This window comes from Gracilinanus agilis, chromosome 4, assembly GCF_016433145.1.
Source record: "Gracilinanus agilis isolate LMUSP501 chromosome 4, AgileGrace, whole genome shotgun sequence".
NCBI lineage: Eukaryota > Metazoa > Chordata > Mammalia > Didelphimorphia > Didelphidae > Gracilinanus > Gracilinanus agilis.
In genome coordinates, this window is record NC_058133.1 from 91,544,417 (window position 1) to 91,688,595 (window position 144,179).

The 144,179-nt window shown below is 35.5% G+C and overlaps 3 protein-coding genes across 6 annotated transcripts; 1 reads left to right on the plus strand and 2 right to left on the minus strand.

The window, feature by feature from the left end:
• Window positions 1–26,903: 26,903 nt before the first annotated feature.
• Window positions 26,904–65,991, minus strand: UCHL5 (ubiquitin C-terminal hydrolase L5). 2 transcript variants are annotated; one of them, XM_044674422.1, is made up of 11 exons: window positions 65,555–65,991; window positions 61,186–61,249; window positions 55,348–55,453; window positions 43,482–43,607; window positions 43,337–43,398; window positions 43,124–43,254; window positions 40,992–41,055; window positions 39,462–39,564; window positions 38,656–38,766; window positions 35,462–35,560; window positions 26,904–28,135 (listed from the first exon to the last, which is right to left on the minus strand). In XM_044674422.1, the coding sequence occupies exons 1-11, from the start codon at window positions 65,628–65,630 to the stop codon at window positions 28,091–28,093; spliced, it is 987 nt and encodes a 328-aa protein (XP_044530357.1). In that variant the 5' UTR covers window positions 65,631–65,991; the 3' UTR covers window positions 26,904–28,090. The 2 variants fall into 2 exon arrangements, with proteins under 2 accessions (XP_044530357.1, XP_044530356.1); XM_044674421.1 differs by having other exon boundaries at window positions 38,656–38,769.
• On the plus strand, window positions 65,984–98,807 carry RO60 (Ro60, Y RNA binding protein). Of its 2 annotated transcripts, none has more exons than XM_044674420.1 (9): window positions 65,984–66,174; window positions 73,329–74,724; window positions 80,457–80,677; window positions 80,846–80,992; window positions 83,823–83,960; window positions 90,702–90,818; window positions 91,405–91,518; window positions 96,969–97,115; window positions 97,917–98,807. In XM_044674420.1, the coding sequence occupies exons 2-9, from the start codon at window positions 74,145–74,147 to the stop codon at window positions 98,067–98,069; spliced, it is 1,617 nt and encodes a 538-aa protein (XP_044530355.1). In that variant the 5' UTR covers window positions 65,984–66,174; window positions 73,329–74,144; the 3' UTR covers window positions 98,070–98,807. The 2 variants fall into 2 exon arrangements, with proteins under 2 accessions (XP_044530355.1, XP_044530354.1); XM_044674419.1 differs by having other exon boundaries at window positions 74,078–74,724.
• Window positions 98,808–109,375: 10,568 nt separating this feature from the next.
• GLRX2 (glutaredoxin 2) lies at window positions 109,376–123,596 on the minus strand. 2 transcript variants are annotated; one of them, XM_044671588.1, is made up of 4 exons: window positions 122,970–123,596; window positions 117,489–117,552; window positions 112,073–112,249; window positions 109,376–109,990 (listed from the first exon to the last, which is right to left on the minus strand). In XM_044671588.1, exons 1-4 carry the CDS (start codon window positions 123,053–123,055, stop codon window positions 109,859–109,861), a joined length of 459 nt encoding a protein of 152 aa, XP_044527523.1. In that variant the 5' UTR covers window positions 123,056–123,596; the 3' UTR covers window positions 109,376–109,858. The 2 variants fall into 2 exon arrangements, with proteins under 2 accessions (XP_044527523.1, XP_044527524.1); XM_044671589.1 differs by having other exon boundaries at window positions 122,957–123,061.
• Between the last annotated feature and the right edge of the window lie 20,583 nt (window positions 123,597–144,179).

The following is a 144,179-nucleotide window of genomic DNA, read 5'->3' on the forward strand; positions in this document are numbered from 1 at the left end:
TCTCAATGAATGGCCACATTGAGATGGGACTAGAGATAAGAGACAGATATTAAAATAATCTGAAATTAAGTATATGACAAAAAGAAATATTTTAATTTCTCCATTGGATTTCTAAATTATGCCTGTTTTAAAATAACAAGTATATATGGCAGTGGTTCCCAAACTTATTTGGCCTACCACCCCTTTTCTGGAAAAAATATCACCTAGCCCCGTGGAAATTAATTTTTAAAAAATTTTAATAGCAATTAATAGGAAAGATAAATGCACCTGTGGCCATCACCACTTCCCTGGATTGCTGTAGCACCCACCAGGGGGCAGTAGCACACACTTTGGGAATCACTGGTATATGTTAAAGTTTTGAAATAGACCCCATTTGAATAAACTGTTTCCCAATTTCCTTTGTCTTTACATGTCAGTAGGGGAGTGTACTCTCTGGAACTGCTCCTCATTAAAGACCACCTTCTAAGCATTTAGACTGTATTGCCCCATTCTTTGGACTGAGCCGAAGTGTGCTGAAAGAGGAAGTTGTAAAGGATAATTTAATTATGCAACTTTAATTTATAGTCATTGTTTAATATCTCCTCAGAGCCTTATATCTTCTTCATGTAATCACATTAGAGGATCAGTGCTATTTCAGTGCAAGTTGTAAGGAATAATGCCAATTATTAATTGACTGAATAATTGTATATGAGAACCAATAATCATATTGTTAGTAAAAATAACAAAGAAAATCCCTTGCAGGGCCTTGCAAAAACATCTTTGCCAAAGGGAGTTGTGTGCATGCCTCCAGCATCCTGGAATATGTCTAAACATTCCTGAGGCCTATAGATTTATGACATTTCAGTTGGCTACAGAGTGGCTTTAGCTGTTGCCATATATAGAACAGAGGTTATATAGTAAGCCACGATTAAAAAAAAAACAAAACACTTTACTTTCTTGAAGAAGAAAACCTTCAAGAAGATGAAATTCTGGTTCTCCTCTACCTGAGAAGAAACATTCAGCTGACTCCTCATCCCTTTTCTGAAGTAGAAGGTTGTAATCTGATGTGTAATCTGACTTTTTTGAGTAGGTTATAAATACTTAGGCAGGTTGGATTTTTCAAGGTCTTGAACCATACTACATATGTCTTTGACTACGACATTATGATTTAGTAGTGATCTAACAATAAACATTAGTTTGGATTCAGAAAATTTCTTCCAGAATGTTTTTTCAGTTTTTACACTGAAATCTTCTTGCCATTTTAAGAAACCTTCCATTCTCCCCAATAAGATGAACAGAGGAATGGCATTCTTTGGTTTCCTTTGTTTTTTCTCCAAAGTGGGCAGACTAGCCTGAGTTGTGATTATAGAGAATAGCTGATGCTGGTAAATGTTTAACAACTAGCTCTCCGACAAGCATGACACACATAACATAAAATGGTACATAATGTGATCAGTGTTGAATAACTGCACTAATGAAATCTATTCTCCTTCAAAGTGTAAAAAAAGAATCACTTTGGCTAACCCTAAACTTATCTGATCATCTGCCACCTTATCAATAAAAGAGTCATAATTTAATTAGTGTAGCTATCCTGCCCAGCTATGCCTATTCTAAAATTATTATTGTGGAAAAAGTAGTTATATAGTGGTTGTTTAAATCGAATTATTCTTATGATTACTGCAACTATTTAGGTTTTGAGTTCAACTAAATGGACATTTAGAATTTTTCAAAATTTCCAAATAAAAAGATAATATTTGAATTTTGAATTTGAATAAAATTTGAATTTGAACTAATTTTTACTCAGTCATGAAGAAACTTTGAAAATTTTATTTTAATAACCCACTGGGGTTGACAATGAATGTCATAATAAACTGAGTTCTAATGAAAAAACATTGGCATTTCTTGAATGAAGATTAAAACCTCTTTTAGTGCATCAAGTAGAAATCCTATCCAAGGGTTAAGACTCTATGTACTTTTCATATGTTAACATACTATGTACACTTAACATTCTATATAGATGTGCACATAGCAATGTTTGATATATACACATATATACATAGGTTATATAAATACACATACAGTGTTAAGTTTTGATCCATGTGGGAGATTTATATTAGGGAGCCTGGGAAGGAAATACAATATATATTATAGTTGCTCCTTAGAGAAGGTTCCTCTTCTATATATACACAAAAGAGGTTTTAAAATCATTCAAGAAAGTGTGTGTATTTATACACACACATACTTTATAGGTATATTAAATATGTACATTTATATATACATGTATATATACATATGTATATTTACTTATTTATTTATTTAAAACTACAATTCTAAGAAAGAGGTTATTACAGTTTCCTCAAGTTTGAGGTTTCATGATCTACAAAGAGGAAGTGAAATAAATGAAGAATTGGTACTTGTTCTTCACATCCTTCATTTCAAAATTCCTGGAATAAAGTAGGCATTTCAATGTTGACTGCCTCCCAATGCCTTCCTTTATAGTGGACAGGAACTGGACTCTCCAATAACTTCACTTTACATCTGCTTCCATGTCTGGCTTCAACTCCAGGGAACCAGATGTCTCTAAGCTGAGTACTTGGTATTCTGTTACCTTTCCTTTCCTACCTCCCCTTTTGTGTTGTCTCTTTCTTTAGATTGTAATCTTATTGAGTGCCAGAACTTTCTTTTTTTTTAATTTTATTCACCCCCAGCCTATTTACTTACCAAGATCATCAATAGCCATATATGACCCAGAGCAAGTCACATAAACTCTCTGAGTTTGTTTCTTCATCTTAATTGTTATAAGGAGTAAATCAGAAAATAAAGTGCTATATAAATAAAGTGCTATTATGAAAAAATACCTTTTCAACTGTCAGGTACTACATAAATTTAAGGTGCAAGGTGGAAAGGAAGAAGCAAGGAAAGTTGGCCTGGACCTATAATCTCATTGGTGTAGAGTTCCAAGGAAAGATCTCTCTACAAAAGTAGACTGGCACAGGGCAGCAAGGTAACACAGTGGACAGGGCACTGTGCCTTTAATCAGGAGGACTTGGATTCAAATCTGATTTCAAACACTTCCTACCTATATGACCCTGGGCAAATCACTTAGCCCTGATTTCCTAGCCTTTGCAGCTCTTTTTCTCTTAGAATTGATATTAGGACAGAAGATAAGAATTTTAGAGAAAAGCAGACTTGGCAGTGGCTCTACAATTTAGAGTTTTATATAGTTACCTGAAACACCAAAAGGTTAAATGATTTGCCCCAAGTAACACAGTCAATAGATGTCAGAAGCAGAACTTGAACCCAAATCTTACTAACTTCTGATTTTTACAACAATTTGTAGCCTCTCTGATTGTGTATCATAGTCTAAAATGAAACAAAAAGTTTAGAAATAGTATAAGGGCCTCTTGGAATGTTGTTTACTTTTTTAAAAAAAATCAACATTAAGATTTACACAGTCTCTTTCAATACTATATTTGGTCAAACTGTTCAATCTTGTTCTCTCTTGTCTGGTGGAATTCTTCTGCTCCTCTTAACACCTTACTAATATAAAAGGAATTGCAGGAAAATGTCACCAATTCACCAAAGTTCCAAACTTGCCTCATTTGCTTCTGATTCACTTTACTGGCGTGTTTTTCTCCACAACTATGAAAGGATAAATACGCATTGCTTCCTCTTGATATTTTTCTGCTAACAAATTAAAGTGTTTCATCTCAGCTACGTTATGACTTGTTACCAACAATAGGATATCCACCGGATAGCTCGGTGGCCTTTATCAAAGGTTAATGAGCACCAGTGAAGGCCCCAGAGATCTGTGGCATCAGCAGTGTGGTCTCTACCACAACTCCTGGCACTCCTCCATTGCCCACTTCCTACAGAACCTGGTGCTGACTGTAAAGGACCAAAGAAGGAAATTTTGTTCACCTTGAACTTTAAGCAATGCATGCGAGCTATTATTATTATTATTTACTGCCTTGCTGGTCATTATGGTTCAGGTAGAATGTTTTAAAATGTTTATTTAAAGAGAAAGGTGTTCTCTAATGTATTAATCAGTTGTACTGAGACTTTTTTCCCTCTCTAAAAAAATCATTGTTTATCATATAAGACTGCTCTTTAGAAGGAAAAAGAGGAAGAATACCTGGGACAACTATGGCAATTCAGAAAAAAAGAAAATATTAACTTAAAAAACATTTTTAAAAATTTGAATAAAGAGATAGGTGACGAGGGAATTCACTTAACTGTTTAATACATGCCTGTTTTCTTTTTTCCTTGATGAATTGAATACAACTGGGCCAAACTCATCTATAGGCACTGAAATAACTAGAAATCATAATTGTGTTCAGCTTTTGTTATCTATAATTGTTTGCATCTTTTATGTATGCCTTTTAACTAAGTTACTATGGAAACAGAAATGCAGAAGAAAAACACATAATCGATCACGTAGTTTGATAGGGATATGATTAGGGTTTTGATGGTAAAAGATCACTCAACCGCAAATGTGAATGATGTGGAAATAGGTTTTGAACAATGATACATGCATAATCCAGTGGAACCACTTGTCAGCTTTGGGAGGGGGGAGGAAAGAGTGGGGAGGAGGAGGGGATCATGTAACCATGGAAAAATATTCTAAATTAAAAAAAAATTTTTAAACTAAGTGACTTGATAAGTTCCCTGTGAATGCATCAGTCTCATTAGATAACTTTCCTTCTTCCTTCTCCTTTAAAAGATCAGGGACAAAAGAAAAGATATACACTGTTAGAAAAGGGAATTTTTTTTTAATTTTCAAAAGAGGGAAGCAGATGGAGTCTACAAATTAAAGGCCTTTGAATTTGACTTCAATTCTTAGAAAAATTCTAAAATATATATGAAGGGGATGATTATGAGCATCTAGTAAAAGATATCATAACAGTAAAGGAACCCAAATGATTTCATCAAGAACAGGTCACACCAATCTAGCTTCATCTCCTTTTTGGAAAGGATTACTCTGCTGGTAGATCAGAAGAATGCAGTAACTACAGTTTGTCTAGAACTTAGCTAAACATTTTTGATACAGTTTCATATTATTCTTGTCAAAAATATGGGAAGAGGGGACAGCTGGGTAGCTCAGTGGATTGAGAGCCAGGCCTAGAGATAGAAGGTTTGGGTTCAAATTTGGCCTCAGACACTGCCTAGCTGTATGACCCTGGGCAAGTCACTTAACCCCCATTTCCTAGCCTTTATCACTCTTCTGCCTTGGAACCAATAAACAGTATTGATTCTAAGGCAGAAGGTAAAGATATATATATAAAGATATGGGATAGATGATATATATGGAAAGATGTGGGATACATGATAGTAGGGTCACCAACATTCAAAACTTGTGAAATAGAAGATGGCAGAGTAGAGATAGCAACCCAGCCAAATTCTCCAAACATTCCCCTCCAAACAACTTTAAAATAATGTCAAGTCAAGTTCCAGAGCAACATAAACAAAAGGTTTTAGCCCAGCACAATTGAGGAGATCAGAAGGAAACATCTGTGACACTGGGATAGGGGCTAGCCCAGAGAGGCAGCGGTACCAGCTGTGGGCCTAGAAGGCAAATGCCCTAGTAGCAAAATCTTTGGCAGCGGTGGCAGCAGCAGCAGCAGCAGCAGAAGCTTCAAAAGTGAAAACAGCTGTGAGGAAAGCCTCAATTTAAAATGCAAATTGGATACAAATCCAGTAAGAATTCCTAGAATTGTTCAAGAAAGAGTTAAGTGGTAGAGGAAAAATTGGGGAGGAAAATAAGAATGATATAAGGAAAATGGTTTGAGAATTAATAGCTTGGTCAAAGATCCAAGACAATTCTGAAGGATTCATGATGAAAAATGCTACCTCCAGAGAGGAAAGTGATGAACTCTTGAGTGCAAATTGAAGTATAACTTTTCACTTTATTTTTCTTGCTTTTATTTTTGTGATGTGGCTAATATAGAAATATGTTTTTCATTATTTTACAGGTATAATTGATATCATAGTGCTTGCCTTCTGAATAGGTGGGAAAGGGGATGGAAGGGAGGAGAGAATACAGAATTCAAAAAAAATTTTAAAGAATGTTTTAAATAAATAATAATTTTGAAAACCTTGTTGAATAGTTAGTTTCAATTATTCTAATTAATAATTGTTCACTGTCAACTTGCAGGGAAGCTCTATGGATGCCCAGGGATCTGTGCTTTCCAGTACATTTTAACATTTTTGTCAAACACTTGGATTAAGGCATTAAAGATAAGGTTATCAAATTTGAAGATGACATGAAATTAGGAATGATAGCTAACTCTTGGAGAAAGAGAAGGGGTTTTAAAAAATCTTAAACTAGAACATTAAATTAAACCTAATAAAATGAAATTTAATAGTAATAACAAAGTATAAATTCATACATTTGGCTTCAAAAAATTAATTATCCCAAAATAAGATGGTAGTGTTCCTACTAGTAAACAATTAGAAAAGTCTGGGGATTTAAAGTGTACTGCAAATACCAAATAAAAATGTGTAATATGGAATTTATAAGTGATAAACATACCACCATACTTATATAAAAGTTATATAAAGCATAAAATGTATAAGATATACATATGCTTATATATTTATACATATGTATCTATGTATAAGTATATTGTTTACATATGTATTATGCATCATATACATATATACTTATATTTGTATATATCAAAGTGTGTCAAAAGTGTGATATGACAGACAAGAATACTAATGCAATCTTAAGCTATATTAGAAAAGACAGAGTATCCAGTTAACTATTTCCCTTGTTTGGAATACTCTCCTTTCTCTCCTTAAAACTTCTAGCCTCTTAGAATTTCTTGCTTCCTTTTAAGATTTATCTCATGTATTAGCCACTTTTACTGGCACTGGCACTCGCTGCTACTTCTTCCCTTGCCACATCTATACCCCTTCCCTCCCTTTCCTTTCCTACAATAAAGCCTACAATAAAGCTATACCACTACCTCTCTCTCACTTCATTGTTCAGTAGAATCCGTCAGTTGGACAGTTACATTGATAAGTTAAACCCTCGGATTTATTCTACATCTGTTATCTTGCAAAATAAAACATTAGAAGGGGGTGTCCCTAGAACAGACTAACGCTTCCAGAACTTTAGTACATGAGAATTCTGATGAAGAATAAATGTTTCTATTTCCCTTCTCCCCTTATCTCTGTTTAGCATGGCAGATAATTAAAATAAAGATTTTCTATTTTTTACTTTTTATCTTTTAACAATATTTTTCCCCAATTGCATGTAAAAATAATTTTAACATTAAAAATTTTTGAGTTCCAAATTCTCTCCTTCTCTTCCTTCCTTCATGCTTCCCTGAGACGGTAAGCAATTTGATACAGGTTATACATGTGCAATCATGTAAAACATATTTCCACATTATATTATTAGTTTTGACAGAAATACAGGAAATTCCTCCATAAAAAATGAAAAATAGTACACTTCAATCTGCATTCAGATTCTTTCAGTTCTTCTCTAGAGGTGGATAGCATTTTTCATCATCAGTCCTTTGGAATTGTCTTGGCTCATTGTATTGCTGAGAATAGTTAAGCCATTTACTATCACTCATTGTACAGTATTGTTTCTATGTACAATGTTCTCCTGGTTCTGCTCGCTTCACTTTGCATCAGGTCACATAAGTCTTTCCATGTTTTTCTGAAATCATTCTGCTTGTTCTTTTTTTTATAACACAATAGTATTCTATGACATTCATATACTACACTTTGTTCAGCCCAATTGATGGATATCCTCTCAGTTTCCAATTCTTTGCCAACACAAAAAGAATTGCTATAAATATTTTTGTACAAATAAGTGTTTTACCCCCCCTCTTTTTAAATCTCTTCAGTATACAGACCTAGTAATAGTATTGTTAAGTCAAAGAGTATGCACAATTTTATAGTCCTTTGAGCAGATCCAAATTGCTCTCCAGAATGAAAGAATCAATTTATTACTCCACCAATAATGCTTTAGTACCCCAATTTTCTTACATCCCCTCCAATATTTGTCTTTTTTCCTTTTCTAGCAGATTAGCCAATCTGAGAGGTATGAGGCAGAACTTCAGAGTTGTTTTCATTTGCATTTCTCTAATCAATAATGATTTAGAGAGTTTTTCATATGACTACAGATAGTTTTTATTTCTTCAACTGAAAACTTCCTCTTCATACTCTTTGCCTTTGTATCAATTGGAGAATGATTTGTGTTCTTATAAATTTGATTCAGTTCTCTATTGTATGAGGGTGAATATTGATGGGGGAGGTATATCTAGACTCCCCCCTTGTTAGCTTTCAATGGGCCAGATCAGCTAATCACTCACCCCCACCCCACCCAAGGGAAGACCTATGAGGGAATAAACTCAAAAAGGTTCCCAAATGGCAAAGCTATAATAGGGACGTTGAAGGAAGGTGCTGGGGTTCAGTTGTGATCCTAATGGGTTGGATCCCACCCTCAGAGCCAGCCCTGTTGAGACAAGCCTTCCCCAACTCCCAAGTTCAAGTTAGCTTTTGACTATCAAGATGGAGTCAGGTAATGGTCTTCCCCTCAGCCACAAGATCAGTCACATCTCCCCCTCAGTGTAATTGCTCCAGACTCTAAGTATCAAACTATCAGGGATTTATTAAATGGTAAATTAAAGTCAGGGGGAAAAGGGATAGGGGAATCAAGGAAGGAGGGAAAGGATGAACTTCACTATCAGCTAAGTCTTCTCCCCAAGAGAGCAGCTCTGGACTTCTTCTGTGGCTTGGTCACAGTGGCTAACTCTCTCTTCCCCCTACAGTCTCCTACCAAATATTTCTAAACTAATGTAAGAGGGAAGTAATAGGATCAATGGATTCAAGCAGGAACGGGGGAAGGACACCCCCCTCATTCAAGGCCACTCCCCCCAGGAGTTCAAACTCTCCAACCAAATTAGAGAATTGCTGTTCAGATATCTTCTTTGTTGGAATTTGTGATCTCCCAATAGTCACTAATAAAAGTACAGAGGAACCCAATTCACTCAGGATCCCCCCCCCCCAAATCCAAACCTCCCAACCAAAGAACCAACCCCCCCAGCATCCCAGTCTGGTAAGGATTGAAGTGACAGTTGAGAAAACTCCTCCTCCTCTGTGGCATCTGTTTTTTTGACAGTTAGGACCTTCAGAATTCTCCTCCAAACTCCTCTTGCTGTTGGCCCCTCCTAAACGGAATTCTGAACAGGCAACATTCTGCTGGACTATTTCAGGGTCCCTTCCAACTCCAATTGCCTACTTCCCTTTGCAAATTTCAGTCCACAGTTACACTATATATTTGAGAAATGAAACTTTTGTCAGAGAAACTTGATATAAAATTTTTCCCCAGCTTTCTGCTTTTCTTCTAACCTTGGCTACATTGTTTGTGTAAAATCTTTTAAATTTAATATAATTAAAGTCATGTATTTTTACATCTTGAAATATTCTCTACCTCTTGTGTAGTCATTGATCTGACATATCCATTCTTTTCTAATTTGCTTATGATATCACAGACCATAGTACAACTGTGTATCACATACAAATAATACAATCATGTACTGTTTTGACCTTATCTTGAAGGTATATGCTATGAGATGTTGATCTATACCTAGTTTCTACCAAACTTTTTTCCAGTTTTCCCAGAAGTTTTTGTCAAATAGTGAGTACTTGTCCCCAGAAGCTTAAATATTTGTCTTTATCAAACATTAGATAAATATGGTCACTTACTATTCTGTATTGTGTACCTAATCTATTCCAATGATCCAAAACTCTATTTCAGTTTTTCTATTTTTAAAATTTTGTTCATAATTCCTGATTAATTATTACTTTAATACCAGTTTGATCTTGATAAAATGTAACCTAAGCAAAAATATGATCAAGGCAAAAGAAATCAATTGCTGTTGCTGTCTGATAAGAAAACAAGTTGTCAAATCCCACTACCCTGTCCATTGCTTCTCCCTCTCACACACATGAGAAATCTCTCAAGAGGGGCAAAATGGAGGTCAGTGGCTAGAAGATCATTCCCAGCAGAAGGAGAAAGGGAGTGTCTAGACCAGGAAAAGAACACCAAAATTCCAAGAATAGGGAACCAGAAGGGTGGTCACATACCTTTCCCTTTCATTTCTACTTTCACCCTCCAAACTCTGACAGTACAAAGGATAAACAATACACAAATATGTTGTGAGGATGGGATTTGGCAGTTGGTGACAATTATGGACAATTGAGACCAGAGAGAATTCTGGGTATTTCTCTGGGAGAGGAGAGGAGGAGAGGTCTTCCAAAAGAGGACTAGGAGGAGAGAGGAGGAGGACATCCCAGCTCAGATCCAGTCCTGAGGGTTTCCTGAGGATTTCTTTGGACACTGATACCCCAATTCCCTGGTCAAAGCCATTCATGGCATCTCAACCATCAAGACTTCAATCATCAAGTCAGCTAAGATTTTGGACTCCATTTTGGGAGCAATCTCTTACTCTCCTTCTCCCATTACCCAACCTTACCGAGAGACCCCCCTTTCAGTCAAAACTTACAATTATAGGAAAGGATAGAAATAGAAATAGAAATAGAAACAGAAGGAGAAGAGGCAAGGGGAGAAGCTTAGAAGTGAGAACCACTAAGATTCCCACCTAAGTGATGGACCCCAAATCCCTCTGCCCTTCACCCCTTTCCCCATCCCCTGAATTGCAAAAAAAAAACGCCATTCATCAGTCAGAAAGCATTCCAGAGTGCCTGAGAGACTACAAGGGAGAGGGGAACCACAGCTTGGTCTGGCTGCCTCCATCTTGAAGCTGGACCACCTGCTGTGAATTTAACTGATGGGGGGAGGTTTGTGTGAACCCCGTCCTTATTCAGGATTGGGTTGGGGTACCACATACCTTGTCTTATAGGGAAGCCTCGCCCCCAACTCCTGTGGGGCGGCACGACCATCCAGGTCACCCAGTTTTGGGGTGACACCCCCTTAAAGTCTGCCAGTGTATATTCGGCCCCAGGGGAGAGCTGGAAGAGAGACTCACCACATAGACTCTCTCTCTCTCTCTCCCTTCTATCAGACATTGGTTAGAGGCTCTTTTTATAACACAAGGTAGAATGTAATTTGAACAAAGGAGAGCTCTAGGCAAAATACCATGGGAAAATTCTAGGAAGAATATTTGAGGGAAATGCTGAAAGCAGTAAAATTTGTAATGAATAAGGAATAAAAATGCTAGCTGAGAGACTTTCCTTCATGGAAATCTGACTTTTATAAGAAGATACGGCATGAGTAACCACTAGAGATCTATTATGCAATTACTGGACATATCTCTTCTTCAAGTGGGATCCTTTGTCATAGCATTATGATAATTGCATAGAGTAACTACTTACTTGTCATTTCAAAAAGGAAACATCTTTTAGACATTTAATTCAACTTAGTGTCAATCCAATACTTGCAATTTTTTCATTCTAAGAAATCATGCACTTTTATAGACTGTCAGAGCTGGAAGGCTCCATAGAGGTCATTAATTAGCTAATTAACATAGTGGATAGAGAGCTGGACTTGGAGTTATAAAGTCCTTAGTTCTAATCCTGTCTCAGATGCTAATAAACCGTGGGAGGCTAGTTAAAGATACTTAACTTAGCTTCAGGTTCCTTTTTTATAAAATGGGTATAATTATAGTCCCTAATACACAGGACTTTCAGAAGGAACAAACATGATAATATATTTTAAATGCTCTGCAAACCTTGAAATGCTACATATATACATATATACATATATATGTAATATGTATATGTGTGTATTGAGATCTGTATATATATATATGTATATATATATATATATATGTAAGTTATCATTACTATCCAACTCCTTCATTTTAAAGACAGGTACTGAGACTAACAGGTCCCTCCATGGTCTTACAGCTAGTAAGTAATTGAAACAGGGATCCTGACTCTAAATCCAACTCTCTTCGTCCTTTATTGACCTAATTGTCATACCTGCTCCCTTTGCTGTCAGTGACAGCAGAATTCCCTGAATTCTCAAAAAGAGCACTAGTAGCTTCCACCTCTTTCACACTTTTCCATACTCCCAGCTTTCATTTCCCCCCTCCTCTGGACTCCTTCCACAGAAGTGCATTCTCAGTACTTATCATGTTGCTGCTGTTATTTGTTGTTTGAATGTAAGTGTAAGTTTGTGTAAGTCAAGTGGTGGAAAAAGAAGCAAGATTTTGAACCATTCTCTGTTTAGTCAAAGGAAAAGGTATGGTTTATAAGCTTTTTGTGTATCTTTCCTGTGCTTTTGAACTTTAAAAAGAAGGTATAAATGATAAAGGAAAAAGTTTGAATCCTTGACCTTATATATCTTCCCCATTTTGTATTTATTTTTATACCCATCATTTAATCTACATGGGAGGTACACATTTGGCAATACCTTTTTGACCAATCAGGTCAGCAAAATACATTTTTTGTAGCAAAATTCTAATTTTATCCAGTGTTACAGTGTTTCCAAACCTAAATGTCAAACACAAAATCAAAAATAGCACTCTGGTGTGTTTCCCTCAAACAACACAAATTAGTCTATAAGCCCAAGGGGTCAAGGATGTATAAAGTTTAAAACCAGGGCAGAAAACACTATGAAAACTCTAAAATACTGGCTAGCATGTTAAAGATTTATGATTAGGAATATATTATGAGATTCTATTTTCAGCCCAAACTTTCTCAATAGCAGGACATCTACTATGTGTGCAAGAGCTATCCTAGACAGTTTTTGAAAAATAAACATGCTCAGGCTTTCCAAAAATAGAATGTTTTTGTAAGTGCTCATCTTTTTTTTTTTTTTTTAGCACCAACATCAAGATATTTGTACTCACTCACCAACCTCCCAATAGCCTTGAGTGTCTCTCTCTTCACATCCCATCCCCAATTTCCTAATTTGACTTCGAAAGACTGGATATTTCAATGGTATGAGTATTATCCCTACCAGTGAAGGTCAGAATTCATTTGTGTCTTTTCATCCTAGCTTATTCTCATTTTGGAAGATTTACTTTATTTAGGATTGACAAAGGTTTCCCACACAATTCCTAAAGAGTTACTGGGATCAAGCAATATTCTGGGTATAAACAGCCTTTTATCAAATAAGGTTGGATTTAAACAGTAAAATTTTTTTCCTGAGCAATATAAAAAATCATTTTTCTCAAAAAAGTCTGGGAAAGAACTGAGGATGAATGTATTAGAGGTCATTGTGAGGGCAAAGAACAAGATTTGGGGTTGCAAGGCAGCATAAAGAGTAGAATAACAACAGCTCAACCAACAACTAACCAACCAATAACCAATCAACATATATATACTAAGTGTCTACTCTGTGCCAGGCATAGAGAATGTAAAAAGAGTCCCTACCCTTAAGGAGCTCGCCTTCTAATGGGATAAGAGAGAGTTTTCCTAAAATGAATGAATAAATGAATAAATAAATAAATGAATGGACAGGCAGACAGATAGGAAATAAGAAATTTTCCTACCTTCTAGGCAGGAAATTATTTGTCAAAAGAAGATAGAATTTCTTATTTCTCACTTTGCTTCAGTTTTCTTTGACAAAAGGACATTGATCTTTGAACTAAAAAAACTGGAACAAAATTGGCTAATTTATAAAATGAGAGGGATAATCAGATAACCTTTGATGTCTCTACCAGCTCTAGATTCATGAACCTAAGATAAATAGGGAGATAGAAAAAAAAGTGTCTAGCTGTCTTACATAATTCAACACATAGTACACAATGATAATGATAGCTAGCTGACAATGATATAAAGCTTTTAAGACTTATAAAACACGTTACATATAATATCTCCTTTGAACCTTTTGAGGTAGATGCTATTATTATCCTTATTTAATAGATGGGGAAACTAAGGGTAAGAGTCAGTCACTAAACATTGATTATGTTTGATTATGTAGCTACTATATGCCAGACACTATGCTAAGAACTAGTAATACAAAACAGGCAAAAGGCAGACCCTCAAGCTCACAATCTAATAAGGGAGGCAAGAAAACAAGAATGTAAAAAAGCTTTATACTGGAGAAAAAGGAAATAAGAGAAAGAAGGTACTAGGATTAGGATAGATTGGTAAAGACTTCCAGGAGAAGATGGGGCTTTAGTTGGGACTGAAAGAAAATCAGGGAAAGTGGAGAAGAAGAGAAAGACTATTCCAGACATAGGGAATAGCAAGAAAAAATGACTGGAACCTAACAATGGAATTTCTTATTCATATAACAGAAAGATCAGTGCCACTAGATCAAAGAGTATATGGCAAGGAATAAGGCATCAGAAGACTGAAAAGGTAGGAAAGGGCTATGTTGTAAAGGGCTTTGAATGCCAGAGGATTTTGCATTTGATGCTGGAAGTGATAGGGAACCTCAGGAGTTTATTGAGTAGGAGGATGACATGGCCAGATTTTCATTTAAGGAAAATCACTTTGATGGCTGAGTGGCAGATACATTGTAGGAGGGAATAGCCTTGAGACCAGCATATCCACAAGCGGGTTACTGTAGTATTCCAGACATAAAGCAATGGTGGTCTGTCTGCATCAGAGTGGTAGTGTGGCAGAAGGGAAAAGGGAGGCCTATTGGAGGCAAGATGGAAAGTGAAATTGATGGATCTAGGTAACAGTTTGGATATAGGGGGAACCTGGGGAATGGAAGGATAGTGGATGGAGGTTAAATAATTCACCCCAATATAGAATGCGTGATTAAAAATAATATAATGTGGAAAAAAAATAATAATATAATGTGGTCACGTAGATAAATGGAACCAATTTTATGGAAGGCTTAAATACGAGGTTGAGAATTTTGTAATTGATTTTTCAGATACTAGATTTTTGAGTAGTGGAATGACATGGAGACACCTTTTTTAGGAATTTCAGTTTAGCAGCTATGTATAAGATAGATTAAAAAAGAGAGATATGGGAAACCCAAGAGAGACTCACTGGAAAGTGAGGAGGGTTAAATTTTGGGAGTAAGAGTTTGAACAAAAGCCAGTGTGCAGTTTATTAAACGCAAAACACTTAGTTTATTATTAGGAAATATTGATAGGAAATAGGAAGGAGGAAAGTGAAAGTAATCTTATAATAGCTTGTAAATATACCCCAGATCCCAATCCTAACAATTTCTCTTAAAAAAAAACCACACAACCCTAATTCTGTCTCAGAGGGCAGTATCTTCTGCTAGGCTAAAGCCCTCACCTACTCTCCTATTCTATCTGATAATATAACCACTATCTATCTATCTACCTTATCTTCCCAAGATAATCGATAACCAATAAGGCCTTAATTCAATTCTCTGTCTTCAACCAGAGAGAGTGCTAACAAGCACAACCTCTCCCCAGCAGACCCAGAGACAAAAAGTCCTTTCCAACAGTTTGCAACTTACAAATCACACTTACCCATACCCTTTTGTCACCATCTGCCAAGCAGCACAGCAAGGGGAGTCTCTTAATGAAAAATATTATTGCTCCTTTTTCTCTTAAATATAAAAAAGGAGAAATTAATAAAAACTCTCTTAACAAAGGTCATTTCAATAGTCCAAGAATAGTTGACAAAAGCCCAAACTAGGGGAGAGGTTACACAAAGGGTGAAAAGAGAATGGATATAAGACATATTGTGAAGATAAGAAGTGACTAGTTTGGTGACTAAGAGTATACAAGTACTGAAGGAGAAGGAAGAGTCAAGGATGAATCCCAAGTAATGAACTTGGGTGACTTGAAGGATGAATAATGAGGTCAGTAGCAAATATAGGGAAGATTAAAAGGCTTAGAGGTTATCACATCTAGCTACATGTATTTGTTGGTGATTGAATGCAAGATAGATTGAAATAAGGAGAAACTTGAGGGAAACGAAGCAGGGAGATGTAATAAAGGCCTGAACTAGAGTGGTGGCAGTGTGAGTACAGAAGATGTAAATCTGTACTTACATTACATAAAGAAATACATTAAAGACCTAACAAAAATGTGGAGATTAAAATTAATATGCAAAATACTAAATATTATATTTATAAATATTTTATTAATAACAAATTAACAAGAGACTAACTAAAAGATACTAACCAGCTTGCTCCCAGGAAACAAAAAAGAGAAAGAGGGAGGAGTTACAGCTAACTATAAAACAATAACGTGACCACACAAACATGGAGGCACAGGAGAGATTAAAGGGAATTTTGGGAAAACTAAGGGACTTATGGAGGATGAAGTCCAAGGTTCAAAATTTCCATTTACACATACCCCCCTGTGATCCTTTGGGAGATCAGTCTCCCCAGTGGATCATAAAAATATAATCAACATATAAATTGCAATAATTTGTGGATAAAAGGGAAAAAAAGAACAAAATCAATGATTGCTACATTAACAAAAAGCCAATTTGGGAGCAGTCCCCTTTGGCATAAAAGTATACATTGAAAACAAATGCTTTCAAGCCCTCAAAGTTCAAATTCACATTCCAAAGTTCAATTTTGGATCTTCTTGATGCAGTGTATGGTCTTTGTAAGCATCTTCAAGGCACCTTCTCCAAACAGGTTCACTGTCTGGATTCTGGGAGGTAGTAAATTTCTTATCTTAAAATTTCCTAAATTCAAATCAAAGTTCACAACAATAACAAAGTCCCTCCTGAGGTGGATAATAACACAGGGATCACTCAGGGATACATGGCTGAGTTATAAGGTATATGAATCAATTGCAAAAGAAATCAAAAACATTTTAAAAATCCACATAAAAGAGAAAAAAGAACTTGTGGATGAAATAGAAAATGTGGAAGTCTTATGTGTAAAAAAATCTAAGTAAAGGAAAAATAAAACTATAACAGATCCTTGAATTGGGCCCAAAATTAAAGTAATTTAAGTAATTATGCACTTACCCAATCAGTAGCCAGGACTACAGAAAGTTTGTCACACTTATAAAAGACAGAAAAGGGACTAGATTATAGGAGCCAGAATGGTAGCCAGGATGTGGTGCTTGGATAGAATATGGTTCAGAGGAAGTCCTGTGTCTTAACATATGTTAAGCGCCGCAACCTTGAACCCCAAACAAGTTCAAATCCTCTTGTCTTGGCTCGAAATTACATCAATCCCACTGAAATTGGTCGGTCTCTTTGACCTTGTGCTCGATTTGCACTATGCAGGTCAGCTTTCTGCTTCTTTAGCATTCTGCAGTGGCTCTTTTTATATACTCTTCTGGAATCAGACAGAATCATTAAGCAAAGTCCCATAATTATTTAAACAATAAATGGCATTATTCTATAGTTTAAAGCCTTTTGGGTATGCATTAATATTAGAACAAATGTATTTTAAACTTATATTACTGCAAATTTTAAAAAAGATTTATATTGATAATGTGTTCAAGTATAAAAATGAGAGAAAAAAAACTCAAAACTGTATTACACAGGGGGCAGCTGGGTAGCTCAGTGGCTTGAGAGCCAGGCCTAGAGACGGGAGGTCCTAGGTTCAAATCTAGCCTCAGACACTTTCCAGCCGTGTGACCCTGGGCAAGTCACTTGACCCCCATTGCCTACCCTTACCACTCTTCTGCCTTGGAGTCAATACACAGTATTGACTCTAAGATGGAAGGTAAGGGTTTAAAAAAAACAAAAACAAAAAAAAAATGTATTACACATACAAAGGGAAAAAAATAAAAGAATGTTTTAAAAATGAAAACTATATCGCTTAGAATCAGTGAAAGGTTTCTCACCCAAAAAATGAGATCCAATTTCCTTTTTAAACTTGGCCATGAACTACTGTGAATGCGAATTATTTTTACAGAATAACAGATTTGTAAAAACAATAATATAGTAAATATACATTCAAATAAAGTACCAAATTCCCAAAATTCACAATAGCCCAGTTATTGACAATAGCAAACAAACTCATTATTATAAAGGATTCACATGAGCTTATAAATAGCCACTTGCTGTGTGATGTTTAAAAAATCTATACTTGTCACAAATTCTACAGGTACAACAAATCTTTCAACCTTGGCAATTACTAATGAAAACCTATTTGGGTCTAAAGCATCACCAAGATTTTTAGATCCTTCTGGTGGGAAAGTAAATTAAACTAAAAAGTTAAAATATCATGCAGGCAGGAGCTCTTTTTGGCTTCCTGCTTTATATATATATATATNTACATTTTCTTCTTCTGGAATCAGGCAGAATCATTAAGCAAAGTCCTGTAGTAGTTAAACAATCAATGGCATTATTCTATAGATTAAAGCTTTGGGGTTATGCATTAATATTAGAACAAATGTATTTTAAACATATTACTGCAAAATAAAAAAAATATATTATTTATATGCACTTCAAAGTACTCAAATACTATATTGAAAATACAAGAAAAAATAATAAAAATATTTTAAAATAAAAAATATATAGCTTAGAATCAGTGACACACTGTGTCAGCCAAGGAGAGGTAAAATACAAAGATTCCTCACCAAAAAATGAAATCCATTTCCTTTTTAAACTTGGCCATGATCTACTGTGTGAGTGCAAATGATTTTTATAAAATAGCAGATTTATAAAAACAAAACAGCAATAGAGCAGATAATGCACATTTAAATAAAGTACCAAATTTGTGCTATTTATACCTATATATATGCATATATATGCATATATATATATGTATATATATATATATATATATACCTATCATCCATTCAGAAGGTAGTGAGTATCTAAAGTCATTTCTAAAGACCCCTTATAAAATTACAATTTAAATTCTTAAGTCATTATATTCTCCAAGGTTGTATAAGCAGCATGTGACCTCGCTAGTTAAGATGACAAATCCAGGATACATAAGACTTAAGGGCTTTTTACAACTTAAAAAATTTTTTTGTGTAAGATGTTCATGGGCTTTTACAATGATATGTTGTTCAATAAAATCATGGAGAAATGGTAGAGATAAAGAATCATATAATAGATATTAATTAGATTAATATAGATAAACTTAAAAAAACTTAAACCTTAAAGAAATCAGCAAATACAATAATATAAGCAAATGATAAGTTACAAGCAGTGTAGTCAAAAATCCTTTTTACGAATCCCAATAGGCTTGTTTACTATCTTGAGGGGAAAAAGTGAAAATAATTAGCAAGCAATAAACTTTCAGATCTCTTTTTAAGATTATTTCCCCTCCTCCATATAAATCAACCATTCAGATTTCGTTTGTCAGAGCTCAGAATTTCATCAGAGTGAGGGCAAATTCTGCACAGAGCATAGTGTGCACGGCCCTCATAATGGGTAAGGGTAAACCAAAATGCCAAAGGGGTGTGAATTTCTCCCCTGAATCTTAAAATTAGTAAAGCTCTCCACTGCAAGGTATTCAATCAGCACAAAAAGCCCCTGGAAAAGAATTAAGCAGATCCAAACTGCACTTTGTAACTTTACCAACTCAAACTGTTGTTTCAGAGTTTCAAGCATGCTTTGAAACAGCATTATTCCAAAAAAAAAAAAAAAAAAAAAAACAACCCTGAATGGAAGTTTGTTTACAGATTAAACACAAAAAGGCAAAATCTTGCTGGAAAAAAATAGGGTATTTGCATATGACAGAACTGGCCACAAGGTAGAGACAAAAATCCCAAAAACTTCTATTTCAAATATACTGCTTTAGTCTCTCTGCCCTCAAAAGAAAAAAAAAAATGCAGAAGTCCCCTTCCTGTGGGGGGAAAAAAATCCCAAGTTGCAAGTCTCTCTTAGCCAGGAGACCAGGATCAGTTTAAGACTTCGGCTTAAAAACTGGTAATGCAGGCCGGAAAACCCACATGGGGTGGGGGAAGGGATTGGAGTTCTCACCAGTCCATTGGAAAAAAGCAGTCTGGATTGGCTAGGATTGGCAGGCTGCAGGCTGGGTGGGGGACGGTGAGGAAAGCTGGCTCAAACAGATGAGTGTGAAAAGGCGGAGTCTGCAGTGGCCAAGATGGGGCAAAAGCAGGCAGGCTGAGTGGCCAACAAAGAAAAAAAAAAATAGGAGCATAGGGCGAGAAAGGGAAACCCCAGCTCTCAGCTCTCAGGCAAACTTACTAACTATACTGAAAATCTATTTAAAAAAATATATTTGAGAATTCTATCCCGTCTTGGTTAGCCAAAATGTGAATATTAAAACTGATATGCAAAATATTAAATATTATATTTATAAATGTTTTATTAGTAATAAACTAACAAAAGAGACTAACTAAAAGATATTAACCAGCTTGCACCCAGGAACCAAAGAGAAAGAGGGAGGAGTTACAGACAACTATAAAACAATAATGTGACCACGCAAACGTGGAGGCACAGGAGAGATTAAAGGGAATTTTGGGAAAACTAAGGGACTTAAGGGGGATGAAGTCCAAGGTTCAAAATTTCCATTTATACATAATGAAGTTACTTTTTCAGATACAGAAGGAATTTTTTAAATGCATCCCTAACATAGGCTCTGATGTGTAAGGAATTAAATTTAGGGGTTTGACTAAAATGTGGGGATTCTAAGTAATACTGTGGTCATTGCCAAGTCAAGTGACTTTTTAGTAGCTTTTATTTACAAAGAGGTGGAAAGAGTGAAAATAAAGAAATGTAAGAAGAGAGCAGAGAAAATGTCTGGCTTATCACACTAAATGTTGCTCCAGTGTCCAGTTCAGCCCTTGCAGGGCTCATTAACCCTCAACCAGAGGACCTGGCGGTATCTTATATACCGGTTCCAGCAATGTAGCCTCCTCCAGGAGAAGGAGGTCTCTCCAGAACTAATCTCTCCAGAAGCCAAGAAGAGAAGGCCAACTACTCACTCATTCAAGACAAAGTCCAAAGGAGAAGATCCAGGAGCAGTCCTCCAAGAAGCAGTCTAAGAGTCAAGGTCCCAAGTCAAAGCTGAGGTCCAAGTCCAAAGCCACCTCTAAGGGGCAAGTCACTAGCCAAAGCTCCAAGTTGAAGATTCAGGCCAAACACCTCTTGGACAGGAAGTTCAAGACTTTTTAGAGTCCTTTTTCCACATCACTTCCTGTCCCTTCCTCCACTTTATGGGAACAAATTGCAGTCTTTAAATTTGCTAGCACTGCCCAAGGGCAGGGCAGTCATCTCTGGGGTTGTTAGCCACTTTAGTAAATGACTTGGGAATTCCCTTACTTAGTGTTAAGTAGAGGTGTTTAAGTTTTGGGTTGATTAATTTAAAAATTGCTGATTGATAAACAAAGTTTGATTCACTCTTCACAGATGTCAATATTTATCTTCTCTCTATCTGTACCTTGACTTTCTTTTTTATGCCTTTTACCAATCTAAAAAGTTTTTTTTTCTCACTTGTCTTGGAAATAAATTAATATTTGGTCTAAATTTTTTATACCATTCTAATGCACAAACTATGTATTATTTTTCTTTACAATTACCTGTATATGAGCTCTATTACTCCAAGGTGACTCTTGGAAAATCATTTACACCTCTTTCTGCTTCAATTTCCCCATCTGTAAAACAAGAAAGTTGTACTAATTAAATGGTCTAGAGTTCTTTCCATTCTAACAACCTGATGATCCTAAGCTTTCAGTTCCATGAAAATTAGGACCTTGTCTTATCCACACTTTATACTTCCTTAAGGCATAGCACAATGTTTTGTACACATAAATGCATAATAAAAATTTTGTTGGATTTGTTCTATTGAATGTTTGAATTTTGAATGTTTTAGTTCCGCACAATGTTGAAGACAAAAGGTAAAGGATACTCATAAATGTTGTGAGGTTATAACATTAGGAAGAGCAAATGAGGCTGTTGAATATTTGACAAGCCTTTACATTTTTTGAATTTATCTACTACATTGTGTAGAACCAAAAGATAACAACTGTTAGGCAATTAAATAGGAAACAAAGAAACAACCAATAATAACTCTTTATGGTGGGATTCTTTTGTTGTTATTGTTTGCTCATTCTTCTAGCCTACTTTTTTCTTTAATTTTATTTTTGTTTAATGTATTGTTATTTTTTTCAGTCATATGTGGAAACAATTTTAAACACTTGTTTTCCAAAATTTTGAGTCAAATCTTTCTCTCTCTGAGGCGGTAAGCAATTTGATCTAGGCTATACATATGTGAACATGAAAATCATTTCCACATTGGTTATGTTGTGGAAGAAAATTCATTTTAAAAAAAAGAAACCCACAACAAAAATAAAGTGAAAAATAGTTTGTTCAATCTGCATTAGGATTCCATCAGTTTTTTCTTTGGAGGTGGACAGAATTTTATATCTGAGTCCTTTGGAATTATTTTGTATCATCTTGCAAGGAATAGCTAAGCCTTTTTAATTGATTATCATACAATATTACTCTTACTGTGTACACTGTTCTCCTCACTTCACTTTGCATCAGTTCATGTAGGTCTTTCCAGGCTTTTCAGAAATCATCCTGTTCATCACTTCTCATAGTACAATAGTATTCTGTTCTAATCATATACCACAGCCATTCCTCAATTGATTGTCATCCCCTCAGTTTCCAATTCTTTGCCAACACAAAAAACAAATTAAAAAACTGTTGTAAAACCCAGCTTACTTTCTGCCTCTGGGCTTTATGTTAGGGCTAAGCTCCATGTACTTCTCAGGAGAATGTCTGGAATGAACTTGGGTCCATCTGCTGCTTTCAGAGTTCAGGTTGAGGATCTGAAGGTTCTGAACTTATTTTTGCTCAGTATACAGCTGGGGCGCAGACCTGCCACTCCTCAATCTGCCATCTATCTGTGACTCGGAAGTGGGTAGAAGACAACAGAGCTTCCAGATGGCACTCTTTCCTGGTTTGGGGATCTTGATCTCTTCCTGCCTTGGTGCTTCCTATCCTGCTGTCCAGTCTCAGTAGGCTTTCAATCCTTGGATGCTAGAATGCTCAGCTTGACATCTCTTTGGACCAAGCCTCAGCCCCGTGTTTTTAGACATCTCTGTAGATCTTCCGAGATACCCTAGACTACAAAATGACTCACTGTGACTTTTTCTTGGATTTCCCAAATGAGAATTTTGACTAGTATGATTTTTAGATTTTGGTAGAGGAAGTGTTTGCAAGGTAGCTAAGGAAGGAAATAGAGAAGGAAGCCAACAGAAGAGTAGCAGCAGCAGCACTATAGAGATATATATTCTTGCTCTAATGTTATAAAAAATGTCATCTAACAAAATATTGTGCCCACATATAATTGTTGCACAGAAATTCAGGCGAGGCATCGAACACATGTTTCTAAAATTGAGTTGGAAAAGCTAGGTGGTTCAGTGGAGAGAGTCAGGCCTGAAGATGAGAGGTCCTGGGTTCAAATCTGGCCTCAGATACTTCCTAGATGTGTGACCCTGGACAAGTCATTTAACCCTAAATGCCTAGCCTTTATCACTTTTATGCCTTGGAACCAATACTTAGCATTGATTTTAAAACAAGTTAAGGGTTTTTCAAAAAAGAGCAAATTGCTTTCTTTATAAACTCCTATAACATGTTTATTTAATACACAAATGTTTGTAATGGATTTTCTGACTTGTATTAGTTTAGAATTCTGCAGACTTAAGAGTTACTTTTCCTGATGCTACTTCTCCTATTTGGTTTCTAATATCTGTATTCTTTAGGAGCAAGCTGCTTAAGGGCAGGGACTAGGTCTTTTGTTTTTAATTTCTGTATCACTAGTACCTTAATTCATATATAGCGATTCATAACTATTGAATTGAACTGTCACTGTTTGCATGCTCCTCAAAGGTAAAGTCAGTCAGTCAATAAACATTTATTAAGTGCCTATATTATGTGCCAGGTTTGTGCCAAGTACTGGGTCAATCTTAGGCCTTTTGAAAATGTTGTACAAGACTGGCATATGCTCAAACAGTTTTCAAGCCCATCCCCCTTGCACAAATCCCATCCTTACAAGCCCTATGTTCTTCCCAATATAAGAACTGATGGAGCATTAAGAATTGTATTCTACCTATGCATCTATGCTTGCATGTGTGTGTGTGTGTGTGTGTGTGTGTGTGTGAAATAGAAGAATTCTGACTTCAGGCCTTGAAAAATCATCCAGTACCTAAGAAAGCATGCAAAAATGGGTTCGTTTTCTAAAAGTAATTTTTTTTTGTACAGGAAAGAGACATAAAGACTGCCTTACAAAATGGAAAACTGCCAAAACAAGATAGTTTAGACAGAATGTACCTGCCTATTCTAATTTATACCTTAGGACAGTTTCTTAGCTCTAGCTATTCCTGCACCAAAACTGTTTCAGTAATATCATATTGACATGTATGTATGCCTACATTAGCGCCAATAATTTATATCCATATATTCCAATCCTAATTTGTACATGTTCACATGCACAAACACACACACAATGATCATACAATCAAATTTATATTTAGACTCAGCTCTAATGGGGTGGGGAGTGTTGTGAGGAAGATTAGATTAGGTATTGACTTTGTATTAGGAAGTACATAGCAGGAAAGAGCTGGAGCTGGGAATTCCAGGTTGGAATGAAGGAGGAGGAAGTGTGTCTGTGCCCTGAGTGTGGACTCCATTAGTGGTGGGCAAAAACTGTTGCCAGCCTGGGAGACCTCAGAGCAAAGGACACCCTGCTTCCAGTTCTTCCCTGGGATCCTGAGTGTGGCATCTAGCAAAAGGACAAATCTACAGAGCCAAGGGAGGAGGAGAAGTTTGAGAACTGGTGAACAGTGCTTCAAGCAAAACCTTCTCTACTTGGTACCTGAGACAACCTAGCTCCTGGCATCCAGAGATCATCAGTGGATTGCAGTGAGAATCCCAAAGCCACAAAGCCTTAGCTGTACTCAAGCCTGGCAGGTTCCAGGTTTGAGGCAGAAACCCAGAGACTCCTTTATAGCTCCTTGGGCCCTGTTAGTTTAGATCACTAAATTAGAGTAGAATAAGTCCTTCCCTTTCCCTGTGGGTTTTGTTATTAGGTGTTAAGGGTTTAGAGTAGTCATTCCTATCCCTCCTTTTAGTTGTTTCTAATTAAAACCCAGTTTCATCCTGTTGCCTGGTCTGAATTCAAGACCTCTGGCCAGAGTGACAGTTGACTGTTATTTGTCAGTTAGGAGTAGCTTAACTGTACAAGTCTTCAATGTCCAAGTCTAATCTCTCTTAAATCCCAAAGTGTGTTCCCACAAACCTCTTAGTTTATTATAATATCCCTGGTGACCCCATTACCTTACTTATATTTCCCACAGGAGAGAGGGAAATATAGGGATGGGAAGAGAGATTGTCCAATGTAATAAACCTTTCTTTCACAAGGAGCTAAAAAGGAGAATGAAAGGGAATATTTGTTTAAAGGATGATCAGCTGTATAAAAAGATAAGGAAATCATCTATGTTTTATAAGTGCTTCTTTTAAAATTCTAATTAAATGTCAAAAAAACTAAACATTGTAACAAAGTTTTCAGTCCTGAAATTCCTGTAGAAAATTATAACATATACATACATCTCTGCTTTGAAATGGTTTGCTATCATTTTTTATCATCATTCTATAATTTCAGTTTAATAAAGCATTAATTTTAGAATGTCTTGGCCTAATCAGGAGTGATGGAGCCACTCCCAAGATAGATAAGGACAGTCCAACTGTTACTACTAAAAGAACCCATAATTTCCTTTTTTGGGGGGAACTTCCTCCAGAAGGTCTATAACAAAATAGTATTAAAGAATCACTTGTACAGAGGTTAAGTGACTTTCCCATTGTCACAAAGCTAGTTGCATCATAGGCAGTATTAGAACCAAGGTCTTCCTAATTCTAAACCCAATACTCTAACCACTATACATCAACTGTGCTTCTAAGACACATTTTGGAGATGGGCAATGGATATTTAATTTGGAAATGTGATATGGCTTCAAAGTGAATAGGAGGAAATAAGATTAAATTGCTTTAAGGATGGAAAGTGAAGTTCTTTCAATGACCCAACTTGACCCCTTTGACCAAAGTCCATTTAAAAAAAAATTCACTCTCCAGATGCTTTCAATAAAGTTAGTATCTAAAAGCCTTTCTATGTATGCAAAAGTACAAGTTCTGTCACACTGATGCTGTAGGGGGGGTGAATCTTTTAAATACTAGGCTGAAAAAGTTAATGTACCTCCCAAAGTAGCTACTAGCCAGCAAAGTTATCTATCTACTAGCATTATATTTATTAAGTTACTACTATGTGTAAGCATTGTGATAGGTGCTATGAAGACAAAAAAATGAAATAATTCCTCAAGTAGTTCACATTCTATCATGAAAGACAAAACACACACACACACACACACACACATATACAAACACACACAGAATAAAGACAAATATTATAGTGTAGGGAGCAAGGTTCAGAAGCAATTGTGGGAAAATCAGGAAAAAGTCCATGAAGAAGGTGGTGTTTGAGCGAAGTCTTGAAAGAAGTACAGGATTCTGTGAGTGAAGGTTAGGAGGGAAAATATTTGAGGCATGAAGTGCCATGAGTATTGAATAGCAAGAAAGTTAATTTATCTGACAGGTGAAGAACTGGAAAGGTAGGTCTGGTCCAAGGTGAAGGTGGCTTTAAAAGAAAAATGTATATTTTATCTTTGAAGCAACTAGGAGTCATTTGAGTTTATTGAGTATTAAGGTGGAATCAGAGAATGTGGTCAGACTTGCAATTAAAAATAATCCTTTTTGTTAGCTATGAAAGATAAACTGGAGTGGAGAGATATATGCTACTCTTCTAATGTCTTAAATTAGTGATGGGCAAACTATGGTCTGTGGGGCCTGGGGGCCAGATGGGCTCCCTGAAATGTTCTATCTGGTCCTGCAACATTATTCCTAATCTGACAAATACAATGAGTAGGACACAATACAATGAAACTTCGAAAGAGTTGCCTTAGAAACAGACTGGCAGATGAGCATTTCCTTTCCTTTGGCCCCCTCTTTAAAAAGTTTGCCTATCACTGTATTAAATGATCAAAATTAGTAAATTATTCACACAGAGAAAAAAATTATCATTAAATTGTTTTATTAATATCTCATCAAATTTTAAAGTAATATAATCACTGTGCTGGGGTATTTCTTAAAACAATCTCCTTTGAAAATTCACATTAGTAATGGGCCTAATTCACAAAGAGAATTGGAATTTCCTTTTATGAGGATTTATGAGATTTCATTTATGAACAAGAAGACAAAGTATATCATATAAAGTAAAATTTGATGAAGCCCAATATTACAAAGATGTTTTTTAAATAGCACTATGAGGATATATTGAGTCATGCCTCTCTATACTTTTTCTTAATTGACATGAAGATCCTACTGGTTTCTACTCATATCCCCATTTTCAAAGAAGATCCTCTGAAGTATAAGATCATCAAATTAAAAAACCATTTCAGGACACAGATAACAGTTTAAAAAATAATATGGCCAAACAATTTTGTGAAAAAAATTTAAAATATAAAATGACTATCATTAAGAAAAAAATATGCCTCAAAGCACATGATACTCTCATACATTCCACAAAAATAATTCTACCCCCCCAAAATTAAGTTTCCCAAAATAAAAATGGGCTCTTTGTTATTTTTTTCCACTGATAGAAATGGAAATCCTTACACATTTGCCTTTATTAAGTGGGTTTGTAATTAAAATATTATCAACTACTCAGTATAGAAAATAAAAAATAAAATTCTATTTAAAATCTCCAAACAATAAGTACCAAAGAGAAAGAGGGTGTACCAAACTGTTCCATTAATGATAAGATTTAAGAAAGCAAAAACAGTCCAAATATTATTAATGTGTGACCTTTTTCTGTTTTATTATAAATCTTAGTTTTTAACTGTGGAACTAAAGCCTAAAAGACAAATTAGGAACAGTTTAGAACTAAAGAATATCACTTGTGCATTTCAGGTGCAATACAGTAGTTCTATTTTCAGAGAAGCTATCAGGAATTCAGATATAAATGTCAAATAATGGAATTTGGTCAAGCAACTCTAAACACCACTTTTACTTAATATGCACTACATGCACATGATGCAGGTAAAGGGAAAAGATTGTATGAATCCATGCATTCAAGGTGAGACAGATCGTTACTATTGTCAAATGTATGCTGGACCAGAAGATGTTGAAAGTCTGGACCAGATATAGGATGTTGTTAAAAGTCTCATATACTCATATACTTGGTTTTTTTCATGAAACTAAGATTAGCATCATCTTCCTCCGAGCATCCTCTTTATTTGGTTTCCTGAGCTTTCTTCGCATTCTGTTTTTCTTTTGCCTAGAAGTTAAAAGACAAAATTATGGCACAAATTCAAGAGCAACAATTGTACAAGGTTTTCCCTTATAACTGGAAATACATTTTTTAGGATATATTGAATGTGTAATTTTGTTAAAAACTTTTCCAAGCCTTTCTATGAAAGATCATTCTTATGTTTTCCCTTCACTTGTAAGTAGAAACCATCACATAAAATTATATTGAGTTTCTGGCTCTTTTCCATTTGAAAGTGATCTTTCCTCCAATTATAATAATAGCAATCAACCTTTGTTTAATGCTTTAAAGGTATGAAATGTTATATAAACATGATCTACTTTGACAATATTAAGATGCAATAAGGATAGTTTCCATAGGGATTCTTATTCCCATTTTATAGATGAAACTGAGGCTTAGTTAAGTGATTTGCCCATGGTCATACAATTAATATGAGACAGAATTTGAATCTAGGTCTCCAAGTTCAATGTTCTTACTGCAATACCAAACTACTTGTGTAGAGGAAAAGGGATAACGAATTCTATGTTCTAATTAATATTCTCCTTAACAAAAGCATAGAAACTTATAATACTAAATATATGAACATAATTTTGTACTATTTGGAATCTCAAAAAAAAAAGCACACTGGGTTATCATTACGAATATTAGCACTGTACAATTTTATGAAATGCCCTCAAAAATGGCTTTAAAAAAAATTAATCCCAACTTATTGCTTGTCGTGAGTTTTTTTTTTCCGCGTAAAAGCAGAAGAAAGGAAAGCCTCAATTATTTCATCTTTCTGTTTAAATTCTGATTAAATGAAAATTTACTCCAATAAGGTCTCTGAAGAATTATGTATACAAGAAAGTAATATACTTTAGGACAGATTCTAAAAGAAATAAATTTCTATTATACAACTTAAAAAATTTTGCTGAAGTACAAAATAGGAGATAGAGGAAGTTAAATTTGAGGTATTAGTCAAATTGTAATATAATTTAACATGATTAAACAAAATTTTCTCTACTCAGTGCTTGCTCAACTTAAAAACAGAGAAGAGTAAGCTATAACTATGTTTTAGGCCATATAGACAATGTAGTTTAAAAAATGGTTTACTGAGCTATTGTACTCACATTTCCCATCTGTTGAGTGGGAGGAAAAGGAAGGGAACAAACATTTATTAAGTACCTATTGTGTGCCAGACATTGTGCTAAGTCTTAGATATTTTATTATTTTATTTATCTATTATATTATGGCATATTATTTATTTATATTCATGTTCTATGTATTATTTATATTTCTAGGTTATATGTAAATAATATCAAATATTTATATTATTTAAGTATAAATATTATCCTATTTGATAATTGATTTGATTGAGGTAAGTGCTATAATTATCCTCAAATTGAAAAAAGAGGTTAGGTGATTGGTCCAGGGTCACACAACTAGTAAGTGTCAGAAGGCCACATCTGAACTCCTGATTCCAGGTTCAAACCTCTATCAACTATGCCATCTACCTGCCTCTGTAAACAACTATTAATCCATTAATACTGAGCAAAGCTTCATTTCACAGAATGAAACTTCAATTATACTTTGGGCATAATATGAAAAACAAATATTTATTTTTTCTTTCTTGATTCATTCCTGAATATACTTGTAAACTAAATAAAGCCCAAGGATGAATTCAATGGCAGCATCCTTAGTAGAGCAAATGAAAAATTGTACAAAGAATCTCAGGTCATTCATTCCTTGGATGACCTTAATTAATATAAAATTAAGGAGGGTATACAAAGCAAAATACAATCACAGAAGTAAAAAAATAATTCCCTTAAGATAAACAAAAGTATCCATTTAAAATAATTTGTGCATAATGGAACATAGTACTGACAAAACAAAATATACCTTTGCATGATTAGGAAATTATTGAGATGTCAGCATTGATAATTTTAATAAATTAAAATAAACATGAATGGCTTTACTGCACTTCTTCTATAAAAAAAGACACATCTAGTAAGAGGATATGTACACACAAAAGAAGTTCCAAAGAAGAGTTCCCAAATAGTTGCCAGATTAAGTATCACTTCTCTTTGGAAATATAAATCAGATTACTAATTGTGGGGAAGCCCTATTTTCCTACATTAGAGTGCTATATTTTGTCATACAGTGCCATCAGGCTACAATGCATAGAGAAGACTATACACTACATAAAGAAAGAAAACATGGTACAATATACTAATTATAAATTCCACAAATAATAAACATGGAAAAGATATACTACAGATCACTCAAGCAGAATCAATGTAATAATTTGGATTCAAATTTATTATAACATCTATTATAGGAAGAACATTGTGCTAGACAGTAGGAGAGATTTAGAGAAAAATTACATGATTCCTCCCCTCGCAAAGCTCATACTTTAATAGGGGTATAGACCCACAATAATTAAATAATTAAAATACAAAACAGAACAGTTGGAAAATAAGGAAAGGTTTTATGCAGGAGACAGTGATTGAGTTGCATTCTTTAAGGAAGAGAGAAGCCATTCCAGGCAGAGGGAAAGAGCAAATTCAAAGGCAAGGAGAAGGGAGCTGGTCCCTTATATGGGAAGAACAAAGCCAACTTGTATCACAGAGTGTAGGGTAGTAATATCCAACGAAGCCAGAAAGATACAAAGCTGCCAGATGGTGTAAGGCTTTCAAAGCTAAACATTTAGACTCATGTTTTATTCTAAAGCCACTAGGGTTGGCTGGGTAGGAGAGAGATAAGATCCGATATGCACTAAGGAAAGTTACTTTGGTAGCAAAGTAGACTAGAGTGTAACAGGTTTTAAACAGGAAGGTCAATCAGGATTGCAATAATCTAGATTAAGAAATGGGATGGGGCAGAAAAGAAGAACAGATGGAGAAAAAGAAATAGAAGAAGAGGACAAACTATCTTTCAAGGAAGTGGCACATAAGGGTCAGATATCTGGGTAGCTCAATGGTTTAAGAGACAGGCCTAGAAATTGGAGGCCCTAGGTTCAAATGTGGCCTCAGACCCTTCCTAGCTTTGTGACCCTGGGCAAGTCACTTAACTCCCATTGCCTAGCCCTTACCACTCTTCTGGTTCCAAGGCAGAAGGTAAGAGTTTAACCAAAAAAAAAAAAAAAAAAAAGTGGCACATAAGAGTCAATACAGTGGAAGAAAAGATGGGGGGAGGGCAGTGGGCTACACTTGAACCTAACTTTCATTGGAATAAACTCAAAGTGAGAATAACATTCACACTCAGCTACAGAAACCTATCTTAACGAGGGAAATGGGAGGGTGGAAAATGGGGCGGGGGGAATGGGCAAAAAGGAGAGCAAACTGGGTGAGGTGGTAGTAAAATATAAAACATCTGTAAACAGGGAAAGACTAAAAGGAGAGAGAGAAGAGAAGAGCAAAAAGGAAGAAAATAAGATGGAGGGAAACACCCAATTAGTAATCATAACTGTGAATGTGAATGGACTGAATTCACTCACAAAACAGAAAAGGATAGCATAGTGAATTAAAAATCAGAATCCCACAATGTGGTCTACAAGAAACACATTTAAAGCAAGGAGTCACACAGAGTAAAAGTAAGAAGCTGAAGCAGAATTTACTATACCTCAGCTGAAGTAAAAAAACAAAAACGAAAACAAAAAACAGGGGTTGCAATCATGACCTTCAACAAAGTAAAAGCAAAAATTTAATCTAATCAAAAGAGATAAGAAAGGAAATTACACCTTTATAAAAGGCACTATTGACAATGAAACAATATCATCACTAAACATATATGTACCAAATGGCATAACATTTGCACACAAATTCCTAAAGGACAAGTTACACGAATTATAGAAGAAAATAGTAAAAACTATGCTGGTGGAAGACCAACATATCTCTCTCTCTCTCTCTCTCTCTCTCTCTCTCTCTCTCTCTCTCTCAACTACACAAATCCAACCAAAAAACAAAGACATTAAAGAGATAAACTGAACTTTAGACAAGTTTGATATAATAGATGTTTTTTATCAGCAGTACAAGGCACTTTCATAAAAAGTGACCATAAAAACCTTACAACCAAACATAGAAAAGCAAAAATATTAAATACATATTTTCAGACCAGAATGCAATAAAAATTATATTCAACAAAGGGCAGCAGAAAAACTAAAAACTAATTGGAAACTAAATAACCTTATCCTAAAAAACAAATGGGTCAAAGAATAAATTCTAGAAAACAATCAACAATCTCATTAAAGAAGATGACAATGAAGAGACAACCTACCAAAATTTACTGGATGCTGCCAAAGCATTACGTAAGGGAGAACTTTATATTTCTAAATGCTTACATCAATAAAATAATGAAAAAGCAGATAAATGAATTGGGAATGCAACTAAAAAAACTAGAAAAAGAACAAATTTAAAATCCCAAATTAAACACAAAATTGGAAAACTAAAAATCAAGGAAATGATTAACCACTGAACTAATAAATAAGACAAGGAACTGGTTTTGTGAAAAAATAAATAAAATAGATAAGCAATTGGTTAACTTGATTTTAAAAGGGAGTGGGGGGAAGAAAACCTATGAGGCTTGGTAACTGTCCAAATATGTGGAGTTGGAGAAAGGAAGAAGATTAAGGATAACAACAAGGATGTAAAACTGAATGTCAGGTAAGAAGATAATACCTTCAAAAGAAAGGCATCTGGAAGAGGTATGAGTGGATAAGTTTCACTTTTGACATGTTGACTTTGAGATCTACAAGCATACCTATGCTGAGATGCCTAGGCAGGAAGTTGTACATCTAGGCTGAAATATCTAGCAGGAAGTTGATGAGGTGGGAGGAACTAGAGATGTACAGCTCTGTAGAAATGAAATTAGTACCCATGGTAACTGATACAGTAACCAAGGGAGAGAATTTGAAAGATAAAAAAATTAAGAACCGAATATTAACAAAAATACAACCAGTAAGCAAGAGGAGAATGAGAATTAGACAGGTAGGGAAACCAGAAGATAACAGCAGCATGAGGAAGCCAAAGTAGGAAAAAGTATCCAGGAAGGAGAGGCAGTTATCCTCCAGCTCAACGTTTTCTAAAAAAAAGTGGTTCTTTTATGGCCAATGGTGTTTGTTATATATACTGAGTATCTAATTTCTGGTACAGATTTAAAGAGATGCAAGCTTATTCATCAAGAACTCTCTTTCAAAGTATGTGTCAGAATCAAAACTAGTTTTAAAGGATTACAAAGATTTGTAAAGTACCTACTAAGTGCAAGACACCAGGGAAATAAAACAAAAAGTTCCTGACCTCAAGTAGATTGCCTTCTATAGGAGGATATTTTTGAAAAGTATCCAGTTCTGGGCAACACAGTTAAAGAAATAACAATTGGAAATATCATGTTCCTTCTACTGTACTATGTAGTCTTCCATAATGAGAAGTTAACAGGTATAAAAAATAAACACACGTTTAAAAAGCACAAGAGGAAAAAGTAAAGGCAAGGTAACTCAATAAGCCCCAAAACAATAAAATTTTAAAAATGTATAACAGTCCAAATAGAACTTATGATATTACTTAATTATAATTAATTATAGTTAATGATAATATTCATAAACTGACATCTCATGTCCAAAAATTTTATATAATATTAATTAAAGGTTAAAGGCAAGGAAGTATTCTGATTTCTAAAGAAGAAAAGAAGATAGTGTATAGTTATTATAGCTAATTGAAAGCAAATTTTAAAATTACTGCTTCATAGTCCCAACTTCCCTTTTCCAATATTTCTTGATATTCATAAGTAAAGAAGAACACAGTAGATTTAAGAAGAGTTTATTTTTCTTATAACAAAATGCTAAAATGTCATGTTAATTTTCATGCTAGAATTAGGAACCTGTGATAATGCTGACAGAGCCAAAAAAACTATGCTTAGTAAATTTTCACATTAATAGTACAAAACTAAAGAAATTAGGTTTAAAAGCATAAAATTACTTTCAAGGACTCTTTTTATTTTGTTTTGTCTTTAAATGATTACCTTCCAGCTTAGAATCAATATTAGGTATTGGTTCCATGGCAGAAGAGCAGTAAGGTTTAGGCAATGGGAGTTAAGTGACTTGCCCAAGGTCACACAGCTAGGACATATCTAAGGAAATATTTGAGAATCAGGACCTATCTTTAGGCCTGGCTCACTTCACTGAGCCACCTCACTGCCCCCTCAAGGACTCTTAAAGTATTCATAAATAAATATATACATACAGATATATATATAAGTATATATATATATATCAAACACTATCAAACATACTGATATGTTTCTTAGCAATGGAATTTAGGCAAATTATTTATTAGTCTAGTTTCAATTACTATTATGTACCAAAAAATATTAAATTTCTATTTCTTATTAACATTTTATAACTAAGACTTATAATTTAAGTTGTTGTTTTTTTTAACCCCCAAGAAAAGAAATTTGGATTTGAAGTAAAGAGACCACTATTACTGTCCTGGCCAGTAGTGGAACTTTAGGAAAGTTATTTCAGGCCTAAGTTTCCTCATCTGTAGCCTAAGGGAATTGAACTACAATGGTTTTTTCAAGCTTTAAAATAATCTATCCTGATTCCAGTTCAGATTTGTGATGTTTTACTCTATTTCCAATTTTCTTTTTTGCATCTCCTATGCCTTTTTTAAAAATTACATGTAGAAACAATTTTTTAGCAGTGCTTTCTGACCTTTTGCAATTCAAATTCCTCCCTACCCCAGGCAATAAACAATCTGATATATTTTCTAGTTTTGTCACATAATACAAATTTCCTTATTCCTCATGTCATGAAAGAAGACATATCACACATGTAATAAAAAGCTCAAGAAGAAATTAAGGCAAGAAATGTCTACTTCCAACTCTTAAAAAAGATTTTTTAAAAACCCATTTTTTGGTGTAGTTAGAGAGCAGTGAAACAAACCTAGAACTGGGAGAACCTGGCTTCAAACATTTCCTAGCTATGTGACACTGGAAAAGACACTTAACCCCAATGCCTAGTTCTTACTGCTCCTTATGCCTTAGAATCAATGCTTAGTATCAACCCTAAAAGAGACAGTCTAGGTTTAAAATAATAATAAAGGATAAGATAAATATGGAGCTTATTTTTTAACTCTCTTAGAGTTCAATACTGAAAATTCAGAAACTATTAAAGCAGAATTGGTGTAATAATTTTTTCTGTATTCTCTCAACTTAGGTTATAACTGACTATCACATTTGGCATAACCAGATATAAAACCGCAAGATTTAATTGAATCCTTTAAAAAATTTAATTTTTATATAGGATAAAATAAAGATTTCATATGCATTTTGGGAAAACATAACAAAATAATCATTACTTACCTTTTCTACTAATGGTATTAATTGCTGGTGTTCTGCTAAAGTCTTTAATAGTTCCATGATGAAAGGCAGATAATTATGCTTTCTTCTAATATTTTCAATCTGAAAGTTGAATGACAAAGACTGAAGAATAATCAGTACTCATTTTATTTTATTTTATTTTATTTTTAAACCCATACCTTCCATCTTGGAGTCAATACTGTGTATTGGTTCCAAGGCAGAAGAGTGGTAAGGGTAGGCAATGGGGGTCAAGTGACTTGCCCCGGGTCACACGGCTGGGAAGTGTCTGAGGCCAGATTTGAACCTAGGACGTCCTGTCTCTAGTCTTGGCTCTCAATCCACTGAGCCACCCAACTGCCCCCAATCAATCATACTTCCTAATTGTGTGACCCTGGGCAAGTCATTTAACTACAACTGCTTGGCCCTTACTGCTCTACTGCATTGGAACTAATACTTAATATCAATTTTAAGATAGAAAGTAAGGGTTAAAAAAAAGTAGATTCAAATAGATGCCATCTAAGAAAGAAATAAGTACCAACCCAGAATATAGGCCTATATAGTAATAGACATTACATTTTTTAAAAGAAATATCCATCTCATATGCATCTATTATACATCCATTCTGGCTTGGATAAAAAAATGAATTTAATATTCTTATTAAGTTTCATGAGGTCCTAATTCCATGTCATATGGAAATAATTATGGGTTGAGCAGAATGAAAGTTCTAATAGATTTTATCATCCTAGAAAGGTGTTGGCCTGAGCAACAGATTATTTCTGTTTCTGAGGTTTAGCCTAGCTCATTACATTGAATGCTTAGTAACAAATTCTTTGGTTATGGCAACTTACAAAACAAAGGAAAAAGTAAAACAACTCTCAGTCCTGTTCTATGCTCTTTTATTTCTATAATGATAGTTAGCATAGTAGAAGATGATAAGAGATGTTAGGGAAGTCAAATAAATAAAATTTGGAAAATGATTGAATATAGGAAGTAAAACAAGAGTCAAGGATAAGTATGAACCCAATAACAATGAGAATGATGATATCACAAAAGAAAAAGCAAAGTTTGGAAGTAGAGACAGAAATATGAGTTTCATTTTGGATGTGTTGAATGAGATATTCAGATGGATGTGTCTGGCAGGACTATAACATTAAGAGGTATGACTCAATTCTAGGATTAACTTTCACATACCAAAAAAAAAAAAAAAAATGTATGGCACTCCATTTTGTTTTTTGGGAATGTTTATTCACTATCAACAACTGCAGAAAAGATAAAATCTAATTGCATTGTGCCTAGATAGTTATAGATAGTAGATAGCAAGATATTTATCTTATCTCTAAAAGTTCAATAAAGATTGTGAATTAAACTAAAGCTAACAGCCAACCACAGGTTTAAAGTAAAAATTTTTTATAATTTATCTTTTCAAAAAGAAAGAGAAACATAATGTGGATTATAATAAATTTGGAAATTCACCCATAAATGAAAACAACAAACACAAATCTGGTGACACTGTTCACAATATAGCTTCTGAAAGAGGAATCTTAGAATCATAGAATGCTTAGATACACAAATCCATCAGCAATTATAAATGAGTTATTTTGTTCTACTCTTACACGAAGTAAATTTATCTGCATCCTCTGTAGCCTATTGAGGCTCACAAGCATTTCAGATTCCCCTCTTCAAAGGAACCTATTACTAGCCCAAGACAATAAGCTGAAGTAAATTCATCGAAGACACCAGTCTTTAACTAGAACCTGAAAACTGATTATTTCTACATGTTTTTCTGTAGGCTAACTACTCAGTATTTCCTCTCTTCCTACCCTGCCCAAGACTAACTTTTTCCTTCATTTTCTTTTCTAACCTTTTGCTCTCCTAATCCCTGCCACACTGGGTAGAAATCCTTTCCTGTACTAATCTCTATACAATTCAATTCTTCTACTTCCTCTACTACCTATCTTTCTGTGCCTTTCACTTCCATAGTGTCCTTTGGAATACTTTACTTCAATATTTGAAGTATTGTTTGGGTCCACCCTCTATTCACATAGATCACAAACCTTGTACAACTCACTAGATGGCCAAGAGGTACTGTGGCTCAGAAGGTCATTACATTATAGCTTTGGGGTAAGAAGCCTCAGACCTAATGACACGTAAACGACACATCACTGTATCCATCCTCATGGCTTTTCTATATTGGTAGGATGCTACATTCCATTTACATAGCCTTTGATAAAGAAAGGTCATTTCTATACCAATTAGATTTTAGTAGGAATTTTAATGTCACAATTTGTATTATAATTTGGTTTAGTCCCCTACTAGACTAAGTTCTTTAAAACCATGTAGAGTGGTTTGTTTTAACCTGAATACAAAAAACAATGCAATATACCTATAAAGTATTTAGTATACACTTGTCAAATGAAACTATTAAATTGAACTATAAAATAACAACTTCACTTACAAAGCACAAATCATTGTAGTTCACAACAATGACCAAGATGTCAAATCAAAATCTCTATTCACTGTGTACACTTGTATGTACACGCACGATTCTTATAACTATAACACTAATCATTTCATTTAGTTTCAAGAAAACCTATAAACATTTTCTCAAACTCTTCTGGATGTTTTTAAGAGTGCCTTTTACTGCTACTTTTCTTTCTTCTCATTCTCCAAGACTAGGATCAGAAGGCTTGTTCAGTTCATGCTACCTTCTAAGAGCAGCTGTCTGGATCTACATGTGACTATTTAGTGACTGTTGATATCTAGCAGGACTTGATGGCTCTAACACTTTAGCAACTCTTCTGATTTCATTCTTTCACATAGGAAAGGCCTTTTTTTATTGAATTTAGCTCCCCTCTTCAGGCACATGGCAAACAACTGGATGGAACACCATTTCCTACTGTTTTAGTTCATTGCTAACTACTAAAAAATTAACTAACTAGTGTTTTGGCCAACTTTATGGTAATAAGCTTTTCTAAAATTAGTTAGGGTTGTAGATGGAGCGTAGACACAATCTAGGTCTGTATTGAAGCCTACAATCCATTGATACTGCACCTTCAACAACCCAACAATAAAAAATAAGGTGAGATTTTTGTGGAGAATAGAGGAGGGGGAGGGAAAGAAAGAGGGAAAAGGAAAAGAGAACTAAAAAACTAGGCAGAACAAATTAAAACCTTCAAATAATTTTAAAAGAAGCATACCTTGTATCTTTTTAATTTCTGAATTTCTTCTTCAATTAGCATCTGGTGTTTGGCAACTTCTGATTGAATGGTACTTAACATATTACTACTCTGATCTGTATCCATAGGTTCCTCCTTGGGGAACAACAAAAAAAAAACAACCACAAAAAATACAGCAACACTAATAATTAAACATTAATACTGTTAATATTTTTAAAAGATGAGTATGTAATAGAATAATTATTCTGAAATTAACATTTAAAATATTGGTAATTGAGTAAAACCATTCTAAAATATAACTACTAACAAAAAGATGTTCCAAAATCTTCAAGTACAATAATATATTTGAGTGAAATAAAATACTTGGCATATGAAGATACTTCTATTTTTCTTATTGAGATTCATGAATTTTAGTCAGTAAAAGTCTACCTAGATTGTAAACAACCATAATATCTACATTATGTTTTCACTATTATAAGTAATTTTCTTCTTAAGTCAGAAAGATAATCTAAAAATGAGCTAAATTTTTTTTACATAACTTAATATCTACCATTACTATAACATTTCTTTTAAATCTAGAAGAATGAAGTAAAAATGACATTTCTGAAGAAAACAACTTAACAAAAAAACTAATATGCTCCAGTAAAATGTTATGGTCAGAGGCTATTTTTCACTTTTTCTTTGTATCCCAAGCAACTAGGTATAAAGCTTTGAAAACAGTCTATGTTTAGACAAATAAACTAATTTAATAATAATTATTAGTTAAAATTAATTTGAAAAAAATAAATGCTTATTAAATTGTATATACATAATTGCTGGCAACCAACCTCTGCAAGCTGTCTTTGTAACTCAGCTATCTTCTGCTCATATATCATCTTTCTGTCAGATACAATGGCCATCAGGTTAAATCGTATTTCACCTTCACTGTATCTAAAAAAGATTTCTGAAAATTATTTCTCATTTTATTATAGAAGAAATAAAATAGTATACTGATCACAGTGATAGAAAATATTATGATACTGCAGAGTCTCTTATCTATAGTTTTGTTTTGTCTTCTGTGGTTTCAGTCAACCCAAAGCACTAGAGGTGTGCACTTGAAGTGACAGAAGTCTCTGTCTGTCGCTGATGGTGGTTTTTTTTTTCTATTTTTTTTTAAATTTTTTTAAACCCTTAACTTCTGTGTATTGGCTCCTAGGTGGAAGAGTGGTAAGGGTGGGCAATGGGGGTCAAGTGACTTGCCCAGGGTCACACAGCTGGGAAGTGTCTGAGGCCAGATTTGAACCTAGGACCTCCCATCAAGGCCTGGCTCTCAATCCACTGAGCTACCCAGCTGCCCGGATGGTGGTTTTTTAATGCTTCAATTTGGAAGCACCCTTTCTTAGGGTTGGCTTTTTTTTTTTTTTTTTAAGGAGGAGAAGCCATGGAATACAGTTGTTCACTTACACATTCACAGTTGGTCTTAGCATGTATCCCCTGAAGATACAGGGGTCTTACAGAAACCTATTTCAAAATTACCTTTGAAAGCAAAACAAATATCTTAAATCAGATAACCTGTATAAGCAGATTTTAAAGGTTCACAAATAAGAACAATCTGACTACAGACAAACCAAATTCCAAATAGGATTAAATTTGAATCTGATTTTAGATCAAATCTTTTCATCTTTCATCAAAACGCTTATGATATGAAATACATATCTTTATCCATTCTCCTTATCACAAAGAACAAGATGAAAACAAATATGGGGGGAGAGGAGGGAGACACATATTCTCTTTTTTTTTTTTTTTTGACCCATATTCTCTTGATAAGAGTTAAAAGCAGATTTTTTGCAAAATTTTCTAGACCAGGATAGTATCTTGTGTTTGTGTTCGGTTCCATCCTATTCTGAAATTTCTAGCTTTTATTCTGTTCCTAAAAAAGAGAGTCTGTTCAGAGCAAGGATGAATAACAAACACCTAAAGTGACAAGCAAACAAAAAACAGTTAAAAGAACAACCCTAAGTGAATTTTACTAAATTTCATTTCCTAAAAGATTTTATTAAAGTATTTTATGTACAATACAGCCAGCTTAATTTACCAGATAAATTCTTGTCAAATATATGTAGCTGCACAAGAAATAACTTTATTTACGAGCACAACATATTATTATGTCAGAGCATGTATTTTTATTCCTTATAAACAGGACATATAACCACTTAAAATTAAGGGATTTTATATAATAGAAATGTTAATCCTAAATGGCATTAAATTTACTAAAATTATTTTTTAAATAAAAGAGATATACTCCTGAATGAATTTTTTTTCTAAACTAAAATTTAAAAGTAGACTTTGGTTCCCACGAGATTTAGATGAACACTTACTTTTGTATTCTTTTCTCTATAACTGGTCTTACTGCATTAATCCAATCTTCTTGATTACATGCACCTAAAGCAAAATGGAAAGCATTAAGTAAAATAAGGTATCAAAAAATTCATCAAAACTTCTTGACAGTTTGATTTAAAAATATCTCTTTTCAAGAAATGAAGGCAACTGCACGTGGAAAAAGGTAGGAAGAAAAAAAATTTTAACATAACTACTTGTAGTTTTAACTGTGAACTGTCTGTTTAGTAACTAAGACCAGAGACAAAATGAGAATTTGGCCCAAGAAAAAACATGGAAATATAAAACATAAACCTAATTTCTACCTGTAACTTCAAATCTAACTTTACTTCTAAATTCTAACCTATTAGCAGAGCAATAAATAAGGTGGGAAAATCTGGTTGATGAGTTTCATCTTTTATTTCTTCAATATATCCTTTGATGTGTATGGGCAGTTGTTCAGATAAAAGGAGACAAGAAATTCAAGGATATGGGAAAATCCAGATACTGGAAAAATCAAGTTCAATGAAATTAAGAATCAACAAAATAGCATTAATATTGTGATAAAACTTTTAAATATAGAAATTTTAAAGTTGGAAACTGTTTGAGATCTTAAACAAAAGGTAAATATTTATTTTATCTTCATACAAAAATAAACTTTGAAAATAAGTTGGAACTAAATTGTGATGAGCTTTAAAAGCCAAGTAGAGGAGACTAAAATATGATCTTTGAGGCAATAGGGAGATTACAAAGATAGCTGTGCCCTTGACAGAAATAAGAAATTTCAGAAAAGGGGTGGTTGGGGAATAAAAGGGGGAAAAGGGGGCAGGGGAAGAAAACAAATTCTATTGTTCATATGTTCAGTTTGATTTGTTCAAGACCTCTTGTTTTAAATTTGTCTATTATGCAACTGGTGTAGCAGAACAACTCATGAGAGACATCTAAAGCTAGATATATTGTTCTGGGAGACTTCCACATAAAAATGAATAACAAACCCACAAAAGCTGTTGACATCAACCAGGGAGAGAGTAAGTGGAATAGAGGGTAGCTCAGAACTGAACTATGTCCATAGTTAAGGGGTAGTATATGGATGATGAGTCAGCAAAGGAGATTGAGAAGGTAGAACAGGAATACAGGATTATGAAAATCTGGAGAGAGTAATCAGAAGTGAGTGGCCAACAATTTCAAATGCTATAGTAAGGTAAAGAAGGATGAAAATTGAGAAAAAGCAATTAGATGTTACAACTAAAAGGTCATTGTAAACTTTGGCAAGATCAGTTTGTAGAAAATAAGCAGTATCATCTTAATGTATCAAGAACATGAGCATTACAAAAATGTTATGGAGAAAGGTGTAATCTCCAATGGGAATATTAAAGTTACAATTTATCTATATTCAGAACCTAATTCTAATTTAAAATATTTTAATATAAAATGACAATATGAATACTTATATTCTTTTTTTAAACCCTTACCTTCTGTCTTAGAATCAATACTATGTATTGGTTCCAAGGCAGAAGAGTAGTTAAGGGCTAGGCAATGGGGGTTAAGTGACTTGCCCAGGGTCACACAGCTGGGAAGTGTCTGAGGCCAGATTTGAACCTAGGACCTCCCATCTCTAGGCCTGGCTCTTAATCTACTGAGCTACCCAGCTGCCCTTGAATGCTTATATTCTTAACTAAATGACAAGCAAGTACATCTTTAAGAAATTAAGTAAAAGTTAACTAAAAACACTAACATATTGTTGGTAGAGCTGTGAATTGGTCCAATCATTATAGAAAGCAATTTGGAAATTATGCTTAAAAAGGTGACTAAATGTCAATAATCTAACTCAAGAGATTCCATTATTAGATATGTACACCAAGAAGATCAAAGATGGAAAGTTAAGAAGCACTGATTAAGTGTTTCCTAAGTGCTGGGCATTGAGCCAATTGCTGAGGATACAAAGATAGTTTCTACTCTCAAGGACCTCACAATCTAATGGGGAGGATACAAAGATATGAACTACTGTAAAATGAAATAAACAGAATTAGGAAAATAATATACTCAAATTTTATCCAAAATGTGATTGGATTACATGATAAAAAAAAATTAGCCAATTTAAATTGTTTTTAGCAATATAATAGTATGTGCTTACCTAAATCAATTGGTCCTTCTCTTAATCCATCTAATTCATATAGCCTTCCATTGACAGGAACATAACTAACAAAATGAAAAGCATCTTCTTCTTTTGCTGATGTTTTTGCATCAAATTCGAACATCTGTTGTCTAAAGCAAGCAAAAGATAAAGGTTAAAGAAAGAATAAAATATTTAAAATAACTAGTCTTTATGTACATAAATTCCCGATACCTGGCAAAACTGTTGTGAACCTGTCGAATCACTTCTGAGTTGCTTAATGCCAAGCCTTTCATCTAAAATATTTTTTAAAAATTAAGTAAATTAGAATTAGAATTCACCTCCAAAATGATGTTAAAAAATGATGTGTCATACTTACTGCAGCATCAAAACTTTGTGAAAATTCTTTAAACTCTGAAAGTGTCTCCCCTAGATGGACATCTTGATGGGTACAATTCAATAATACACTGACTATGGCCTGAGTTGCACAAGCATTATTTATTACCTTTAATACAAACAAAAGAGAAATATTATTGCTATACCAATACTTAATTAAAAGATTAGTCACAGTCCATTAAAACAGTGGCTTTCAAATTATGTTTTAAAGTCTTTCTGGATTCCTTGAGGAATAGGGATTCCTTCAAAATATAATTTTAAAAGACATTTAGTTTTAATTGATTAATTTTAATTAATTAAATTAATTAATTTTAGTTCTTTCATAACCCCTTTGGGCAATTAATCTGGGATACTAGTACATGCAATTCACAGAATATGTTTGTGATCTCAAAATCTGAAAAAACAGTGCCCAGAAAATTATTTCTCAAGGTTCCATTCTGAAATTCTGAAATAAATTCCACTCTTCTTCCCACCACTACTGATATTATTACCCAAATTTAGAATATTCTTATCTTTCAATCCAGCTCAAGTGCCATCTCCTTCATAAAGGTTCCCTCTAATAATTTTACAGACCAATTGGTCACTATTTTCTCTAAACTCCAATTGGCATTTCATGGACAAATTCAATGGCCCTTTCTCAATCTTCATTGTTCTTCATCATTTTCAATCATACTCAATTTCTTGGATACCTTTCCTCTCTAGATTTTGTAATATTACACTCTACTTTTCTATCAGATTGACTATTCTTTCTGTATTATTACACTTTTCAATTTTCTTTTCTAGAGGTTTCCATCCAGAACAATCTCACCATGTAATACTATTGTGTGCAAAGGAATAATGAACTGGAGGAATTCCATGTGAACTGGAAAGGCCTCCAAGAATTGATGCAGAATGAAAAGAGCAGAACCAGGAGAACATTATACACAGAGATTGATACACTGTGGCACAATCAAATGTAATGAACTTCTCTACTAGCAGCAATGCAATGATCCATGACAATTCTGAGGGACTTATGAGAAAGAATGCTATCCACATTCAGAGGAAGAACTATGGGAGTAGAAACACAGAAGAAAAACAGAACGATCTCACCAACCATTAGTGTTCTGTCCTTCAAAGCACCACTCTGAGACCCTTTTCTCCTCTCAATACTGGGAAATCTTAAAGAAGCCCATAAACTTAAAAGAATTTTTTTTTGGTAACTACATTTTAGTAAAATTAGTTTCTTTTGTAATCCTATCTATTTTATGCATTTACTAAGGGATCCAAGGGCTTCTTCAAACTAAAAAGACATCTACTACACAAAAAAGGATAAGAATCACCATTTTAATCTCTTTCCTGAGCTCTGTACTACATCACCCACTGCATTTTTGAACATCCTGAATTTGAGATGGCCCTCAAATTCAGTACATCCAAAGCAAAATTCATTATCCTTCTCTTCAAACTCTACCTTGTTTCCAATGTTCCTATTATTGTCATTCTATATATTCTCTACTCTCTACTCACACAACCTCCTCCACCTTCATCAACTCACCTTTGAACTACTCCAAAAATCTCTTAACAGATATCCCTGCCTCAATCTCCATTTATCTTCCATTCGGCTACCAAAGTAAATTTCCTAAAGCATAGATGCCCTTATCAATTCTCTAGTTCAATAATTTTCAGTGGATTCCCATTACCATCAGGATCAAATACAAAATGTAATGTTTAGCCTTTCACAACCTATCTTCCTACTTTTCCACTGACCTTGCTGAGGGAAGACATATTTTTTAAATTTTTCTCCCTAATTTAGTATAACATCTGGTACACAGTGAATGTTTAATAAATGCTTGTTAAATGACTTCAGTCCACAAGATATATTTTAAAATCTGTCTCTTATGGTATCTTTTTCAGGCTTTTTTCATTTGTTTCTGACTCTTCATGATCCCATTTGGGGTTTTCTTGGCAAAGATACTAGAATGGTTTACAATTTCCTTCTTCAGTTCATTTTGTAGATGAGGAAACTGAAGTAAAAAAGGTAATTCATTTGCACCCTGTCACACAGCTAGTAAATTGTCTAAGGCCAGATTTGAACTCAGAAAGAGGATTCTTCCTGACTCTAGGGCTGGTACTCTATCTGCTGGGTTACATAGCTGCTCTTGTGTAGCATATTGCCCCATAATATCATTAAACTACTCTTAAACAGTTCTTCTCTAAAAATATTATAAGCTTTCTTAGGACAGGGACTATATATATATATATTTTGTACTACCCATGATACCCTTATACAGATGTTGACCACAGCAAGTGGCACTTAACCCTTGCTGAATATGCCTGACAAAGCAGTAAACAGAACTTATGTGATAAAACCATATTCTGATGTTAGATAGTAGTTAAATCATTTTCTGATTCTGATTTTCCTAATAATTTCCTAATAAAGTGTTATGATTTAATGTCTTGAGTACTTTCTCTTCTCCTTTATTTTCCATACACATATGTATTTTTTTGCATAATTGCTAAGCATGACCACACTCAAAACAAAACAAACATAACTTTCTCTTAGGAGTTATTGGTAGGCTGCTAAAGGTTTTTAAAAAATCATCTTTTAAATGAAGCATTCTCCCTTATCCCTAAGTCAGTGAAGGCAAACCTTTTAGAGATGTAGTGCTGGGCCCTGGCCCCGCCCCACCCCAGATTGAGTGCAGTGCTTGATCCCCCCAGTGGGTGCCATGCCCCTCCCCCTGACCAAGTGCAGGGCATGCCCAGCCCTCCCTTAACCCCACACAGGGGAGGGAGAAAGCACTCCCATTGGGATGCTGGACAGAGGGGTAGGTGAAGTGAAGAATGCCCTCAATGAGTATAGAGAAGGAGAGAGGAATGGTCGAAGAGTTCCACTCCCCTCCAGCTCTGCTGCCTGTGAGTTGCCCACTTTACCCAAGACAGGGCAGGGAGAAAGCACTCCTATTGGACTGCTGGGCCAAAGGGACAGGCGATGTGAAAAAATGTCATCAGGCACACTGGAGAGGGGGAGGGAGTAGCTCCACCTGAGTCCCTCTGCCTTTCTAGTAACAACTGGGGAAAGGAATGGGCAGCTGAGTGCCCACAGAGAGCATTCTGCTTGCCATAGGTTCACCATCACTGCCCTAGGGCCTCAAACAAAAGAATAACGACTTTAAACTATTACCTTTCCTTAAAATATTTTCACTCAAAATGTGACTTTTCTGGAACTCAAAGAACTGCCATAATTGACTTTATTCATTTCCTTAATCTTTTAACTTTCTGGACTCTCCATCTCAGCTGTCATCTCACCTCTGCCCTTTTCTCTCATTGCTGAATTCCTCCAGAGCCTCCACTTTGGAAAGGGGACCAGGCTTGTCATCATTCCTCTTTCTCAAAGTCTTACTAGCCTCCAGATTTTGTCACCATGCCAACTCCACCTTTTGGCTCTTATTTATGTATTGTCTTCCCATATTAGAATTCTAGTTCCTTAAGGGCAGGTATTATATTTTGCTTATACTTGAATAAATCCAGCTCTTAGCTAACAATGCTTAATAAATGCCTGTGAACTAATAAATACTTGTTGACTACAATGGAAGTGCTAAAGCTAAATTCCAATTAACTTTGCTAATTAACACTTTTTAAATGCTTTATGATAAAAATAAAAAACCCCTACAATTAATAATTAATGAAGGTTGCTAAATAAAATAAAAACTCAGATGTCTGATTCTCTAAGAAGCAGGATGTGAAAGAAGTGGAAGAGGACTTACAATCAATACTGTACAGTCAATCTTCAACATTAGTTCATTTAATTTTTGCATCTTTAAGCATTCATATGGTTTTGTAAGTGACTTCATTTTCACTTTTGTGTTGGCAAACATATATATTTGAGGCTATGTGCAGTAGAAAAAAAGAAAAATGTGACACACTTGAGTTTGTGGAGTGATGAGTATTTTACTAGGCTGGTCACTGGGCTTGTCCACTCCCCCGCTGTAAAGAAGCCCCCTGTGTGTTCATTGCATATTTTCATTGTTTGCCCTTAAAACTCAAGTTTTGTGTTGCAATTATACTCCTGGTTTATCTGATCAAGCTGGTGCATCCTTCATCTCCAACCTGATCCACAAGCCATGAAAGACAATGTTGAAAATGATGTGGAGTCCACCCCCCAGGCTTGATGTCTTACTGGACAGTAGTCACTAATGTCCCAGCAACCCTTCCCTTGGTTTTCAGAGAAAAGCCAAGGTAGAGAGTTTTATAGCAATATTGTATACAGTACAATGCCCTCATTGCCACCTTCTAACAAAGCAGAAGGAATGATTCATGTTAAAAACTGTTTTAATTTTAATTATTTTATTTGTAGTACAATATCTACAGTACTATAGACTTCATATATTATGAGTATCTTTGAAAATTTTTATAATTGAGATATTTCTACTGTGTAATTAGAATGTTCTACCCCAAGACTACGTTCCCCAGAATTACTTTAGTATTACCCAGTATCCTTTTCCTTTCATCTACATAGATAGCATCCTTGAGTGTTTTTATATAGTTGTAGGTAACCCTGCCTTCTCTCTTTTTTCCCCCAGTAAGAAGCTGGGAAACCTAGGTTTCTTTACTGAGGCTTTTCTTCCCTTATTTCAGGTTATTATAAATAAATTTTATAAAATATAATACTTGGAGTATTTGAATATTAATTTTTAATCTTACAATACAAAAGATGACAGAATTCTAGGGAATTAGTAGCAAGAAAAATGTTTTGCATTTTATCAATTTTCTTTTGTGTACTAATATTTTACAATGTGTACATTATCAGAATTAATATTTTGTTATAAAGAATTACATGTAGAAAAATCTATTTTCAGTAATCTCTAGTGAAAGATTATAGTTTTTGGTGGTCTCAAGAATCTAACCCCCTATTTTCCCTTGTGCCAGTGTATTAACATTTGCATTTTTTACTTTCACATCATTTTCTACGAACATTACCCCTACAAAAGTTCACAATTGACTGTATTTACTATGTATGGTAACAAAACAACCACTATGTATTAAAAGTCTACTTTATGAATAACTTCCTATCAAACACTGAGAGGAACTCAAGCATAAACAAATATAAATTCAGGTTGTAATCTACAGTAAACATTTAAAAAGGAAAAAGTCTACTTAGTCAACATAAGATAGAGAAAAAAAGAATTGGCTCTGTATAAGAAAAATATGCAAGTTTTTTTTTTCCAAATTTTCCTTGGCCATTTCATATAAATTCATAGCTTCATCCTATTCAATAATGATTCCTCTCAAATATCCATTTCCCAGTCATAATATCCCTCTGGAGCTCCATAAACATTTCTTATAACCTGCTGGATATATCTGAGTAGATGCCACTCAATCCCAGAAAATACAAACCAAATTTTCTTCTTCTAAAAACCTATTACTATTTCTAACTTCTCTGTAAAGGTCATCAAAATTCTGTTATTCAAGTTTGAAATTTCAGTTTAAAAACAAAATATTCATTCCTTAATGTTCAAAAAAATTATCATTTTCTCTTAGGACTTCCAACATCTAATCAATTGTCACTTCCTCTCAATTTCAGTGCTATAATGTCCCATGCTTCCAATTTCTTCCTTGCAATTTTCATTACCACTATTGCTACCTCAGAACCTTTAACTTGGATTATTACAACATCCTGACTTATCTCCCTAAGTCCTAGTCCCAAATATAGACTTCAAAGTATTCTACTTAAGGCACCACACTGATATTTATTCCACCATCTATGTTCCAGCCAAACTAGATTATATGCCATTCTCTAAATACATAGCATATGGATGTTCTGATCTCTGAGATGTATTTGTTACTCCCATTTGCCTGTGATATACGACATCTCTGCTTGTCAAAATCCTAACCATCTTTCAAGACTAAGTTATGTTGTCATCTCTTCTATGAAGTTTTTCCTAATTCCCCTAGCCAGAACTGATCTTTTCCCCTCTTTTAAAGTCCCAAAGCATATTATAATTCTCTTATAAAAGCACTAAATACATTCTACTGTATGTTATCATGATTTATATACCTCTTTTTTTATATATGCATCTTTATCATTTCAATGAAGTCTACTTTATCTCTACTACACCTCCAACAGTGCCTAACACAATAGCTTGAACATAGCAGGCAAATCATTAAAATAAATGTTGAATAATAAATTATGTTTTTCAATGTAATCAAACCTTTATGAAAATAATGTTCTAGTTAATAAAGCAAGTTTTGTAAAAGAAAAACCTATCAATCTGCCTAGGCTAGGTTTTCTAAAAAAAAAAAAATCTCAGGTTTTAAAAATGAATTTGGCGCCATCAAGTGGTTGAACTATATACTACTAATCTAAAAACTAAAAAGTACACATTACTTGACTTGCTAATGTAGTATAGGTGGTAGATAAAGTACTTAACTTGGGAGTCTGAGACATGAATTGAAATTTTGCCTCACATTTAGCAGTTATATAATTTTAGTTAAGTCCCTCAACCACTCAGCCTCAGTTTCCCCATCTATAAAATGAGTATAATAGTATCTATCTTATAGGGTTGTTGGGATGATTAAATGAGATAATATATGCAAAGCATTTTCCAACTATTAAAGTATTATCATAAAATCACAGAATTTGAAACTTGGGACATCAGGATGAATCTAGTACAAACAGTACATGAAAGGGAATCCCATCATAACATACTCAACAGGTAGTTCATTCAGTCTCTGCCTGAAGATTTCCAAGGAGAGGGAAACCACTTTCAATATAAGGTAATTCCACTTTTGGGTGGCTCTAATTGTTAATAAGTTTTTTTCTGATATCAAACCTAAAGGGGATATCCACTATAGTTGGGTTTTACGAACTTGGGCCAAACAGTGCAAATCTAATCCTCCTTTCCACATGACAGACCTTCAAATACTTCTACTATCATGTCCTGCCTGAAGCTATCACTTCTTCAGGCTAAATATGCCTAATTCTTTCAACTAAATCCTAATATGACATGGAGTCAAGGCGCTTCATCAGCCTAGATATTCCTCTCTGGTCATTTGAACATCATAGACTTGGAGCCAGAAGGGAAATCTCCAGCTTATCAATTTTCTTCTTAAAACTACAATGCCCCAAACTGCCTACAATATTCCAGATGAGATCTGACAAAAAGATTGAGTACACTGGAACCATTGCCTTCCTATTTTTTGAACTCTTGTCCCTTTTAACATAGCTCAAAACTATAATAACTTTGGGGGGAAATTCACATCACAGTTGCTGACTCATTGAGCCTCTACCGCACAAAAACCATCACATATTTTTCATATACTATCTAAGCTTTCTCATCTTAATGAGACACATTTGTGAAGTTTATTTTTTGTAGCCATGTATATCTTATCCTATGGAATTTCATCTTAGTGGATTCAGACCAATGCTTCAGCATGCCAAGAACCTTTGGGATTCTGATTCAGACATCCAGTTTGTTAACTATTATCACATAAGTCCAATTATACAAGTTGCTGAGGACACTGATGTTTTTATATTTAAAATATCAAAAAACGTTTAACTTCAAAATTTTATTCTGTCACCATTTGTATAAATTTCTCCAGACTATTTATTTGCAAACAATCTTTCAACATATTTGCATTAAATTCTAAATCTCAATGTATCTCAGAATAAGAAAGGACCTGGCACCATGAAGTCCAACATGTACCTGAACAAGAAGGCCCTTTACGACGTAACTGGAAATGTCAAGTCTAGTCACGTGTTTGAAGATGTTAAGTGAAATAAAACCAGAGAGAAATAAAACTAGAAATAGACTATAAATTCTTAACCTTAAAAAAAAACAAACAAAAAAAAAACAACCCTTACCTTCCATCTTACAATCAATACTATGTATTGGTTCCAAGGCAGAAGAGTCATAAAGGCTAGGCAACAGGGATTAAGTGACTTGCCCAGGGTCACACAGCTAGTTAGTGTCTGAGGTCAGATCTGAACCTAGGACCTCCTATATCTATAAGTCTGGCTCTCAATTCACTGAGCCACCCAGCTTGCCCTCACATATTAGGTATTTAATAAATGCCAGCTGACTGACTCTGGAGTCCCTTTTCCCTGACAGTCCCTTCAAATACTTGAAGACAATACCCTCATCAGCCATTTTCCACCCTTCCCTCTAACCAGTCTTCTCTTTTTCTGGCTACTTTTAGCCTTTTGTATATGTCCAGTTGAAGGCTAGCTACACCAAAGGGTATGAACAATTGTGTCATTTTTCCTACATATGACTATCCAGAATGGTTGGACATATTCATCTTTCTACCAACAGTGTACCAATATGCCTTCCTACCCACAACTGTGGAACACAGACTCTTTTGGGGACGGATTCTATGTTAGAATCCCCAGCTTCAGGCTCAGTGGATTGAGAGAGCCAGGAGGCTCAAATGCCAAATAGAAGATTTTATATTTTGATCCTTGGGTAACCGGAATTCACTGGAGTTTGTTGAACAGGAGAAACATGATTAAGCCTATATTTGAAGAAAATTGCTTTGGTGGTAGTGCAAAAGATGGAAGTGAGGGGGGAGAGACTTCAAAAAAGCAAATCAATTGGGAAGCTAAAGTACTGGTCCAGCCTAGAGGACCAGAATCTGGACAGCAGCCAAGGTTTTGGAGAAGAAAGGACATGAGAAATATTGTAGATAGAAATGTGGGGAACAGGAGAATGAGAGTAAATAATCACAACAAGGTTGTGTACCCAAATTTGGGTAATGAGGACAGTGGTGCTCTCAACCAGTCATTATGACTTTTTTTTAAATTTAATTTCATCTTATATTTATGCCCACTTTCTTAAATGAAAAATAACAATCTATATCCTTTTTACCAGTTTCTATTGCATACATCAACTTTTAAAAAACATATAATCAAGACCCAAATTAAACTCAAGTAAGAACAAGAAGCAACATTGTATAAAACAATAGTCTTATAATCAGGAAAGAACCTGGGTTCAAAATCAAGCTCTATACTATCTGTCATACGTAGGTAAGTCACCTTTATTTTTCTAAGCTTTACATGAAAATGGAGCTAATATTTATATTACATAATTCATAAGGTTTAGAAAAAAAAGTGTTCTGGAAACCTTAGAAATTACAAAGAAATGTAAATTACCAAATAGGAACTCATTTACAGATCTAATTGATGTTTTTATTTTTGTTTGCTACCTTTCCATAGGCTTTTTAATACACTGTTCAAAATCATCATCATATCTAACATTTCTGTAACACTGAAAGTTCATAAAGTTTTACAAATTGTCATCTGGGCCTTACTACAAGCTGAGACAAGTTCAATTTTCATTTCCATTTTTGCAGATGAGGAAACTAAGGAACAAGAAGATTAGGTGACTTGCTCAAGACTGCCCAACTTGTTATGCGTAGGAGATGGAATTTGAACTCAGTTCTAAATGACTTCAAACCCAAAATTCACTCTACTTACATCACCCTGCCGATAGCATTAATAATTCAACAGCTGTCAACAAAGTAATCTCTATACTAGCTAATTATTCTGGGAAAAATGTAAAAGAAACAGAAAAACGGCCTTCCTTAGAGGACTTTACTTTGTATTGAGCTATGTGGAAGATGGAAAAATTATGTAAAACAAAGTGCTTGCCTTTAAGGAGTTTACACTATCAAAATTTTTATGAAATAGATGAGTAAGTATTTAAATGAGTGGTGTAGGTAAGTGGTATCAAACTCAAACAGAAAGGAGGAGCATATTGACTTAGAAAACCACAAATTAACTTTATTGTATTGTACTGTATTTTTATTTTGTAACCGTTTCTCAGTGGCCATAGGTTTGATACCTCTGATGGAGACAATATAAGGGTTCAGTAGTCTGGAAGACTTCACAGAGAAATTGAGACTTGAGCTGAACCTTGTAAGAAGAATGAGATTTAAACTTACAGAAAAGAAAAAATTTTGGCATTCCAAGCAGATAGAAAAGCAAGGGTATGGAAGAAAAAATGAAGATCGCATTTTGAAGGAACAATAAAGAGACTGGCCTAATTAAAGCAATTCACATTAGAGAATGAGTAGAATCAGGCCAGAGTCTGAGGATGCCAATAAAGGTTTCTGAATAGGGGAATAAAATAAGAAATGCTGTGTTTTAGAAAGAGTAAGCTGGATTCAATGTACAAGATAATCAGAACAGAAAAGGAGCTAAAAACAAAGGGATTATTAGTAAGATTATTATAGTAATTTTAAGGATGAAGGATGAAGTTATTTTAGGCCCTCCATAAAGATGGTGGCAGCAGAAATGGAGAGGAAATGCCAGGGACATGAGATGTTTTAAAGAAAGAAATTATAGTACTTAGATATGAAGGGTGAAAGAAAGAATAAGAAATAACTCCAAGGTTTCTCCTCTAAAAAATTGGCAATAGTATTGACATTCCTGGAAAACAGCTTGGGTAGATGAGTTTAATCTTCAGCACATTGAATTTGAAGAGGTAACCACAGAGCAAAATGAAAATAAATGTAAAATAGACAGTTAACTCAGCTCTCTCTTGTGCTACAGAATTTTGCATCCCTTCTTTAGTTGTTTCAGAGCTGTTAACACTGCTTCCTTAATTACAATGAGCTCCACAAAGCCAGGGACAATATTTTTTATACCTCTTTTGTATTACTCCAAATTCCTAGTTTAGTTCTAGACAAGTAACCTCATTCATTAAACATTTGCTGAAAGATTGATATACAAGACATCATTGGTATGATAAATTAACAAGAAACACAAACATACAACACTAAGAACAGAAAACAATAAATTAGGAAGGAAGTTCAGAGTAACAGAAAAAATATATGGCCTTGTACAATTTCCTTAACTTCTTGGAGACTCAGTTTCTTCATGTGCAAAGTTAAAAATAAGGGTTTGCCTAAACATAAAGGATTATTGAGAGTATTCAATTAATTAGCATATGTAAGAACACTTCAAAAACTAGTTACAGGCATTCCTTGCTATATGGAGGGTTCACTTATCACAGCTTCGCTGTATTGCAGATTTAAAAAATATAGATATAATTCTGTATCATAGAGTTTTCGCTATATTGCAGGATTTTGCAGATGGAATGCCGTATTATAACAATAGAAATGCAGTACACCACTACTGCTTGCACAAGTTTGCCAATGTGAGATTGTTCACAGCACACTATTGACTGATAGAATGAAAGGCAACCAACCATAGGGCTGTGTTCTGTATCCTAGGTGCTGATTAGCTCAGTGACTGTACTTCATGGATTTTCACCTATCACAGGGGTCTCTGGAACATAACTCCTGCAATAGGTGAGGGATCATTGTACTATTAACAGATAAAATATGCTTTCATCCTATACCCAAGAGCCAAATTAAAGGTCTCTTATAATGATGAATTCTATCATAACAATTTTCTTCTCTTTATTGCATGCTTCTTCCCTATTATGAGCTATAAATAATCCTAAATAAATCATCATTGAATCCTAGTTCCTCTTTTCAAATGCGAGCCCATCTTTTTTTCTTCCTTTTTAAGAAGATATTTTTCCAAAAGGTTTATTTTCCCCTGCTTCCTTATTTGCTTATTGCCATGAGAACTACTTCAAGCTATCGGTTCAAATTTAATTCTTAAAGTATGGACTATAGTTTCAAAAAATTCTGAATACTCTGCAAACACTAAAAATTTTAGAAAAAGCTGGAGGAAAATAAGGATTAAGAAAAATGGAATCTTAATAATAAAACATGAAAAAAAATTTTACGAGAACAGCATACAATTACTTTAAGTGGCTTAATAGAGTATAATTCTGTTAGTGCAAAAGAATACTGTATTAGATAACATGAAGCTTCCTCTACTTTTATGAGGATTATCATACCTGTTTTGCAAAAAATATTGTGTCAAGTCTGGAATCCTGAACCACAGAGCCTGCTGGTTCTTCTCCAGGCTGCCACTTGAAAAGAAAAATTAACCCATGAACTGGCCTACAAAATAAAATACAAATTAATGGTATCTTTTGTGCCAAATAGTCTTGGTAGATTAAGTTATGATCAGCTAATTATAAAATCTAACAACAAATTGGAAGTCTCTCTTAAACATACTTCCCTTCTCACTCCCCCCAGGCCTCAACTTCTCTGCCCCACCCCCACATTACGCCCAGATTATTATTTCTAAAGAGATGTATTCACTGAATCCCAGATTATTTGCTTTTTAAATGTAATAAATAAGAAACAGAATTGTAAAGAAAGCCTTGCCCTCAAATACATGAACTATTTAGCCCTAAATTATATTAACTCATTTAAAACTTGAAAATAAGTACAAAATAAAACTAGAGCTACTTTTAAAATTCTATATGTGGAATTAAATGAATGAATAAAACTCACCAGTTGAAGTGCATTTGTAAAAACTATTGAAAATACATCCTACTATATTCAGCCAGGCCCTTATGTATGAAAACTAGACATGAGTGAATTACACATATGAATGCTCCCCTTCTCCCCTCCTGCTCTTGGGAGTCACTGTTATAGTAAAAGCACACCTCCGAAATCCCTATTCTGCTATGGCTCTCCAGCTAATGAAGGTAGAAATTATTTCAAAACTGAGCTCAAACATAACCTCCTTCATGATCTCTTTCTATTTCATGCAGACCACTCCCCTGGACACTGGGAAAGATACAAAATTAGATAAGACATAAATCACCGTCCTCAGAGAACTCTCCATTTTTATTTATCAGTATCTCCATTTTAAATGCTCCCTATGCCAGAGATGTTTACCACTTTTCTTTTCTACTACTATTCCAGAGCCTCTACTACTTGACTTTCAAGCTCTAGTTGTCAAAGATCCTCTCATCACAAAAACTATCTATCCCCATCAATCAGAAACCATATCCTGACCTTCTACCCTAGAAGCCTTGACCATTACAGCACATCCTACATATTATACTCGTCTGTCTTGTGCTGTATTTTGGGAAACCTCCCAAAATATGATATATTTACATGTTTTGTAAACATAATATATAATGTAATACAAAAAATAAATCTCTGGAAGTAATGGGGTTCTAGGGTCTAGTGCTCAGGCTCTAGGTACTGAGACTTTGATGAAAGTAAATTGTTTGTAAAAGTTAGTAAAAGAAAATTGGTGAAAGGAAGTACTCCTATTGTCTCTAGCTGGCAATGTTGAAAAGTAACAACTTTAAAGATAATATCAGTTTCAGAGGAATGTATATAACTTCCTATGACAGTAATAGAGATATGTATGCTTGTGCATGTGTAAGTCTCTGGACCTGGGATTTATTCTCTCTCCTAATGAATATTAATAACTGCCATGAAATTTAGTCTTATAAAATTGCTTAAGGCACTAAGAGTTGTTAAGTAACTTGCCTAGGATTATACAGCAAATGAAAGTGTTGGGACAAATTCAAAATGATTTGACTCAAAAGGCTATTCTCTCTCCACCATGATCCCATAGCTCACTTAGTCCCCCTCCTCAGAGGGAGAGAGAGAGAATCTTTTGATTATCCTCCTGACTGAGAGATACACTTATGCAAAAATGTGTATGTATGTAGAAATAGAAATATACTGTGTTATTTAAAATTGTTCTATTACATTATGGGTTAAAATGGTCGTCATGGGCTAGCCCAGAAACCTAAACAAAGGATATACATAGCTGGAATGAAGCTCAATTCAATAAGAATATATTAATATCACTTATTAATTGTATTATTATTATACAAGTATATGTACAAGATATTGAAGAAATAAACAAAAATCTCTGACCTCAAGCTCATTGTTCACTGTGGAGAGCATTAACAATTACATAAATAAGTAAATATAAGATGAGAGGGAAGAGGGGGCTAAAATTAACAACTAGGGAGCTCAGAAATGGCTTCAAGAGATAAACCTTGAAAGCTCAGCATTCAAAAAGCCAAAGGGTGGGAAAACAGTACATTCTAAGCATGGAGGATAACCTAAGTAAAGATAGTCAAAATAAAGAACTCCAAGTCTGGGAAATTTCAAGGCAGCCAGTATAGCTAGAATAGAGAACATGAAGAAGATAATGTGAAAGAAGTATGAAAAAGTGAAAAGGAGGAGGCAGCTGGGTGGCTCAGTGGATTGAGTCAGGCCTAGAGATGGGAGATCCTGGATTCAAATGTAGCCTCAGACACTTCCTACCTATATGACCCTGGGCAAGTCACATAACCCCCACTGCCTAACCCTTCTTGCTCTTCTGCTTTGGAACTAAAACACAGTATTGATTCTAAGATGGAAAGTAAAGGGTTATTTTTTTTTTTAATGAATAGGTGATGATGCAGGTCTTTAAATAAAAAAATAAGGAATTTGTATTTTATCCTACAGATATAGGGAGCTACTAAAAATTTTTAACCAGGGCAATATAGATAAGGGACACTCTGAGATGCTCATAAAAAGTTCAAACTCAGCATGTCCAACATAGAACTTGTTTTCTCTTTCCCACCCCAGCCATCCTTTCTCTCTTAACTTTGTGATTTGTATTGATGGTACCACCATTCCTCCAGTCACCTAGGCTCACATCAAAGAATCATCCTGTCCATTCAGTTACCACATGTCCATTCTACTTCCACATTCTATCCCCAGCTATCCTCCCCTATATCAGGTTTCATGCCTCCCACTTACTCATTTGCAGCAGCTTCTCTCTGGTCTCCTTACAAGTGTTTCCTCCTCCAATTCAACCTTGGCAATGCCGCTCAAAAAAAAAACTATGTCTAGCCATATCATTCCCCTTCTCAAGAGTCTTCCATAATGTCCTAAACCTCTAGGATAAAACAAAACCTCCTCAGTTTAACAATGGTTAAAGAGCTCTGTTTCTGGCACCAGTTCACCTTTTCAGATTTCTTTACCTCACTCCCCTTTATATCCTATACATTCAGCCAAATCAGATCGATTGTGGTTCCCTGTACAAGACATTCCATTTCCTGTCTCTGCACAGGTTCTATGCCATTTCCTACTGGAGTGGTCTTCCTACTTACCCCCAACTCATAGAAACCACAACTTCCATCAAAGTTTGCTCCAGTGCCCCCTACTATAGGAAACTTTATTAATCTCACCAGTTGCTAAGATACTCCCCCAAGAAATTATTCTGTATATACTTTATATTTAATTTATTGTGTACAAGCGTCTCAAAAAATGTAAGCTCCTTATTGTTCCTGTTTTTGTATCCCCAGTGCCTAGCACTTGAATATCTGCTGATTGTGTATTGAGGGACAAATCATTTCTCAGCCTCAGTTTCCTCATCTGTAAAATGGGGATAATAACACCTATAGTACCTACCTCACAGAGCTGTTGTGAGGCTGCATTAAGAGAGGCACAGCTTCCAGGAATAAGGAAGAATTAGTCCTGCTGTACTCTGCCCTGGTCAGACCACATCTGGAGTATTGTGTTCAGTTCTAGGTGCCGCAATTTAAGAATGACATTGTTAAGCTTGGAGAATGTCCACAGGAGAATAACTTTTCAAAGCCCTTAAGAAGGCCTTAAGTTTATTTCATATAAGGATCTACTGAAATAACTAGAGATATTTAACATGAAGACTCGGGGGGAACATGATGCCTCTCTTCAAGTATTAGAAAGGCTTTTATATGAAAGTGAGATTAAACTTATTCTGATTAACCCCAGAGAACAGAACCAATAACTTCCAAAATAGTAAACTTGAAGTCAGGAAGCACTTTCTAATAGAGCTTTGCAAAGGCAGAATGGAAACCTCAGCAGGTTATCAGGCTCTCTCCCTCATTGGAATTCTTTACAGGGGAAGGATGATCACTTGTCATGTGGACACTTTTGGGGATGCTCTTTAGGACATGGGTTACACTAGTTGGCTGCTAATGTCTCTAGCAACTTTGAAATTTGTATATCTCTGATTACATTTCTCTACTCAAAAACTCTCAGTAGCTGCCTATGGCTTAGTGAGTGAAATTCAAACTCCTTTACTTAGCATTCAGGGTCCCAATTGATTCTGCCACCCTAGCTTTATCTCAGATTGCTCCCCTCAACACAATCCATGTCCAAACAAATTGGACTATATTCTATTCCCATGAATATGCCATGTGCTTTTCTCTCCCATATCTGTGCATTTGCTCAATCCAATAAGTGTTTATTAAGTGTCTACTACATGCCAGTCATAGAGCTAGGCACTAGGAATTCAAAAGACAAAAACAAAATAGCCCCTGCCCTCAAAGTGCTTACATCCTATTATGGGAAAATAACACGTTCACAGCAAATTAAGTATAAAATACATTCCAAGCAATTTCTTGGGGAAAGGGTATTAGCAAATAAGGGGAACAGGATAGGCTTCTGTGGGAAGTGGCACCAGAGCCCAGATTTGATAGAAGCTGAGGATTCTCTAAGGTGGAGGGAAAGAAGCAGTGCACTCCAGACATGGGGCAAACACCTTAAAAGGCACAGAGGCAAGGATGGAAGGTCAGGTGCAGGCATTGACAAACTAGCCCATCTGGCTATCATGTCAAGTTTTGTGTTATGTACAAATAACCATGGAAAGGTAGACTGAAGCCACAACACAAAGGGCTTTAAAAACCTGAGAGAAATTTGTAATTTATCCTAGATATAAGAGTTTCTTGAGTAGGGAAGTGGCCTGTTCAGATCTGTGTTCCAGAAGTATCAATTTGGTAACTATATATTAGAAAAGAGATCAGTTATAGGAAAACAAATTAAAGGAGGCTTTTGTAAGGGAGGATTATGGATGTGGAATATTACATAAACCACCAGATAAAGCTGAGGTTTTGGTAAGTTTTATTAAGCCATTTTTTTTCCTTTTTGAAAAAAATCTATTGCAAAGGTCACTAATTGGGGGGAAAAATGAGATGAAAAAATTGTTTCTTTTAATTAAAGTAGGCTATTATAAAAGTCCAGGTGAGAGAGAGACAATGAAGGTCTGAAATATAATGATGACTGAATGGGAAAAAAATGCAAGATATTTCATGGTGGTAAAATTAGTAAGATTTTGCCAATTGTCTGGAGATAAAGGATGATAAAGAGGGGGATGACTCAGAGGTTGTGAACTAGCTGACTAGAAGAAAGGTGGTACTCTTAACAGGAATAAAGAAGTTAGGATGACAGGGTTTTGTAAGGTAAAGACAATGAACTGCTTCCTATGTCTGGAATGCTCTTCTTCCTCCTTTTGTCTTTCTGAGTTCTAGCCAATCTTTAAAGTATTCTTCAAAAGCCATTTCCTCAGGGAAACTTTCCATGATGCCACTGGTTAATGATCAACTTTTCTTCTTATTTCATTTCACAGCAGGATTTCAATTCTCTACTATACCAGTCATGTGATATTCTATACTGCATTTTTCTATGCTAGTATATTACTCCCCTACTAGACTCTAAGCTCCATAAGGACAGGGACTATGTCTTATCAAACTGTGATTCTCTCAGTGCCTGGCACAATGCTCTGCACAAAGTAAGCACTTTATATTTGTTGAATGAATAAATGAATGAATATGGAAAATAAATTTCAAGTTCTAAAAAATGAACTTTAAAGTCAAGACTGATTGTCCTATGGAATTTAAAAACAGGGGCCTGCAATTGTAATACTATAATGGATACACACATACACACACACTCATCTATACTTATACACACATATATACATCTTACTAAAATGAATTATCAAGTCTGATTGTACTTTTTCATTTAGTTAGATAATAAAATCCCTCCCCCACAAAGCTTACTTCAATTTCTCAAAGTTTTCTGGCTCCAGACTCCATATTTCCTCTACTTGTGCTCCTCGACAACCTAAAATAAAGAAAAAAATTTTTCAGAACATTTACAAATTACATTTATCCACAAAAATTAAAGATACAATTACTTTTTAAAATAAGATACAAGGTATGTTTGCTTTATTTCAATATGCATCATCCTCCTTTACAATTTCCACCAAAATTGATGGTCACAAAAGTTGCTAGATTTCTAAAATTCTTTCAGAGCATTAGCCAACTTTTTATAAAGGATAAATACTACTTTCTCCTCCTAATATGAATATATGTAACAAATGAAAGCACATAATTATAAAAAAGAATGATTTTATTAAGGACCCTGTCAAATCTTTAACTATCATTTTCTTACACAACCTACCTCAACTCCTTATGACAGAACCACTTTCTTATTTTGGTAAGAATTATGTATAATATGGTTCTTTACTGAACCTAACTAAATGTTCTACTTCTTCCTTGGAAACACACAAGTAAAGAGTTATCAGAGTAAGAGAGTATATATGTTGAGCTGAAAAAAATGGAAAGTTTGACTGTTCTGGCTGCCAGAAGGAACTGAAATGATGCAGAAGTAGTCAAAAAAGATTATCTGCTCCACCAAAGCCATATGACCATAAGGAAATTGAAGATGCTACCTTCAAAAGTAATGATAAAGACTAGTTTCATCAATGAGTAGACCCAGTCCTAATAAAGCGATGACAAATATACTTCAACCAACCCAAGTAGATAACAGTCAGCAGTAAAGAGAACTTCTAGGATGTGAATTCAATAACATCTCTAGGAAGAGTATGTCAGTGCAGAACAGCATAAAGTTCAGAGGATCTCAAAAGTGTTCTCTTTCTCTTGGGGTCAAACCAAGTGTAAGAACAGGAGAGACCAAGGCATCTAAGCATTAACAAGTTCTAATATGCTGGGAAGGAAGACTGAAAAACAAGTTTACAGATACTGAAGCTCCCACTAAACTAAGAAGTGGTTACCAACCCTCTGGCTAATAGTTTGAGTACCTTTGACTATCAAAACTGACCATTCTTCAAGGTCTAAATCAAATGCCAACTTTTCCAGAAAGTTTTCTATTCTTATTCAGAAAAATTGATCTTTTAGGGGCAGCTGGATGACTCGGCAGATATAGAGAGGCCTGGAGAAAGGAGATTCTGGGTTCAAATCTAGCCTCAGATACTTTCTAGTTGTGTGACCCTGGATAAGTCACTGAACCCCGATTGCCCAGCCCTTACTGCTTCTGTCTTGGAAAGGTTAGATTTTAAGACAGAAGGTAAGGAATTTTCTTTTAAGTTGATCTATAAAAAGTAGAGAAAATTTACTTTCCTCTCCTCTTTGCAGCAATAGTAGTGTGAGGGGGAGAGGTATCAGTATTGAATACTGCATCTACTGTCATGATTGATATAGTAACTGCCCTTTTTTTCCTTTTCAAAAAAAGTATTACATAAGATGGCTAGTAAGGAGGGGGATTTATTTATCTGGAAATGAATGTGATAAAAACAAAAGGTATCAATGAAAAAAATGTTAAGTGGTCTGATTTTAATACCACATACCTCCTATAAGGATTTGTATAGTGATCTCTCTCCCTTACAGGATTTAAATTACCTTGAAGGCAGGAATGTTTTATACCTCATCTAATTGGCCTTCTCATCCCTAGCATCTAGCCTCTCAAATACTATATTATGCATATAATAATTTGGCAAATGAAATTTTTAAACACATTTAATGCATGAAATGAAGCATACTTGTATTTGCAAATTACTTGGTATTTAATGATCTTGAGTTTTCCAGTACCAACTTAATTACCTCTAAAAACCACTGTTATATTTCACAAAGTAAATTTAACAATTAAAATATCATAATAGTAATATCTCAAAGATTTAATTTATGAATACCATCTCATTCAAAAAGGTAAGATAAACAGCTACTACCTGACATCAATATGAGAATTGTAACCTTAGCACTAAGTAATCTAATTAACAGCTAAGAATTTGGACTGAAGAAAAAGATAACATATTGGAAAATAAACTTGTAACCCAAAGAAAAATTGGAAACAAGAGTTTATAAATAAGTAAAATATATAATATACAGAATCCAATCAATCTAAACTAAAGAGCTCCAGCTTTACTGGGTTCTCAATATGCAAGTCACTATGCTTAAGCCTTGAGGATACAAAGGAAGAAAAAACAGTTTCAGCCTTCAAGGAATTTATTTTCTGCTACAGGATACAGATAAACAAGAAAAGTTATACAAGGCTAGTAGATGGGCAAGAAAGCACCAGCAGTAAGTGGGATCAGAAAAGATTTCAGAGAGCTGGTCCTAACTTTGAACCTTGAAGGAAAACAGATTCTAACAGATGGAAGAGAGGAAGGAAGTATAATCAAGCATTGGGGATATCCTGTGTAATGGCAGAAGCAAAAGACAAAATGCTGAATTTGGGGAACAATTTGCCTTAAAGATAAGAATGTTACAAAGAATTTCTCTATTAATAATGGGTTAAGACATAAACCTACAAAGAAAGGCTCTCCAATTTATAATGTATTTTATTTTTTAAACCCTTACATTCATTCTGTCCTAGTATCAGTTCTAAGACAGAAGAAAGAGCTGCAAGGGCTAGGCAATGAGTGTTCAGTGACTTGCCCAGAGTCACACAGCTATAAAAGTATCTTGAATCCACATTTAAACTCAAGTCCTCTTGGCTCCTGGCCTGCCACTTTATCCACTGTGCTACCTTGCTGCATCTTGTAATGTGTTTTAAATGCCAAACTAAAGAACTTGTATTTTATTCTACAGGAAATAACCACTGTTATTGAAAAATGATTAATATGGTAACTTGAATTTCTTATGCATAGAATTCTCTTTCTCCCCTTTGCCTTCCTGTCATCCCTTTAAATTCCACCTTCTGTTGGTGGCTTGTTTCAATTCCCCCAGACGTTAGTGTCTTCTAAGATTATCTTTCACCTTTCTACATATATATGTATGTATTTTGTATACTCGATTACTTAAATGTCCCTTTCCCCACTAATGTATGTACCTTGAATAGAGGGACTCTATTTTTGCCTCTCTTTGTATTCTCAGGGTTTACCAGTGGTTGACACACAAGTCCTCAGTTTGATGACTGATTTTTTTTCCCCAGTTCCCCAGCACTTAACATTGCCAGTAAATTTCACACTTTCCTCACTCCTAAATTCAAATCCTACCCCAGACAATTAACTGTACAATTTAGGGGTTATCACCTAACCAACTCCAGCCTTAATTTTCTAATCTGTAAATGGGGATAATGGTCCCTATTTCCCAGAGTTGTTGCACTCTGCAAACCTTAAAACACTATATAAGTGCTTGATATTTTTATTATAATAACTTGTCACTTTATTTCTTTTTAATGGCACAGTAGCTAACATATTGAGCCGCTTAATGAATGCTTGTTGATAATAGCAGCTAGTATTTACATAGCAAAGCACTTTACAAATATTATTTCGTTTTATCTTCACAACAATCCTAGGAAGTTGGAGGAAACTGAGACAGGGAAGTTAAGTGACTTATCTTCCTAACTTCAAGTCCAGAGATCCCTATCCACTGGACCCGTTCATTGACTGGTTTAAAAGTAGGGTACTTTGTAAGTTTTATGGGAAGACGGATAGAAGTTGGGGTGATGGAATCGAGAATCCAATTAGAATGCTGTTAAAAATAACCCAGGCAGGAGGTGACGGCGGCTTTAACTAAGGTGGTGAAGGTGTGAGGCTGAAGAGCTAGCGGACTGCTTTCTGCGGTAGTGAGCAGAGAAACTTTTTTTTTCAGGGGCGGGAAGATCACTTTCTCCCCTAGACCAAACTGGCCACGAGGCCTTGCATCACAAGCAGGAGGAAGAGGAGGAGAAAGGGGGCGGGGCATCAGTGGGGCTCAGGGTCAGTCCCGAAGGCAGTTTCGCCAGGAAGTCTAAAGGGGGCGGCTTCATCCCGAAATACTCCGCTCCGTTTCCCTCCGGGCGTGGGCCCGTCCAGAGCCCCACCACGGGGCAGGTGGCCGAACCCTGAACCCGCCTGCCCGACAGCCGTGGTGGGTTCCGGGGCTGCCCCTTGTCCAGAGTGAAATGAGAAGGAAGAAAAGAGACCTGCCTGGGACAAGGGGTTGGGGTTGGGGGGAGAAGGCGCCGCGGACCTTGCCCCGGCCCGGGGCGGGGAGCGGTAAGGATCTTGGAGGAGCCAAGCTCAGTCCTCGCCCCGAGCTGGAGCTTCGGATCAAGCTCACGCCGGGTCCCGGGGCTGCGGCCTCAGCCGCCTCCTCCTGGTTTCCTCCCAGGCTCCAGAGGCTACGCGGTGCCCTCTGCTCTCACCGAATCCTTTAATGAGTTCAGTGAAGACCCCGGGGTCGCTCTCCATGAGGCACCACTCCCCGGCGCTGCCCGCCATGGCCCCAGCCGCTCCTCTCCTCCTCTCCTCTCTCACCGCCTCTCAATCTGGGAGGCTGCTTGCAAGCCGCCGCCGCCCGACACCGACCCAAATACCCGCGGCAGACTCCGAGCTCAGCAAATCCGCCGCGGCAGTCCTCCACCCCACGTCAGCGCGCTTCCTTCCCGACAACCTTCGGGGCTCCCGTCATCTGCAGCGCCCTAGCCTGCAAAGGGCCACTCTAGCCTAGAACGCGGAATCGAGTTCCGATCAAAGAGTGGCCCCTTTCACGACCCGTAGCTGTCAGAGAAGGCGAGGGAGGGGTTCAGCAAAGAAGAGGGAAGGATTTTGACTGGGGGAGGGTGGGCAAAAAGAAGTAACATCCGGGATTCTCTAAAGAGGTGTGGGGAAAGGGGGCGGGACGGAATCTGGTAGGGAAAGGGAAAACATCTGCCGGCGTAGCCGCATCAATAGCTGCTTCCCACGGAGGCCAGCCTCGGCCGGGCGCCCCTTTGCGGAGCCGCCTGCCCTGAGGCGCCCTGTCCGACTGCGCGGCGGCGCTCAGGTGAGAAAGCTACGGGAGGCGGCTCCCCCAGGAGGGGCTTTGTGCGGTCGGAGTGAGGCCCGCGGGACCCGCGCACCTTGGGCTGCATCCTTAGGCGGCCGCCTGCCCTCCTACTGGGTGGTCCTCCCACGGTCATTGTCCGGGCGTGGACGAAAGGGTCTAGATCTTCGACGTAATGAAGAAGTCGTCTTGGGTCCAGGCCAGGGTCTCCGGGTGTGGTCCCGGACCACTGTAGGCCCTGCTAATCCGGGCCCGGGCCTTCCCCGGCGGCCATGGCCGCCTACGTCCCCACGGAGCGGGGCGGTCACTCCCCACCTCCTGCGCCTGCCGCCATTCCGAGAATCGGGAAACAGGCGTAGATGGGGGAGGGGAGGAGAGAAGGGGCCTGGGCTTTGTCCGAGGCTCTTGACGGCTAGGCGGGCGGTGCGGACTGCGTTGCTGCTGCTGCGGCCTCCCGAGATCCAAATTAAAGAGATCCCCGTTGGGGCGGCGCCTCATGTGTGCTTGCTTTGATTTAAGGATATCTCTTTGGCCAGTGGCCGAATGGCTAATGGAAGTGTTGGAACGGTCTATTTTTTTTATATATATATATAGTTTTTACCGTCTCCAGTCTCTTACATAAAATGACAATTACCTCTTCATAGAAGTTAAAATCGAAATGACCCAGAACGACAATGGTCTGGTATATCATTCCGTTAAAGTTATCCGCGCAGTTCTGTTCTAAAGGAGAAAGGGCTCTTTCTTTGCAAAAACTGAATTATAAATCTTTAAAATCTCTTCAAGAGATTTTAGCTTAGCTCTGCTTTAGGGAGCCAACCTTAAAAATGCAAGATGACCAAAATGCTTAGTGCCGTTCTAAGCTTTAATAGCTTAAAATAAAAAATTGCTAGCTTTTATTTAGCGCTCTTTTCAAATTTTATCTCATTTGATCCTCACTACTACCTTGGGAGGTGTTATTCTTGCCATTTTTACAAATGAAAAAAACAGTCAAAAAAGTGACTTCCCAGGGTGAGTTGGGTGATATTTCAGCCTCAGACTCTGGGTCCAGCATTCCATCCACCTGGACCTTAGAACTTAAATAAGACTTTTGTGACCTCTATGCTTAGCTTATGAATACAAACTTTACTGATGATTCAGAACACTTTATAAATTCGAGTAGAGGGGGCAGCTAGGTTGCTCTAAATAGAGAGCAGGGGCAGAGTCAGGAATACTAGGTTCAAATTTGGCCTCACACACCTAGCTGTGTGACCCTGGGCAAATCACTTAACACTAATTGCCTAGCCCTTATGCTTTTCTGTCTTAGTAAAGATTAAAAAAAAAAAACCTTAAATACCATATAAAAGCTAGCTAGTTATTATGTTTAAAATCCTGTAGGAGTTGTCTTAAATTGGTAGCTAAGATTCCAGAATTTGTAAATTAGCTTTTATGTAGTTTGGTGAAGTTTTAGAAGAGAGCTCTAGAAGCAGGAAATCTGGTTCAGATATGGTTTGTGATACTAGTATATGACTGGACAAGTCACCCTAAGCAGCTCCTAAGTTTTAGCTAGTGCCATAATGCACGTTACTCCTGAGTATCTTTAATTTATCCCCGTTATATCTTGTTTGTACTAGTCCTAAACTAAGAGAATTCCAAAAAGATTCACTGCATCTGTAATGTTTTTACTAATTGTGATCCATGCGTTTCCATTAAAAATTAATGAACAGATTTAAATTACTTAGAACTTTGATTATGCAGGATATGTATCACAGTGGGAAAATCTCAGTAATTACTATCCAAATCAGTATTTCATTCATAATCCATTATTTTAAAAAAGTCAAGCACATAGTTTCTTTTTTTTTTAAACTGGCTTATGAAGAGTGAAAATCCTTACTAGCTCTCTAGAATGGTGCAATTGTTAGAATTACTTACATATTAAAGCCAACTCCAAAGAAAAATTAATGACTTTCCTATTTTAAACAATCTTCTGTGCTCATCCATGAGTAGGTTATTTAATTACAGGATTAACAGTATTGTCCACTGCTCCTTCATATTGCCCCTGTTCCTTTTATTGCCCTTCTCTCTCCCTCCCTGCTGATTATAAGGCTATCCAGAGAATGTAAATGAATGAAGGAATGAATAAACATGGGTTTGTGTTACACTGATTTACACTATTTGCCATTTTTAATAATCTTTTATGTAGTCACCACCTTAACAGATTGGAATGAGTAACGGTAGGATGGATCATTTACCTTCCTAAATATGTTTTGCATAGGCTAACAATGAATATAGTTTTCATTTACCAAATTATGGTGGGGGAAGTTTGTCTAGAACTAGGGGATATCACAGCCTGGGATTAAAAAATGACCATGAATACTAGTAAATCCATAGAAGATTACTGATAATTCATTGTTTATTTCTTTTATTGTCTACATCACCAATATTAATGTGTTCTTTTTATTTCATATTTAAATGTACTCATAAAGATTGTGTTCTTGTCCATACCAATTTGATAACTTTTTAATATTAATCAAACTAAATAAGTCATCTAGAGGACCATATGTGAATATACTTGCCTGTGTAATAGGTAAGGGATTCAGATTGCAAGTTGGAGACATACATTTTCAGATATGGCCAATGGATGGATTTATTATGCTTATTTTGAAAAGTTTGGGATTTTTTGTTTGGGGAGTACAGATTTCGAGAGTCTGTGGAGCATAATGCAAAAAAAAGGGTCATGTACCATTTTTTAAAAAGATACACAACTCTGAAGGGAATAAAAGCTGTGCTCTGGAAAAGGTAGAAGTGTCAGACCATGAGAAGATCTGGAATCCCGTTTGTTCGAGGGGGCCATTTCCTTCTAATAAATACTAGTTGGCTCAGAAAAATAAAATTAAATTAAAAGATCCACAAAAATTATAAAGCTACTAGCAGCCTCAATTTTAATTATTATTACACATATAAACATATAGTTTATAATGCATCAGATTGAAGTCTTAAGGCTAATTTTCAAAAGATGTTATTTTTTAAAACCTTGAATAATTATATAATTTACAATCAACTCAAAAATTATTTAAATTCTTGTTTTTTTGGATAGCAAAATTTTAATAATAGTAAGAAATTATCTCAGTTCTTGCATTCTTTTTTTAGAGGAACAGATATGGACAGTTATTTCTCATTTTGGTTTAATCAGATTTTCTTTTTTATTTTTCTCTTTTCTTTTTTTGGACAAAGAAATGGCATTCTTATGTTATTTCCTAGCTCACTTCAATGAATAATTATAGTACAACAAATATAGAACTTCCAAAGAACTCGGGTATTTTGTACATAACACCTTATTCTCATATCTTTATAAAGTAGATGGGGCATGTAATATCACAGAGGCAGCATGATACAGTGGAAAAAAACCAATTTGGAGTCATTTCAAATCCTACTTTGGTTACTAGCTATGTTTATAATTGATCTTGGACAAGACATTTATCCCCTCTGGGTCTTGGTAGCTTTATTTTTAAAATGTGGAAGTTGGACTGCATGGCTTCTGAAGTCCTTTACAACTCTAAATCTGTGATCCTGTGACTAACAAAAAAAAAAATCAATAAAAATTATCACAGATATCATGATAACCTTTCTCTGACGTGACATGAAGGAAGACCCTGGACTCTTGAAATCTACAAAATATAAGTTTCCGGAGGTTTAATAATTCTAATAACTTTTAATATAGTTCTGGCAATAGACTTTCTACTTCCCAAGAGCTATTTTAGCCAAATGTGGGAAAGTTCGTCCCTGGTAGGTAACTATTAGGTGAAGAATTTTTTGGCCATGGGAATCTTTTAAACAGACAAAAAACCAATTTTTTTTTTTGTGTGTGTGTGTGTGTGTGTGTGTGTGTGTGTGTGTGTGTATACGCACAACTTTTATAATAGATATATGTGAATGAGAAAAAAGCCACCTGTAGGAGTTTAAAAAAAACTACAACTTTTAGAATAGGTTTTCTAGGGAACTTGAGGTTTGAAAATCAAGAAGTAAAATAAAAACAATACTGGGAGTAACTGGGCAGGATGACATTGAGGGATAAGTAAGGATGTTTGGAGATGGAAAATGTATAGGAAAGAGCCAAATGGTAGAGCAGTAGAAAAGGGAGAGGGTGTTAAGAATTGGATTGAAAGCTGGCTTCGGCGTCTAGAAGACCTGAATTTGAGTCTTGTTTTTGTATATGTGGCAGTCACAATAGGAAAAAAATTTCCATTCAACAATTAAATTTTTCTCCATAGGAACATTTTTTTAAAGTACTTTTGTTTTAAGATAGGCTTTTAAAATAAGGAGTTAATATTTAAAGATACTAAATTTTTGTCTTAAAAATGTAGCTGAATGTTAAAATGACTTTAGAGACATTAAAGAACTAGAAACAAAGATTCCTATCCTTTGGGAAATGAATAAATAAATTGTGATGTTACTGTAATGGAATATTACTATCATATAAAATGAATATAGAGAACTATGGGGTTTGGACTTATTAGTAATAAGCACACCAGGAAAATAATATACACAATGACTGTAGCAACCTAAATAGGAAAACAACAAAAATAAGGTAGTTTGAACTTGGCCTCGAAGAAGAGATGAGAAAATGTACTACCTTCCATTTGCTGTGGTGGAAAATTGTATGTAGATCTTTGCATATACTGTTGGACTTAGACAATGTTATAAAAGTTGACTCTAGGTAAGATGATATATTTGAAAATAAAGGTAAGTAAAATATATCATTTAATTAAAGAGATTATTGGAGGCAGCTAGGTAGCTCAGTAGATAGATAGCCATGGAGTTGGGAGGTCCTGGGTTCAAATGTGGCCTCAGATATTTCCTAGCTGTATGGCCCTTTGGCAAATCACCCTCCATTGCCCAGCCTTTGCCATTCTTCTGCCTTGGAACCAATATATAGCATTGATTCTAAGATAAGGTAAGGTTATATTCTAAGGAAGGTGTGAGGATTAAAAAAAAGTAAACAAATTATCAAAGATTATCAGAGACCTTTTACTAACTCTGTTTTTCCCAGCACCCTAATTTATCTAACTGCTGCTACTAAGATAACTTTTTACTAGCAAAGTATTCATTCCTATCATTGTGTTTGCATGTCTTCCTAGAACTCATTGTCACCCTTCTGCCTCTTTTGCCTCCACAATACCATTTATAAATAACTTCCAATCATCCTTAATTATTAGCCATAATGTTCTCAGCTGATATTGTTCTCAGTTGGCATTTATTGTTATTTCGCTTCATAGATCATATACAAGAGCTGGAAGGAACTTTTTAGTTCATCAAACCCTGACGTCTCTAAATTAGAGACAGCTAAATGGTGAAGGAGGTAAAGTATTCAATTTGATGTTAGAAAGACCCGAGTTTAAATCAAACTTCAGACTATTACTAGCTTTGTGACCCTAGGCAGACTATGTAGCAATATATACAAGACTATAACATAAATGGAAAAACAGCAGCAAAAAACTAAATGATATATATTTACTGATGTTGACTCCTAAGAAGAAATGAATGAAAAATTGTATCATCTTCCCCTCTACACTTGTGGTATTGACTATTCATATAGATCTTTACATATTCTTTTGGATTCAGTTAATGTTTCAATTAATTTTGCTGAACTGCTTTCCGTCCTTGAACTACCTTGCTAACTATGGGCAAATCCTACAGCTATTAACTAGCTGTCTCAAACTTAGTTTTCTCATCTACAAAATAGGAATAATAGTAGTACATACTTGACAGAATGGTTGTAAAGACCAAATGAGATACCATAAAACTTTGAAATTCTTGAAAGGCTTATATAAATGTCAAATACCATCACAATTTTTTTTACAAGTGAGGTAGCTGACACTAAAAGAAGTTAAGCAGCTTGCCCGAGTTCCCACAAGTAATAACAAGGTAAGATTTGCACACAGATCTTCTGACTCAAAATCTAGAATTCTTACCTTTGTGCCATGCTAACATATGCTTTGGATGTTCATGTACAGGTATTCTGCCTCCCCAGCAAGATTATAAACTAAAGGGCAGTTGTATTTACAAGGAAAATCTTAATATAATAAAGATTTTCCGATATACCAACAAAACTTGTTTTATGCAGAATTTCTTAAAGTAACAATTTGGTATAATTAAAGCCTTTATTCAGACTCTTGGGAGTTGATTCTATTTCTTTGTGCTTCCATATAGTTGGTACTAAATGTTATGTAAATATTCATGCTCAAGAAATAATTATCCTGGCTTGCTAGGTTTTTTTCGAATTTCTCCTTTTGCATAATACTCTCTGCTACAGCTTTTTATAATAGAAAGAGTTCTGAATTTAGGTTCAGGATTATAGGCTCATAGACTTCTAGAGGGAAAGGACCTTTGAGGTATAATCCTTCCTCAATTTCTCAGTTAAGTAAGTAGACCCAAACAGGTTATTTAACTTTTTCTGCAGACTGTAGGACAGTGATGGGCAAACTACAGCCCAAGGGCCAGATGTGGCCCCCTGAAATGTTCTATCCTGGCTGGGGGACATTATTCCTAATCTGACGAATACAATGAGTAGGATACAATACAATGAAACTCCAAAAGAGTTGCCTTAGAAACAGACTGATAGATGAGCATTTCCTTTTCTTTGGCCCCCTCTTTAAAAAGTTTGCCCATCACTGCTGTGGGAAGTAAGTGGCAAAAAGCCTGATTCAAATCTAAATTCTGTAACTCACTCCCCAACTGTATGCATCACTCTTTACACTGTAATATCTAAAATTGAAAGTGAAATTGGATTAGATAGAATAATAAGATCTTTTGTAGATCTTATATCTATTATTGCTACATAAGAAATGAACAGGTTAATTTAAAAGAAAAAAAACACAGAAAAACCTAAATGAAATTATTTAGTGAAATGAGCATAATCAAGAGAATATTATTTATACAGCAACAGAAATTTGTTTGAAGAATAACTTGGTATATGTCCACTTTCAGAGAACGGATAAACTGAAATAAGCAAGACATTGTTTCATATATGGTTTTGTGTGTGTATACACATATACACGCATATATCTTTCTGTCAAATGATTCTTTTCTAGTTCAAGGAAAGGACAGAGGGAAAGAGGGGGCTTTGAAAATTTTAATGTAACAAATGTAAACTTATTTTTAAATTGTATGTTATGAAGAAATATATTTGAGACTACAGAAGGATTATTTTTGACTGATGACCTTAAGATGAATTTTGAAGAATAAAAAAAGAATTCTGGCAGGTCAGTTAAATAGAAAACTATTTAAATATGTACAGAGGAAATGAAAGATAATCTCAGAGGAAAGGCAGGTGTCCTAACCAAGTTTTCTTAGGTACCTGTGTATCTAAAACAAAATTAAATTTTCATTGACAAACTCATCTCTTTTGATTCAGATGTCTTGTTGATATAAATATGTTTACTTTTATTAGGAATTACAATCCAATAAAAGTTATAAGGAAAGGGCTTTTTAAAACAAATAATTTCTGGTCTTCCCATAACCCACATAAAATATTCAGATGTGTTTAGATATTCAACACATTTGTTGAGCACTCACTGGATGACTAACATTGTTTAAGAAAGTCAGCTGTATTAAATCTTTTTTTAATAATCCTAAGACAAGAGTTATTAACCTTTTTTGTGTTAATGGATTCCTTTGGTGGTCAAGTGAAGTTGGAAATATCCTGATCTGTAAAATAGAGATAATAATAGTACTTACCTCACCCAAGAGTGCTTATGCTAGGAATGGCTCTGCTGTATAATATGGCTTCACTGTTTTCTTTGAAGTATTCTAAGTTCCTAGAAATGTACCAGTATGTAAATGCAAATAAGCAAGAATTAAAGGTACTTTATATATTTGAGCTTTGCTATTTTATATTCCACTTCTAACATGGTGATCTTCTTGGCAGGTTTCCTTAAAAAAAAAAAAAAAAAAGGAAGAAAAGAAAAGAAAAGAAAAGAAAAGAAAAGAAAAGAATGGAGGAATCAGTAAACCAAATGCAGCCACTGAATGAGAAACAGGTGACCAATTCTGCCAGTGGCTATGTATGGCAGGTCACAGACATGAATCGACTACATCGTTTCTTATGTTTTGGTTCTGAAGGTGGTACTTACTACATCAAAGAGCAGAAATTGGGCCTTGAAAATGCTGAAGCTTTAATTAGACTGATTGAAGATGGCAAAGGATGTGAAGTGATCCAAGAAATAAAGACTTTTAGTCAAGAAGGGAGAACAGCAAAGCAGGAGCCAATGCTTTTTGCTCTCGCCATTTGCTCACAGTGTTCTGATATAAACACAAAACAAGCAGCATTTAAAGCAGTTCCTGAAGTTTGTCGAATACCTACTCACCTCTTCACTTTTATTCAGTTTAAAAAAGATCTAAAGGAAAGCATGAAATGTGGTATGTGGGGCCGTGCCCTCAGGAAAGCCATAGCAGACTGGTATAATGGGAAAAGTGGCATGGCAGTTGCCCTGGCTATAACAAAATATAAACAAAGAAATGGCTGGTCACACAAAGATCTCTTAAGATTGTCTCATCTTAAACCTTCTAATGAAGGTAAGGATGTTTCATTTTTATTATTTTAATTTTCTGTCCTAATGAAAGGAAGCAAACAGCACAGATATATGACATATTTTTATTAGGCCTCTATATGTAAGAATAACATTTTTTAAAGCCATATTGAGAAAAACCAGGAGGATCAAAGGTAGGATCCTTCTTATGGGTAGATGAGATCGTCATAACATAAAGTAATAGTGTAGCTATTTGAGGGGGCAGCTGGTTAGCTCATTGGATTGAGAGTCAGGCCTAGAGACCGGAGGTCCTAGGTTCAAATCCAGGCTCAGACACTTCCCAGCTGTGTGACCCTGGGCAAGTCACTTGACCCCCATTGCCCACCCTTACCACTCTTCTACCTAAGAGCCAATACACAGAAGTTAAGGGTTTAAAAAAAATAGTGTAGCTATTTGACTTTTTATTTTGCTTCTCTGCCAAGGAGAAAACCTTGGATTAAAAAGGACAAAAAAAAAAAAAGAGGTTAAAAGTAAATTAAATGGATAGGGACTGATCCTATGGGTTTTGTTGATAAGGAAATCCTAGATGATGTAAACACTTTCAATACAGGTAAGCAACTTCTCTGCAATTTACAGTCTTTGAAAGTTGTCTAGAATACTAAGAGGTTAAGAGATTTGTCCAAGGTAGCAGTAGATTGTATATATCATAGATGCAATTTAGACCTAGGTCCTGCTAGCTCCAACCCCAATTCTGTATTCATTACACCACTTCAAAGACAAATTGGGAAGTAGAAAGACACTCTCTAGGTCCCCCTTGCTTCTCTCCTTGATAAGTAGTTGAAATCATCTGGCCCAAACCTCAGAATTCCAGGGCATTGAAAGAAATAAAGGGGTATAACTGATATTAGTGATCTTTGAAAGGTCATGGAAAAGAGAGTTGCTACAGGGTGGGGGCAGGGCACATACTGCATTTTTTCACATAAAGACAGAATATAGTTGGCAAACTTTTGTCCAGTGAGTTTGATCTCCTGGCAAAATTATATAATTTGTTATTAAAGGTATAGTGACTATGGGAAAGGAAGTAGTGATCACAAAGGATCATCATCACTTCATCAAGAAAAGGTAATGTTAGGGAGAAGCTGGGTGGCTCAGTGGATTGAGAGCCAGACCTAGAGATGGGAGGTCCTAGGTTCAAATCTGGCTTCAGACACTTCCTAGCTGTGAGACCCTGGCCAAGTCACTTAACTCTTCATTGCCTAGCCCTTACTACTCTTCTGCCTTGAAACCTATATACAGTATTGATTCCAAGACAGAAGGGTTTTAAAGAAAAGAAAAAGTAATGCTAAATTTACCTCATTTGAATAGGGTCGTTATAATGGTAGATGACAGAAATGCTTTTTTTAGAGAATTATAGATTTAAACATTGAAGATGAACTTTAAAGGTCATCTTACCGTCTTCAGTTTTACAGATGAAGATGAGGGCCAGGAAGATAAAAAATTCCTGAACTCAGGTCCTCCAACAGCAAATCCAGTACTCTTTCTACTATACCATGCTGCTTTTCAGTAGTTTATCTATGCAATGTAAGAGTCTTTTATAATATTATGGAAAAGATGGGGATATAGTATAGATACGGTTAATAATAATAACTATCATTTACATAATTCTTTAAGGCTTGCAAAGCACTTTATATATGTTAACTCATTTATTTAGGGTGGATTCATAACTATTGGAATAGCCAGCCCTAAAGAGTAGTCAATGTCAGCTTGGAAAGAGATCTCTCCCAGTGAAGTCAGCTCTACTTCAGGAGGTACATTCTTAATTCTATACTATTTAGATGAAATATAGTTATGAACCTAAAGTCTTAGACTTTGGTTAAAAATTCATCTTAACCCTAACTTAATGGGACTGCTTAATATGAGTTAACAGTGATTTTACAACAGCAACAAAAATTCTTTAAGTCACTTAAAGACACTTTTAAGTGTTTTAAATCTAGATACCATTTCTACTTCCTCTATAAAGTCGAAAAACAATTTGTTCCATTTTTGAGGGAGAACTAGAAACAATGAATAAAAATTTCAGAAGCAGATTTAGGTCCAATTTTAGGAAAATCTTTCTAACAGCCATTTGAAAGTAGAATAAAGTTACCTAAGGGTTGAGGGTCACTGGAGGTTATCAAACAAAAAATAGATAAACATCAGTTATGTTTATAAAGGGAGATTTGTTTTCAGGTAAATAGTTTAACTAGTGTTATAAATAGGTCCTAGTGATATGAAGAGCTGAAACTGAGTGTTCGTGGATGATACCTAAGTGTAATGCTTAAGTTGTGATAGTGAAACACAAAGGGCCCCACAAGATAGTTGTATTGAATCTGCTAAACTCAACTTTAGAATAATAGTGTCCTAAACTAGTCAGCCAAATGAAAAATCTTTGAGTAAAATTGTACAGAAACCTCTAACTGACTAATCTGGCTTAGTAGGATAACACTAGAGTTTGACTGTGGGTTATATCTTGCTATGAATGTTACTATCCTCCTTTCCCTCAAATGCCTCAGGGATAGAATCACTAAGCCTAGAGATAGAGTTAACACCAATCTAGGTAAATGCAAAGATTTAATATGCTTCAGACTTAGGAGGGGAGCAGGGCAAATAACAGATAAAGAGGGAAACAAGAAGTTCTTGATCTAAGCTAAAGATGACAAAGATGGTACTTGAACCTAAGGTAATCAGGATTATTGGTTGTCAATTGATAATTTCCAGTTGCCAGCCTGGCAGGGTTAGACTGTGATTCACCCAAATCAGGTTATTTACTGAAGGATGTTGTTGTTTCTTCTTGGAGTATGAAACAGGAACAGGTCACTCAGTATAAAGGTATCACAGAAATTGGTCAGTGAAGTTTGCTGGTAATTCAATTCAAGTTGACATAAGGCCTACCCAAACCAAACCTCCCACTCCCAAAACCCAATCTCCAGATTGAGATCTGATTTCAGTTCAAATCCTTCTTTATATACCTGAGCTTCTAACTGTCTTGGCACATGGCGTCTCCTGCCAGTCTCAACTCATTCTATGTTCTAAACAGACAACTGTCCATCATCTTGCTCTCCATGTTGATTTGCAAAATGTCATTACACTAGATGACTTCCAACTCTTGAGATTCTGTGATTTGGGTCTTCCTATTCTACACACTGTGTCCTTTCATCCCTTTATGATACATTTTTCACTACTATTAAAACAGATTTGCTCATTTAGCAACTATTAAATCTCAGTGGATTCCTGTTTCTGAATAAAGTTTCAACTCTTGTGTCTGGCATCAAAGCTTTCTACAAGATAGTAACCTTTTACTTCACCATCTTCATTTCATATACTTTCTTCTACATACTCTATATAAAACTACAGCCAAACAAGACTAATGAAATATGTAACTAAAATACTAAGGTGGTAGTAAAGGGATGTTGGTAGGTTCAAGGAATGGTTATTCAGGGCCAGTATCAGAAGATAACACAGAGTTTGGGAAGGCCAACAGGGTATAAATGACAGGTTAACAAATACAGTCCAAGCAGAGATAATAAACACAGGGATGGTTTGGTTTAGTAAGGGAAGGGAAGGTAGGGAAGGGAATTTGGTTAATCTTATCTAGTGTTCACTAACTAACCTCCCCAACAAGTCTACAGTTGTTCCCTCACGGGAATCCTTCAGAGAGATTTTTAGCTACACTGTCCTTTATCTCTCTACCTGAAGTCCCAGTCCCTAAAATAAATAAACTCCTCTAATCCAAATCCCCCGTTGGATGGTAATAGAGGTATTTAGGTTGGAAGCTAAGCAGGAAAGGGCTCAGGGAGAGGTTCTCATGGACAGATGCTTTAGATGATTCAAGCAGCTCTGTAGATGTATCTCTCAGCCAGCAGGAAACAGGATAACCACAGGAACAGGTATGATGATAAGATGTAGCAGAATGAAAACCACAGGAGAGAAGGCAAGCTCACTAGATCCACCCCAGGAGACAAGACAAGACTCAAGGCTCAACTGTTAGAAACCAGCCCGGTCACTTCTGCAGAATTCCAGAACCTTTCCTGCCTCTGCTCAAATCCTCTTTCCTTATAACACTAATCACCATCTGTCATAAACATCCAGCACTTCTCTGCCTCTGTGCCTTTGCTCTGGCTATTTCTTAAGTCTAGAATGCCTCTCCTCTTTCCCCTATCCTACCTTTCCCGTAAAGCTCTATTCCTTAAAGTACAACTCAAATGCCACTTTGTCAAGTCAACAAGCATTTGTAAAACAACTGGGGAAAGCAATATATAAACAAAGCATTAAGGTGGGAGAGAGAGAATCTAGGGTAAAATTGGATTTTTAATTGAAGCCCAGGTAGGAATAAAGGACTGAACATAGATGCCTTGGGCAGTTTTCTTAAAATGGAAGCTCCCAAAGGAGCTGATCTATCAAAGGAAGAAGGAACTGGAAGGTCAGATTAATCTTCCAAGGTAAGAAAGTTGCTGAGTTCTGTTGGTGAAAGAGGACAGGCCAGTAAGAAGTAGAATCCAAAGAGGAATGAAGAAGCAAATTTCATTCACAAAACTTTTCCATATCTCCCTAATGTACCATTTCATAATAATCTTCAGAAACCACCATTTGGCCTAATATAAGCACTTGGCAATTTTAGTATGTATTGGTATACTAGTTTGTATTATTTGTGTAGGAGTAATACTGTCTTTCTAGATTAAAAGTTTCTTGAAGGTTGGGCCTCTAACTCTTGTAATCATATCTCTTTCAACTCTGAGTATATTTGGTATATAGTAAGTGCTTATGTATTGATTTTAGCTTTTATTGAATTGGTTCTTTTCAAGGAAAAAAAAACAAGGAAAATTCTAGGGCTTGTGAAATCTGAAGCATGTGTTTTTTTTAATCAGTAGTTCTTATTATTCTGGTATATATAGCCTTACAGATAAAACCTGAAAGAGTAAATGTAAAAAATAATCTTTTTTTAACTTTATAGTTTTTCACCACAAAGATAAGTTGATATAATACCCTTAGACAGGCTGTAGAACACCTGCTGTTACAGACCTCCAAAAAAAAAATGTTGAGTTGAGAAAAGGGATGCATTGGGAGAAGGGGGAAGGGATAAGTGATTTTTCTCACATAAAAATGGCACACACACAAAAAGCTTTTTTTGGAGGAGAAAGGAGGGAGTTGTAGGCAATGCCTCATTGGAATTGTTTCAAAAAGAAATGGGGGGGGGGGAGAAAGAGAAGGAGAGAGATATCTTTATCTTACCCAGTAGGGAAATAAGAGAAAGGGGATAAGAAATATTAGGAGGCAGAGGGAGGGGAATAATAAAAGTGAAGGTGTATTAAGGGAGGCAGTTACTCAGAAGCAAAAGAAACATTTGAGGAGGGACAAGTTGAAAAGACAGAAGGAATAAACAGAAAAAATAAGATGGAGGGAAATGCACAGTTAGTAATAACTTGGCAAACTGAAAAATAATCAAAACTACTAGAGTAGTATTTAAGATCTTTTCCTCAGAACCGGGGTGACCATTAGGTCACAAAAACTACACAGACCCAACCATCCTGGGATTACTGCATCATAGGAAATACCAACTACCAAACTCTTGAATATTTTAATTAGCTTATCTTTAATTGCTTAAATCTTCTTTGTAGGTAAAAATAAATGGTAGCACTTTTTTGAAGGTCTCCATCATTGATTTATATGTATGAGCTTTCATTTATTCCTGTGCTAATCTTAGATTCACATAGTATCTGTAATTTTCTCATTTTCTTAAAGGACTTGCTATTGTCACTAAGTATGTTACAAAGGGTTGGAAGGAGGTGCAAGAAGCATATAAAGATAAGGCTGTTTCTCCAGAAACTGAAAAGTTACTGAAATATCTGGAAGCTGTGGAGAGAGTGAAGCACACAAAAGATGAATTGGAAGTTATTCATCTAATAGAAGAGCATAAATTAGTTAGAGAACATCTTCTGACTAATCATCTAAAGTCTAAAGAAGTAAGTAAATGAATTTCTTATAATTTTCAGAAAATGAACTTTATATAGCATTCTCATTTTTACATTATTAATACTAATTATATTATATCATATTATATAATAATCTAGGTATAAGTGAATGGATGCTTTTCTCTCATTTCTTTATGTCTATTTATATAAATGTAACAGGTGTGGAAAGCCTTGTTACAGGAGATGCCTCTTACTGCATTGCTGAGGAATTTAGGGAAGATGACAGCTAATTCAGTGCTTGAGCCAGGAAGTTCAGAAGTTTCTTCAGTATGTGAAAGACTGTGTAATGACAAACTTTTAAAAAAGGTAAAGATTTTTAAAACTGAATCCTTTTTGACTGACCATAAAAATGTTATATATTAGATGTTAAACTCCTTGATTCTAAATGGACATACACCCAACCAGCTTTTCTGATACTTCTTTATTCTCTGGTTCTGTGTCTATTTAAAGGAAAAGAGGGGAGAGAGGATTTATTAGAGTTAAGATTTCATTGCTATAGTTAACAGCAAGTGAGGAAACTCCTCCTACCAATTCACATCCACACCTTCTCTGCAATTTAGAATCTTAGAGCTTTGCCTAGGGCAAAGGTGCCAACCAATGTGGGCCACATGACCTATATAATCCAAAGTTTGACCTTAACCAGATTAAAATATAATTGGGGAGGCAGCTGGGTGGCTCAGTGGATTGAGAGTCAGGCCCAGAGATGGGAGGTCCTGGGTTCAAACCTGGCCTCAGATACTTCCTAGCCATGTGACCCTGGGCAAGACACTTAACCCCCGTTGCCTATCCCTTATCACTCTTCTGCCTTGGAACCAATACACAGTATTGATTCTAAGACAGAAGGGAAGAATTTAAAAAAAAATGTAATTGGGAAATATATTAAAACATAGATAAAGTTACACTTTAAAATTAAGTCAGTATGCAACCCACAAGGATCTTCATGTATGGGCCCTCTTTCTATTTGAGTTTGACACCCAGGTAGAGCCCTGAGAAGCTAAGTGACTCTGCCAAAGGTAAAAATATATACCGTGCTGCTAAATGGCACAATGGGTAGGTAGAATGACGGGCCTGGAGTCAGCAAGACCTCATTTCAAATCCAGTCATAGTTTTTAGATGTATAACCTTAAGCAAGTCACTTGACAGTTGTTTGCCTCAGTTTCTTCAACTGTAAAGTAGAAATGATATTAATACCTACTAGCTAGTGATGTTGTGAGGATCAAATGAGATAATCTTTATAAAACATTTAGTACAGTGCTTGACACATTGTAGTTGCTAACAGTTGTTAGCTGTTGTTGCTCTACAGACTCTTCCTTTCCCTCTCTCTTTCTCTCTCTTCTCCCTCTCCCTCTCACTCTCTCTGTTTGGCAGTTGAAAAATAAAAAAGAATGATTTGGATATATACTATTTAGTAACATTTTTAACAGAGGCTTGGATAAAAGCATGGATGGAATGCTCATCAAATTTGCAGGTGACACAAAAATGGGAAGGATAGCTATCAGAGTAGATGACAGAATCAGGATCCAAAAGAATCTTAACAGGCCATAGAATTAGACTGGATTTAATAAGTTAAAGTTCAGTAGAGAAAACTGTAAATTCTTAAATCTGAGTACAGAAAATCAGCATGATTACAAAATGAAAGAGGCATAGGTATATAACTATTGTTCTGAAAAATATTAGGGGTCAAATGGACATCAAGCTTCATAAGTATTATTAGTAAGGTGAAATGGCAGACAATCTAATTCAATAGGCAGTGCAATTTCCAGGATAGGGAGCTAATAGTCCTACTAAATTGTACATTTAATGGATCTTTTCTGGATATTTTTGTTTACTTCTAGGCACCACAGTTTAAGAGGAATGAGGATTAGCTGGACACTTTCCAGAATAGGGCAATGAGAACTGTCACTGGTCTTGATTTCATGTCATGAGGAATTAATCAAGGGTCTAGGTAAATTTAGCCTGGAGGAGAAATGATTCAGGAAGGATTCTTTTCAGTTATTTGAAGAACTGTCTCATTGAGAAAGGGATTAGACTTGTTCTATTTTCCCTACAGCATAGAACGAGGAGCAATGGGTAAAAATTGTAGAGAGATCAGTTTAGGTTTGAAATCAGGAAAAAATGCCCAATAGTTGTAGCTATCCAAAAGTAGAATAAGTTGTCTCAAGAGCTGTTGGATTCCTCTACTTTGGAAATATTCATGCAGAGGATAGGTAGCCACTTGACAGGTATGGTATTGTAGAGATTGTGCATTGTACATTGTATGGGTTTTTTGGACTAGATGACCCCTAAGATCTCTTCCAAATTCCAAATTCTGTGATTCTTCACATTTCATGAGTATTAAATAATTCCATCCTTGTTATCATTAGTACTTATTGCAAGCTACTTCTTTTTTTTTTTTTTTTAAACCCTCACCTTCCATTTTGGAGTCAATACTGTGTATTGGCTCCAAGGCAGAAGAGTGGTAAGGGTAGGCAATGGGGGTCAAGTGACTTGCCCAGGGTCACACAGCTGGGAAGTGTCTGAGGCCAGATTTGAACCCAGGACCTCCTGTCTCTAGGCCTGGCTCTCAATCCACTGAGCTACCCAGCTGCCCCCACAAGCTATTTCTTGAAGTGGCTGATTATTATTAAACTTTGAAAACAGTTCATGCTTATTGTCAGTGATCTAAGATTTCATCTCCTTATTATTTTGCTATTATAAAATCCAGTTTTCTAGTTAAAGTTTTTAAAATTAAGGTGGAAACATTTTAAATTAATCTATTCTTTGATGAATTATATCTGTATTAGGTCCTTGAGGCGTGAGACTATCTTATTCATATTCAGGACTTTTCAACCCCAAGTATCTAGCATTTTGTAGACACTCATTTTTCATAACTCTTTACATGGAACTCCTTTGCTACTATTGCATTCAAGATTATATTTATGTGCACATCATATTCTCACTCACAACTTCCCCTATCCATTTCTCTCCTCAACTCCCACTCAAGTTCCTTAAGCAAAGGGAATTCATTCAGAATAAACAAATGTATTTACTTGACCTAAAACACATTTAAAATTAAAGAGGAATACATAATCTTAAAAATTGTTTTTACTTTCAAAGTTTCATTCATAATCTTTAAATATCTTTATTTTGTTGATAGGCTCGCATACATCCATTCCATGTTTTAGTTGCATTAAAAACATATAAAACAGGACATGGGCTCCGCGGAAAACTGAAGTGGCTTCCTGATGAAGACATTTTGAAAGCATTGAATACTGCATTTTATAAAACATTTAAGGTAAGTTTTATTTGTCTCAAATGTTTAAAAAGACATAGTAAAGATATGTTATTTAATATTACTGAAATACCATTACTAACACTTGTAAAAAAAAATTTTAAAACCTTACCTTCTGTCTTGGAATCAAAACCATGTACTGGTTCCAAGGCAAAAACGTTGTAAGGCCTAGGCAATGGGAGTTAAGTGACTTGCCCAGGGACACATAGCTAGGAAGTGTCTGAGGCCAGATTTGAACCCAGGACCTCCCATCTCTGGGCCTGCCTCTCAATCCATCGAGCCATCTAGCTGCCCCCAACACTTGTAAATTTTGACTGTAGGGTTAAATTGTTTTGATGAAACATTTTTTTCTTAATAAAATATATGGTTTCTCTCCTAAAATTTTTGTTTTTGTTTCTAAAAGTAGTTTGCCTGCCCACAAAGTACTTGTAAGATTTCAAATCAGTTTAAAATATGTATTTTCTGTACCAAAGAATTATAACAATTTATTTTGAAATATACCTAACTGCTATAAGATATGCTAAAATATTAGGATAGATCCAATATGAAATTAAGTTGGTAAAGTAGAATTTTATATTTAATTAACTAGCATCTAATCTGATAAATATTGACATGATAAAATATTCTGTTTCATCCTGGCAACCAGACATTAGAGTAAAGAGATAACCTTTGTTGTGCTAATGTTGTCCCACAGAATGGTAAGAGTAATGTCAATTTTTTTTAAATGTAATCCCCAAATGTGTAAATATTTTCCTATAATTTTCCCTCTTGGAATGGTGATTTAAATGCCAATACTAAAATTCAAAATACTTATTGGCTAATTCATATTTAATATTGATCAAATTTAACCTTGGCAAATTAACATTTTTAAATTCAAAGGAGAAGCTACAAATCAGTGCTTCTGAAATCAGATATGCAATATTATCTATGTAGGTCTCTCTCCATTGAAATAGACTGAAGCTTTTCAATTCCTGTGTCTTAATCTTCTTTCTTAAGTTTGAGAACATCTCATGTGCTTGGGGCTTTCCTTGCTTTCTCTTGACATTATGAGGACACCCACCAATGAAATATATATATAGGTCCTATTATCTCTCTTTTACCATATAACAGCTCATCTTTTTCATGTGCATATTTCTTTAGTGACATCTTCATATTGCCTTGTTTATAATTCATTTTATCCCATTCACACCAAACATGTGCTTCTAAAATAAAGTTCTACACAACCTGAAAATAAAAAGGCATGTGCTTCTTCTTTGCCTCTTGAGTGAGCCTCAGTTTAATTCTTTGCAGATTATAGTATTCTGTACCTGACAGCCATACAATATCACCAGGGAAATGATATTAAGAAGGTAGACCTTTGTTTCACAGAAAAGCTTAGGGTCATTAAAAGAGGTTTGCAGTTTCCCAAAAGCCACCCACTCTTCCCTCTTCCTCTTATTCAGTTCTGAGCCCAGCTTATTTTCTGTTTGCCATTTCTAGCCAGGATGAGCATATTGATGGATGAGCTCTACAGCTTTTCCCCATAGCTACAAATCATAATCTGGACAATAAGCATTCTTTATCCACTTGTTTTTTTGTGTGGAGGCTATTAGGCCAAATTCTTTAGTGTGATTATGTTTCTTGATTAGAAGGCTCAGCAGTTTTATAGAGCTTGATATCATCAACACAGTACCATCTATAAATAAGATAATATGACAATCTCACTATTTTTAGGGAACTGCTCCTCAAATTGAACTCTGCAATTTAATTTACTTCATAACAGTTGGCATTTTTTATTAATAATCAAAGATTTGACAACTTTACTATCAAATTTTTTTATCTTTTAAAGCACCTCACATAATTTTTATATATGTATTAAAGAAGTTTTTGTTGAATTTTTAAGGTAACATACTACCTAATCAAATAATTTTTAAGCAGTACTCAGTAAACAAACATAGTGGTATCTTATCTTTCAGCCAATTGTATAATGCTAGTGATATGGTTTGCTGTTGAACATTATTTGTAGAAGCCTAGCTGTTCCTTTCTAATATCTTCATCAAGGTGCCTTTTAGTATTTGTATTGATATTATAATTAAAATTTTGTAAAGTTTGGGTAGACTATGGTTCCTTTTTTTTTTTAACCCTTACTTTCCATCTTAGAATTTATACTAAGTATCAATTCCCAAGGTAAGGGGGAGCCATTTGAGGTTGAGTGATTTGTCCAGGGCCACATAGCTAGGAAGTTTGAAGTAACATTCGAACCCAGGACCTCCTACCTCTAGGCCTGCCTATCCACCGAGCCACCTAGCTGCCCTCAGCCATTGGTTATTGGCATTCTGTCAAGTTGCCTTTTTTAATAATGATAAAGTGTAAGACAGTTTTCCTCATCTTTTCACACTTTTCATTCTTCATATATCTAGAGACTTAATCCCTCCATTTCTCAAAATTGTCATCACCATGAGTGAGCTTCCTTGGTTTATACTTGGGACTAGTATAGTTGCTTTTTCTCTCTGTTTTTTAAGTGCCATTTCTACTTAGTCTGTGAATGTATTGAGGACTTTAAAGAGTCCAAATGTGGTGGCTCTATTAACCATTATGTTGAAAAGAGTTTGTTCTAAAAGTTGTTGGAGATTTTTTTGTATTTTTCTGTTGTCCTCCTTTCAAGTTCATCCTTAAATGTCCTCTAGATGACTTTTAGTTGGGTCCCTTTCCACAGCTTCTTGGTTTTTATGGTGATAGTGCTTCCATTTCATAAGATTTTACAAACATTTCTTTGTTTTAAACTGTCATTTCTCTTAGATGCTATATCTCCAATTTTGCAAGTCAAGTATTTTTCAAGATAGGCTTTTTAAAAAATCTCATTATGACATTTGATTTACATTAGTCAACTTTCCTTTGATATTATTAATAGTAGATGTCAAGTGTCTTTTCCTCCTATTTCTGGTTTGAGTTGAGAGGGTCAATAACATAAAATAAGTTGTCAGAACTATTTTAATTTTCATGTCAAATTTTTTCCTTTTTATTTTAGTTTTGTCTTAATTTTTATCTTTGCTCCAATCAGCCATCAATTTCACTCACTATATATAGACAACTGTTTAATGAACAACTCTTTCATCAGAAATATAATTTTCCATCTGTTAAAATATAATTGTTTTCTTTTTTGTATGCTATTACTTGATGTCCAGCATTACTTGTCATGTCCAGCAACTTCCAGTTCTTTTCTTAGTAAAAATATTCATACTACATAGGCCTGAAGTCTCCATGTAGTTTCATAAGTCTTTGACATCTCTTGTTCATTATTCCAGAACCATATTTTCCACCATTTTTCAATGTCCTGATCTGTTAGGACCATTGCATGGAAATTATCAAGTATGAGTATATGTTAATTTAATTTGGAGAATCTTAAGTTCTTTGTGGAATTTCTCTATTTTATTATCTTCTCCAACAGATTTTGGTATAGAGTTGGATTTATTTTTGATGGTCTTTTACTTATGAGAATTGTAATCCAAAATGACTATTTCCTATAAAATTATATTTCTTGTCTTTTGATGTATAATAAAATCAACTCTACCATCTTCTTTTATTTGTATCTCCCAAGAGAAACTAAATTATAGTTCTACTTAGCTGCAATTCATATACATTTAAGTAATATTTATAAACTTTTAAAATTGTTATACTTAGCACCCTCTGTCCCTTGCAGTATCATTGATTGAGAAGAATTCACTCAGGAGTAAGGACAATTTTTACTTTTTTGTCCTAGGTTGACATTGTACAGCCTATTGGTGATAAGTCTGTCTCTCAATTCTTTGCCAGACTGATATTTGGAAAATAGGCACTATGTTGCTGGTACCACACTTAATACCTTTGAGAACCTAAGGCAAATTCCACACCAGATAGTCCAAGTAGGATTTCATTGAAGTTATATAAATCAATAAAAATTTTAAAATATCTTTTATATATTATTTACTGATGGCTTATATGTTTTTCTTCATATATTCATTTCCTTCTTGGGAATTATTTTAAGAGCATAATGAAATGGCAGGCTATCTACTCTTACGTTGGAAACATCATTAATTTTGTTAGTAAATATTCTGTGACTGTCATGAATAAAAATCCTGCTTTTTTGCCAAAGTCTTGTTTACATAGGAAAAACATTTTTTGCATTCAGGTTTTAAAAAATGACTCTGCTTTCCTAATTTTAATTTTATATTTATAGGATGAAATTGTGGATTAGGGGAGGAGGATGGAACTTTGCTTTGGTGAAACTGTCTAACAATTATAATAATTAGTATCTGTGTCATATCTTCAATTTCTTTCAATAAAGTTAGCTCTAAGGTAACTTCCAACTCTGACATCCCTTGAAAAATGTGGAGGTAACCAGGTTCTTGAAATCCATGTTTTGAGTATGAGCCCCATGATGAACTTTGTTATCTGACACCCAGCCTAGCTGGTCCCAAAGAGACTTATTTACCAGGTTTGCCACAGGATTAATTTTTTGGCCTCAGAATCTCTAAAAGACCTCTTACTAAATTGTAGATAAGTTATAATCTGCATTAGAGGATAGTAGAGTACCCATTCGTATTAAACCTGGATTCTTAAAAGTATTTAAATGTTTAATTTTTAATTGAACCTCTAGGATTTTAAATATATCATCATGTTATCTACAGAGAGTAATAGTTTTGTTTCCTCATTGCCTACTTTTATTCCTTACATTTATTTTTGCCTAATTGTTATAGCTCATCTCTAATACAGTATTGAATAATAGTGAAGATAATGGACATCCTTACTTTTCACAATCCTGATCTTACTGTGTTATAGATAATGCTTGCTCTTGGTTTTAGACAGATACTACTTATCATTTGAAGAAAAGCTCCATTTCCTATATTTCTAATATTTTTAATAGGAATGGATGATGTATTCTCTCAAAAGCTTTTTCTCCTATTGATATAATTATATTTTTTGATATTTTTCTGTTAGTTATGTGGATTTTTTTTCCTAATAATTGAACCAGCTCTGCATTTCTGACAAATTCCAGCTGGTCTTAGTGTATGATCTTGTGACATACTACTATATAATCTCCTTGTTGGTATTTTTTTTTTTTTGCATACCTATTCTTTAGGGCAGTGATTCCCAAAGTGGGCACCACTGCCCCCTGGTGGGTGCTGCAGCAATCCAGGGGAGCTGTGCTGGCCACAGGTACATTTATCTTTCCTATTGATTGCTATTAAAATTTTTTAAAAATTAATTTCCAGGGGGCTAAGTAATATTTTTTCTGGAAAGGGGGCGGTAGGCCAAAAAAGTTTGGGAACCACTGCTTTAGGGAAATTAATCTGTAGTCTTCTCATTTGTTTCTCTCTGGTTTGGGTGTCAAAAGCATAGTTGTGTCATAAAAGTAATTTGAAAAGATTTCCTTCTTTACTTATTTTTTCCATATTTTACATCATGTTGGGATTAATTGTTCCTTATATATGGTAGAATTCACTTATGATTCCATCTGGTCAAAAAGATATTTTTCCTAAGGGAGATCATTTATGGCTTGTTCAGTATGTTCTTTTAAATGATAGTTATTTATGTGTTCTTTTTTCTCTTCTGCTAATATGGGCAGTTTATATTTTTGTAAATATTCATGTATTTTGGGAGAAGTTAGATGGTTCAGTGGATAGATTACAAGGCTTGGAGTCAGGAGGACCTGGATTCAAATCTTCCTAGCTATGTGTGGACAAGTCACTTAACTCCAGCCTACCCCTTACCACTCTTCAGCCTCAGAACTGATATTTAAATCAATTCTAAGACAGAAGGTAAGAGTTTGAAAAAATATTGATGCATTTCAATTAGATTATTGGTTTTAATGGCATATAACTGATCAAAATAATTCCTAATTATTACTTTTAATTTTGTCTTCATTGGTGGCACCTTAACTCTTTTCATGATATCTAATTCATTAAAGTTTTTCCTTACATCAAGCCAAAATTTCCTTCTCTGTAACTTCTGCCTGATTTCCCTATTTATGTTTTCAAAGATCAAGAAGAACAAATCGAATCCATCTTCCATCCATGCATTAAAAAATTACTTAAGCATTTACTATATGCTAGGTACTTTGCTGGTGATACAAAGATAAAATGAATCATTCTCAAAATAGCTTGCACTTTATTGTGTGAAAAAAAGTCTCTCAAGCCTAGAGAAGGGAAGTCCTAGGTTCAAATCTGACTTCAGACACTTCCTAGGTGACCCCATTGCCTAGCCCTTACTGCTCTTCTGCCTTAGAACCAATACACAGTATTGATTGTAAAACAGAAGGTAAGGGTTTAATAAAAAAAAATTTTAAAGAGCCTCACACAGATAAATACAAAATAATTTGGGGGGTTAGGAGGCATTAGAATCTAGTAGGTTAAATCTAAACTGGGCCATGAAGGAATTTTAGAGATCATATGATTCAGAAGTAAGGAAGGAGTTATACTATAAGCAGAGATGACTGTCACTTGTGCAAATTTACAAAGTTAGAAGGTGGAATTTTGTATATGAAAAAAGCATATAGGCCTGGAATTAGCCTAGAAAGATATCCTGGAGCCATATTATCAGAGGGCTTTAAACAAGAGGGAAACTTTGGAGCCTCTTGAATATAGATTGATAAGTTAGACCAGTGTTTAGAAATATATAAGTAATATAATAATATTACTTTATATAGTAATATAAGTAAAGACCAGCTTTGGTAATATCCCTTTGGCAATTGTGTAGTTTAATATCTGATTTCTTTTTCTCTTTTAGACAGTCGAACCAACAGGAAAACGTTTCTTGCTAGCTGTTGATGTCAGTGGTTCCATGGACCAAAGAGTTTTGGGCAGTATACTCAATGCTAGTACAGTTGCTGCAGCAATGTGTATGGTAAGAAAGATTTATATTTTTTAGCTTTTATTCTATTGTAAAATCTTTAATTATCCAGGTTGCAAAACAATTATTTTAAAATGTGAATTGATATGATTAAATTAGGATTATTTGCTTTTTTTATGACTATTGTTAGATACTTTTCATTGGATTTTGTCAAGCCAAGTCTTTGTTACATCAACAAAATTCAAATAGTAAATGGTTTATAGATTATACTTTTTTAAACAGTGAGGAATTAAATGTTAATAATACTTTTGAAGAATTGGATACTCATAAAAACTACTTAATAGTCTCAGTCTTGGAAAAAGTAGTAGTCGAGGACTCTGGTGGCTAGGTTCTACTACTTACTGATTCTGTCACTATCTAAATATTAGATGGCTCCAATTATGTAAGTCATTTACCTTAATTTTCAGTATCATTATCAATAAGTGGAGGAAATGCTGCCTTCCAAATACTATTTGCCATGCAGAATGAAATCATAAATGTAAAAGCACTTTCAAATGTACTTATTATTCAATTTGGAGTTTTATGTGGTAATTGATGAACCTTCCTACTCTACTAAAGATGATTATAATTGATTTTTCAGGTTGTTGCAAGAACAGAAAAAGATTCTCATATAATTGCATTTTCACATGAAATGGTGCCATGCCCAGTGACTGTGGATATGACTTTATGTCAGGTATTGAAAATTATGGATGAGGTAGGCAATATTTTCAATGAATAATATTTTTGTTGAAAGTGAATATAATTCACTTCATTATTAAATCTAGTCTAAGAATAAAAAAATTTTCGGCTAATAAACAAATTCCATTGTATGAGATTCTACTGTGTATATAGGGTACTACGCATAATAATTCAGATACTTATAATGAATAGAGAAGAGTTTCTGTGAACAAAATTTTTCATGCTTTATTTTATTTTTTTAAGATTTAAGTATCTCTATCTCATCCAGGCTGAAAGTACCGAGGCTACTTACAGGCCTGTCCTTCTCTGATCACCATAGTAGTTTTGACCTGTTTAGCTTCCAGCCTGAACTTCTTCATACTCAGCCTCTCCTCCCCCAACTCCCACTCCTGAATAGATCACTATATTAATACTGAATTCAGTGTAGACAACTTAGTGGCTAACCCCATTATAGCCTAGCTCAGGAGATCTGCTGGCCTTACCCTTCTGGGAAACTGGGTTACAGATATACAAGGCCACTGTGCCATGCTTCTTTGTTTTGTGGAATACAACTTATCTCTTTTCATAATATAGAAATAATACGTATGTAATACTGTATACTTTGTTTTACAGAATTGGTCATAATACAGTCATCCCTTGACATTCGTGAGGATTTGGGATATAGGACCCTGAATGACTCTAGGGACCATTCCAAACCTTTGTTTTAATAATTCTGATCATATTTAACACAAAAAAATACATTGTACCCATAAAGTTGCAGTTTCTGCACGAGAAATTAGTATCTCATATGCTATATATACAGAGTTTCCAAAGTCATTGGTGTAGCTTCAGCAACTGCTTCATATATTTCCTTCTTTTAAGAAAAGCACAAGGTATAAGAAAAAAAATCACAGAACTTGAATCTGGATGGTAGACAAAGAGGAAGCATTTCCAAAGACTGCGTAGTTCTTTAGCACACTAAACTTTTAACAAAATTTAACTGTTTATAATAAATTCATGTATGTATACTTATAATAAATTATAAAAGTAGATTAATAATATATAGTATCTATGCATTTATGACAACCAAATTTTTTTAGTTTACTTATGTGTGTTCTACAGTTTTCCTGAGTATGCCCCAAATCTCCAAAAGTTCCCATTTAATTATTGCCAACCCATGCTTAACCAAAACCATGAATGTTAAACTTTGGAATATTGAAGGATGACTGTACAATTTATTTAATGCCTCCTCTAAGACAATCTATACTTTTATCAAACCTTATACAGAGTATTTAAAAAATACAAAAGAGTAAAGGAAGGAAGATAATAGAAGTTAACTAAGGTGGTAGTTGGGAGTTAGGAAAGTCTGTATAGAAGGGGGGTTATGCTTGAGTTCGGTCTTGAAAGAAGTGAGAAATTCTCTGAGGCAGAGGTAGAGAAAGAAGATTATGTGTTCTAGGAATGGGAACCAGCCAGTACAAAGTCATAGAGATAAGAGATGAAATGCTGTGTTGAAGAACAGAAAGGAGACCAGTTTTGCTGAATCATTGAGTTGTAGGAAGGAGAATAGGAGAATGGCAGATAATGAGTCTTTAAATGATAAGTTTAGGGACAAGTTATACAGGATTTTGAAAGCCAAACAGGAATTTATATTTTATCTAGAAGCAGTAGGGAGCCACTAAAGGGCCTAGGTTCCTGATGGCAAACCTATGACACATGTAGCCGTTTTTAATGACACTCGGCCACATGTGGCCACATACAGAGAAGTATGTTATTTAAACTATAAATATCATGAAATTATGGTTTTTTTTCTCAAAGTGACACACCACTTGAGTTATGCTCTGGTTTTTGGTAAATTTTGACACACCCAGCTCAAAAAGTTACCCATCACTGGCCTAGGTTCATATCCCACTCCTAATTGTGTAGTATATATACAGCCTTGAAGAGGTAAACAACTCCTCTGGGCCTCAAGATTCCTCGATTTTAAAAGTGAAAGGGTTGGATTTGCTGGTCTCGAGATATCCCTTTCAGTTCCAAGTCTATGAACCTGTCAAGTACAGTAGTGGCATAGCTAGATTTGCACTTAAAGAAAACTATTTTGACAGTTCTGTGGAAGATAGATTGAAGTGGGGAGAGACTTAAAAAAGGAAACCAATTAAGAGGTTATTATAGTAGTCCAATTTAAAAATAAGATCTGAATTAAGAAATGTTGTGAAAGGGGGCAGGCTGGGTAGCTCAGTGGTTTGAGAGTCAGGCCTAGAGATGGGAGGTCCTGGGTTCAAATCTTGCCTCAGACATTTCCCAGCTGTGTGACCCCGGGCAAGTCACTTGACCCCCATTGCCTACCCTTACCACTCTTCTGCCTTGGAGTCAATACACAGTATTGACTCCAAGACAGAAAGTAAGAGTTATTTAAAAAAAAATGTTGTGAAAGTAGATATATGGAAATTTATTGGCCCTGTTTTGAGGGCAAGTGGGGAGTGAAGTTGACAGTGCTGAGGTTACAAATTTGGGAGAATTTTGGAAATTTGAGCTTATGAGAAAAGATAAGTTTTTAGACATTGAGTTTTGAAGTGTCTTTGGGACATCTATTTTGAAACATTCAATAGACAACTGACAGTGAGTTTATATACACACACACACAATGGTCTGGGAGGCAAGAAGAGAACTAGGAGAGAACACTATCACAGAAAATAGGCTGGAGAAGGTCATCCGTAGTTTCAAATGCAGCAAAAAGATAAAGGATGACTGAAAAAGACAATTACATTTTTTAAGAGATCATTAATAACTTTCAAATGAGCCATTTTAATTCAATACTGTGGTTGGATGCCAAATTGCAAAGAGTTGAGAAGTGAAAAGTGAGGAAGTAAAGATTGCTTTTTCTAAGAGTTTGGCTCAGAAAGGGAGGAAAAATAGAGTTGGAGACAGTGCAGGATTCTGCTAGAAGAGATGGGAGATAGGAACAAAGACATTTAGTTTGTTTTGTCAAGGAGAAGGAGTATCTTAGACTAAGAGAAAGGAGAAAATATCAAGGAGTTTTAAGATAAAAAATAGCTCAGCAGTTTTGGATTACATGGCAAAATTTTCTCAGTAAAGAGGCAGGATCTTCACTGAGAGGGAAGGGACAAGGAAAGATTTGAAGAAAGAACAAATATGGAAGTTTCTTTGAGAAGGGGGATAATCTAATAAATTTCTCTTGCACCTAATCTGCTCAGTCTTTATGAATTTTTTCAGCTTTCAAATGGAGGTGAATAGGTAGAGAAAAGGCAGGTAATGGGAGTAATCCAGGGTTAGGATTTATCGAGGAATGAGTTCCATTAAGAGGGCAGGAGCAAGGGCTTTTATAGTAGAAGATAGTGTAGAGATGAACAATTTAATTGTAGGGTTAAAGATAGATAGAACATAATTCACTGCAGGCATTAAGTAGTTAGGATTAGCAACTAGCTATTGTAGCTCTTACATTTTAATGTGACAGTACTCACTAGAATTTTCTCAAGGTTTATGTAGATAAGTACTTGACCAAGGAATTCATCAAGTCAGCAAGCATTTATGACGAATCAACTAGGTGCCAAGCATAGAGCTAAGCTCTGGGAATACAAAGGTAAAAACCAGACACTTTTCTCTGGTTCAGTTTAATGGGAGAGATAACATACAAACAACTAAATAAAAACAAGATAGATAAGTTGGAAGCCATTGGAGGGATTAGAAAAGGCTTCTTGAGATGGTAGGATTTTAGCTGGGACTTGAAGCCTGAAAAATGGAGATGAGGGAGAGAATCACATTTATGGAATAGCCAATGAACATTCCTAGAATTGGGATTTGGGAGTATTATGAAAAATAGTATATTGAAGGATGTCAGAGATGTCAAAAGACTGGAAAGGAAGAGGCCAGGTTATGAAGATCGTTGAATGCCAACAAATTTTGTATTTGATCCTAGAGGTAATAGGGATGAGTTAATTGATTACAGGGGCAACCTGGTCAGTTTTTGTGCTCTGCAGTTGAGTGAAGGATGAGGGGTGGGTGCACTGGTGGGGGTGGTAGAGAGAATTCCTGGCAGGGATACCGACCTGCAAACTACTGCTCAAGGCCAAGTATAATGTGATGAGGACCTGCACCACAGCAATTAATGTTAGAGGAAAAAAGGAAGCGAGGGTTATAAGATATGGTAGGAAGATAAAATCAGCAAGCCTTGGCAATAGATATTAAGTGGAGAGAATGAGGAATTGAGGATGACACTTAGGTTTAAGTCTTAAGTGATCAGAATGACAGGTAATAAAGGGAAAACTGGGAAGAGACAAGGGCTTAGGGGGAAGAGATAACAAGTTCAGTTGTGGACATGTTGAACTTAAGATGCCAACTGGACATACAATAAACAGTTGAAGATGTAATTCTGGAGGTCAGGAGAGAAATTGGAATTGACTAAGTAGATCTGATAGTCATAAACAGAGATGATAATTGAATCCTGTGAGGTGATGAGATTTCTAAGCAAAATAATAGAGAAAAAAGAGAAGATCTAAGATAGAATCTTGGGGGAAACCCACAGAGTGTGATCTAGATATTCAGCCAAAGAGAATGAGAAGGATTAATCCAACAAGTAAAAAAAACCAGGAGAGAGCAGTGTAATGAAAACGTTAGAAGAGTGTCAGGGAGAAGAGGACATTCAACAACATCATAGACTGGAGAGAGGTCAAAAAATATGAAGATTGAGAAAAGGCCATTTGATTTAGCAACTAAGAGATTATTGGTAATTTTGGTTGGAGCAGTTTCAGATGCATTATGTCAGCAAAAGAGTTAAGAGAGTAAGAGAAAAGGAAGTGGAGATATATCAATTGTAGAGGCTAGGGCCTTTATCAAGGAGTTTGACCACAAAATCAAGGAGATATTTAAGGTGATAGCTACTGAGAATGAATGGATCAGGTAAGGATTTTTTTAAAAAGACGAGTTAAGGCATGAGTGTATTTGTAGGTAGTAGAGAAGCAGCCAGTAAACAAGAAGAGAACTGAATATGAAGAAATCTCATACTGAAATGAAGATGAGATGCTGTCCTTATCATTTCACCTATATTCCTCTTTTCTGTTCATGTCACTTCTTTGTCTTACTGCCTTCAAGCCATACAGAAGCTATACAGATACGTTTTTAAAAGTTACTCAAAATTCTAGTATACAGACTGACACAGTATTGGAGGACTTTTTTCTTTTAGTTTTGGCATAAAGGCAATTTTATTATAGTTTTTATGATACAGGTGTTTGAAAGGGCTCATGAATTTGTATATCTAAATATGACAACAGTTGACTAAACTTATCTTAAATAATAAACCAATATATCCCCTTTGAGCAGATAGACTAGTTCTTTTGAACATCACACCCTAGTTGAGGCACTTGTGTATGTGTAAATTAGTAAGTGAAATGATTCCAAGTTTGTTAGATGAATTTTCTTCCTTTACTATTCGAAGGTACCATTTACTTTTAATGTTTTTCATTTTTTAAGATTCCAATGGGTTGTACTGATTGTTCTCTTCCCATGATATGGGCTCAGAAGACAAACACAGCTGCTGATGTCTTCATTGTGTTCACTGATAATGAGACCTATTTTGGAAGTGTCCATCCAGCTGTTGCTTTGAGAGATTACCGAATGGTAAATTGGATTCTGATGTTTTGTCTTATAACATTTAATCCTGAAATGTTAGTTATTTTTTTAAAGCACATTAGCATATAGTTTTGTAGGAAAGAACAGTAGTATTCCAGTAATGTTAGTTATGTCCTTAGACTAGGCAGGTATAAAAAAAATTCTTGGATCTGCTAAATTTTTAAAAATTTTAGCCATTCTTAAAACATTGTCACTAAAATACATCTAACTCAGCTGGCCTTATTTTAGTCATTTTTAAGATGCATGATAAATTCAAGTAGGATTTTGGGAATGTGCTAAAAGGCTTGCATAAAACCAAGGCAGTTAGAATAAATTTCACTGTAGTGCAGTAATGGAGAGTCAGGAAGACCCGAGTTAATATCTAGCCTCAGACACTAGCTATGTGACCTTTGAAACCTGTCTGCCTCAAATAATATGTAATTTAAATATTTCATAAATAACTGATTTATTTAAGAAAAATCCTTTTGCAATTTAAACACTTGTAGAGAGTCTTATAAGCATAAAAAACTTATGCTAAGATAATAAGGGATATTTCTCATTACATAGTCAGAATTCTAGAGCTTTGACATTGTATTTTCAAAAATACCTAACACAGTGACTTATTAAAGGTTGTTATATTTAGAAATGGAAGAAAACTTCTAAAGAGACTTTTTTAGATCTGTACAAGAATTTTAAAGTAATTTAAATTGTACATGCTATATAGTTATACTATAAAAATTAAATCTTATTTAAAATAACCAGAATTTTCATCTATTTAATTTTGCCCTGTGAATCTTTTTCTTTCTACAGAAAATGGATATTCCAGCTAAATTGATTGTTTGTGGAATGACCTCAAATGGTTTTACCATTGCAGACCCAGATGACAGAGGCATGTTGGATATGTGTGGCTTTGACACAGGAGCTCTGGATGTAATTCGAAATTTCACAATGGATGTGATTTAATCTTCTGGCATCAGCACTTCACTTCAGGTCCATTGCTGGCAGTGGATTTTGATACAAAGACCTAATTACCAGTTTAAACTTAATCAACTGAAAAATGACATATCCAGAAAGTTAACCTTTTATCTTTTTTTCAAAAGCAAAGTAAGAAACATAAAATTACTTTCCTATCTACTACATATAATTTAAACTGCTAATAAATTAAACTCAACCAACATTTATGAGGCACCTACTGCTAAACTCACTGGAAAAACTTTACCTTCAACTTCTACTTAGAAGAGAAATTTTGCCTCCTGATGCATTCACTGAAGAATACTTTTACGTTAGAAAATCTTTAATACTATTTATTAGGTGAGAGCCAAAAATCAAAGAGGTCCTGACATCATAGACTGTGTGCCAGCTGTGTTTAAAATTTTCTGTGTTTTCATTTAAACAGGATAACTTTATTGAAACTTCCATTGTTTGAATTCCAAATGCTGAATATACTCTCTGGGTGCACTAGACCATGTGACTGTGATGGAATATAAAAATGATTTGTAAAGTTTTCTACTTGGGAAAGGGGGGAATAAGGAGCCAGTGGATCACACCAAGAAATTTGATGAAGTGATCAGAGCTACATTTTACCCTCTAAAATAATTTGTGTGACTTCTTAAGGTCACATTTTTAGTAGTTTTCATACATGTTGAAAATCAACTTTTAACAATTTTTAATTAGCACTCACAGAATGCAAGGTAGGTAATCAGAAATAATGGTAAATTCTTTAGAGGCTTTGTACAAGGTTACACTTCAATAAGGAATTGTTTTCTAGAGGAGAAAAACACTTAAGTTACTCTAGTTTATGAGAATGTTCACATATTTATTTACATTCACTACAAAAAATTAATTTAGTTGGTGTCTTGACAATTCCAAGAATCAAAGTTTAACTACTAAAATTTAAAAGTAACCTTCAGATATTAAACATTTTCCTGGGTTTTAAAAAATAATGATGTTCTTAACTAGTATTAGCTAATTGCATTTTAAATAATCTACAATGTAAAATAGCTAGTAACCTCCTATTGCCAGATATTCTCTTGGTGGCAACACAAATGTACTAAATTGTTTTCTGATCTTAGAAAATATTTGATGAAAGATAAATGTAAAGGTAATGTTTAAATATTTTGCAAAGGACTTTATGGCCAATCATTGTTTATGAATTAAGCAATAGGTATCACTGACATCTTCAGGGAAATTTTTTAAAATTGAGTAACTAAAATTTATATTTAGTACATCAAAGTGTGCTAAAGAATAATCTTGATAGGAAATTTTCTTTCATCTTAAATTAACTATTGAAGTTCTTGACATTATTGTTCATAATTTTCAGAAAATTATTCTAACAGTAGTCTCAGTATTAAAACTTTAATTTTTCATTGTTTTTTTTTAGTGTACAAAAAATAAAACTAGCAAACATATATCTTAATTTCCATATTAGCCATTAGATTTGTATGTGTTTGGTGGGATCAAACAGTATTATTGTAGTTTATATACTTTTTTCCCTAGTTTTTAGAAAAATTTTTCAAAACAATAATTTTAGAGCCATGATAAAGCTATTGTTATAGCAGTCATTACTTAAGATGGTCTGACAGCAGTTTCAAAATCCCTTCCTGCAATTTTGCAAGGGTCAAACATATTTTTTCCATACTTTATGATTCCATTGGTGTGAGTACTCTCTCCACCAAAGTAGATTAGTCTATCAGTTACTAGGCAGGGTTTGAGAGTATGGCTAAAAAATTCATTTTCCTTGCTGTAACTAGCCTGGTAATGAGTCTATCTGCATTTAGTTAAGCTGGTCCTTAGATAGCAAACAGGGCAACACCAGGCAACTAAAAGCCTCTCTAGCTTGGTAGAACCCACCATACTTTGTACTTCCCAGCTTGTGAGAATATAGGCCATATTTTTAGTAAATCAAGCTGTTACCAGAAAACCTCATCAAAATGCATTGTTACTTTTTATAATTCTGACATCATAACTCTAAGATATATTTCTAAGTATTTGTTTTTAGCCTTCTGTCTGATTTCAAGTGATTATATTACTAGATGTTTTTGATACCTAAGACTTCATACTATCCAAATAGGATTTAAAGAACATTGATAGATGTAATTAGTTTTCCTTTTTTTTTAAACCCTGTGTACTGTCTTAGAATTAATACTGTGTATTGGTTCTAAGGTAGGAGAGTGGTAAGGGCTAGACAATGGGAGTTAAAAGTAATCTGCCTAGGGTCACACATCTAGGAAGTATGGAGGTAAGATTTGAACCCAGGACTTCCAGTTTCCTGGTTTGGTGCTCTGTCCACTGGGCTACCTAGCTGCCCCCTGTAATTAGTTATTAGAATTATTTTTTTAAGTACAACTCCCTAAGCTGAAAAGTTAAAAATACAGGATGGCTTTACTCCTTTTAGAAATGTTAATGAGATGAGGTAAAAAAGAATCTTATTTCTACTGTAAAATATTTTTTTTTACTATCTGTGAGTAACTTTAAAGAATTATTTAAACTTATTCAATGAAATAATTTGTGACCTTGGGAAATATTTACACCATTCTAATTTAAAGTGATTAAATTATAGTGATCATTCATGTCATAGATAATGAATTTTTTTTAAGAGAACCAGAGTCTTTCCAGAAAACTCATTTAAGCTGATTTTAAGACCTTGTTTTTTGAGGATTTTTTTCCCTAGTGACAGTAAAGTTCTTTTCTGGTGGAAACTATCACTTTGATTAATGTTTTAAAAGAGGGAAAAAGAGAAAGTGGTTGTGTGTTGATAAATTTGTAGCCAATATTTAAAAGGCCATGTCATTCCTACAATTTCCTGACAATTCATGTTGGCAGTTTGGGAGCTGAATGTGTTTATAGGAATAACAAGATCCTGTTAACTTTACCTCACTGTAATAAAGATACTAAAGCACAAATTATACTTTGAATAATTTTAACTTTACTTCAATTAGGAGAAAAAATGATGTTTTTACCATCTTAAATACCATATTTAGGCCTAGTGTACTACTAGTCCATGAAAAGCAAACATAATCTATCAAAATAGAGGCTAGAGAACTAGTCATGGAAAGACAAGAGCCAGGAACTTGATAGCCATCTAAAAGCGTATGAAGATAAGGTAAAAGAATGTTAAACTTGTTTTGCTTGCTCTCGTAGGGTACACCTGGGAACCAGGTAAGAAAGCTGCAAAAAAACAAATTTAGGTTTAAGGGAAAAGTTGTTGATACTTCCCAGTGAAGTAGGACCCTCTGCCAGCCCCAACAAAAGGTCTTCAAGGCTAGTGGATGACCACTGTTTTAGAAAAGAATCTTTTTCAGATAGGAACTCTACCAAAGTCATATAATAAAAATTTAGTGCTATCAGAAACCTTAGAGTTCATCTAGTCCAAATTTTTCCGCCTCTTCAATCTATAGATGAAGAAATGGGTCCAGAGAGGTTAAGGAACTTGTCCTTTGCATCACTGAGATAGTTTAATTATCTAATCAAAAGAATAAAAACTAGGTTTTTGCTAACCCTATCCCCCTACAGGTTGATTAGTGGGCAGGTCATGAATTTTATTTCATCATTTTGTAATAAATACTTAGATGTGTAATTCAGGTTTTCTTTTGTGGACACAGTATCTAAGTATGATTTAGTGGTATTAGACAGTTTTGTTTAGTAACTACAACACTTGTAAACTTTTGTTATATAAATCTGGCACTCCAAATTCTGCATGCCTGGACCATTTTATAACTCTAGCTATAGAAATATTTACCTGATAAATGGTTTGACCTTTTTCAAGCACTTTTGAGAGTTGGGGGAGGAGGGCAGGGATCTATACTATAAGCAACATTTTGTTACTCAGTTTAAAATAGTCTGTGATCTCCTTTTGAAATTTATGGACAGTGTACTTTGAAAACCACTTTACTTAAGCAGGCTTTTTGAAAAATAAGAAATGTACCTAAACTATCTTCTGAGAAATAGAAGAATGTCAGAAAAGTTCTGTACTGTCATATAGGTGAGCATTGGCTAATAAATCATTTATATATGACAACTATTGGGATTGGGGTGGAAGCATGGAAATAAAATACTGTATCTATTCAAGTAGAATGAAGGACTCAAATTTTGATTGAGGAACAGTCCATCAGAAAATGTTTCTTTGACCTTTTGACTTTAAATTTTCATCTTTAAAGTGCAGATTATTTTGAGGAACTTTAATCTTTATTTCATATATTTTTGGCAGTTATTAAATCAGAAAAATTATGCAAAATTTAGAAGGAATTATAAAATGTGATCCTTTATCTTTGGACAAAGGACCCAGGTTTTTTAATTAAGTTTAGGATCTGACAGTGAATATAAATATAAAAATATTTTAAAAGTAAAAATTGTCATCAACTCTAGTGGAATTTGAATATAGCTTAAGTTGTAGCTAATGCCCCTTACACATACCACTATATCTTAGGAAACTAGTGAAATGGCACTGTTCAACAACAATGTTTTCATGACAAATTTTTTGTTAGAAGTATTGTAAATACAAAAATCCAAAATCATCATTTTAAAGTGTATAAATTTCAAAGAAAAAGTTTAAACCATATTAATAATAACCTTGTATTATTGTACATACTTCTAGTCTTAGGTAACTTAGAAATCTTTCCTACCTTTTGTCTTTTCTACCTCTTAGTGACAGTCCTCTATCTTAATACCAGTTCCCATTCCCTCCCTCTTATTTAAAAAAAATGTAATATTTCCCTTTTGATATATTATTCCAACCCTGCTCTAGTAGGGTTATGCACAATTGTAATGTAGTATGTGAGGATCAAAAAGAAGTAAATTAATTTTAGTTTTAGCAAGTTTAATAGTTTTTGTTTTATAGGACTATTATTTTAAATGCCTTAAAGATGTAAGATATTAACATTTAATTTTATACTAGCAATCTCTGAACAATGTGCAAATCTACTGGAAAAGACCTGGACTAATATATTCTATCCCCAAATCAGTTATGATAGCATTTCATTGCATAGTGTAAGTTAATAGCTTCCCAGAATGTCTTAAAATCAAGTCATCTTCTTAGAAAAAAAATAGAAGCAATCCTCTTAAGAACATTACTCTGCCCCAGAAGTGAAGTTACCTGAATAATTCTTTTAAGTAAATGGCATTTCTAAATTCTGTGTTCTCATTATTACAACCTTTCCATAAAAACCTGCATAGGTAGCTAATACTTGGGAATCTTCCTATGATAAAAAATCTCAGTAAGCCCGTGTTGTATACTTTAGGGCATGAGAAAATCACATAAGCAAACATCTTCCTATTTCTGAAAAGTATGAAATCATTTAATTTTTTCCTGAAAAGATACTGTCATAATCATGTGTGGCTTTTCATGGCAAACTGATAAAGGAACAAGGGAATAGTTAACTGTACTTTTTGAATAAATGTGTAATAAAATACTTTTTACTAAACACTGAAAATATGTAAGTTGTGGAAAGTTAGGTTGGGAAATCTATAACTGAGGGTGGTTATGAGCTAATCCTCTAAAATTGTTATTGTGTAAGCTATTGTTTCTCATACTATAGAGAAGATGAACTTTTCCTCTGCTTCCTCAAATGGAGTTTCTACTTTGCTCAGAAACTATACCAAAATAACTTGAGTAACTAAACACACACAAAAATACATCAATCATATATAGTTTTTCTTTTTTTAAGTTAACAGTATTGTTTGATTATTCAGGGTAGTAGGGATTAATAACTGACATATAAAGTCACACATAATTGTTGGAATATGCAAGTTAAATACTAAGCCTTTATTAAAGTTTTTAAATGAAAATTTGTTTATAAGTTTTATTCATTTATAAATGGTAACAATTTTGGAAACTATGGCCCTGTAAAAGGACAAGATTGATATACAGTACAAGTATTGGCAGACTTGGCTAAGATTTTTGCTGCAATAAGTAATCCTGAATAGTGTACATGCAAGTTAATATGATACCATGAGTAATGTGTATGTCAGAATAGGCACCTGAAGATCATGCTCTTGAGTTTCTGTTCTTCCATTGCCTGTCGAGAAGGCTAGATAATAATGTAGTTCTTCAAAATTGGTAATTGTATGCTGTATAATAAGATGCTGCTTTCCAAATAATGTCACTTTTGCTATTATGTTATGACAAGTTTAAAATTCAAGTATTTTCAGTGATGAGCCTTAAAGTGGGAATGTCAACACTTAATGCCTCAATACCTCAAAGTGTCTCTCCAATATAGGGCAAGGATACAGTCTCAGAATTACCATATACTGCCTTAAAAACATTGATCTCGTATTTCTGAGGTGTTGGACTTTAAGCAAGTTCTTTTAAATTCAGGCTAATTTTGTGTAATAACTGGAAAAAACTTTCAATTTAGAGGACTAATTATACATTAGTTTAATTACCCATATAGCAGGTAAGCATGCACTTTAGTTTTTGCATAAACTATCCTGGTCAAAACACAAGCATGTTCCCCCCACCCCCATCTGACTTTTATAAAAATTGTACTCCTGGTGAAAAGATCAGAAAAGGTGATGAAAAAAGTAATATGGACAACAATCATAATTACTAGAATCTTTTGAGTTTTAAGAAAATTTAAATTTCATCATAAATGTATTTTATACATTAATTTTGCATATTTTTGTCACATATACCTAGGCTTTTTCCCCCCTTTCAAAGATTTCATTTTAGGTGTGTTATATTAATAGTTTTCTTTTACACATGCAAGAACCACTCAGTAGTGTGAATTTTTTAACTACTTTATATAATTCTAATTTTAAGCAAAACATTGATTATTAGATGATTTATTAGAACTGCATTATACCCTCTCTCTAGAAGCCTATTTCCAAGACCAATGAATTTTAGAAAGCAATTTACTAGATTTTGTTCCAAATTACTTGTATAAATCAGTATAAAAAAATATACATTCCAAATTTGAACCACATAAAGAAAGCTATGCTGGGAAATAAAAATCTAAGCAAAATGTAGTGACAATTGCAATTAAAAAAAAAAAAAAACAACAGGCTAGTGGTTCAGTTAGTTAAGAGGAACTTTTTAAAAAGTTAAGCTGTTTAAAGTAGAAATAGCTTAAAATATTTTTTTAAAAAGCTATTATACACAAACATAATCTTGACAGTAAAATTAAGGTACACATTTAGATTGTAAATTCTGTAAGGAGGTTCTTCCTAATTTGATTATTAATGCTTTATAAAATCTTTGTAGTTTCCTCAGAAGTTAGCTTACCTTGAATTGTCATTTTTTCCCCCAAGAAAATGAATATGTCTTAATTGTGGTATTATGAATAATTCTTAAGATACTTTAGGGCTTTCATTATGCCTCTTCTAGTCCTTGATTAGAAAAACACAACAGTGAATAAACTTCCTTTTTTAGAGACTGGGGCAAAAAAGTCTTAAACCTTTGTGAAATGCTAGTTGATTACAAATTTACTGTAGAACTTAAGATTAACAATTAATAAATTACATCACGAATTATTTTTATTTCTCAAAATGTAGGGCTTAGTATTTTAAATACATTCAAATTTGTCTCATAAAAAGGATAACAGGCCTTTCATAGCAATTCATGTTAAAGAAATTTGAACAGATGATACCCCATAATAATACTCAATTACCATACAAGTCACCTAGAATGCATCTTAAGAATTTTACTGGAAAATGTGGCTTGGACACCTCTTTATTGTGCGATAATGACTATTTCAATAAGAGAAAAAGAAAAGAATGCATAATAAAAGTACAATTACTGATCATAGGCAGATGTCATGAGCTCTATAGACATGGGCAGCTAAGTTAGATTCCTCTGAGAAAACAAAAAAGTTTAATAAAATATACCGAAGAGCTATACACTAGATTTGTAGCTATAAAAAACTTCTCTCAAGTTGTTTTACATAAGAATAAACCATTACCTATCAGCAAATAAACCTTTTGGGCTATGTGCCCAATTAACCTTTCTTCTGAGTTCATGGTAATACAGGTAAAACCCTGAGACTAGAAACTAGACCCTAGAACACTTAACCCATTCAGTTATGTAATTAAGTGTTCATTTCAACACATTGAAAAATGTTTAGATTTAGTCAAGTTTAATTCCTTTAGAAACCTGTTTCTATAGTTTCATATTTTAGCTATAGCTAATGATATGATATGAAGAGGGAAGAAATTAAAATTGCAATTTTCTTTATGAACAATTCTTTTCCATATAAAACAGCAGAACTACTGAAGGAAATTTAACCATAAATTTTTATTTTTGAACACGTTATCAGAAATATGGTGTTTTCCCCCAGTATGTAAATATGTGATAGAGTAGAAAAAACTAGGCAAACTGATTTCCTGATGTAAGTCCCCCAATGTAGGGTTTAAATACTACTACTAACATTTAGTTGTTACCATAAGAAAATAATTATATTTCACATGGATAATAGTTTTACTTTACTCTTTCTCTACTCTCACAGCTTTGTAAGAAATCACTTTATGTAAACCTCAGTTCATCATTTCCATCTTATTGCTTTTCTACTTTGTTAAAATTTTGTTTTGGTAATACTTTCCTCTCCTAATACTTTTTCACTTCTTGCCTTCAACTCATATTTTAAGTAAAAACAAAATTGGTTAATAATAAATGAGACAAATTATTTTTTGAAAGAATACTGTATCTCCTAAGCTTCACCTCTTACAACATGAGAATCTGAGAATTAATATTGTCAATAAATGAAGCTTTGTATTAGGCAAAAAACAAACAAACAAACAAAAACAACCCAACACTGGCCTGGGAGGCAAGAGAACTGCATAACAATCTCAAATAGCTGGATGACCTTAAGCAAATCATGTGTAAGTTTCCCTGAATACCCTGTAGTGAGTAAATAGTAGTAGAGGGAGAAGGAGGAATGATGGGGTGAGTTGGTTAACTGCCAGGACACAAATAACACAAGGGAATCACACCCTCTCCCATAAATAAAGGACAGAACTTGGGAATGAGTGGTGACAGGGTTGAGAATGGCAGTTAAGTCCAACTGTCCCTCCAACTCTAGCCAGGGATTAAATTACACAACAGCGGTCCTTATTAGTTGTGGAGAAGGAAATAAACAGGAAGTTATATAAACTAATACAGTTAAGGGAAGGAAGGTGGGAGAGACTAAACTAATAAAGAGGACACAGCCAACTGTCAGTTAGAATGGCTGGCTATAGCACAGACAGACAGTCTGGCTAGAACAGGAGTGGCTGCTAAGGACTTTGGAGACAAGGGGATTTCTCACGCCACAGAAAATACTGCTCCAAGCTGAATCCTTGATGTCACAGGTGCTGGAACAAACCCTTGGTCAGCTAGTAAATCCACAAAGGTTAAAGGCACTCTGTAATTGGTCGACCCAATTACAGTGACTTTTCCTTTCCTCAATCTAGGCACTTGACGTTTACACCCAAGGTCTCCAAAGTTTCAGGATACAGACATTTAACAGGATCCCAGCTGCCAAGCTCCTTACTTCAGCTCTTGACAGTTCACCACTCAACCACCTTCTCCAGCTCCTGCTGCATTCTACACAGAATGTCCATGTCATTCGGCCAAGATCTTGCCTCCTGCTATCTGTGTATTGCTACATATCTTTTTACCTAACTTTATATCCTACCTTAGAAATTTGCCTATAACAACCTTCAATAAAGGACACTGACAAGACTTACGGAGTTTCAGCTCTAAAATTCTGGTAGAATGAATTTAAAAGATTTCATAACTGTAATGTATCAATGTTTATAGGACACCCCCCCTCCCCCCGACAAAACAAAATACACTTTGTGTACAGGAATCAAAAGCATCAGAGAATAACATCCATGAAGAACAGAGGTTCCTGACCTTTTTTGTTTCATGGAGCCTGTTGGTAATCTAGAGAAACCTATGGATCCTTCTCAGAACGTTTTTTAAAAATTCATAACTGAAGGAAATGCTAAATTTTTTTAGGTTAATCAAAATAAAGTTGTCATTTTTTCCCATCCAAATACACAGATCTCCTCTCCCTCCCTCCGAAAATCTATAGAGATCTATAAACCCTAGGTTTATTCTTTTTTATTTATTAATCAGACTCATTAATCTGTAAAGCAGAGTTGAGATGAAATGCAAAGTCCAGCAATAACTGTTGCCACCCTAGGCCCAGTTGATACAGGTAGATTATGTGAAATTAACAGATGTTCTAAGAGTTCCTTATGGATTTTTTAAAATTGCATGAATATTATAAAATCTAAGAACAGGTTAGTTTTTTGAAGAAATTTAGGATTTGTAGAATGAAAAATGCCTAGTGTTACTGCTTTTAAACCAATGGCAGAATAAAATCCTTCATATTTGGTAATAACAGCAAAAGCTGTTTGATGTTTGAAAGTTTTTCCTGAATATCTAAGAGTTCTTAATGCCCTGATCTTCGATAGAAAAGTGCTTTCTCATATCCCTCTCCAAGTTATCATATTTCTCCAATAAAACATAAGGTCCTTGAAGGCAGGGCCTATCTGTTTCATTTTTGTCCTTGTATTCCCAACATCTGTTACAGTGCTGCATATGATAAAGAGTCCTTAATAAATGTTTATTGGACTGCACTATATAAATTTCAGAGTTTTAGGGGTTTTCTGTGCAATGCAGATAAATTTGAAGAGAGAAAAATCTTGATTACTCTAAGCTGCCACTTTCTAAATGGAGTGTTAATCAGGGATATAGAAGTAACATTCTTTGACCACGGAAGCCTGATTCTTTTTTGTAAAGCTGTTTTCTTCTTCTGGGTTCATAACCATGTACAGCCAATTCTTCTCTAGATGTCATGTAACCTAAAATTGTAACCCTACTTTGCACAAAGTTAACACTGAACAAACTAGTACTATGGTGTAGAATAATTGATAAAATAGGAAGTGATAAGATATACTCTTCCTTATTTATGTTGTAAACTGATTTCTTCTTGCATTTCAAATATGGATGGAGGGAGTGTTTTAAGCTAAAATATTAATCAACTCTGGGTTACTAGACTAAGTTTGGAATATATATCATTCTTATGCATACAGTGATAAAAATTTTAATTGAAATTCCTATCCAAAGCAAATCTTTACAACATGCCTGACAGATTGTAATGAAGCATCTACCTAAACATTTTTTATCATGAGAAACCAACTACCCCCTCCTAACAAAATAGCCCATTCTATTTTGGGACAGTTCTAATCAATAAAATGTTATTTACACCTTATACTGAAAGCAATAGCCCTCTGATGTCTACAAATTGGTTGTAGTACTACCATCAGGAGTAATAGACAATAGAGAAGGATTATGTATTGATTGATTCTCATTTATTTTCCTCACATTACACAAAAGTTGGATAGCCAATGATCAGGTCTGGCATCCAAATCCTGGCTGGGAAGTATTAACAGAAAATAGGGTATCTCATTGAATCTGTAAGACTGCAAATCCCCAATCCTTAACTTTCAGTTTTCACATAAGAGTTTTAACAATATTTTAATGTTTTATAAGAAAAGTTGTATTCCATTACTATGTGGTTTCTCAGATTAAATTATAAAATTAAGGCTACAAAGTATCAGCCTCCATGTTGCAAAAAAAAAAAAATTAGCTTCACCTGAAAGTGTTATTGGAAAAGGAATATTTAGTAGGTTTCACAGGTCTTTATTGTTCATTTTATAGACTATTCTTTGATTAAGATTTTGTATTTTCAAAGAATTATTTAAATGTTTTATAAGCAAAATGACTAAAAAGCAGACATTTGCCAGCACAGCCAAAGGAGCCTACATTACAGTTAGAAATTCTTTGATCTAAACTTCTTAAAATAACACTGATGAACTAATGGAAGCAGCTTGCCTTCTTTGTGAAGCCTATGAGTATCAGTTGCTCCTCCAATAAAAGTCCCATTGACAAAAATTCTTGGAACCTGTTAAAAGTATAAAGATAGGTTAGTTATATCTTTTTATAATAACATATACATAATTCTGCCTAACTTATATGCTAAAAATATAAAAACATCACATGTAATATTTTACATAAATACAATTCTTACATCAAAAGAAAAGCACATTATAAAAGGCCTTCCATATTTATAAAAACAAATGCAAACAACCACATATTTCTCTACACATAGGATCATAAACTTTAAAATGGAAGGGCCCTTAGAAATTATCTAGTCTTGGGGACAGCTGGGTACCTGAGTGGATTGAGAGTCACGTTCAGAGACAGGAGGTTCTGGATTCAAATCTTAACTTGGACACTTCCTAGCTGTGTGACCCTGGGAAATTCACTTACCTCCCATTGCCTAGCCCTTACTGTTGTTCTCCCTTAGAACCAATAAACAGTAGTGACTCTAAGGTGGCAGGTAAGGGTTTAAAAAAAAAAAAAAAGAAAAATGCCATCCGCCTTGGTGTCAGGAAGATCTATGTTCAAATCCTATCTTGAGATACTAGATTGGGGGGGGGGGGGGAGGGCAGCTGAGTGGCTCAGTGGATTGAGAGCCAGGCTCAGAAATGGGAGGTCTTCAAGTTCAAATCTGGCCTCAGACACTTCCTAGCTGTGTGACCCTGGGCAAGTCACTTAACCTCCATCGCCTAGTCCTTGCCACTCTTCTGCCTTGGAACCAATACACAGTATTGATTCCAAGACAAAAGGTAAGTGTTTAAAAAAAAAAAAAAGACACTAGATCAAGGATCCCCAATAAATCACTTAACCTTTGTCTGCTTCAGGTCTCTATAAAAATGGAGACAATAGCACCTACCTCTCATTGTGGGTTAAATGAAATAATTTAAGTTCTTTGCAAACGAAGGCTACCTAGTCTTGTTATTTAGCATGTAATCACGTTTTACAGTTTAAAAAGTACACAAATATGTTGTGCTTCATATATACACAGCAGAGCCTCCACAATTTGATCCAATCTATCCTTCTGTTTTTCTCTCAAAACTCTGCTCACACATATTATACTAAAATCAAACCAACTTTTTTGATGTTTCCATGCACTTAGCTACCCTTGTATCCACTCTCTCCTTCTGGAACGTCCCAACCTCCAACTCACCAACATATCCCTCAACTCTCCATAGCCTAATCTGATCTCTCTTCTTTTGATTCTCACAGCATTGAGTACCATTTTTTATGGCAATTATCTCTCCTATTTGGCACATATTGGTGTTTGAATACATGTTTCTCTTTCCTAATATACTAAAAGTTCACTAAGAGCTTTTATACATAAGATACAATATAAGAGTATCTTATTCATCTTTATATCCTTTTTAGCAATTTAGCATGACTCAGAAACCAAATCTTCAAAAGCATTTGAATGAATTGACACCATTTTCCTCAGTTATATGGAAAATCTCTAAGTTTCTGAGGCCAAAACAATTAGAAGACTGGCTAAACTATCCATTACTGTAAATTATATAAACTCAATTGTGTAAGTTAAATGGGAAAAAATGAAAACAAAAAATGTAGAAAAATGGAATAGCTTTATAACAAAACTGTCCAAGAACAGCAAAGGAATCAATTACATAGAGTCTAATATTCATGTGAATACTTATTGAGGAAAAACTGTGAGATTTTAAAAGGTCACACAAAGATCTTCTTGCTAAAGAAAGAACTTCTGATGTATCTATCCCCTTTACCCTCTCACCAAAGAAAGGGGGACAAGAGAAAAATCTACATATTGAATTAACTGGGTGGTTTCCCAATCTTGCCCTCTAATTATAGTACGTGAAATGTTGGCTCAGGAAAGTCCCACTTACTTGACTTGAGGACCTATTCTGTATAATCACAGATTCAACTCAATGCATTTTGGAGACTTGCCATAGGTCAGGCACTATGTTAGGTGCTGAAAGAGATTCAAAGATAACTCTGGCATAGGATTATAATGAAGGCAAGGAAGATGAGCTGTAGTAAAAGTATAATACAAAGTAGGGTGTACTAAGAGAAGCACAAATGAAATACTATCAAAATTCATGCTTTTAAGAATACAAAATCTGAAGAATTTACTCACAGTTCTTTCACCAGTCATTTTTAGAAGAGCATCCTGAAACTGGCTTCCATATTTATGCATGTCCAATTCCACGGCAGTATATTTTATATCCATGTCATGGAAAAGCTTTTTTGCCATTGTGCAATAAGAACAGGATGTTTTTGAGAAGATCACTACACAATTATGTGAAATTGTTTCCTATAATGAAACATAATGAAAAGTATTAATTTATTCTACTTAGAGAATTTTTGTGGTGAAAATGATTCTCAAGATGAAGTCTAGGTATTTCAATTACACTAATAATTCAAAGAAGTAGAAACTAAAACTAAAACATCCTCAAGTTCTACTTTATACCTATCAAAAGGGAAAAAAATAATTTACAATAACAAAAAGTGCTTGAGGGTGAGAGACAAGGTACTTTGATTAATGAAGGAGTACAAACTTTCTTTTTCTGAGAGAAAAATTAGTTAATAAGTAGTAAAAGTTACAAAAATAAACATACTATTTAACTCAACAATACCAATGTCAAGAATCTACTCTAAAAATGTTATGAAAATAAACAAAATTTATCTGTTTGAGAAGCATTTATATTAAGTACCTACTATATATGCCAGTCACTTTGCTACATGCTGGGGATACAGAAATAGTGTCTTGTGAAAGGAACAACAAGAAGGCAAGAGTCACTGGATCACAGAGTATGTAGATGGAAGTAAAAGTTTAAGAAGATTGGAAAAGTAGGAAGTAATCAGATTAGAAAGGGCATTAAAAGAAAACTGAAGCATTAGGGAGGTAGTGGAGTTTGATGTAAAGTGGAGTGACATGAGCCAACCTGCCTTTTGGAAAATCACTTCAGCAGCTGAGTAGCAATTTTAATGGTAAAAACTGTAAGTAATGTAAATGTCCATTTCTAGAAGCAACCCAATTTCACCTTCTGCATGAAACCTTCCCATACACATCCTAATTCCAATGCCTTCCTTCTATTATTTCCCATTTACCCTGTATATAGCTTGCTTTGTACATATTTGCTTAGATGTAGGCTTCCTCATTATACTGTAAGTTCCTTGAGGGCAAGATCTATATTATTACCTCTTTTCATATTCTCAATGCACTCAGTGCCTTGGCACATAGTATGCACTTAATAAACATCTACTGATTGACTGATAGTTAAGACAGCACTTGGCAACTGACTGGATATGTGAAAAGGGTAGAGTGAGAAACCATGTATGCCTCAAAGGTTGTAAATATTGGTAATTGGAAGAACAGTAATGCCCTGAATAGAAATAGGGATGCAATGCAACTAAGACCTATGAGAAGCCAGGATACAGAGAAATCTGAAAGAATCTCACAAAATAAAGCAAATCTAAAAAACCAGAACCAGAAGGACTATATATAATATTAATTCTCAAAATATAGGAGAAATAAATAACAAATGTAAGAAGAATCATGATAAAGAGTCGGGGGGGGGGGTACCTAAAAAGTTACATTTTATATATTAAAATAGCCAACATTAGTTAGTACCATTCTATTACTGTTTAACATTACTTATAAGAAGTCATTTTTTTCTTTTAAACATGGGAGCAGCTTATAAATTCAATATGAATCAATACTGTGATACAATAGCCAAAAAGTGAAAAAAGATCTTATGTTTCATTAGCAGATGCAAAGTAGCTACAAGAAGTTAGAAAATAATGCCCATTATAATCTGTTGTATTTAGCCCAAATATGGCCTACTGTGTTCAGATTTGGTGCCAGTTTTGAAAGGAGATTTAACACTATAAACATGTAGAACCATGATTAAACAATCAACGAGCATTTATTGAGTACCTATCAAGCACTGTCCAAGACACTGGATACACAATGACAAAAATGAAACCACCTTGGGGGCAAGCTAAGAATATGTTTACTTAAGTATGTATGTATGTGTATATATTTAAGTCTGTACAAAATATACTAAAGGTAATTCTGGAAGGGAAAGCACTAGTAAGAGAAAGGCTTCATGAAAAAAAAGTAGCACTTTATTGGAAACTGAATGTATGTCCATCAACTGGGAAATGGTAAAACAAGGTACAGCATATGATTGTGATGAAATACTATTGTGCTCTAAGAAATGACAAGAAAGATGGTTTCAGAAAAATTTGGGAAGATTTATATGAATTGATAAAAAGTGAATTGAGCAAAAGTAGAAGAAAAATGTAAAGTGTAATAGCAATATTGTACATGATCAACTGTAAATGATTTTGCTATTCTCAGCAATACAAAGATTCAAGGCAAATTTTTTATTATTAAATGTTTTATTTTAATAAAAAATTTCTGCATAAATTTTCCAAAGTCATATGATCCATATTCTCTCCCTCCCCTCTTACCTTCCCCCCTCCAAGAGTTGACAAGCACTTCAATCTGGATTATACATGCATATCACGCAAAACATATTTCTATATTATTCATTTTTGTAATCAAATAGTATTATAGAACCCAAAACCCAATATACTCAAATAAACAAGTGATAAGTTATGTTTTCATCTGCATTTCTCCTCCCACAGTTCTTTCTCTAGAGGTGGATAATATTCTTTTTCATAAATCCTCAAAATCTATCCTGATCCAAGGCAAATTTGAAGGACTTATGCTGAAAAATGCTATCCACCTCTGCAGAAAGAACTGATGGAGTGTGAAGATCAAAGCATACTATTTTTTACTTTTTTGTTTGTTTTCTGGAGAGTTTTGTCTATTTTGTTTTATAACATGACTAATATGGAAATGTTTTGCATAACTGCACATATATAGCCTATATCAAATTGCTTGTATTCCCAGTGAAGGGGAAGGGAAAAAAGAGAAAATTTGGAACTCAAAATTTTTTTTAAACATTTTAAATTTTGTTTTTAACATGTAATTGGAAAAAATGCTAAAACTGTAATTGGGAAATATTTTAAAACAATTAAAAAAAATTTAAAGGAGGCACTATAGCTTTGAAAGGAAAGAAGGAATTATGTGATTCTGAGCTAAGGGCCTGAGAGATTCCAAAGTACAAAAAAGCAACAATAAGAAAAAGGCAATGAGAAGGCACAGTGCCAGTCTGGCTACACCAGATCTGTCCAATAAGAAGGAAAATGTTTAATAAAACAATGGTAGATTTCAGCAAGATTAGGCAGGTCTCTAAAAGCCTGGGGAATTTTATTTAAATCCTAACAGCAATAAAAAGTCACTGGAGATTCCTGAGCAGGAGACTAATATAGTCAGGCTTGGGCATTAGAAAAATTCCTTTGGTAGCTGTGTGGTGGATGGACATGAAGCAGAGTCCAAATGAGGCCATAGTAATTATCAAAGGCAAGAGATAAATATAGGCCTGACCTAGGGTGGTGCACATGAAAAAGAAGAGAAGAGAGCAACAGAAGAGCTGTTGGGAAGGTGGGAACAGCAAGATTTGACAACTGGTTGAGTATATGGAATCAGAGAGAAGGAGGAATGGACAATAAAGCCGAGGTTGTAAAAGTGAGTGGAGGGGATGAGGAGATGAGAGAAGAGCTGATCTATTATATCCATGTTGCCTTTGAGATGGTTTTAGGGCATCTGGCTTTGCAATATCCAACAAAGCAGTTGGAAATATGAGTGGAGTTCAAGAAAGACAAGAGGGCTGCTATGTGAGTCATACGCCAAGAAATCTTAATTAAACCAATGTAAACTAACCAGAGCAACAGGTGTGAGGGTGTAGAAAGAAGAAGAGAGTCAGAAATGCATAGGATTACACCAAAAATTAGGGGATGTGATGTGGATGAATGAGCAAAGGAAACAGGTAAGCAAAAGAGAAACTTCATAAAAACTCAGGAAAAATATCCAGGAAAGAGTGGCCAACAGTGTCAAATGTTGCCAAAAGTTCAAGAAATCTGAGAAAATGTTATCAAACTTAGCAATTAAAAGATTATTGTTGGGGGCAGCTGGGTAGCTCAGTGTATTGAGAACCAGGCCTAGAGACAGGAGGTCCTAGGTTCAAATCTGACCTCAGACACTTCCCAGCTGTGTGACCCTGGGCAAGTCACTTGACCCCCATTGCCTACCCTTACCACTCTTCCACCAAGGAGCCAATACACAGTATTGACTCCAAGATGGAAGGTAAGGGTTTAAATTAAAAAAAAAAAAAAGATTATTGTTCATGATCACAGAATGGTAAGGATACCAGAGACTTTGCCATAAGATAAAGCTAAAGGAATTGGTCATTTTTTATTTGAAGAAAAGCATACTTGGAATGCTGGATATTAATTTAATCTTACACTTGGCAGAAACAATGTATTGACAACTGTGTTCAAATATTTGAAGGACTATCTTGTATCAAAGTAATAATAACATTTACATATTGCTTTAAGGGTTGTAAAGTGCTTTACATATTCTCTCATTTGCACTTCACCACCATCTCATGAGATACATGCTATACTATTATCCCTATTTTTAGAGATAAGAAAACTGAGGCTGGGAAGGTTAAATGACTTGCCCAAGGTCACAGAGCTGTTAAGTGCCTATGGCAGGAACTGAACTCAAGGTTTCCTGACTCCAAGTATAGCTTTTTACCCACGAATAAATGTGTTTTACTTGTTCTCGCAGTATAGAATTTTAAGAAATGGGTAGAAATTACAAAAGGGCAGATTTTGATTTATTTAAGGAAAAACTCCCTAATAAATTAGAGCTTCACTAGTGGTAAATGAGTTTGTATGACTACGTGTCAGGTACAGGGTAAACTTTTTGATTTCTAAGGTTCTTTATAAGTTTCATGGCTTATGATTCAATTTCTTTATGTTAAACTTGAAGTCCTTGATACAGGCATTAACATTAACAACTCTTTTAAGATGATTATATTGCAGAATATGTCACTTATACTACATTAATGGAATGAAGAAAAAAGTGGAAGGCAGATTTTACAAAGCTAACTGGGTAACAATTGAAAAAAGATAAGAAAAAAGGAAGGAGATTAAAAAGGATATGTGTGAGAGAAAATAGAGGAAAGAAAGGAAGACAGGAGAGGAAAGAGGCAAAAAACAGTATATACACAATCTAAGACAGAAGAAAGGAGACTGTAGTGAAGAGGCATCAGCTTAATTAAGCTTTCCACATTCATACTAGGACAAAGCCAATGGCAGTTTTGTTGCTGTCCAGAGTGACATCAAGGTGGGTCACTGTAAAGAGGCAACATTTATCTAGATATCTGAATGTACAGGACATTAGTAAACTAAATTTTTACTTACTTGAGGCCTCAATAGTTCTAAGGACTTCATCTTCTTCAAAAATGTTTTAATGTAACTGATTTTAAAATATTTACTAAATTGCCAAATACTAAAAGGCTAAACCTACCAATGACATAAAGGGAAATGCTTAGTAAAACCATTAAATTAATTAAGATTATAGAATTCCTTTTTTGTAATAAAAAAAAAAATAGATGTTGAACTATTCTCACCTGGATCTGATTTATAGGAGCAATTTCCGATTTATCCATGGAAGAGGATGTTCTGTTCCCCATCCTTGAATCAAGAAAACACATATTCATATTAACTTGAGTAAACTTGCTATCATCCTAAAATTTACTTTTCTTATTATGTAAGCAGTTTAGCAGTTTAATATTGAATTTTCAGAGGAGGAGTTTTATATGCATCTTTTTTATCTTTTGCAGAAGTTTTAAAACACTATAGGAAATTGCCATGAGTCTACAAGGTAGAGTATACACAGAACTAGAATGAAAGGTGGATGTTCTAATTCCTAATCCTACACTGGATGCCTGTCTCGATGTGATCATTTCAACAAAGAAACTAAAAAACCATCTCACTCGTTCTATTAGAAAAAAGGATCCCATATTGAAACATCACGAATTTCATCTTGAGAATTATAGATTCTAAGAGTTGGGATTCTTCTTCCCTGACAGTCCATAAAGACACTATTTTAAAATCTCTTTTGAATCTGAGTTCCCTCTCAGGAACCAATGATAATTTATTCCATTGTTGGACAGCTCCAATTGTTTTTAGAGTTGAATTGACTTCTCCCTGTCTTCAATTTCCATCAATATTGGCCTAGTGATGTGTAGTAGGCAAAGCCCAAGGACCTCCATGGAGCAAAGCTCTGGGAAACACAGATCTTCAATAAAACCAAAGCCATAGCTCAGCTGAAGCTCACTACTCACTTGAGGCCCCAAACCCCTCCTTTTCTACTCCTCCTGTCATAACTGAATATACATACAAAAACTACTGATGCAAGCATTTTCTGGGAATCTGGGCTAGAATGTTACACATTGACATATTGATTTATTGGCCTATAGAAAACTCTGCCTAGATTCGATGAGGTAAACCAAATCCTTTGTCCCAAACTTGTTAATCATTTACCTTCACTGTATATGTGGAAACTTCTGCAAAATCCCCAGCTTGCTTTCCCCCCTTATAAAAGTAGATGTAACTTCCAATAAAATGCTTTTGGTTTCTATCAACACCTCTAGCCCTCCTGACCCCAAAGGTGTCTGTGTCATTTTCCTTGCCGCCTTTTGGGACCCTAATTGGTTCTGTCAAGTTGGCCTATGGTAGACTTTAACAGTGATGACCTTTAGTACAATATGACAAGACTATTTTCCTAAGTGAGAGGCCTTTAAACATTTGAAATTGTGTAAAATGTCTCTCCTTTCCAAAGGATATAAAAATTCCAGATTTTTCTCAACTACTTTTTATGTTACTTTGTAAACCTGAGCTCACCATCCTGTTGTCCTACTCTAGAAAGCACTCACTTATAAAAAAAGAATGGCATCCACATTGTAGCAATATTCCAGTTGCAGTCTAACCAGTTCTGAATAGTAACGATTATGACTTTCCCATAATCTAAATACTAAAGTTCTTTTAATATTTCTTTCTTTTAGTAACTATATTATTATACTCCTAATTCATATTATGCATTAGGTCAACTAAAACATGAGATCCTTTTTAAGTAATGTCAAGTCACTGTCTTTCCTTCCTGTACTTGTGCCACTGATTTTTGGACATAAACCAGGACTTTAATTTTCATCTCTTAAATTTTATCTCTGAAAAATATTCTTAATTAATTAAAAGATTCATCTCCATAAAATTCTCTTATGGTATGGAAATAAGCATAGGTTTTTGAAGACTATAACTTCAAGATAATTCAGAGGAAAAAAGACCACCATGCAGAGGATTATTACAAGGAGGTTGGTTATCGGGTGAATTTTTTTTTTGTCCAAAACAACACATGAAACCCATTTTATCTTGTTGGTTAAAATTATAATAAAAAAAATTATATGTCGTTGGTTATAATAGCTATCCCTCTTTCCAGCTTTGTGTCAACTGAAAATTTTATAAGCATACTTATGCCTTCATGTACAATTACTGATGAAAATGTTGAATAAATAGGACCAATAGCCTCACAGCATTCCAATAAATTAGTCTTTAATTTGACTTCAAAACTTCAAAGATCTATGATTCCATCCATGTAGTTATTCCCTTTAGTAGATATATTATAATCCATAGATTCCTTAGTAAAAGTTTGATGAGTTGCCTGGGTCAAAAATAAATAACAAAACCATCACCTAGCAGTCACCTTTACTGGTGACAAGATTTCGCAAATATGGCTAAACCAGTTCTCAGATGACAAACATTCACCAAACCCATCTGAAAAGCTTTTCTACTATAGCAAGACTTGCCAGAGCCTATGATCTCTATTGGCATAGACTTCCTCCACCTACAATCACAGGCAAGTCATCTGAGGTACTCCAACTTTAGTGAAGGGCTATGGCAGACTTTTTTTTTTCTTTTAAAGTGAGAATTTTGCCAAGAATATGGTCTACAGTTTACAGTTTCCACTTTCTTTTCTTTTTTGAAAATTAGGAAATCTTCCCCTTCTCTAATCACCTACTTTCTAAAATCTTTCAAGGTTCTAGGTCCAAGGCATGGGCAATCAATTTCAGTGAGAGAAGAGATTGTTACCTGATTATCTAATCCCTTAGTTTAAACTTCCAGTCCCTGCTAACCCTGTTTTTTTTATTCTTCTGCTTCTAAAAATATTTTCTAAAAATCATACTTAACCTGGGAGAGAAAATAAAATCAAGTAAAGGCTACCATAGCATGATTCCTCACAATTACCCAAAATCATCAGCCTATAATCCTTTACTTATCATTACCATCAGGGTATTTCTCCCAACCCCCTATTTCATAATCTCTTTAATCTTTCATGGCTTTAAAAAAAATAGTTGCTTATCTAGTATAAATTTAAAGCAAAAGGAGTTAGATGTTCTCAAGTGCTCCTGTTCTTCCACAGCAAAGTAACTGAGTAAACAGAATGTTGGACTTTGAAGTCATGAAGGAAGGAACTTAAATTCTGCCTCAGATATTTACTAGAAGTATAACTTTGGGCAAGACACTTTCCTCATCTGTAAAATGGAGATAGTAATAGCACCTAATTCACAGGGTTGCGGTAAGGATCAAATAACAGGTACAAAGCATTTTGCAAACCTCCTATAAATGTTAGCTATTATTTTAATGAAATCTTAAATGAAATTATATATTATATAATTAAATGAAATCTATAACTGCTAGGTACTTTTTTTCCACTAATAGTTTAGATTAATAAATTGTCTATTTCTACTCTACACTGTCAATACTCAAACTATCTGTATAATAATCTGGCTTAGAATTCTATTAAGAATTGATGTTAACAAAAGAAAAACATTTCCTTGATAACATTGTTGGGTGAGTATATGATTGGGGATGAAGACTCTAAATGATTACTCTAATTAATAATATAGAAACAGGTGTCGACATGGAATCTAGAAACCCCAAACTTGTAGCCTAGTAAGAAGTGATGAACCCCAAGTTTTAGGACTAGCTTGTAAGTTGGAGACCCCAAAGCTTGTCCTGGTTCCTGTTCCCATGAGAATCCACCACAAAGGGAACCAGGCTAGTAGTTTCAGATAATATGTGCCAGACACTAGGCAAAACACTGAGGATAAAAAAGTGGCAAAAATCCTCAAGAAGCTTACAATCTTAACCAGACAGTATTCTCTAAATATAACAATGCAACTGAGTAGATAATAACCTATTTTCTACTTTAGAGCTGATTTTTCATATGCCATCTCAGAGTATTTTACTTCTGCAATCAATTTCATTCATTTTATGTTTTCTTATTAGCTCCAATTTTAAAGATGACAATTTTAGCTCCTTAAAGCCCAAGAGTACTTATCTTCTCACCTCCATGCACTATCAATACTCATAAACCATTTGTATAATAATCTGGTCTTAGAATTCTATTAAGGATGGATGTTAAGTTTACTGATAGTTATTTTCTGACTTTTAGAAAAAAATCAAACATTTTTCTCTAATTTCCTGAGGCCTATTTTTTTACTGTTAAAAAGTATATTCCAAATATCTCATCTTCAAACATTCTTCAGGACCAGAAGTTATTATTACAAGTCAACTGAACCTGGACAACTGATCTCTTTTAAAGGTGCTCCATTACTATCTTTCCTTTATTTTCCCTGGCAATTTCCTTTACATTGTTCATTCTAACACTTACAATTTAAACACCAGAATCTTTGCCCAATGGAAATATAACAGGACCAAAGTGTTTGTCTTATGTCAATAACATTACACTATCTCCCGCAAGCAGTAGGCATTCTCTTTCTTGTTCTACTCCCCAAATATAACTAAAAAGAGATATTTTATAAGAGCCTAAATTTCACCCCCCACCAAGAGAGGGCCCATTTTGGCCCCTTTTCTTTACCAAAGCCTTGATGAATGCAACCCTCTCTCAAACCCTTCTGAATGTCCCTTTATCACTGTCCAGGAATTCTGGGCTGCTCCATTTCTTTAAAAACAAAAAACCACTTCCAAATTTCCCTAGGATATCATTTATGAAATTCAACTCCATATGACCCATCTCTAGAGAACTCCTTTACTCCAGTTGCTCAAAGCCTATGCGGCAGGACTATCTGCCACATATAAATCGTATAATTCCTATTTCCTCCTCCCACACTGATCAATTAAAATAACATATATAACGCTTCAATAAAGAGCACTTTAACATTACAAAGCTCTTTCCAAAAATTATCTCATTTTATCCCCCAAACCACCCTAGGAAGGTAGATGATTTTCTCCTTCATTTCACAGAGAAGGAAAATAAAGCAGATTAAGTAACTTTTTCCCAGGGTCACACAACTAGCATCTGGCCAAATCTGAACTCGGGTCTTCCTGACTTCAGAATGGTTTTACAAACTCTAAAGTGATACATAAATGTTAATTAGCGTTGTGCTAGCTAGCTATTACTTTTAAAGGGTGATGGGGAGGAGAGGGGTATCTAAACTATGAGAAAATATATTTTCTTCCTCCCATCCCTTCCCCCTCCCAGTCTTAGGTCAGAGAAAGAAAAATGAAGGGTGGGAAGGGGTTGGGAACTTCTTCCCCTACTTGTCTTGGGAGTTCTTAGTCGCCCAGATGCCCATTGAACAGATCTTGAGGGTGGTGGTGCCCCCTAAACCCCACCCCCACAGTTTCTGGCGTCCAGAGGTAGGGGTGGGTTGGAGGAGGCTGGGGGAGAAAGGGTACCCCCGCCACACTACGTCAGAACTTCTACGTAAACAAACCCACAATTATGTAGTCACCTCCCACCCTCCACGCCCCAATCCAGCTGGGGGGTGCACGCCGTTTACTCCCATTGTCCCGCCCCCCAGTTCCTTGGCACTGGGACTCTCCACTCAGATGCCCGCCCCGCTAACGTTATCTACCCTCGACTTCTGCGCTGGCATTTCGCCCAGAGGGGTGGGGCTATACGCCTTTATCCCCCTTCCCCAATCGCGGAGGCTACCACAACTCGACGTTGGGGCAGCCAACTCCCCAGCGCTGCACTCCCTGCCCTTCCCGACCCGACACCTCCCCTTCGCACCTCCGCACCATACCAGACCCGGATTGTAGCGTTCGAGCCCCAGCGGCTCTGGCGGAGGAGCCGAGCCCCCGAGATGGCCGCCGCGCAGCGTAAGGACATGGCCCGAGAGGGACAGGGCCCCTTCGGCGACGGTGGCGCGGCCTCCCCTCCCCGACCCTCCAGCGGCCCGTGGCCCTGGGAGTCCGTGGAATCACCAATCCGAAAAGAGCCCGCCGCCCCCTTTTCCTGATAGACCAAGCTTCCGAGGAAGCGGACGACGGGACGCCCCGCCCCCGGGTTCAGCTTGCCGCACTGAGACTGATCTCTCACCAGCGCCACCGTCCTAGGCGTCGGCGTCGCTATGGCTCCGCCCAGTCGTATCCCACGCTTCTCTACGCTCCCGCGGTAGACTGCACCCGCCTGACTAGCCAGGCGCTGAAACAGTGGGCGCCCTGGGGACTTGGCCTTCGCTGCTTTCTCAGATACGGTGAGCTGGGTCAGGGATCGGAGCGTAGTCACCCCCCTGGCTCGGCTTGCGTCTCGCTCCGTTGTAGGGGCGAGGTGAACCAAGCTCCTGGCAGATCGTGAGGCAGCCAGTGGAGTGGGGAGGGAAGGAAATACTCTCGGCCTGGACCACGTCCACGGATGATGAGCTTGGGACCCGAGGCTGCAACTAAACTACAGCCACTGTATGCAGCCCAGAGCCTGGGCTTAAGGCGGAGAAGAATAATTCTTTGAAAAAGCTAATTAAAAAAGTAAATGGTAATACCTTTTTTTCCCTTGTTCAATCTTTTGAATGGTGTCTTGACTCTTCGGGACCGATTTGGGGTTTTCTTGGCAAAGATACTAGAATGGTTTGCTATTTCCTTCTCCAGGTCATTTGACAGATGAGAAGACAGAGACAAACCAGTTAAGTGACTTTCCCAGGGTCACTTTGCTAGTGTCTGAGGCCAAATTCGAAATTGGGATGAGTCTTCCTGACTCTCATCCTGACACTTATCCACTGCCTCCACCAGCTGCCCCTCCCTTTCTGTAGCCCTTCCCCTCCCGTGTCACTAATTAGTTTGTCTAAGAAAGAAGAGAAAACAAAACCAAACATCACTACGTTGAAAATATGCAATATTCCACATTCATGGACTTCACCTCTTCTAATTAGTTGGGGTAACTGTCTTCTATCTTTTTGTGCTTAACATTGTACCGGGCAGCTAGTAAGGAAGGGCTTTTAATAAATGCTGCTTCTTTGCTGGGGAACCAAACTTGTTCTTTGGAACTTTGCAGCATTCATTTTTGTTTGTTGGGAGGGAGTGGGGAGGCAGAGCAACTAATTTTCTATATGACTAAAAACACTGGCATTTAATTTAAACGTCATTTCCCAAGCCAAGCAATGATGATAACAGCCCCTTGGGTTTTTTACTGTACCCAGCTATATAATTATGGCAAGATGCATCCACATCCTTTGCTTTTTTTTTTTTTTTGTCCATAAGGCAATTATCTATATAATTTGCTTTTAAAGACATTATATAAGGACTTTATGGAAACCAAAGAAATAAATTTGTCCATGAAATTTCAGAAACACTGGTTAAAGCCAGCTAGGGTTTTTGTTTTGTTTTATTTTATTCTTAATGCTAAAATAGCTGAGTTTATGATTCTGATTGCCAAGGTACAAATCAGAACTCTGTTTCTGATTGGGTTGTTTTCATATTGCACAGTAGCTCATAAAGCACAGACTGCTCCAGAAATATTTTGAGGAGTCTGTGATCTCATTAAAGTGAGTACTTCCTTTCAGTGGTACAACCTAGGTGGTAGAATACAGTTAGAGAATATGAAACGTAGGCTGTCAGACATGGTCAATTTATTGAGTTGTTTTGTTCAATTTTACTTTGCTAAAGGGAGGTTCTGTTATTGAGAAATGAGGGGAGGGAGGAAGAAAATTATACTTTAATAAATATTATGAAGTATAATAAATAGTACCAGATATTCAGGGAAGACAAGTACTTCTGGTATGAGCACTTACTGGCCCTTCTCAGGGCTGTTTTCCTCCTCTGGTATCCAACTGCCACCCAGCTCTCACCTGTAGTTCCAAAAAGTTGTAAGATCCACAGAAACCTCATCCTGGGAATCCATCTGGGCTGGTGGGCTAAATCAGGTTGAGGGTAACCTATAGGCTTCAAACTTATCAGTGAGTTATGGGAGATGTTCCAAGACTTCCTGGCAGAAGGGTCCAATGATAACAACTTGTTTCAGTGGCTATGAAGGCAGCTGAAGCAGGCACTGTGGAGCACTTAGAACTTGGTTAAATATGCAAGATGTCAAGGTCAACCACCATAATCCCAAGTCATCAACAATCCTGACTTCTGTCTTAGCAGCAGACTTAGATGATTCTAGAAGAGAGAGACTGTGCAACTGCCTCACTTAAATCAAACTCACAGTCACGCCTAGATATCACCTCCTTAATGCTGTTGTTCTTCTTGAGTAAGAAGGATGACAACCAGCCAACCAACAAATGCACAAGGAGAAAGGAGAGCAAATTGCATGATCTTCTAGTTCTAAATCCTATGATTCTAAGAACCTAAAGGTTGAGAAGGTCTTCACTATAATTATATACCTGAGTACTGTATTGAAATCAAAGGACTCTATCCTGAGAATGGGGTCAGTTTTGAAAGAGTTGTTGCATGTTGTAGATAAAGCCTAGGTTAGTGAGGTGAACCTGTGGATGGCATGGGTGCCAAAGATGGCATGTGGCGTACTCTCTGGGCACACAGTCTCCCTTTCCCCCAGAGCTAGTTACTAGAAGAACTTCCCCTCTCCCCTCTCTACACTCCCTGAGGACATTTCTAACTTCACCCACCCCTCTATCCCGCAGGCCAATAGCAGAACTTCCACCCTCTCACTGTGTAGGGTGAGGGAATGGGGGGGAGGGGGGAGTAACATACAATCTGTAAAAGGTTTGCCAATACTGGCCTAGGTTACTGGTAGGCATTTTTCAGATAATTGGTTGTCTTATTTTAGTGCCTGCATATTTGCATGTCTATTTCAAGGGAAGATATCTTTCCTTCCTCAGTTTTGCATACATTTACCTCAATCAGTAACTTCTTTCTCATGTATTCCTCACCACAATGGAGCAACTACTTGTGTAGAATGTTTTGATGGCTTTCAGAGCACATTAATAAGTTTCTGGGCTCTTCAATTACCCTGTACCTGTAAGCATAATTTAGGAACATTCCATGAAGTCAGCAAGCATTTAAGTATCTGCTATGTACCAAGCACTGTACTAAGCCCTGGAATTCAGAATTTAGATTATAAAAATAATACATTCTGTCACTATAATTTTCCATGAGTCAACATAATGGTATTTAGAACATTATGCTATAAGAAGAATCATATTTAGAATGACTTTTATATTGCTTAAAATTTAAATCACAAGATTTTTCTCTTTTTATATAAAAAGAAAAAACCCCAAAGATCTGATGAACCTCAAGTTTTAGGACTATCTTAGTGTGTGGTGAAAGTGAAGGGAGGAAGGGAGGAAGGTAGGGTAGAATGGGAGAAAGGAGAGAGGAAGGTAGAGGAAAGGAAAGGAAGGTAGCATCCCCAGCCCCAGCAGGGGGAAATTGACCAGAGCCCTCAAATGAATGATCATAGAGCAACTTTAGGGTTTAGAATAGCTAGGTTTTATTTAGATTAAGAAAGGGAAGGTCTAGGGAAAACTAGGAGGTAGGAAGAAAGGGGAAAAGGCGCCAAGAGAGAGATCAGGGTCTCAGGGTAGAGAGCACTCCAGAGTCAAGAGAGCAGAGCTTCCAGGGCCCAGAGAGCTAGCAAGAGCCAAGTTTAGAGAAAGAGAAAAGGTGCCAAACTTTCCCTTTTATACTTTCTCTGACACCTCCCACAAAGGAAGTGGGAGGTATCAGGGGAAGTTGTAGCAGAGAGAGTCCTGGGAGACTTAAATTGAAGGTCCCAAAGCTTGTATATGTTCCCTGTTCCCAGTGAGAATCTACCCTAAAGGGAATCTCAGGCTTGCAATTTTAGACTGAATAATGGACCCTAAGGTAAATGATAACCCTAGTTAGATGGGACTAAGCATATGCTAAGTACTCTTTTTGTCTTAGGTCTGTCTTCCCCAAGTATCAAGAGACCCTTTCCCAGAAAGACCCACACCTGGGCAGGGACAACCCTTTTAGTATCCATTGTAGGTAGCCCATTCCCTCACATCCTAGCATCTGGCTCTGATTCCTTTCCCAAGCTTGAGTGTATCCAGTCAATATAGTTTGAACACTCCCATTTCCTTGTAGCTATGGTAATGTCAATCATCTTTCTCTGCCTCTGGATCTCCCCAAGTGGTATATAGGTTCCCCAAATTCTTATGTTCCTTGGAGTTGTCAATCTAGCGGGGTTGCTCTCCCAGGGGTCAGTGTCCAGAGCATCCAGAGTTTCAATCCTTGGAATTCTGTGGGGGTGTTAGCATGCAGCTCTGCATGGAGGCCTAATACTGCACTGAACCCCTTTCCTTGATTAAAGAGTGGTTTTTCTGACTATTTAATAATTCTGTGGTGTTTTTTTCCAGTCAACATAAGTATCAGAAGAATCCTAGAAGTCCTGTCAGTTTGACTTCCTACCCAGTGTAAGAACTAAACAATGGAAATGACCATCATTTGGCATTATCTACTAAAGAAAATAAGAGTGTATGTAGGGATTCTTTTTAATTCCTCAAGTGTTCAATTGAAAACATTTAAAATGTTCTACTCCACCCCCCCACCCCTGCCAAAATATATGAGGCATTATGTTTCTGAATGGGGAAATTCAAGAAAAAGGGGCAGGAATATTCCTAAATACAGTCCTGAAATGAGACTTGAACTGGATACATTTATAGAGGACAGTGCCCACACCAGCCATGTCAGTCAGTAATTATTTATAAGGGCCCAATGCTAAGTGCTAGGGATGCAAAAAATAAATAAACAATAGTCCCTGGCTTCAAAGAGCTCCCAATCTAATCAGGAAGTAAGCAAGCAAACTAATAGGCTTTGCAGAGGATAAATAGGAAATAGTTAATGCAGAGAAGATATTGGAATTAAAAGGAATTGACAAAGGCTTCCAGTAAAAGGTAGAATTTTAGTTGGGGCTTGAAGGAATCTCAAGGCTAAGATGAGGAAGGGAAGCATTCCAAGAATGGAAGTCAACCAGAGAAAATTCTAAGATAGTTTCTTGTTGGAGGAATGATATAATTTTGTCTCTTCCTTTTTAAGGAAGTAAAAGGAAGGTTCAATGGAAGGAAGCCGGAAAGTGCCATAATTTTGATTACCTCATTTCCTGATGGATGAGGAAGAGATACTCAAAATATAAAAGAAATTAACTGAGAACATTGAAGATTAAATCAGTTTATATCAGTTTTTTCCTAACCTCTACATCATATCTCTTAACGCCATAATATTTATGTTTCTAATATAAGAGACCATGCTTTCCAATAGGAGGTGGGATGCGATTTTTCAGATTTTATTATTTAAAGATTGACTGAAAAGTGATACAGTGCCCCCTGGTGTTCAAAGTATAGTACTGAATATTATATTTGGATCTTTTTCCCTTTTCTAATCATTACAATATTAATTAATTATTCCTCATTTTCTTTTGTCAGGACAATAAAATACTGATTGGATTGTGACCTTTTTAATTTAAATAGAAAAATAAAGAATGAGGAAGGAACTTAGAAATGAAAAACCCAAAAAGAAATCAAGAATCTAAGAAATGTTAGTTTAATTGATATGATTTTCTCCTCATTTTAGAATTTCTTCTTGGTAAATGATAACAGGTTTAAGAAATAGGAATTTAGGTAAGAAAGTAATAGACACGATTCTCTATATATCTGATTCATAAATCACATTAATTTCTTTTTTAAATTAATAAACTTTTGGGGGCAGAGCCAAGAAGGAGGAGAAGTTGTAGGGGTCCATCTGATTTCCACTAAATTACCCTTCAAAAAGCAATAATAGAATGCCTCAAAATGAATTCTGGATCTGCATAACCCATAAAAGGACAAGATGAAAAGTAATTTTTGAGTCTAAAACAACTTAGAAGACCGGCATGAGGGAGTACACCAGGGTAGGGGTAGATCGCGGTGTGCCTGGGCAGGTCCCACCATGGAAACAGACCTTGGACACAACTGAAGCATCATCCAAGGTTTCTAGAATTCTCAGCCACAGATGGTCAGGGGGCATCAGACAACTGCTCAGAAGGAGATTATAGGGGTCCTATTGCTAGCTCTGGGTGCAAATTTCTTGTCCCATTGCCCATACATAGAATCAGGTTGCAATCCTGAGACACAGTTGTAATGTGAGAAGGATGTAAATGAGGTAAATTAAATACTGGGCTTAGAGAAGGGGAAAAAGGAGGACTGCTTGGGTAAGGGATAACTGACAAAGAACAAATACCAATGTGGAATCACCTTTACATCCACAAACACAGGACTTGGGAATAGATGGTGACAATTGGGAAGTGACAGTTGGGAAGCAACTGTCACTTCAGATCAACTCAGCCAAGGTTTTCCTATTAAATGACAATGAGCCCTTTGGGTTATGGAATGAAACAGGAGGAAGTTATAAAAACACAGTTTAATAGCTAATTTAAGGGTAAAAGATGTGGGGAATGGTCTCCCTAAAACTAGGTATCTAAGGACAAAACTCAGGGACTGGGAGATGGGTCAGGATCGATACTATTCTAATCCAGTCTGCCTGGATTAGCCTAAAAGGCTAGAAGGTGAATGGGTGTCTCACAACTTGAGTTCAGTTCTGTTCCTGCAATGACCCAGCACAGGTACCAGCCAAATAAATCCTCTGAGAAGTCAGGGAGACTGAATCTTGCTAGTTGAGATGTTCCAGATGTTGCTCAAGGCACAGAGATACAGAGATACCGAAAATCCACAGGCTCTCAGGTCAGTGGCTATGACTTTTCCAAACTCCTTCAAAACCCCTACTGCCCTTAAAGAGTCCTCTGTGTTCAGTCCCTTGCTGTGTTCCAGGTTGGAATTTTAGCTCCTGTCAGCCTGCCTGGCTAAATTTCTAAATCTGCTTTTAAAGCCTATTTCTTATTACAAGGAATACCAACATATACTAGCACCTGCAGCCACAGGGGAGCAGGGGAACTTGTTCAGAGTTCCAAAGGGTAAAAAAATGCTTGGAGTTATTCACAGAACAGAGCTCAGACCAGGAGAGTATTAAACCTGTCTCTCCTTATATCATACCACTTTGGAAGAACTGATATCAGATAAGTCCCCAATGCTAACTCTGCAGGCACTTTGCAAAGAACCTAAATCTTGGAACAGTGCTCCCAATTTTAACAGTTTTTTAAACTAAAAGAAAAGAAAAAAAATCACAAAAATGAGCAAACAGAAAAAGAAACTCAACATAGAAAGTTATTTTGATGACAGGGTTGACTCAAACCCAGAAGAAGACAATAAAGTCAATACTGCTATATCCAAAGCCTCCAAGAAAAATACTAAATTCTCTCAATCCCAAAAAGGAATTAATGGAGCAGCTCAAAAAGGATTTTAAAAATCATATAAGAGAGATAAAAGGAAAATTGGGAAAAGAAATGAGAATGATTCAGGAAAATCAATTTAAAAAAAAGAGGAGTCAACAGCTTGATAAAGGAGGCAAAAAAAAAAATCCAAAGAAGGGGGCAGCTGGGTAACTCAGTGGATTGAGAGCCAGGCCTAGAGACGGGAGGTCCTAGGTTCAAATCTGGCCACAGACACTTCCCAGCTGTGTGACCCTGGGCAAGTCACTTGACCCCCATTGCCTACCCTTACCACTCTTCTGCCTTGGAACCAATACACAGTATTGACTCCAAGATGGAAGGTAAGGGTTTTTAAAAAAATAAAAATAAAAAAAAAATCCAAAGAAGAGTAAAATTTCTTAAAAAGCAGAATTAATTTAATGGAAGAAGATATACAAAAATTCAACTTCTTAAAAGACAGAATTGACCCTGTAATGGGTTAAATTTTGGGGGGCAGGAGTTTAATCAAAAGCCAGTGTGCAATTAATCAAATGTAGAACACTTAGTTTATTATTAGGAAATATGGATAGGAAATAGGAAGGAGGAAAATGAAAGTAATCTTATAAATAGATTATAACTATACCCAAGATCCCAATACTAACTAAATTTTTCTACATCTGTCTGCCTCAAAGGGCAGCATCTTCTACTAGGCCAAAGCCCTCATCTACTCTCACTACTCTATCTAATAACATAACCACTATCTATCTACCTATCTACTCAAATTAATTGATAATCAACAAGGTTATTAAGGCCTTAGTGCTAGCAACACACCCCCTTTCCAGGAGACCCAGAGACAAAATCCCTTTCCAACAGTCTGCACTTATAAAACCACACTCAGCCACACCCTTCTAACTGCCACCAACTGCCAACCTGCACAGCAGGAGATCACCAACTGACAAGCAACACAGCAGGGTGTCTCTTACTGAAAATATTATTGCTCCTTTTCCTTTTAAATATAATGTAAGAATGAAATTTGAGAGATGCCATCTTTAAGTATATATATGTATTTTCTATGGACACGTGGAAATTATCAAACTACATTTCCCGTGGTCCAACGGGTTTCTGTTTCCTGTTCTTTGGGCGTGGGGACGCCTACGTCTCCACGCAGAGAACAGTTTAAATCTCCGGGGTGAAGAGGAACTCTCTTTTTAGCTATGGAGTGCATGGAGCTAACAATAATGGCTGGGCGGCAGTTTTGAATTCTTACAAGTGCGTGGTCTAATGACTTTATCTATCAGCATGGCTTTAATTAAACTACTAATTTCTATTATTATATCAGCCTTTATTATTTTTAATCCTAATAATAAAAAGTAGAAATTAATAAAAAAAAAAAAAAACCAACTTAACATATCCCCCCTGAGATGCATTGGGAGACCTGCCCAATGGATCTTTCAAATGAAACTATCCTATACACTCTATATTATAAACAAGGAGAAGTAGAGAGAAAGGAAAAAAAGCAAAATAATTCTTGCACATTGCAAGTCTCAAATAATATACAATTCCAAATATTTACAGTTATAGAAATTACAATCACAAAATTCATACTATACAGAAATAAAACCTATTCCTATTATACTTTATAGAAATAAGAACCTAAAGATATTAATTCAAATATACCTTACAATTACTAAACACACAAAAAATTAAACAATAAAATGAACAAGAACCTTCTATTGTAAGGGGGGGAAAAGGTTTTTTAGTCGAATATATTAAAAGATAGTTGCCAGAGGACTAAAAAATTATCAATCCTCAATTAAGAATAATCTTAAGTCAAAATTGACTTTTATGAAAGTTTATTTACAATTGAGAAGAGAGAGGAAATAAGGAAATAAGAACCTAACACAGTAGGTAAATTACTATGATCCTCTAATTAATCCAGGTAGACCTAATTAACCCTCAGCTGAGAGTCAGAGGGCCAGAGGCCTGGAGTGAATGAAGCAAAGCTTCATTCACAGTCTATTAAAGGGAAGTTCCTTAAGAGAAGTTCAGGAAGATTCGGTCTTTAAACTCACCATGTGGACTTCTAAAGAAGATATTGCAAGCAGTCTCACCAAGGTCTCAGTGTTCCAGCCAGCACTCCTCCACAAACCAGGAAAACTAGAAGACCCTGAAGAGCTCCTTCACCACCAGCCCTCTTCACCTGAAGACCATCTCCAGCAGAAGACCTTTTCCTTTTAAAGGGGTCACTTATGTGTCACTTCTTGTGCCTCCTCCCTAATTTGCGTGTCTAATCACAATAGATGCTTCTCATAGTACTGCCTAGGGGGCAGTTAGTTGATTCTGATTTGTCACCCACTGTAGTCCACATGGGTTATGGACCTCTCAGAATTGGAGGTGCTCTCACCTTTGGTGATTAAATCTAAAGATGGGCAGTGTAGACTTAATCTAATTATCATACTATACACATTATATGCCTCTAAAAATAAACAAGAATCTTATGTACACAATTAATATACATCTAATATTTATTTTACATACATAATTTATACATCTAATATATATACATCTAACATTATACATCTAATATATCCTCCCTGAGGTGGATCTAATCTCAATATATACATTTATATATCAAATATATATTCTAATATATTATACATCTAATAACCCTTTGGAAAAAGAGATACAAAAATTCACTGAGGAAATTAGGCAAGTGGAAGCTAATGACTCCAAGAAACATAAAGAAACAAGCAAACAAAGTCAAAAGGATGAAAAAAATAGAAGAAAATATGAAATAACTCATTGGAAAAACAACTTATCTGGAAAAGAAATCCAAAAGAGATGATGAAAGAATTACTGGACTACCTGAAAGCCATGATCAGAAAAAGAGCTTAGACATCATCTTTACACAAATCATCAAGGAAATTTGCCCTGATATTTGAGAACCAGAGGACAAAATAGAAATTGAAAGAATCCACCAATCATCTCCTAAAAAGGATCCCCAAAGGGTAACTTTCAAGAATATTATAGTGTTAAAATAAAGATAGGCAAAGACCAACTTGCAAAAGACTTTGGGAAAAAAGCATGCAAGGAAGAGACTCTTTGCAAAGGCAGTTGAGCATATACCTGGAACCATTTGGGGTCGCATTCCAGAATGAGAGGAAGGATAAGGAGGAGGTCAGGGAGCTCAGGGGCCTTTTTGCCTTGGGACTCTGAGTGGGGGAAGAAGAAACTTCTGGTTGCCATTTTGATCAGTTACAGAGTTTTGGCTGAGCTCTAGATCTACCTGAGAAGATCCAGGAGTCCAGAGAATCTTTACCTTATCCCAGCCTTCATCCTGATCTTGTTTTAGTGCTGAGACCCAGTTCTTAGAGATTTCATTTGCATGAAAGAAGTTGCTTGGACAGGATCTGTCTGCCATACTCCAAGCCAGACTACTCTTGGCTTAAGCCTGTTGGCTTCTAGCTAAAACCTTATAATCTGAACTTTGTTCTCATTTTGTGGACCAGCTAGTCAGACTTTAGTTAGCTAGAAGAGTTTAGGCAGATAGAGAGAGTAAATAGAGTAGCCCAACAGTGTTGGGACCAACCAGGTCCTTAAGGACCAATATCTGAGAGGGAGGAGCTAGAACCTGGTAGCTTAGGGAACTCCTTTTACTCTGGTCCTCTACCCATCCTGCTATTTATAAAGTAAACATCTTTTATTTGAATAACATCAAACTGTAGTCAGATTTTGTGTTAAACTTACAGAGAACTAGTGTGGCTGACCTAAATCCATACTAAGGGACCACTATTTAGTGGATAAAAACCCCATTCTTGTAATAGCCAAATCCCAGAACTTCCAGGTCAAAGAGAAAATATTGAAAGCATCCAAAAAGAAACAATTCAAATATTGTGGAGCCACAGTCAGGGTAACACAAAGCCTAGAAGCTTCTATAGTAAAGAATAAATGGGGGGGCAGCTGGGTAGCTCAGTGGATTGAGAGCCAGGCCTAGAGATGGGAGGTCCTAGGTTCAAATCCAGCCTCAGACACTTCCCAGCTGTGTGACCCTGGGCAAGTCACTTGACCCCCATTGCCCACCCTTACAACCCTTCCCACCTATAAGTCAATACACAGAAGTTAAGGGTTTAAAATTTAAAAAAAAAAAAAAAAAAAAAAAAAAGAAAAGAAAAAGAATAAATGGGCCCGGAATATGACATTATAGAGGGCAAAGGAGCTAGGACTTCAACCAGGACTTATCCAGCAAAATTATGCTTAACCTTTCATTGGAAAAAATGAATGTTCAGTGAAATAGAGGACTTTAAAATATTACTGATAAAAAGACTAGAGCTTAATGGAAAATTTGACAGTCTTCATGGTTCAAACTCCTCTATTATGGCTATCACCTTCCACCTGCAGGAACTGAAGAAAAAACACAAGCTGAAACAAATACAACCAGACCCATTCCTTTTGGAGGTAAAATAAGGAGAGTGGAGGAAAGGCAAGACTCTCCTCTCTTTAGTTCATGAAGTCAACACAAGGAGTAGCAGAAAGGAAAAGAATGAAAAAAAATGGTGGAAAGAGAATGAACTGCAGAGTGGTACTGCTCTTAAAGACACAGCTGGTCAATCAAGGAAGCTACCTCACCTACATGGTATGGACACAACAGACTCCACCTTCAACAAATTATGCATGCTTAAAAATTAGATTATATTTAATCTTTCAAGTGAAAACAAATACTGACATTACTATTCTTCATACTGAATCTGCTAAATTGATATGATTCAGTGGTTTCTATCACACATACAATAGGACAGGGTAATCATGGTATATTATAATATATCAAATTACAATGGAAGTTTTGGATAGTAGTAATATTCATTTTTAAAGTATTTGTAATGTTTTACATGATTGCACATGTAAAATCTATATTACATTGCTTACTATCTTAGGTGGAAGGGGAAGAGAATGGAAGGAAGGAGAGAATTAAAAGACTCAAAATTCTTTTAAAAATGTTTTTAACTCTTTTTACATGTAATTGGGGGAAAATGAAATTTAAAAAAATAAAGTATTTATAATAATTTGGGCCTTCCTTTTTGGAGAAAAGAAGAAAAACCCTAGCTAATTAGTTCCACAATAAATTCATGTAATATAGTTCAACCAGACCTTCCAATCTATTTAGCAAGTTCATCTAGTTGAGTTCAATCAAATTCCCAAAAAGTAATTTCAAAAATTCCTTCTCATTCTCTAAACCCATTACATTCTTCTACATCCTATACTCTACATCTTTAATTCCTACCTTAGTGAAATCCTGGCCTTCCAATGTGAATTCCCTCAATTTTTTGCCTCTTGACTTTTTAATTTCTCTGCACCTTCACCCTGTTTTTCTCAGAAGTAAAAGTTTTCCACTTGTTTTTCAAAATGAAATCTTCGATTTTCATTTATCCCCTTCTGCCTCTTCCAGATGTTTACTTAATTATCTTATCTTAGTTTAGTATAGAGGAAAAGGTGTTAATCTGGAAAAATCTGGGTTCAAATGATACCATTGACACTATTTAGTTATTTGAGCTGTGGGCAAGTCATTTTACAACTCATTCTATTCTTTAAAATAGGGATCACATAAATGTCGGAGGGGATGTGGCAAAATTGGGACACTAATACACTGCTGATAGAATTGTGAATTGATCTAACCATTTTGGAAAGCAATTTGGAATTATATGCAAAGAGATTTAAAAGATGGCCTGCCCTTTGAGATCCAACTGTACTACTACTGGGTTTGTACCCAAAGAGATAATAAGGAAAAATACTTGTACAAAAATATTTATAGCTGTGCTCTTAATGGTGGCAAAAAAAAAATTGGAAAATGAGAGGGTGTCCATGGGGAATGGCTAAACAAATTATGGTATCTGATGATGATGGAATATTATTGTGCTGAAAGGAATAATGAAGTAGAGGAATTCCATGTGAACTGGAAAGACCTCCAGGAATTGATGCAGAGGAAAGGAGCAGAATCAGGAGAACATTATACACAGAGACTGATGATACATTATGGCACAATCGAATGTAATAGACTTTTCTACTAGCCGCAATACAATGACGCAGGACAATCCAGAGAAACTCGTGAGAAAGAATGCTATTCACATTCAGAGAAAGAACTGTGGGAGCAGAAATACAAAAGAAAAACATATGATTGATCACATGGTTCGTGGGGATATAATTGTGGTTTTAATGTTAAAAGATTACTGTAAATATGAATAACATGGAAATATGAATGATACATGTATAAACCAGTGGAATTGCTTGTCAACTCCAGGAAGAGGATGGGAAGAGGGGTGGGAAAAATCACAAATCATGTAGCCATGGAAAAATATTCTAAATAAATTAATCACTTAATTAATTAAAATAAAATGAATAAAAATAAAATAGGGATCATAGTACAAGTGACCCATATATCACATAGTTGTGAGGATCAAAATTATACATGTTCATAACATTTGTAAATCTTAAAAGCACTATGTAAATATATCATTATCTCTCTGTTCCTAATCACTAAGAAGTCTACTTAAAAACATGCATAGGTCTTCCAAATATTAAAAGAAATTTTCCCGTGGCTTTCTTGTTCCCTCAAGATAGCATTATCATTTTTTCTACCCCTTTAATTAACAAACTACCTGGGAATTGCATTTCTGTTAATGATACCATCCATTCCAGCTTTAAATCAATTTTCCTAAAAGCAATACTCCCTGAACTTGAGTCTAAACCTCAGGAGCATTTTTGACTTACCCCTCTTCTTATATTTCCTTACTCTATGTCCTCCCTTCTTTGTCTCTGCAGATCTAATCAGTCATACTCTGTCAAAACACATATCATGGGGCAGCTGGGTAGCTCAGTGGATTGGGAGCCAGGCCTAGAGACGGGAGGTCCTAGGTTCAAATCCGGCCTCAGACACTTCCCAGCTGTGTGACCCTGGGCAAGTCACTTGACCCCCATTGCCTGCCCTTACCACTCTTCCACCTATAAGTTAATACACTGAAGTTAAGGGTTTAAAATTAAAAAAGAAAAATTAAAAAAAACCACACATATCATTTTTTAGTTTAGTTTAGTTTAGTTTAGTAGCAATATAACATCCCCATGAGTCTAGGTCAGTGATGGCAAACCTATGACATATGTAACCATTTTCGATGGCATGAGGCCGCATATAGAGAAGTATGGGGCCGCATGCTGAGGGTGAAACATTTGCTGTAGTGCAGTGTAGACACTCTGTGCACTATAGATAACAATTCTACCTATATTAATTTACCTATTTTGGTTTATTAAATAGTTATATATTACAATCATACATTTTTGTTATTTAAACTATAAATATCGTGAAATTGTGTTTTTTTCTTGAAGTGACATATCACCCGAGTTATGCTCGATTTTTTGGCGAATTTTGACACACCAAGCTCAAACGGTTGCCCATCACTGGTCTAGGTGGTTCCCTCTGTTTTATAGAGTTTATACAAGATAAAGAATTGGTGGCAAAATTCCAATACCTCAGAGCTCCCAAATTCATAACATTTACACAAAGGTGCAGTTCTTTGGCCTACTTTAGCATTGTTTATTTCTGTGACTAGATAATCATGGGGAGTAGAAGTGGAAGAAAGAATAGATCTTTGTATTGAAACCTCCTTGAATCCTTGAGGAGTATATTTAGCCCTGGTAGCTTCATCCTGGTCTTCTTCTCTGAGATGCCTACAGGAAAGGCCTTTGGCTCTCTTTCATTTGCTTGTTGCTTATGATGTCCTTCTGCTTCTGATATTTTTTGTCTCACTTTGACTTCTGGTCAGAGTTGAGGTGGCTGGCCCTCATTGCTGCTGCTGCTGAGCTCTTGAGGTTCCCCATCTGTACCATCAGTCTATGTCTTGAAGTCTGTGTTCCTTTAAGAACTCTGGGGTATGATTCAATTCTACCTTACAACTCAAATGGTGATAGTCCCAAATTACTTTCCAAGTTCTCTAAAAGGAATTTTTGCCAAAAAATTCTCAAACCCTGTATTATATTTTTTGTACACTTGTATTTCCCTAGGAGAATATAAATTTCTTGAGGACAAGAACTATTTCATTTTTAATACTTGTATCTTCCCCACCCCAGCACAGTGCCTGGCATATGGTTAGCACTTAATAAATGTTGAACTACTTATCCAAGAGGAAAATATATAAATTCCTTTAGTCTAAATAAGTAAACAGGCCTGAAGATTACAAATAATCCTAAATTCAAGACCCTGGAAAAAGTGTCTCTAACATCAAATTCTCCTACAAATTTTAAAATCATCTGTTTTTTTCCTATATCTTCCTTTGCTTGGCTCAATTTCATATGAATGTCTGTTTATAATTATTTTATTTGTTATCATCAGTCATTAGTTTGATTTCAGTTCCTCCTGAATATTTAGAACCACAATACACATCTAAACTTAGGGTCAGCCTGTGAAGGACTGAGTGGACAATTCATCAGAATTTCCCTTAAGTATTTTATTTTATATCATTCACCTCACTCATAATTTTACTGAAAGTATGATTTTCTAGAGTTCTAAGACAAATTCTGAATTTGAAATGAACATGAATGGCAGGGGTAAAGTCTATCTAAAGAAAATACAAAATGATAAACTATATGATATATAGGACCTGCTATTATAGCAGATTATAGAAACTGAAAATTCAGTGTTGAGTGCAATTTCATAACATGAATTTTGTTTTAAGTGATGACAGTAAGCATGTACTTGTGAGATTTGCTTGGCACTTGTTGTGAGGATTACTTAGTTATTAGTTTATATATAGTTTATGTGGACCTAGCAGGTGTTAAGATTAAAAATGACGAAGACTGATATAATAAGAGAAATTAGTAGTTTAATTAAAGCCATGGCCATGTTGGTAAAATATATATATGACCTTGCCTATCTTTTAATTTTACCACCGGAACCCATCTTGTCCCTCTGGTACGCCAGCCAGCCACTCTACAAAACCCAGAAAGAGGCTTTCTCTAGCCCCTCCTCTGAATTTAAATTGCCCCATACGTGAGGACACTGGACGTCCCCACGCCTTAAACTGGAAACTGGAAACCCATAGGGATCACGGGAAATGTAGTCTCAAAGTCCCCACGTGTCCATAGGGAGTCTACTAGACACTTCCCTGAATTTAAAACAAACATTTCCCCCTGAGATCCGGCAAAAAAAAGGTTAGCCCTTTTTTTTCCCTGGATCTGTAAACATAGACAACTTCTAAATTTTAGGAATTTGGGGGATAAAAGAAATGGATAAACAAGTGGATAAAACTAGCCGCATTGACAAAAAAACAATTTGGGGGCAATCCCCTATTGGTATAACAGTGTACAATTAGAACAAATTGCATTCAGCTGTTTAACTCCCCATAGTTCAATCAACTGCACCCCAAAGTTCAAATTTGGTCTTCATGGTACAGTGAAGGCTTTTCAGGCATCTTCATGGTGTCTTCAACAAACAGGTTCATTGTCTGGATTCTGGAGAGATGGCAAAATCCTTACCCTGAAATTATTCTTAAAAGAATTTAAACAACATTATAGATTATAAAACATATATTTCCTTTTAAGAATTATACATTCCCCCCTGAAATTACTCCTAAAAGAGTTAAAGATACATATATTTTTACATTATCGAATTTTAAAAAACTTAACACACATCCCCCTGAGGAAAATCCTAAACACACTTTTTTTCCTGAAAAGGGTACCTCAGATCAGCTAAGGATGAGTGGCTGAGTCACAGGGGTTGTATGAAATCAATTGGCAAAATAAAAAGAATAAAATTCAAGAAAAAAGAAGAAAAAATTAACTTGTGAATGAAATGTAAAATGTGCAAAAAATGTAGGGAAAATAAACTTATAACAGGCCTTTGAATCAAGGCCCAATGAAAGTGATTTAAGCAGTTTGCTATTAACCATCCAGGGTCAGGACTTAAGGGAAATGTCTCTCTCTGATCTGATCTGCCATCAGCTTTTTAGGGAAGTGAGCCAAATAAATAACCAATCTTAGGTGCTTTACTAGGAATCTAAGTTATCCTTGTCCTCTAAAATGTTAGAAAAGACTGGAACTCCAAAAAAACTCAAACCCCAGTTTCAAGCCCTTCAGTATTGGCATAGAACTCCTGCAATCCATGTGGATTCTCAGTCAGGTCTCTTTGACCTTGTGCTTTCTTAGCACTATTAATGGCTCTTGTGTTTCCTTCTCCTGGAATCAGACAGAAAGGCATTAAATCACAGTCCCATAGGCTCCTCAGGTATTTGCATTAAGCTTATATCACTGTAAAATTTAAAAAAAGATAAATAATGATAATATATGTACTTCCAGTACAAGATGAGAAAAGGGAAAAATCAACTGCTCTAATTAAAAAAATGTTTTTAAAAATCAAAAAAAATATATATATATAGGGGCAGCTGGGTAGCTCAGTGGAGTGAGAGTCAGGCCTAGAGACAGGAGGTCCTAGGTTCAAACCCGGCCTCAGCCACTTCCCAGCTGTGTGACCCTGGGCAAGTCACTTGACCCCCATTGCCCACCCTTACCAATCTTCCACCTATGAGACAATACACCGAAGTACAAGGGTTAAAAAAAAAAAAAACACACATATATATATATATAGCTTAGATCTAGAAGGTTTTTGTTACCCAAAAATGAGATTTTCTGTGAGAGAAAATGGATCTTACAAATAGCAGATTCACAATGCACATTCAAACAGAGTACCATAATTTCTAATAGCACATTTCAAAACAATAAACAATGTTGTTTAAAAAATCATATACTTGTTTTAACTTTTAAATCTTGGCTAAGAGTTTCTCAACAACCTCTTACTGCTTTCATATCAAAATCTGATATTTAAAAAAATCTTCTGGTCTAAATTACCTCAAGAATTCTAGATTCTTCTAATAAAAGTATACAGGAGCTCCTTGGCTTCCTGTTTTTAAAAAAAATCCCAGGTAGGAAATTTTCATGCTTCTACCCATTTAAGGCAATAACTTTTTTTATAATAAAATATATAAAAGCTTATCCTTTAAGACAACAATTCTTTAGGATCTAGAGTAAAAGTTAAAAGACCTCTTGTAAAATTACAATTTAAATCTCAAGGCATGGAAACTTCCAAGGTTCTATACAATTACCAAGACAGAATAAAACTTAAAAGACATGTGCTCTTATAAATCCGGTATACATAAGGCAATTTACAACTTTAAAAATGTGTAAGATGTTCAAATGGTACGAGAACACAGCATTGTTTTTGATTACAGTAAAAATGAAACCCGAAATAAATTAGGAAATATAATGAGTACCAAATATCAAGCTATACCATCAAAAAAACTCTTCTACTGGTTCTAATAGATTTTTCTCATTATTTGGGAGTTACAATAAAATCATAAACAGAATTAATCTAGCAGCCACAAACCTCATTAACTTAAAATGATTCAGTGCAACAGGAAAATCAACGAAATAAACAAAATTAATTCACAAAACTAATCTGTAAAATATAGTAAGATACAGTCTCTTTAAAAGCCATTCAGTTCTGAAAGGTTCTAATTCAAGGTCTTTATAATCAATCAGTTTCTGCTCTAAACATAAGGAGTTTTTAAAGTTCAAAGTTCTAAGCAGGTACGGGGTGAATTTCTTCCCCTGATGTTCAGTTTTTAATCGCAAGAAAGTTTGAATAGGCCATGCGCCCAATGGAAAGTAATCACTAGTTCAAGGTTCATACACTAGCATCCACATGGGGTCGGGTCAGGGCTAGAGAAAAGCTTAGGTCAGTTTTATAGAAAATCCCATGTGTAGAAATTGTGGGCGGGGGGTTTCCCCGTGGAGGGCAAGAATGGCCTTTCAGGTTAAGAGTCCTCTATAAGATAGTAGGGATAAAGGGGGATACTTTCCAAATCTTTAGCAGCAGAGCTGAAGCTGAAATGATGGCGTTCGGCAAGTCAGGGCAAGGGTCACTCGGAAATCTCAGGATTCCGGATCAATAGAAATGGTCTGCACTGGCAGTCTTGAGATTTGGCAGAGAACATAAGCGGCAGGAACCATGAGGCAGTGGTCTGTACTGGCGGGCCAGGCAGGAATGGAGTCCAGGTCAGGAGTCAGAAGCAGCAGCAGAGGCACACTGGCTGGCCACCGTCATTTTGGTCTTAAAGCCAGAAGCCAGAATCGGCTGGCCTGACCTCCCAAGGTGGTTTGCGCTGGACTGGTTGGCTGAGTCCCATGGGAGGCAAGAACATGCTGTTGCTTATAGCAAAAGCATGGTGAGGAAAGCCAGTCTCCTTTTTAAAAAAGTTGCTCAAAAAAGCTGAGCAAGATGGCCAAAAAGAAAGCATGGCTATTGTTTCTGAAAGGCTATCTGGAAAATTTAGGGTTCTTAATCCAAACTTCATATGGTTGCCATCAATGTTAAGATTAAAAATGATAAAGACTGATATAATAAGAGAAATTAGTAGTTTAATTAAAGCCATGGCCATGTTGGTAAAATATATACATGACCTTGCCTATCTTTTAATTTTACCACCGGAACCCATCTTGTCCCTCTGGTACGCCAGCCAGCCACTCTGCAAAACCCAGAAAGAGGCTTTCTCTAGGCCCTCCTCTGAATTTAAATTGCCCCATACTTGAGGACACTGGACGTCCCCACGCCTTAAACTGGAAACCGGAAACCCATAGGGATCATGGGAAATGTAGTCTCAAAGTCCCCACGTGTCCATAGGGAGTCTACTAGACACTTCCCTGAATTTAAAACAAACACAGGAAGGGCTGGAGAATTCCAAGATGGAATGAAGAAGCAGGAAATGTCTTCTTGCTCACTGAGAGAGACTCCATGGTGGTTGGGGCAAGCTGCAGCTGACCCTAGGAGACACCAGTTTACCTAAGATCCTGTGGAAAGACCGTCACCTACTTGTGGGAGATTTTGGTAGAGACTACTAATCCCAACCGGAGTTGCAGGTCAACTTGGGCTGGGTCAGCTCCCAGAATCTACCCACCTGGAAGAGTACAGCAGGTGGTCCTGGAGGAGCAGAAATACCACTGGAGTGAGGCTGAACAATACTGTGAGGATATCTACTTCAATCCTGCTTTTCTCTGTCTTGCTTAGGTCTCAGTTAGTGTAGATAAATCCCTTCCCTGACCCTGGGTTTGCCCTTAGTCTGAAGAGTGTAATTACACCTATTCCCATCCTTTATCTTAGTTGTCCCTGATTAAAAGTGTTATAAAACTCTTGCCTTTACTTTGCTGGTTTCCTTAGGCCTAGTCTAGATACTGCAGTGTGGCAGTTGGGCCTAACTGCCACTTCAGTAAAAGTTACCTCCTAGTAGTTAAACCTGGACTCCCTGCCTTGTTCGGTCCTGTCATCTGTCATTCCTGTCACCCTCACACCCTTCTGGACCCACATTTTAATATTTAAGTCTACTTCCCTGGTTATTCTCCATTACACACTCCATAAGTATTTGTTGAATTGAAAATTGTGTCACTTTCTACATGCTTGAAGCATCATGTTCTGCATGCTTGAAACATTAGTATAAACTGTATATAATTTTTATTTGACTATCAGATTATTTATTTAATTGAATATTTGATGTTTTCCTCTAAAATGACTTAATTACAAAATAAAGCACATATTCACTAGAAATGAGGCAAATAGACAAGATGAGAAGAGCAATGATATTCTTGGCAGAGGATATAACTATACTTCAACAATCAAATATTCCATATTTAGAGAGAAAAATATAGATTAAATTGAGAAATTCCACATATAAGT

Excerpts from the sequence above, each read along its gene's own strand:
- GLRX2 (XM_044671588.1), bottom strand. The coding sequence starts at position 123,055 with ATGTCCTTACGCTGCGCGGCGGCCATCTCGGGGGCTCGGCTCCTCCGC. Across the intron at positions 117,553-122,969 it reads AACGCTACAATCCGGGTCTG|GATGGGGAACAGAACATCCT; the intron begins GTATGGTGCGGA and ends TCTTGATTCAAG. Across the intron at positions 112,250-117,488 it reads CTCCTATAAATCAGATCCAG|GAAACAATTTCACATAATTG; the intron begins GTGAGAATAGTT and ends GTTTCATTATAG.
- RO60 (XM_044674420.1), top strand. The coding sequence starts at position 74,145 with ATGGAGGAATCAGTAAACCAAATGCAGCCACTGAATGAGAAACAGGTG. Across the intron at positions 91,519-96,968 it reads TATTGAAAATTATGGATGAG|ATTCCAATGGGTTGTACTGA; the intron begins GTAGGCAATATT and ends TCATTTTTTAAG. Across the intron at positions 97,116-97,916 it reads CTTTGAGAGATTACCGAATG|AAAATGGATATTCCAGCTAA; the intron begins GTAAATTGGATT and ends TTCTTTCTACAG.
- UCHL5 (XM_044674421.1), bottom strand. The coding sequence starts at position 65,630 with ATGGCGGGCAGCGCCGGGGAGTGGTGCCTCATGGAGAGCGACCCCGGG. Across the intron at positions 43,608-55,347 it reads CAATATTTTTTGCAAAACAG|GTAATAAATAATGCTTGTGC; the intron begins GTATGATAATCC and ends TTTGTATTAAAG. Across the intron at positions 43,255-43,336 it reads GTTCACAACAGTTTTGCCAG|ACAACAGATGTTCGAATTTG; the intron begins GTATCGGGAATT and ends TGCTTGCTTTAG.